This window comes from Kwoniella dejecticola, chromosome 2 (genome assembly GCF_000512565.2).
Source record: "Kwoniella dejecticola CBS 10117 chromosome 2, complete sequence".
Classification (NCBI taxonomy): Eukaryota; Fungi; Basidiomycota; class Tremellomycetes; order Tremellales; family Cryptococcaceae; genus Kwoniella; species Kwoniella dejecticola.
In genome coordinates, this window is record NC_089302.1 from 1 (window position 1) to 116,519 (window position 116,519).

A 116,519-nucleotide genomic window follows, 5' to 3' on the forward strand; every position below is an offset into this window, starting at 1 on the left:
AACCCCTAACCCCTAACCCCTAACCCCTAACCCCCAACCCCCTAACCCCTAACCCCTAACCCCTAACCCCCTAACCCCCCTAACCCCTAACCCCTTTAACCCCTAACCCCTAACCCCTAACCCCTAACCCCCTAACCCCCCTAACCCCTAACCCCTAACCCCTAACCCCCTAACCCCGAGTCGGGGGTTTTCACCAAAATCGTTACCCAAAGTCCCCCGATGCAGAGTCGGTAGGATGTTTTCCCGTCCAGGAGAGCTCAAGACTGTCATCAGGAGACATGTAAGAAGCTTCATGCAACTTTACAGATCATTTGAACACCCCCCGAGACATGAGTTAGGGGGCGGCCGGAAAAAACCCCCCCCCCGGGACCACCCTGTAACCCCCTAACCCCTAAACTGAAGTACCTCGATCAATTGCCACAGACCTTAGAACTTGTTCTCCATGCAGGAGGTCTTTCCCAACCTCTAGTGGTCTCTCAGTATGTATCCAGTAGTTAGTTATATGCCTTATGCATCAGTCACTCCTTTAAGTCCGCCCCCCAAAAGCGCGCAATGGGAAGTGCCCCACCATAGCACCGTTTCCTCTGTAGCTCGTCACAAAAAGCGGCTGGAGAAAATCAAGCTACAGATCCCCGTAGCGTTTTTAAATCTCTACAAGATGCCATCGATCGTTTTTCTCAAAAGTCCCTCAGGCAGAAAACCCCCGCCCCGGGAACCCCTTGTAACCCCTAACCCCCGGGAAGAAATGCCAATACAGCTTCTCCAGCTCAACTACAAGCTATCATCGATGTCCTGGCCGGCTTTGGTTGGAACGCAGGAATCAGACGGCCGAGTTGAAAGTTTTTGTTGTACCAAAGGACCTCATTTTCAGCACCAACGCTATGACACCACCATTTCTCAACATCCCCATCAAATTCGTCTTCACAACTCTTCTTCTCATCTTTCTCACCTTCATCTCTCTCATCTCCTTCTCTTACTAAGCTATAATCATCATGTCTAGGCCTGATAAGCCCTTTTTGCCCAGGGATCGTCCCCTGTTGCCTGATGATGGTTCCCAACCGGTGTCAGAACCACCCTCTCCGCCCCAGAGACATTGGAAACCTAACGTCTCACACAGGAGTAACCAGCCAGCGGTCTCTTACTCCTTTCCCAGACCAAGCCAAGCTGTAGAGCAAACGGGTATCGTGTTTGGTACTCAACAAACCGACTTTACGTACTCGCAATTGGCAGGAGGACTTCAAGATGATTATCCGGTGAGTTCAGCTGCGTGCTCACGTCGATTGGCATTATGAGCAGTGAGCTGATTATATACACCCATGTCAGAGCCTTCCACCGTCCCTCGCTGGCACGCAGTCGACATCTGGACCCTTGTCAGCGTCACAGCACGCTGGGAACTTTCTCAGAGTGAGTTATAGGATCAGTGATTAGGTGAATCAAGCTGATGTCAAACAGCGGGTGGGAAGTATCTTCACTGGTTGTGATCGAGAGGTTGTCAGTATACCCCCTTTTTGACACCCGATCCATCCTCATAGGGTTTTACTGAGCTGACATGACGATACAGAGTCAATCGAGTAATGCTGGATCGAGTTCAAGCAGGTCAAATCAAGTGAGTTTTTTCGCTTTTGTCCGCTGCGATTGCGCTGACGAGATGTTACGTGTTTTAGTCTCAACGGGTTCAAAATCCAACTCCGTCAAACCGACAAACGCGTGATATCGCGGTTGATGTGAGTTGATTCTACTTGCATCCATTCCCAGAATACATATGACATGCTAAACCATAGATGATGAGCAGTCCTCGGCGTCAGATGAGGGGCGTCCGGCTGATGTAGCATATGCTGGAGCGGATTTGACAGCTGTCGAAGAGGAGGATGGAGAGAGGACGAAGAGGAGGTAGAGCCTGTCGAGACGACCCAATGGAAATTGCAGAATGTGAGTACGCCGATACTTCTCGAGTTTGATCTCGAGCATTTGATATGCTAAGATCACTGCCCCTGCTAGGTCGAACAGCCCATCATCCCCAACGCTAGATCGATCAATCCGTCTCGAGATCATTCGCCTTCACCATCTGCGATCGCGATCTATGAAGATCAAGATGAAACTACAAGCGAGGTAAGTCTGCCCGTGAACGATACCGCAGGCCATTCAGCAGGACATCTGGCTAATCTCCCAACACAGCAGCCTCTCCCACCAACTCGACTCCAGGCATCGCCTAAACGAAAGGCTCAGGATAGTATTGACCGAGATTCCCCGGTGAGTCGGAGATGAGTGATCAGCATAGATGACTGCTGAAAGAAGATTAATAGGACCTTGACGATCCTCTTATACCTGAAACGCAATCAGAAACTCAGACCATCGGTCGACAGTATGCTCCGACTCATGTGTCTGGTTCGGTCGTAGATGAGGGAGATACAATGTCGACTGCTGCTCCTCCGGTGAGTGCTCAGGCGTCAGTCCCGATAATGTGAAAGCTAATCCATTTTCACAGGTATCTCAGAAACGTTTCAAGGGGAAGGGGAAAGAAAGGGCAGAACCATCTGAAGGCGATGAGACCGTGAGTTGTCCTGTATATCCGCAATGGAAGCGATGTTGATGAAAGACACAGCCGACTCCTCCCAAGCCACTATCAAAGACAATCAGATCCATATCCCTCCCTCGCGAGTATTGAAAGCGACACACTCGGATGAGTCGGTAACTTTCTCGATCAAATCGCAAAGTGTCAATTTGAAACTTGGAGTGAGTGAGGGATGGACAGACCAAGCTGACAATGCAGGATGCGATACGACTTTTAGGCGGATATCCACAGGTCCCTCACTCAAACTATCGCTTCCCTGCCGGCCAGATGACTGGTCCTCCACCTCAAAGATCCATCGAAATCGACGAATCGGTGACTGAGGACGATCTTGAATTCGACGATGATCTCCCTCCTGCAGAGATACCCCCTGACGATCCACTATGGCAGGAAGAGATGAAAAAGTGGGGTGCAGAGGGAAGCTCTAGGCTTATGGTGGAGAGGATAGATTGGGCCAATAAGCAGATCAGGGCCACGGTCAAGGAGCGAAAGCAGCTGTTGAAGGAGAGAGCAGAGTGCAAGAGGGTGACCAATGCTCATGCGGAAGGGGAGAAAAAGTGTGTTGAGCGTCTGGAGAAGTCGCAAATCATGGCGGATCACCTCGTTACGCAGATCACGACTGTCGCAGATTACCAAAAAGCAGTAGAAGAACACGCGAAAGGGTTGGAGGCACAAGGAAACTACCTTAGATTGATGGCCGACAACGTCAACACCGCGCTGCGACAACTCAACCTCCCTATCATGCCTCCAATGCCTAACATCCCGCTTACGATGCGCCCTCCATTCTTAACTCCTCCTCCTACCCAACGACCTTCCTCCTCTACACCCTCGCTGGCCGGTCTTCAGCTGAATACCCCTTCCCCGATGTCCCATCCATATACCTCCCCATCTGGACTGCCGACTCCAACTCAGCTAAGCGAAATGCACGACAACGCATTCCAACTGGCACTGACAAATTCTCAACTACTTTCCGATGCGCAGTCGTCATCACAGTCAGTCGCTGCCTCCCTTCCGTCCGATACCGATGCCATGCAGATCGATCGACCGGATCCCTCGCCTGGACTTGCACCTCCTGCTCTCACCGCACACGCTGTCTCGCTCAACTTGGACTATAATTCGTACCTCACCTACATTGACAAATGCTCAAACTTCATGCTCTCGACTGACGAGAACAAGTCTTTAGCCGAAACGTACGGTTTCGCGTTTAGACATTTGAAGTCCAACGACCGTTTCATGGTGCTGCCGGAAATTAGAGCCGCTTGGCGAGCGATTGTAGGGGTGATACACGAGAAAGGGTATACGTTGGAAGCGATCACGGAGGCTACGACGCTGAGGTGGAAGAAGGGGGCGGATGGCGGAACGGAGTCGCTTGAGATGGATGTGAAGACGGCAAGGAGATTGGGAACATATCTGTTTGTCTTACGTGAGTTACAGGAAGGCTGCCGAAGTCAGGACGATATTGCGGAATATTTGGGGAGCAACGTAGATAACAGGTGGAGATCGTTCAAAAGTATGTAGGCGGTATTACACATCCATGCATCCATGTTCTCAACACTGTCTAAATATCTCCCCAAGTCCCCCAGCTACCCACGAATACCCCTCATCGACCAGACCCAGATCTCGTGGGTTCAAGCTTGGTAATCGACTTGGTATGGCTGATGCCCGATGAATGGACATATTTTTCTTACTGGAGGAGAAATATGCCGATTCAAAACGGAAGCGGACCGAGATCTCCGATGGATTCGCACGTCTGGCACATGACCTGGTGGGAATGGGGCAAAATCTCGTATATATCATCTCGAACATGGATACGCCTCTTGACTCTCTGCATCCCCTGGTAAGAAGACAAGTCCACCATGGCCACCGCTCAACTGCTTGCTCCTACACCAATTCCCGATTTCAAGTCCAAGATCGCTGGACCCCTGGTGCAGTTTCGACCATTGCACCCCACATTCGGCGCGGAGGCCGTTGCCGATTTCACGTCAATCACCCCTGAATTAGTCGCGGAAATCAAAGGAGGATTAGCCAAAGTAAGCTAAGTCGTGCGAAAATAAAAGCTGACAAAGACTAGTATGGCGTCCTGGTGTTCCGCAAAACCGGCTTGAACGATGCTAAACATGTTGAGATGTCTCATCTATTTGGAGATCTGGATGACATTGCTCCGTTCGTTGGAGGTCTGGGGCAGAAGAATCGGCTGAGCAGTGATTAGTGAGTGCCTCCCCGAACGAGTGTAACTAATCTTCCAGTCTCTTCGATGTCGGAAACGTCAATCCCGATGGGACGGTCATGCAACCAGGCGGCATGCGAGATTTGCTTCTGCGATGCAACTATCATTTTCACGCCGATTCCGCGTTCAATCCTCGTCGTGCCGGGATATCCCTCCTCTTAGCGCATGAATTACCACCCCCAGGGCTAGGGGGAGATACGGAATTTGCGGATACGCGAAGTGCATACGCTGCTCTGGACGAGGAGAGGAAGGAGGAGATCAAGGATTGGGTCGTATGCAATAGTCAACTAAATTGTAGGAGAAACGCAAACATCGACGAAAATGGGAAATTGAATCCATTATTGGACACTGATGAAGTGAGTTGCTCCGGTTCACATCATAGAATCCATCTAACGTCACTTCTGAAACTCAGTTCGACCCAATGAAACATCGCTTCGGCAAGCACAAACTGGTGCAGACACATGAACCATCGGGCAGAACGAATTTATACATCGCCGCGCACGCTCATCACGTTGAAGGAATGCCCATGGAGGAAGGGCAAAAGCAATTGCACGAGCTGCTTACGCATGCAGGGAAGCCTGAATTCACCCTCAAGGTGCAATGGAAGGATGTCGGCGATCTTGGTGAGTGATACAGTCTCGATGACGCAGCTCACGTCGCCGTTAGTCGTGTGGGATAACACCTGCACCCTACATCGCTCGGTGCCGGGTCAATACGCTGGAAAATACAAGCGAGATCTCAGAAGAACTACCGTTCACGATATGAGTACGCAAGCCTGGGGACTCAACGGAGAGGGGGCGACGTGGAGATCTGGCTTGGATTGAGGAGATTGTTGTATTACTTGTCAACCAGGGAAAGCCGTGTAGGTGAGACTAGTTTTGTATCTTTTTGGCACATCTACGCTGTGACCGTATAGTATACTCAGAAACGCGAATCATGAAATTGAGCAGACCACTTTGGTGATATACTTCTTGTTTGACTTGCCACCGATATGTCCACCAGAGACAAAATGACGGTGTTGACATCGGAGACAGGATGGTATGTAACAGCCTACGTATCCGGGCGCTGTTGCAGATCGATATTGGGGAGATGCGGATTCACATATGGCAAGCCAAGCATTAAGTTAACTTGCAGCCCTTCTTTTCCGCTTCAAGACGGTTCGATCAGGACAAAACGTTATATCCGCTTCCGCAGAGTTCCGCTTCAACTGTTACATCATCAACTTATTCCGCCCGAAGTGATCAAACGTAAGAGGCGCTCGCTAAGCCGACGGCACAGGACACCTTGTTACCGCTTCGAGTAGACCCGTGGGACTTCGCAGGAGACCCCTTGGTGAGCCCTCCTGAGTCATTCACTCCTCGTACACAAAATTTGGGCCATGCACTTGCAGATGCCGGATGCCAACTGTTTTCTGACATTGTGTGTATTCCAGTAAACCTCATCATATTGGATGTTCCTTTCTGCTTAGCAGCGTAGTTACTTATCACAGCAAAAATGCCTTCGCGATTCAATCAGACTGCGGCAACAGCCAACGATCCCAACCCTCATTGGCGAAAAGGGCCCGAAGTAGAACATGTCGAATGGCGAAATAAGAATACTCAGCCTGATCTGGCGGTAGGTCAACTTTTGAAAAAGAAACAATCAGTGCTGATCATCCCCGGACAGGATGAATCGCTAGTGCAAGCGGAAGACGAAGACAAAGTCACACCGTATCTCATCTTCCTGATACTTGTAGCGGCGCTTGGTGGATTCCTCTTTGGCTACGACACTGGGGTAGTGGGGAGTGCGCTACCTTTAGTCGGTACCGACCTGGGCGGCAAGGAGCTATCGAGCTCGGAACAAGAAATCGTGACTGCGGGAACCACTATTGGAGCTATATTCGGTGCTGCGATCCTCGGTCCACTGGCCGACCGCCTAGGTCGAAAATGGAGTTTGTTCATTGCAGACATGTTGTACGTATAGTGTCGCGGTAGCGCTCCGAGCTGACCATTATACAGCTTCACTGCTGGCGCTGTGCTTATCGCTTCGAGTTATTCTCTCGCCCAGATTATCGTTGGTCGACTTGTACTCGGCGTGGGAGTTGGTGCTGCTGCTTTGATTGCGCCGTTGTAGTAAGCATTCTCCAGACTGAGCGCTCGAAAGTACTCTTGCTGATAGGGACTCAGCATCACCGAGCTTGCTCCTACGGCTGTTCGAGGCCGTTGCATCGGGATCAAGTGAGCTTTTGTTATCCTCCACGATGAGCAACATCTGACAAATCATACAGCGCCTTCTTCATCCCTTTTGGTCAAGTGGTCTCGAGCGCAGTTGGATCTGGAGTACAAACCACAAGACACGGCTGGCGGATCCTGTTCGCGTTAGGAGTAGTGCCCTCGATAATACAACTGTCGCTGATGCACTTCCTACCGGAGTCGCCTCGAGTATTGATCCTCCGTGGTCAAGAGGAGGAAGCGGCCAAAGTCTTCGCTCAGATCTACAAGAAAGCCACACCCGAGATCCTGGACTTAAAGCTTAGCGTAGCTCGGAGTTATGTCGCTGCTACTACCTCAATGCAACGAGAACTAACCTTGTGGGAGCGATCTAAGCGGTTATGGACCCACAAACCCTATCGAAGAGCTATTATCAGCGTCAGCGGTTTACAGGTCTTCAGTCAATTGACCGGTTTCAACACCTTACTGTACTACTCCGGCACATTGTTCGGTTTGCTCGGCTTCTCCAACCCGGCCGCAGCTGGACTCATCCCGTCTGGCATCAACGCTGTCATGGTATTCATCGGAATGTCAATAGTGGACAAAGTAGGAAGAAGGCGTTTAGTTCTGATATTCGCGCCGGTCATGATGGCTGGGTTGGTATGGGCTTCCGTTGCTGCTTGGTGTGAGTTCACAGATGATTCCGATACTATCAAAAACTAATGTCCTTTGCCAGACATGACTGAGGACACGGATCACCGACTGCTCACCGGCTACGACTACGATCACACCATCGCTGGTCTGCTTATCGGCGGTATCGTCCTTTTTGTCATTGGATATGGAATGAGTTACAGTTATCTCGGTTGGTATCAATCAGAGTTCCTAGCTTTGGAGATTCGAGCTTCGGGATCTGGGATCTCCACGGTGTCTGTGTGGATCGCCAACCTGGTGGTATCGGTTTCGTACCTATCCGAGCTGGAAAATATAACCCCCACTGGGACATTCTGTCTGTATCTCGGCTTCAGTGTGATCGGCTACATCTTCGTCTACTTTTGCTATCCTGAGTCGAGTGAGTCATCTTGCGTTACATCGATAGCCACTCTGCTGATACGGGTCCACGCCTTGTAGAGGGTATTTCAGTCGACGAGATCTCCAAGCTATTTACGAACGACTTTGGCGTTCGCAAATCGGAGGAAATGAGAGCCGGACAACTCGCTCGATCCAAGCGAGTGCATGAGCAAGGTGCAGGTAAAAGGTCAGAATCGACCAGCAAGCAAGGGGAAGTGATCACTACAGAGGTTTGAGCGGGAAGGTACTAGATTACATAGATACAACATAGACGCGGATGCATTGTGTGGATTGCCCCATAGCAGACCTCTGGCTAGCTCAATATAGTCAAGCAGGCTTTACTACTATATCCGCGATTTCCCTCAGATCCTCGTAGATCAGCACAGGACAGGTGGAAACATTCAACCTGGACAATATGTTGTGTCAATTCTAATAGCCATGCAGCCATGACAACTCGAACGCATGATACCGGTATCTTTAGTGAGGTACAAGGATCACTCTGCAATTGTAGATGCCAACACTCTCATGCTGAAAACCCGCGATAGATTTTTATCATCGTTCAACTGTCATATACATGCTAATGAAGTGTCCCTAAATACTGCTGAAAAACCTCTATCTCATTGTAATCCCCCATCTACACAGTGTCTTCGACTACAGGAGGATGGCCATTAACTCCGTTGATAGCCTTGAAGACCGTAGAATCGCTTATATCACCGTCCGCCTTCTGCTTGGCGTAAGTATATCGTTCCCCAAATAAGCCTTCCTTCTGCGCTAATATCTGAAGAGCCAAGGTCTTCGAAGACAATCTACAAGCGGAAAGATTACCAACGAGGAAGAACAGATTTGGGATGTTCGACTCTCGAGAGACACCTCGGATTTCACCTTCTTCGTCAAGACCCCATACAGGGTTGAAAGTCTCCGCGTATTGCTCGCCGACGGTCGCTCGGATTGTGTCAGGGAAACCGGTGTAGCCGGTAGCGAAGACGACCACATCGAAGTGTTCTTTTGAACCGTCCTTGAAGGTGATCTCAGATTTAGGATCGAACGAAGCGATTTCACCTTGCTTAACCTTGATGTCACCGCTGATGATCATCTCAGAGCCACCGGTAGAGAAGTAGTATCCACCAGCTTTTTCCAAAGCCATCATGAGGAATCCGGCGTTCTCAGGACCCAGCCAAGCATTGAAACCAGCCTTCTTTAGGCCGTCAAGCATGTCTTTGTCTTGCTCGGCGAGCTGTGGTATCAGTCGTTTATGGTATAATTTGGCAATAATCTTTGGGTTGCTCTCGGCGATTCGATCGGCGATGTCGGTAGGAGGGCCATGAGGACCGTACAGACCAGACACTGAGGGGGTTCTGTCAGCTCATGCCAGTGACATTGAAGACTGCATCAGGCTTACCAAGCGTGGCCATCCCCTTGTCGACTGACATGACGTAGGTTGGAGATCGTTGAAGCATGGTGACATCGGCACCGTTCTTGGCAAAGTCGACACATAACTGGAATACCAAGCTGTCAGCGTGAAGCTCTCAATTTAGCATCCCAACACTCACATCATGCGCCGATGTACAAGCCCCTACTACCAAAGCCTTCTTGCCCGTCCAGTCTGACCCAGAGGTGTGCTTGCTGGAGTGGACCACTCGTCCAGCCCATTCGTTCTGTCCGGGGAAAGGAGCAGGCATTTTCGGTTTACCACCGCCAAGACCAGTCGCTAAGACAATGTGGCCGACAGAGAACTCCCTTGTTTCCTGTTTCCCGCTAATGTGAGTTCGGTTGATGGAGACATCCCATCGCTTAGTCTTTTCATTGAATTTCGTTCGTTTAGGGTCGAGTGAAGCTTGCGTCCAGACGTTGATCTCCAGAACATCAACGTATGACTCTAGGAAGTTTGCCAGTTTACCAGCCGGTGTGAAGATCGGCCAATTTTCGGGGAATGGGTAGAAGGGAAGATGGTTTGCATAGACCGGATCGTGTAAGGAGAGTGATCTGCTCGAGAAGGTCAAGATGCATGCTACACGGGACGTTGAGTGACACTCACCGATACCTCAGTCTCCAATTGTCTCCCACCCGCTTATACGTGTCTATCACCAAGTTGGATACACCAAGTGTGTTCAACTGCGCAGCCGCAGCCAGTCCATTATGACCACCACCGACTACAATAATGTCAACGAAGATTTCTGGTTACATTAAGCAGACTCACCTATGAGAACGTCAGGATTGGAGTCTTTGAATTCCCTAGCTCTGTCTAATTGCTCATCGTACGACAAACTGGCATTGTGCGTCCCTCTAGCCCTGTTCGCTCCAACTTTCTGGGTGTGGCCATGTATACCTTCTAACAAAGTAAAAACAGTGAAAGCTTTCCACTGCTTATCCTCGTAAACCAGGGCAGCGATACCATAGGCTGGTCCGGTCTCAGTCTGGAAGTCGAAATGAACGGAAACGAAGGTGACGTCGGGGAAGGGATGTTCGACTGAGGGTTCTTTTACGGCGAAGGTGAAATCGTGTGCTTTGACCAATGGAAAACGAGCCTATGACATGGTTAGCACACCAGTATCGGCATAATCAGTAAAGTCAAATGACTCACTTTGGCTGCCTTGGCGATATTTCCAGACCGAATGGACCTATAGTCATTGGTAAAGGCAAGGATGTCACGCCAGAATCCGTTCTTTACGAAGAGAGACGCAAAAAGATCCCCGTCATTGGTGATAGCCGCTCGTTCTATTTGAGACAGCCAATGCTGAGCGATCGTGTGAACTTGGTGAGACACGTCCTCATCGGGTCGGAACCCTTGGTCATGGTTTGGAAGATCGGCTGGGAGGGTCAAGTAGGTAGCCATTTTGCTATTTCTATGAGGAGGGTGTGTGTTTGAGAAGCTGAGGGAGGACTGTCGGAACCCTGTCGAAACATGGTGAATTTATGTATCAGAAGTTCGCTGGCTCAAAGGTGAAAAAGTGTAGGCCGCTTCGAGCTTCAGCTTCACGCAGCTAGTGCAGGATCGGACCGATGATTGACAGTGATGTGTGTCCGTGATGCGTCGCTACGGTGTAGACGCTGCTTTGGGTTGACCAGAGCCATTGGTGGTAGAGAGGAAGCGCGTCCCGAAGACGTGACCATAGCTGTTAAATCCGCTTCCCATCCCTCTAATCACTACGGAGGCGGAGTTGAAGTCGATTATGTAAACCACTTCTCGACTGCTGATACGAAAAGTCAGTCGCCTACGAACAGAACTAACATGATTTTCATTTCCACTTCAGCTGGATTTGATTTATGTTCGTCTCCGCTCCCCTTTACTTCGGTCCGAAAGATGCGTGACAGTCATCTGTGCCCTGACGCAGCATGTGAACTGATCCATCTTATATATGGAACGGCCTCGAAGACATGTCAAGAAATTCAGACAATCTGACGCAAATTCATTCTACACTCTTTGCCCTCTATCCGCCATAAAGCCAACTTTGTCGAAACAGCATGAAGATCTCCGGAAACACGTTTGTAGGTCAAGTTCTCCCTCTAACACGCTGGAATCTGTCTAATCAAAATTGGTAACAAGGTCATCACCGGTGGAACCGGTGGAATCGGTGGAGCTACTGCCAAATCCCTTACTTCTCAAGGCGCGTCAGTCGCTCTTTTCGACATCATCCCAGAGGACAAGGGCCAAGCTTTTGCGAACGAGCTAGGTGTCGGAGAGAAAGCCAAGTACTATAAGGTGGACATCACCAACTCAGATGCCGTCAAGGCTGCTGTGGAGGATGTAGTCACAAGCTTAGGGAATTTGAAGGGAGCTGTCCATTGCGCAGGAGTAGCAATAAAAAGAGAATGGACAAACGACATCGCAGAATCGATTCCAAATTTCAAGAAGGTGAGTTATTAGGCTGAGATCATCCTCTCTTCGAGCCTACTATGACTGACTCACGACTTGCACAGATGCTTGACATCAACGTGACTGGTACCTTCATTGTCAACGCCCATGTCGCCGATGCGATCAACAAACCCTTGAATCATCCCGACGGGTCAGATAAACACGCTCCCTTCTGGACCAGCAACGAAGAAAGAGGTGTCATTGTCAACTTTGCTTCAGCCGCTGCTAATCCTTATGCGCGAGTGCTGTCGTACGGTCCCACAAAGACCGCGGTTGTTGGTATCACCAAATGTAAGCGTGCAAAAGAGATCTTGTGATCCTCAGCGGCTTGAGCTGACCCCTCTCCTGATATAGCATTCTCTGACTTTTTGGGTCCTTCCGGTATCCGAGTGGTCTCGATCTCCCCTTGTGAGTAACGACATGCAAGTGGTAAGAGCAAGCACTCATCCGGTCTTTACAGCCATCGTTGTGTCTGCTATGACCGCCAACTTCTCCACGTACTTCTCCGACGACCTCTTGAAGACTGCGACTTTCCCGCGGGTGCCCCTCACGGCCGATCAAATTACTCCTACCATACAGTACATCATCGAGAATGTTGGAGTTAACGGTATAGATATTCCCGTGGATGGAGGGTGGAGATTGGTTTCATTAAAGGCTGGTATTGAAGGTGGGAAAGACCCTCGAGAACTCGCGCCAGGTCTAGAGTAGGACTCGCAGACCATTTCGTTCACTCAGTGTATGCATCTATGTCAAGCAGTATTGCCTTGTTCTGCATCGTATAAAATCACCCTTTCAGGCTACAAAATTGTCTCACATAGCTCGATACTTCTGTTTGTACCGAATCAACTGCTGGCTGAGTCTTCCGGTTGGGCCAATGAAAAGTACACTCAACGCGCTTTTGGTGATGCTCAGCCAAGCGTCCTCAAAAGTACTACTTCCAAGCGTGTTCATGACTCTGGCGCATCTCGCTGTACCAGTTTCATCAGGATCATTACTTTGACCTCATTGTAACATTCATTTTACTTCCGTGCTCATCCCATGGAAATGAGCGCAAGATTTGATAGATTACAAAAAGAGATGGAGAGTCGACGTGGGTCGAAATCTGCTTCCAGCGCTGATGAATTAGACCCAGGCATCCTCAGCGGCCTTAGAGACTCCACCGGAGTCCACCGTCATGAAACGGGCGGGTAAAGGCTGCTTTTCACCTGTCGCCGAAACGGATTCTCAATGGCAACCGGGAATCCGCGGCACATGGAGATGCATCCTCCAGTGAACGGCTCACTACGGCAAGACATAAGTCTCTGGTCGAACTGTCAAGCAAGGCAGGCATTGTGCGCTTGCAAAAGTGTACATAGCGTAAGGATCGCAAATCCCTCAGCAAGGGTTGCAAGCGAGATGGACCGGCTTGACCTTAGCCGATTCTTGAAGCGGAGTTGTCAATCACCGCTTTCCTGTATCCGCTACAGCGATGACGATATTCAGTTGCCGGAATGCTGTCACCAAAGGCACAAATCCGCTTTGATTCTCGCTGCATCACGCGTCTACTCGAGTTGCGACAAGGTAGGTAAGCTGGGGCCAAGACTCTCGTTCACTGGGACCCCGATTCACGTTCTGGGGCTGACGTGCGACTCAGGGTATGACCGTTGTTTCCCGCATGATATGTCTCACACCGTCTGCGGTTGTGTGTCGAAAGTGGAATTTCACAGGTATATATATAGCGTCTTGAGGTGACAGGGAGCTTCTCTTCCTCAATCTCGTTCACAACGACACAAAGCGAGCGCATTCTGAACTTGTAGATACAGACCTCATACGATCACTGGAACAATGTCTGAAGAGAAGAACTACGGTATCGAAGCCTATACTCCCCCAAGACCTGATTTAGGAGCGCGAACTGCTAGTCAGCTCGAAAAAGCCACGATCTCCCATGTAGAACACACGGGACCCCTTAATCGAAACGACCCTGCCGCGCTTCACGATGATACACTTATGGTGGGCGAGCGAGGAGAGAAGGTTGGTATTTGACTTGACGCATGAACAATGCTCAATAGCTGACTTCATTGATCACAGTTGACATCCTTCGTCTTGATGCTCTCATTTGTCGCGGCTGTATCTGGGTTCTGTTTCGGTTACGACACTGGAGTCATCTCCGCCGCTTTGGTCTCCATCAAAGACGATTTTGGACACATCCTTGCTGATCAAGAGAAAGAATGGATCTCTACCGCCACTTCCTGTGGTGCACTTTTCGGGTAAGTGTGCGACGTATGGCGTCACTTTTAGTATTGTAGCATTCACTGAACTTTACGATGTCACCCAGGGCGCTCATGTCAGGCTCTCTGGCGGACAAGATCGGTCGAAAATGGGTATTAGCCATTGGTGATGTTTGGTTCACAATCGGTGCAATCATCATTTGCGCATCATTTTCGGTTCCTCAAATGATTGTTGGACGAGCGGTTCTCGGTCTAGGAGTTGGTACTGCGGCTGCAATCGCGCCTCTCTACATTGCCGAAGTGGCTCCAACCCGATTTAGAGGTGCTTTGGTCACTATACAATCTCTTGCGATCACCGGTGGTCAGTTCGTGTCCTACTGCATCGGTATCCCTCTCACAGGCCATAATGGTTGGAGGATTCAATTCGCTATTGGTATAGCTCCTGCGCTTGTCCAGGCTGCCGCTGTGTAAGTTGGCTGCCATACAGAGACTCCTGAATCGCACTGATATCCTTATGACAGTCATTACATGCCTGAGTCGCCCCGATACGATCTTTTGCGAGGACGGCGAGAAGCTGCCTTAGCTACCATTCAACGATCATACAGAGGAATGTCCGAAGACTACATCGCAGTCAAATTCGCTGCACTTGAAGAGGTGGTCGGTCTGTCGTCTGAGTTCACCAGACAATATAACCTCAAAGCCCGATTGAGACTGTTAGTAACCGAAGGCAAATACAGGAAGCCAGCTATCACTGCGCTTGGTATTGGAATTTTCCAACAGCTCTGTGGTTTCAATTCCCTGAGTAAGCCCATTTCAATTCCGTTCATACAGGTGGATGCTGATCATTCCACCTTTTCAGTGTATTACGCCGCTACGATTTTCAGCATGGCTGGTTTTGACAACCCGACCGCTGTCGGTCTCATCGTCTCCGGAACCAACTGGTTCTTCACGTTTGTCGCTATGTTCCTACTCGACCGAGTCGGTAAACGAAGAATATTGCTCTCCACTTACCCTGGTATGATTGCTGGTCTGGCGCTTGCTTCGGTTGCTTTCTGGAAGATGACTGGCGAGACCGGACATCGATTGGTCGAAGGAGCTGTGTACCCTCAACAATGGTCTAATATGATGTTGGGAATGATGGTGGTTTTCATCGCCTTCTACGCTACCGGGTCCGGAAATATCACGTGGACTGTTGGAGAGGTTTTCCCACTTGAAATGAGAGGTATTGGATCCTCGGTCTTGGCTGGTGGTGTATGGGCTGCCAACATTCTCATCTCGGCGACTTTCTTGACCCTCATGAACGCTATCGGTCCTACCCCTACATTCGCCCTATATGCTGGGATCTGTCTTGTAAGTCGAGCATCTTCTCTTATATCACTCGCAGCTGACGAACCACGGACAGGCCGGTCTCATCTTCATATACTTCTGCTATCCCGAGCCTTCTGGATTGTCTCTTGAAGAGATTCAGATCATTTACAACTATGGCTTTGGCGTCGCCAAGTCTCGAGAAATCAGAAACGAACACAAGCTCAGACAGAGAGCGCGACAAGATGCTCCAATGGGCGTCACCGCTACCGGTTCGGACGATCAATTGGGCAAAGTGTAAAATGGACGTCATTGATCGACATCTAGCGCAACAATGAAGCTCCCGGTTGCACACGTGCATCCCGAAAAAGGAGACGACATGACTGAAGGTACATAGTGACAGGCTTGAAGTAAAATATGGATTGTTTATTGCTTCGTATTTGCCTTGGAAATGCATTTGTTTTTTCACTGTTTCGTGGGCTCTAGAAAGTGTCCACCACATTGGCGCATTTTCATGTAGAATCGGCGGAGCTTGCGAAGAAAGACAAAACCCGTCACACATTGAGATCGAATCGGTTCACTCATGAAGCTGTTTGATAGCGTCCAGAAATCATCACGGTCTCTACGGCAATTCCTTTCCCGCTTAACTCGCCTGCATACGTGTCATTGGGTGAGTGACCACCGAGGGTGAGGGTGAAATGTACGTTTATATCTTTGATGCGCCAGTCCTCAATGGGGCGGTCGAACATACAAGCAATTATGGGTTAAATTCCTTTCCGCCATCTGCCAAGTTCTCGATTCTCTCCATGGTAGCAGCCTCGGAACAATGCGAAAACTTGGAGACCGTTATAAGGTGGATTGAGGACCGCCAATGTAGCGGGGTTAAGTACACCTGGAAGCGGATTTAGCAAGCCGGCGGCGGCAAAGCGGGATTATCATGTTATCGAGGAACATGTGATCCCCCTGGGCTGTCACCTTCGAAAATTCCCTCTGTATACTACGAAAATGCAAGCATTGATCTGACAGATACTCGTTCCGTTCTACATCTCCGCGTTCTGTTGCATAGTCCAAATGTCTGACTCGTCAAATCAGCTTACGAACGGTGAAGATTCTGCCCGGAATCCTCCCAGGAAACGAAAGCGGAGGTCCCACTTGAATTGTGCAGGTATGCCGTCATCTTCACCCTGTCAAGAAACAGTCGACCCGAACTGATAAATGTCCATACGTATAGAATGTAGACGACTCAAGTTGAAATGTGACCGGACGGGTATGTAACGATGCTGAATCACGGAGAAGTGGTCTTAGGTATGAACTGAATTCGGGACCATGCCGTCCAGTGCCGTGCGAGAACTGTGTAAAGAGGGCTTGTCAGCATCTTTGTCCAGATGGAGCGAGGAAAGGACCTAGGAGGTGGGTTGCACTAGCTAAGCTATGTCTGCCAGGAGATCTCGCCCTGACACAATTGGTAGCGAGAAGAAGAAAGCAAAGCTAGCCGCTGCGCAGCAGTCGGAATCTGGCACACAAGCGGGATCAAGCTCATCATCGCTACCGCCCACTTCGTCTGCACAGCCCAATCATGATCAGGAACCTGCAGCTCCTCGCCTTGTGGAGACTACAGCCCCTTCGGACGTCGACACATCCCTCATTGACTCAGCCAACATCGATCCAAACTCAGAGACAGTAACAGACATAGCCCCGGTCAACCCTACCATTTCGCCTGCCAACACTGCATTCTCGCATCCTTTCCACTATCCCGTCGAGGATGCCTTCCAAGATTGGATACAACCCCTTCCACAAGCCCTACCTCAGCCATCTTCTAGCCATCTGCCCACCCATACAGTCAGATTCGAAGACAGCCATACATCTCCCGCTGAAGAGCAGAGTCACGGCACGCTAGTGATATCACATACAGGAAGTTCCAAATACCTAGGCCCATCCGCAGCGAGCGAATGGCTGAAAGATGTACGTAGCAGTCTACACGTTTGATGAAAGAGATTCTCATCTATATCTGATTTACAGGCTGAAGTTCTGGAGGGGAACGAGACACCGGGATTTTCGCGCGCAGCTTCTCCTACCGTCCCGTCATCCGTACCGCAAACTCGTAGTCACCTTGGGTTCCCCTTCTCTGGGCGAGGCGCTTCTGCCGTCCCATCCTTCAATTCCCTGACTTCCTCCTTGCCAGCTTTTGAAGAAGCCGAGGCTTTGATCGATTCTTATTACCGATACTTTGGCTGGTCGTAAGTTTTCCAGCTTTGAATTTTCGAAACTTCACGTCCAAATACTGATCTCCGTCGTTGTCAGCTATGAGATAGTGTCTCGCAGCAGTGTCAGAAAGATCATTCAAGACGTGTTCAGCTATCTAGAAGCCAGCGGAGAAGAGCATCGTCGCTCAAGGATACATGTTCAGCAATTGGGTCTCTTGTTCATCGTTTTAGCGATGGGAGCTCTGCACAATCTGGAGTTGCGGCCAGATGATACTTCCGCTGAGGAATACATGCTCTGCGCTGAGGATTGTCTGACAAAAGGCCATTTCATGACCAACAATACTGTTGCTGGAGTGCAAACGCTGGTGAGTGATGGTGCACCCGAGATTACGAGTGACAGCTGGCTCATAAAAATTTTTGTAGATTATAATGGCTCACTTTCATTTGTGAGTTGCTAAATGGAATCACACCGAGAGCACGCGGTTGATTGGAAAATGCAGGGAGACAGACAAGGGCAGAAATGGAGATTCTGCGTGGACTCTGTGGGGGCTAGCGATGCGTATCATACAAGCTGTAAGTGCATGTCGAGCCGGTGTGACGCTGAGGATCTAGATGGGCCTTCATCGGGATGGAGAGAAATGGAACTTGCCTACAGAAGTAGTGGAAGAAAGGCGGTGAGTCTAGATCTCGGGGTAGGAGGATGGTAGCTAACTCTCTTTCAGACGGATATTCTGGGAAAGCCATTCGGCAGAGATTTTTCAGGTGAGCAGAGTGTGTTACCCTTTCCCATAAAAGTGGAGCTGAATCATTTTCAGGCCAACTGCTTCTCCCGCCCGTAAGTTGACGCTCGCCAAAAAGTGTAGCATGGATATAGAATTGACAACCTTGGTAGATATGCTATTCCTGCCGAATTCATCGATACGAGATTCCCGGCCGACAAACCTTCAGTGAGCAACACATCATCACTGATCAGTTATCATACCAAGAAATTCGAGTTGGCGCAAATAGCGAAATCGTGAGCATAGGCATTGTAGCTTCTTGTGAGCTGATCTTGGTCGCCAGTGTTCTACAGACAGTGCTGAACACGACCGGACCTGCTTATCAGACCATCACCGATCTTTACGAGACCTTGTGAGTAACAATTGCCCCTGCAAGCATAAGTTCTCCTTTCCTTGACGTAGTACTGTCAGACGAGCTTTTGAGAGATCCATACCCTTCCATCTGCGATGTCGGACCGCTCTTCTAGCTCTGCCATCCCTGTACTCCGATGCCAAAATGGCGGAGGCTGAAAGCCCAGAGGTGAACAAGCGTGATCTAAGACGGACATTTGAGGTAAGTCATATTTGAATGGCATGAAGGACGTCCCACTGAACGACGACATCCAGCAATTCTCCCTGTCAATGATCGTTTCGGAGACCATCGTCAACCTCAATCGTCCTTACTTCATGCGAGCATTAATCGAGTGTCCCATTGATCCTTTGCGGACGATGTACGGACAAGCGTATCTATCAGTGGTCGAGCGAAGTAATGTCAGTTGATCGCGTTTCGCGTGCAGACTTACACTAAACCTGAGGTGAAACAGGTCATTATCCAGATTGTTTGTGGTTTATACGCTCTGCATCCCAGTGTTGCAGCTCGTCATTGGTGGTGCTGGGTGAGTTCCGCTCTAATGAGAACAACTCCAGGGCTTCACAGCTAAGTGTGAACGCAGTACCACGCCTTCAATTCCGCCGTATGCCTTGGCACCCTCATTCTCATGAGTCCGCAGAACGAGCTTGTACCAATCGCCCTCGGTGCAATGGGCCAAGCTATAGGTATCTACACAGACACGGTGCACAGTCGCGCCGCTCCGCGTTTAGTTCAAAACCTACGATGGCTTCTGCGTTTACGACAACGAGCAATGGACCGTATTGAGCTTTCCCGGCAGCAACCTCAAGGTACTCAGGATCCCGACAGCGACACAGAAACGGACGCGGGTCTTCTAGGTTGGCGGACTCGTTTCATCGAGAGAGTGGGACAGGGCAGTCAGAAAGCTACGTCGATATCGACCAGATCGCCGGCAGCAACGGGCTTGACGCCCACAGGTGACATAGAAGGTGTCATCAAGTCGATACCACAGGCCATCCAGCAGCACATCGCGTCGGATCTTCCGGAACTAGCCCCACCGACTGGGTCAAGTTCGGATTCTCCGCCTGTCCAGATGAATAGCACAGATCAATTGGTTAGTCCCGTGTCCGTGGCCTTGTTGGTGAGAGGGTTATGTTGATTCTTGTTCAGCTGCACCAATTTTGGGATCCCATGATGCTCACTCAGGATCTGAACGATGTAGTTGGATCTTCGATGGTGAGTCATGGCATATGCATGATCACGTGTGATAGCTGATGTCGCAACAGAGCTGGTGGGATGTTTTGTCTCAACCGCCGCCATGACCCACTCTACACCCGCTTAACATATGACTTATGCAGTGGACAATTACGTGCATAGCATATGTAAGGCAGATTGTTGCCTCGTTCGCTGTGCCGTTCGCAATCAGATTTACGGGAGATCGTCATGGGCATGCTGGTCAGATGCATCGAGTACATCATTCATATGACCAATCACCGACTGCGGGGATCTGTTCTTTCGGCTTGACCGAAAAGTTAAAAGCGGGTGGTTTCGATCACGCCGTTCAGGGCCGCATCGAGCGTCAATTGCGTTTTGCAAATTTGACATGAGCCTGCCAATGTTCCTGCACTCTCGATAAAGTAGTAGGTGAAGAACACGCAGCCAATGCATGCATCACGTAGCATCACGCAGAATCCGCCTGAATTCCAGATAAATGGGACTGACGCCATGCAACGCAATGCAGATCATTCCCAAAGGTTTAAGCCAAAATCCGCATTTCCTTACCTCGTCGCAGAGCTCAGGGTGGAGTGACGTACATGGTCTATGAAGCTATTTCTTACCGTTTCCGCCTTTCGCCAAGACAGCCTATCTACCCCCACATGGATAACCCTGTTCCGAGGAATGAAGCGTCTTTACCGTTGTATCAACGCCGGCGTCACAGCAGAGAAACACAAACAATTAGCAACCTTTCGACATATCACGACATAGGTTTCTGACAAGACTTTTTTGGTTATTTTCGATGCATCAATCGACAGTCAAGGATCTCAACTTGCAGTAGAACGGATATGAGAGGTGTGTTGATTGTACCTGAGGAATCTGAGGAATGGCTGCAGGCATAACACGGGAGGGAAGGAAGATCGAAATTTGCACAGGATATGATGCATGACCGAACAATAACAGACTCCTCGATATCGCACTAAAAGTGCAAAAAAGCATCATGGAAAAACAAGGTGACATCTACCTTGTATGTATATGTATATATACTCGACGCTCCACTTTTCTTGCCTCTTTCCTATCGATTCACCGACCTTCTCTTCCCTTCCCAATATACAGGTACAGCAGTGACCTTTTGGATACGATCAGCCCAAGATGGTGAGCAGCTGGCAACTTCCTTATCATCCTTCAGCGAAGCCAGACCTCGGAACTTCGAAGCTGATATCGGTCTTCCGAACAGCACGCCGATCAAACCGTTATAGATCCTGAGACCAAACAGGCTCAACATGATAAAGTGGATGTAGATGCTTTCACTGCATTAGCAATCGAGGAGCAAGACCACGACATCAAGTATAGAACCCTCAGTTGGCAAAAAGCGACTCTCTTGTTGTTTGGAGAATATGTCTGTTTGGCTATTCTTGCCTTAGCTTGGAGTTGGAGCGTCCTGGGATGGGTGAGCAATTGCCCCTTTCTCATAGCGTAGTCTCGCCTTTTTCAACTGATTATCTTCATTCAGGTGTGCGGTTTCTTCATCACATTTGGACTCGGTATCGTCACCTGGTGTAAGTTTTTTGCATCAGAAATTGATGAGGTCCTCCCGCTTACAAAACTTTGACTATTCAGATACAAGTTACATCCTCTGGCAATTCTGCATGAAACATCCTGAAGCTCGAGATATCTGTGACATTGCTGCTATCCTCTTCGCAAGTATTAGCTCTTCTCTGCCTATCAACCGCTCAACTGCTTACGTCCCTGACCCATTTAGCCTTCCATTCCAAGAATCGCCTTTGAACTTACTGGTCTGATGCTTTTGTTGAACAACATCTTTTTGAGTAAGTGATTATCTTTCTCCGCAATAGCAGATCGAGGGGCTAAACTGATTCTTCACAGTCGGTTTCCACGTTTTCACCGGAGCGAAGAGTGAGTAGTAGTGCAGCAAATTCATGTTGTTACCTCAGCTGACTGCGATCTCAGTCTTCAACACCCTCAGTGACAGTTCCATCTGTACCGTCGGATTCCAAGCTGTCACCGCTATCATCGGTGGTAAGTCGATCATGTATCTAACCGGTCTGAATGCTCACCAACCACTTCTGTTGCAGTCATCGTATCACTCCCTAGAACCCTCAACCATGTTTCCATCATGTCTGTTGTTTCCGCTATCGCAATGGGTATCGCTATCATCCTCTCAATGGTGTATGCCGGTATTGAAGACCACCCTTTCTACGGATACGGCGGTAATTACCCAGAGCTTGGTGAGGTCAAGACAAGTATTGGATTACCAGGAGCACCAGGCTTTGTCGCTGGGACCAATGCCGTGTTGAAGTGAGTCATGGCCATCAATCTTTGCGGCGTAACTTCACTATGTTTACTTACATCCGTTGCAGCATCACCTTCCTCTGGATCGGTCAAATTTTGGTGAGTGCTCTTCCGTGAATGATTTCCCCCCGGCCTGATAGCTAAGCTTTTCATTCGCTTTCAGTACCCCTCCTTCATCGCCGAGATGAAACGACCCCAGGATTTCCCCAAGGCTCTCGCCAGTTTGACTGGTCTTCAACTTATCCTCTTCTCCGTTACCGCCGCCGTTGGATACTACTACAACGGTCAATACGCTACAGCACCCATCATTGGATCCCTCTCTGAACCTTGGGCCAAGAAGTCGGCCTTTGCTTTCGTTCTTATCCCCACCGTCGTCATCGGAACCATCTACGGTAACATCGCTGCTAAATACATCTTCAAGCGGATCTTGGGTAACAGTAGACATGCACACTCTCACAGTGTCGTTGGGTGGGGTACCTGGATTGCCATTGACATCTTCATTTGGACCGTTGGTTTCATCCTCGGAAAGTGAGTGTTCAGTATGCTTCGCTCGCATGATCAGCAACTTACCCCCCGTACAGCATCATTCCAAGTATGGGAGATTTCCTCGGCATCATGTCCGCCGCTTTCGACTCCTTCTTTGGTTTCATCTTCTGGGCCGTCGCGTACTGGCACCTCAACAAGAACCGTCTTTGGGCCGACTGGAAGATGACCACGATGAGTATCATCAATATCATCATTTTCTTCCTCGGACTCTTCATGCTTGGTCCCGGTCTATACACCAGTGTTGATGCTATCGTCACCGACTAGTAAGTGTGTCGGTCAGTCTTCCATTGTTCATACGCTGACTGGTACATTCTTTCGTAGCGCTGGCTCGGTCAAGAAGCCTTTCTCCTGTGCTTCTAATGCTCTATAAACAACAATCCCATTGGTCAAACCTGTTCAACATCAGCTTGATGCTAAAGGGTTCAATCCGTCGACCCTTCTGTACGACATCTTTATCTACCTTTATCTCTCTTCTTATCTTTCGTTAGACACCATATTATATATACATCAAGCTCCTCTTATATCACTTATCTAACCGAACCAGCCTGCATCTCGTGGTTCACTATAATGCAATTCCGGTGATCCTATGCTTTATTCAGTTCCATGATGTAGGACTCGAAACATGTACTAGACGGCCTAGCAGATCCATCTATCTCTCTTGCCGAGTCCCAGTCAGGAACAATTGCCGTGATTGGTGGAAATAGCGATGTTCTATCTAATTTCCTTGAAGCAATCGCACTATCAGGGTCGCGAGTTGGTCTGAAAGACCGCCCCCGGACCAATCGCAAGTACGAACAGGTAACATAACGTCCTGTAACCGTTTGATCGGGTTCTCCTGGTGCTCGTTACCTTTCCGTCAGATGACCGACTATGGGAACGATTTTGCCGAAATCTGGCCTCACTTTAGGCGAGGTACAGTGTCAATTATAGTCTGTAGCGTCAACGTCCGTAACACTCTTAGACTGATAAAGCATTGGCTTCACCAAGTACCTTCATTGTCATTAACGACCAGACAAGCATTTGAGCCCCCGCACACACACTGAAGCAGTCCTGAAACATGTCACAGACTATCGAAGGTACCTCCAAGGGAGTGTCACCAGACAAGACTTCTCTACCGGAAGAGATGAAGGTGACGGAAATCCCTATTGGATCAGGACAGGACAATCATGGTGATATCAGACCATTAGACGAACATGCCTTCAACTTCTGGAGCGTGTTCAGTCTCGCTTTCTCGTGTATCAACAGTTGGGTAGCCTTGGTCGTCAGTCTCGCTACTATCTTGACGGCCGGAGGTCCAACAGCGGGTGAGTGTCGAGTCATATACAACAACAGTAGTGATACGAGGCTGATTCATGACCGCAGTCGTATACGGGTTTATCTACGCTACATCGTGCACAATGGCGAATGTCCTCAGTCATGGGGAGATGTTCGCAGTATTCCCTACTGCTGGTGGACAATACCATTGGGCGGCAATGCTCAGTCCTCCTGGTTCGAGAGCCGCCATCAGTTGGTTTACCGGCATGTCAAACGTTATAGGATTGTGGCTCGGGATAGCTGCGGCGGCCTTTCTCTGCAGTGAGTCGTTTTCGCATATTCGCTTCTCCCGACCATTCGGGGTGACTGATATATACTGTTTCTCAGCCAACATGGTCACATCCATTATCCTCGTCAATAACCCGGACTTCATCTTGACTCCAGGCAAGCAGTATGGGATCTTCATCGCCATGACCATGTTTGCCCCTTTATCTGCTCTAGGGGTCGGATCCAAGTGAATTCAAGCAGACAAATTGTTGCGATGCAATGACATCACTGACTGTCGTTTGCTGCCAGAGCAAATCGACGAATTGAAATGGGCTTGATGGTTCTGTCCATAATCGGATCCCTGGTCATCATCATCACTTTACTCGCCAAGGCTAGCCCTAGAGCTTCAGGAGTAAGTGAATCCGCTTGGTTTGGTCTCACGAAGGGCTGTGTGACTAACGGGCTCTTAGTCCTTCGTTTTCGCCAGTATCACCAACGAGACAGGCTGGAACTCGCCCGCCATTGCATGGCTCATCGGTCTACTACCTTCTTCGTATGCCTTCATCGGCTTCGACATCGTATACCACGTCTCTGAGGAATTGCCCAACGCGAAGAAAGAAGGTCCAAGAGCAGCCAACTGGACTATCCTTTTCAGCGGTATCTCTGCTTGGGTTATCATCGTATGCGTTCTCTTCGCCATAAGCGATGTCGATAGGGTCTTGGGCACCGCTTACGGGTAAGGATATCACTCGGCCTCTTGGCGATCTATTGCTGATTGACATAATTCCTTGCAGATTACCCTTCGCTCAGATCTGCATGGATGCTACCAACTCCAAAGCTGCTACAACTGCTTTCATCCTGATACTCCTTATCGTCTTCAGCAACGCAACAAGAGGAAACACCATCTCTGCGGGAAGAACGCTCATGGCTTTCGCAAGAGACGGGATGCTACCCTACGGCGGTGTCTTCATGACCGTGAAGCTCGGGGAACCCATCTACGGCATCATCTTATCTGTAATCGTTGCTCTTTTGGTGGGACTTGTGCAATTCGGCCCACAAGCTGCTTTCAATTCTCTCACGGGTGGATCGACCATTTTCTTCTTCATTTCGTACAGTATGTCTCGTTCGGCTCTCTCTAGTCTGCAAAGCTCGCTAAGGCTGTAATGTTGCAGCTATACCGTGCGCTTGCATGCTGTTTGGTGGTCGTAGACGATTGAACAAGTTATTCCCGGACAGACAACATAATCTCGGTAAATGGGGTATGGTATGTAACATGGTATCAATCTTCTTCGTTTTTCAATCTTTGGTGATCTACGTCTTTCCGGCAGCAAGGGTAAGTCACTTGTGAGACATCGCACTCTGTTTCTTCGGCTGACTACGATCATAGCCTGTAACGCCCGACAATATGAATTATGGTAAGCGCTTGTCGTACGAGAGCGCAAGATTTTTGGCTAATACAAGATGACAGTCATAGTTTATGCGGCGTTTTTCGGAGTGGTTCTGGTCGCTTTGTGGCATGGCTACGCTAAGAATCGGTATCATGGCCCTCGTGTTAGAATGCCCACGGATCAAGGGTCGCCCATATATGAAGAATGAAGGGGAAATGTGCGAATGCAACTGCTGTTAAGAACCATACTTATGATAGTTGTAGACCTTACTAAGAGTTGCGCCGGACGTTCGTCTCAAGGGCAAGCGGACATTGTCAGACCTACCTGCACGAACACGAGGCGAGGAAATAGTCATTGCATCGCGCAGTATGAGCCGAAGTAGTGCTTGATCGTCAAGTAAACCAACAGTCAGAATAAAAGCGCAGTCTTGTCGAAAGACTAGAGTAAGATCGTCTGTGTATGCTAAGTGAATGCATTGCTACCTCAAATAATCTTACACAATCAACATCCATTAACGAGTACACCCTTATGGTTCTCCATTCCGTACTATATAAACATTTTCCTCCAGGTAATTGAACCCGTTCAGCTATATAACTCAGTCCTATCCCCCAAATGCCCTTACAAGACGTACATGAACATGGGGTTCTCCCAATCGGTCATGTCATCGAAAGCGTTCTCGTTGAGCAAGTCTCGGTTGACACCGGCGTTGGCCATCATTTGTTCCAGTTCGAGCTTGTAAGCATCGGCTTCGGCAGTAGGCATGATAGAGATATCTTTGAGATTGGCGGGGAGACCCAAGGCGATTCGTCGGGCTTCTTGCTTCTTATTGAGGTATCTGAGGTAGAAACCCATGGAGACGACGAGGATGAACTCGACACACCAGCAACCGATGTCGACGTAGAGACCGGTGTGGTAGTAAGGCTGCTCCCTGGTAAGGTAGACTTGAGGACCGATGACCTAAAGGGAAAGGGTCAGCACACGCAATCGTGATCTGTAATCGAGGGAAAATCGAGCTCACGTTACCGATAGTAAGGGCACCAAACATGGTGGCGGTGGTGACCACTCGCTTGGTGGTACCGGCAGCGTTCAAGTTACACCAAGAGATCAGCAATGGTTGTATAGCGGAGAAAAGGTAGGCGACATAGTAGGAAGCCATGAGACCTCCGACCTTCTTGTGGTTGACCTGAGTAAGACTGACGGCTCCAGCGATGGGGAAAAGGACAATGACAGCGAGGACAGGCCATCTCATCTTGATTCTGTTGGTAATCCAGATCGAAAGCAACAGGGCAGTTATACCGATCGCACCAGTAGGAATTTGCATGAGAATAGTGGTGAAAGTGTCAAAGCCGAAACCTTTGGTGATAAGACCACCGAAGGCACCGATACCACCGGAGGGGCAAGCGGCACAGAACCACATACCGGCCCACATGTAGGTCTTGGGGTCTCTGTAGGTCTCCCAAACTTGACTCCACTTGAACTTGGAAGCTTTGGTACCGGTGTTGTTCTCCTTCAATCGGTCGATGGCAATGAGTCGGTCGTTACCGTGTCGCAAGAATTTGGCGGTGGTGGGTGAGTTAGGAAGTAACCACCAAACAAGGGGTACTAAAGCCAAGGAGAAGGCACCCATGAAAAGGAAGATACCTTGGTAAGGCTTGATGACATTGGAAGATTCGGTAGCTTTACCGATGGCGTAACTCAAAAGAGGACCGAAGATAGCGGCGAAAGAGTTGGCGATTTGGTAAGCGATGGTTCGGTACGATTGTTCTCTTCTGAGCCACCACATTTGGGTGATAAGAATGAAAGAGGGAAGAATGGTGGCCTCGAAGATACCAAGGAACAGTCGACAGATGAGCAATCCGGTGAAGTTCTTTCCAACACAGGTGACGATGGTGACGATTGACCAGGAGATCATGTTGAACATGACCCAGTATTTGACGGGGAAGACGATCAAGGCGTAAGACGACAAGGGTTGACAAATGAGTTGAGCAATGTATACGATACTCGAGAGCTGCACAACAGCATAAGCATTAGTTTTAACAGGTATGCATCAGACACTGCATGAAGCACGGCTTACCCAACTGTATTGAGTTCCGACTAAACCGGCTTCCTTCTGAAGACCGAAGACTGCAGAGTAGGATACGGAGGATTTATCGAGCTGAAGGTTTGTCGCGTGACAATGTTAGCGTGAGATCGCCACCCTGACGCACAGCTCGCACTTCGCTGACTCACCTGTTGAATGAAGTATACTAAACACATGGGAAGACAGACGAAAAGATCGATCTTTCGTAGGACCCGCTTAGAGTCCGCGGCAGTGTAGTCCACATGCCCACCAGCTTCTGCTAACAACCTGGCTGCGTCATCGAGTTGAGTGTTCGCACCGTGCTTCTTGGTACTGTGAAGCGCTTCGGGGTCGATGTGCTGGGGAGCGGTCTCGATGTGGTCGTGAGGAAGTACCTTCTCATCCTCAATATGAGTCGGGCTGTAGTGTTTCTCGGTAGCCATCTTGAGCGATCCTCTTATCTATTGAGGTGTCGAAGTAATTAATCTGCGGGGTAGGGGTGAAAACTATTTCGTCGAAAGGATGAGTGGGATTATATATCTCACATGCCATATTACGCGCTATGGGTATTCTGGGTCAGATACACAAACTTACCGCGCAATTACTCGCCCACCCTTTGATCGCACGGTCCGGTCGGACTTCCTTGTCGCCAAATAGGGATACGCGAATCTGCCAAGAGAGCCCCGTGATCCGGCGAGGGGTCTCCGGAGTACCGTTGAGCTATTTTTGCAAGCCCCACAGGATCGACGGGAAAATGAACATGCGAATGACCAGTGGAAGTTAGCGGGCCGCATGATGCGAAGGTGCAGATGCTTGTTAAAGTTCGAATAACTTCTGGCGAAATGACAGGAGGTCAGCGCACAGTGCTACGCACTACACGGACCAATGAAACACCGGTCAAGGGTAAATCGAGAGGCTTTAGCTTGCGCATTGACCCAAAACATAACGTCACAATGGTTTGTCGCAAGTCTTGGCTTCATGCGCAGGCTGAGCACGAATCACCAGAAGAAGGAAAAGAGTGGGAAGATCGCGATCCAGATTTAAGGGTTTGGAGGCTGATCGACTTAAGGCACAAAAGCAGACAGCAGCCATTCAGCTCATCTCTTTCACTCAGCTCATCCCCCGGTCTCTGCCCAAATGCAATTTACCGACAACACACAGAGACATGACGGGAGTAATTGCAAAAGACATCAACAATTCCTGTCGGCGCCGATTGACCGATGTCGTAAACGGTCCGGGGTCTGGAAATGCATCACTTTGGTGAGACATGATCCGACCACGGATCATCTTTATGGCACAAGTAGCAACTGCGACTGTCATGCTAGTTGATATACAGGTGCTCGCACAGACGATGATAGTGCGGACAAAGTGGTGCCGGTGATATGATGAGACAAGATTCTTTACACCTTTCCGGCAAGCAATGCGCCGACTATGTTGCGATGGGCACAAAGGATGAACAGATGGCACAAAGCACTTCCTGCTCAGAACTCCTGTGCGGGGCGAGGACATCTGATCGTCACCCCACATTTGCATAACGTGGCTCCTATGCACCCATTTTATGTCAATGTTACGGCTGCACCACAAATTGTCATCTGATATCAGATGATAGCAATGTATTTTTGGACAGAATCGAGATTCAAGCAGTAACAACTAATTATGTGTCGGACATCTGAACTCTACAACCCGAAGTACGACCGATATCGACCGCCATCACAGCGATTGCAGCGATACGATGCATACGAGATCTCCCATTCAAACGAGTCTGCCTTGTGAAAGCACTTGGTCTAGAGGCGTAGCTGTACGTAGCAAGTTGACCGCGAATTCGGGCCAGTCCCATCCTATCGCTTCGGCAGACATGGTAGTCAGGGCTGCCTGCTTATCCCTTCCTGGTCTTCCTGGTCCACCGGCATTCTGGCGCCGTAAATCAATATCTCACAGAACTCTTCGCAGCACCAAGAAGAGTTCGACTTACAGGTTTCGCATTCACGTCGAACAGTATGAAAGGTCCACCATCTACTTTTCGACGACAATCTATCCTAATGGGTGCTGTAGCTTCCCACAACTGCGCGACGCGGACGCATTGAGCTTGCGCCGTTGTGTAAGCTGGATCCGCGACGTGGTCTTCTTTCGTGAGCACTCGGGAATTGTCAGTGACAGGGACAGTCCCGTTCCAAGGCAGTACACCTATATTCGACGTCAGCGCAGGCATCGACAACGACGAGCAGCGATCGTCCACCTTCACTCACCGTCGATCTGATCATATCGGTAGACGACCGGTAAAGCCCAATGCGCCTTCTTTTCCCCTACGACCTGAGTCATCAAAGCGTCAGCCCTGTCATGGTGAGCTTGGAGATGGACCTCAGTGCACGCGACTTACTGTGTAGTTTCCTGGAGGCATGATAGTGATTGTAATCTCCTCCCCAGCGAGGTATTCCTGATCACTTTGTCAGCCGCGAGTCAACCTACGAAAGAGACAAACTCACCTCTATCAAAACCGCGTCTGACTCTTTCAGCAGTACCTCCAGAGCGCCCTTGATTTCATCTGGGGTCGCCACCTTCGTGACGCCGTGAGAACCCCTTCCCTTCACTGGTTTAGCCATGGCAGGTAAAGGGAACTGCGCGACTTTCTCCTCGTCCCCTTTCTTGTATAACATGCTTTTGGGGAAAGATTCCCTTAGACCGTCTTGCTGGGCTAACCATCTATTTGCCCATTCCTTATCATCGTATCTTTCCGCTGCCAGAGGGTTCGGCCCAATTAACCTGACTCCCTTTGATATTAGTTCGTCTTGGATTTGTACTATTGCATGTTGAGAATGTAACGTCGTGTTCGCCCATAGAACGTTTGCTCCTTTTTTCACTGCTTCAAGTATGCCCTCCACTGTGTCGGGAAAAGACCAGTCGAGGTCTTTGGTGGGATCAGGCTGGGATATAGGAGTGACGATCGTTTCCCCAACAGATTGTAATGCATATGCTATATCGGCACACCCATCCGCGTAACCTAAAGAAGTCAATATTCGAGTCAACCTAAGGTACGGTTGTAACCTGACAACCGCGTCATTGCTCACCTCCCGGTTTCATGGATTTCGATACACCATTAACAGTAGGTACAGGCGCTCGCTGATGCAGCAAGGCTGTTCGGAAGCCAGTCAGAGGTATGTAACTCTTCATTGCTTCATGAATATCACAAACAGTCAATTCCCCTTTTTCGAGCAGCACCTTGAGTTGCTATATATACCTTTTTCAAACGTCATCACCAGTGATGGGATTTGCCGGCTTTATCGGGTCTGGTGAAAATAGCAACACTCTGTAAAGTTGACTTATCTGGCCAACTTATCAGTCTCATCTTCAAGCATTTGTTCACCGAATATCTTCGATATCTGCGAAAATAGCAGAGAGTTGTCGCTGTATCTTGTTGGCATTCCTCACGAAGTCTGGCTCGGGCTTACTCGCGCGAAAAATCCGACCTTGAGCTGTACCAGCATCGACAGAGTACAGTTAAGATGACATCCTGCTACTTGCTCTGGGCGAATGTCCTGCATGATCGAATGTGACTTATACAGCATGGGTGACTAAGTGTCGTGCATGCTGTTATCAGCCGCAGATGCATGGAATACATCTACTAGTTATGACTCTCTCTCTCTCTCTTGTCATAAGGATCTCGGGTAATAGATGCTGCGTCATCATTCTACGGTCCGTTGCCGCGGATTACCTTTCCCTATCCTAATAGCCCATCTCATTCTCCCTTATAAAAATCTCACGGTCTGAAGTTCTCTCTTGTCAATATCACTCTTTTGGTTACCCTCAACACCTTGTGTATAAGTATTGTACAGAATGGCACCATATACGCTTCGATGGGGTATCATCGCTACCGGCAAGATCTCCGGCCAGTTCGCCAGGGTGAATGTCCACACGATTCCCCTCATAATGACTTTAAGCGATTTGAGCTGACTCGGAAAGTACAACCTCACAGGATCTGCTTGTGGATCCCAGCACTAGAGAGGTCTCAGATGTAGCTCATCAAATTACTGCTGTTGGCTCAAGATCGGTTGAGTCTGCTCAACGATTCATTGACGGACTGAAGAGTGCTGGAGAAGGAGAATCATTCGCTTGGGGAGCCAAGAATGGTGTATTGGACAATGTCAAGGCCCGTGGATCGTACGATGGAGTATACAATGATCCTGTGAGTAGGGACTGTGCGATTACCACATCGAAATCAAGAAGTGGAATGACGGAATCCGGTACATTCGCTGACTTTTGTTATATAATTGTTCAGAACGTCGATGCGATTTACGTTGGTACCCCTCACAACCTGCATTATCGAAACACCAAAGATGCTCTCCTCGCTGGCAAACACGTACTGTGCGAGAAGCCTTTCACGATTGATGTTGAGGAGCTGGAGGATCTAATTGCGACTGCCAAGGCGAAGAACGTCTTTTTGATGGAGTGAGTGGAGATTCTACGTCTCGTTTCGGCTGGGCTAGAAATCCATGACACTCACACGTTCCGTGCAGAGCCGTATGGACCAGATTCCACCCTATTGCATATGCAGTTGACGAGGTCATCAAGTCTGGCAAACTTGGAAAACCTAAGAGGTTCTCTGCTGACTTCTCGATGGAGTATGATTTGGATTGTAAGTAATCCCCTATGCACTGTGTACACGCACCCACAACATGCGGAATGACAGAATATTTGAATGCTGGATTGACGGCTGTTATCACACTCGTAGCCAAACCCGACTCCAATCGATTCGTCGACCCTGCTCTCGGTGGTGGAAGTCTTCTAGACATGGGTCCATACCCTTCCGTCTGGGCGATGCTCCTGTTACACAGAAATCCCCACAACACAGACAAATTCCCAAGCGTCGTTTCGTCTCATCAATCCATTTACAAGCGATCTGGCGTAGATCTCGACTCAAGGTGGATCGTAGAATGGGATGGTCTGTGTCGAGGTACATTAACCACGGACTTGTCTGCACCTGGATTGAAGGAGAACACAGCGGTTGTTCAATGTGAACAAGGTGACTTGGTAATCGAATGTGAGTTCCATGTCTTCTTGCATAGCTTATTCGACTTAGGTGAAGCTAAGACCCTGCATCACCAGATCCACCACAAAAGCCAGAGACTTTCCACATAATCCCTCGACCAGACCGATTCATTGGTTCGATCAAGGAGAAGACAACGCACCATCACCCCGTCCATGCTGGTAATCACGGTATGTCATACGAGGCCGACGAAGTTGCTCGATGCATCAGAGCTGGTAAGATCCAGAGTGATAGAATGCCATGGGACGAGAGCGTTGTGGTACAGAAATGGTTTGATTCTGTCAGGAAGAGCGGTGACAGTGCTACCAAGGGTATGAAGGGAAGCGCTGGTCAATAGGTGATTTTTGGTGTCCATGCGCAACGGGCAGCTATAATACATTTGAGACTGTACACATGTTCCTATGATATGCACATGTCTGACCCGATAGCTAGTGTACACGGGGCAAGCATGCAAGTTGAACAAGGATGCAGTCCTGGAACATGACAACATGACCCAATGAGGGATATTAAGCATACTTGTGAAGTCGGTTTCCCGGTCCGGATAGTCAAAAGAATGGTACAGTGGAAAACATCAACACCAAACCCCCGACATCGGAATCCTATCAACCAACTACATCGCATCCCATTCACCAATCATTCACCTGAATTGCAGATCACAACCATCACCATCACCGACATCGGATGCAAACAGAGCCAGAGCAGGGCCATGTCAACAGGATGTCACCTCCTACAAGCATAAGTGAAAATGCAGAAGCAGGTCCATCCAATGAGAGCAAGAAGAGATCAAAGCAACCTCAGCTCAGTTGTGCCGGTTAGTCTACCTCAATTGCACCTTGTCTCATATGTATGGGTCAACACTGATGAGCTGCTCATGTAGAGTGCAGAAGACTCAAGTTGAAATGCGATAGGGAGGTACCATGTTCCAATTGCGTCAGGAGGAAATGCTCAGAACTGTGTCCGGATGGTGTTAAGGAGACCCGTAAACAGTGAGTTCGTTGATGAAAAGCAAAGGCCCAATGGGAATTCCCGACGTTATGGTACTACCTGGGATCTCCTATGCTTGGATGCCGTTGTCTGACCATGACTATCTACATAGGGTGTTCGACATCAAGACTGCCGAAAGCTTACAAAAGCGTCTGTCCACCTTGGAATCATTGTTAGCGGATCACGGAGTGGACGTGCCCTCTACCTCTGAAATCGAGAATTACCCTTTCAACAGTAACAATAACAGCAATAAGCGGAGGAGAGAATCATCCACTAGCAGCTTTGATTATGGAAGTCATCGATCACCTTATCAGATCCACTCTCATCACCATCAGGCTTCTCCCGTTCATGACATGCGGCGACCATCAGCTTCACCTCGATATCGATCACCCTCAACATCCAATATCAGGCAACCCATTTCTTCGCACCGAGATTACCCCATACACCCCGCCCTTCATCAGACCGATGGACCAAATGGGAATCCGATGTCAAACGAACCGAATTACTGGATCAGACCGTCAACAGACTACAGTCCTGCTCATCCCCCACCTCCTATGCCTGCTCCGCATATGACTTCGAGCCCGCAGAAATCTGCGAAGATGATACCCATGAGTTCGTCAAGCATGCACAACACGAATAATATGCATGTGCCCACACCAACACCGATACCTCGATCGCCCGTAGGACATAGTCATGGGACTTTGGTGATCGGACAAGAGGGACGATCGAGATATCTAGGACCAACGGCGGGGACGGAATGGTTGAAGAATGTGAGTGAGCCTACGCACAGTTACGACCTCAAGTGATTTTGTGTGATCTCAAGCTTACCCATGTACGTATCATCATTCTGTTTGTAGCAAGAGATGGGGGATGGCAATTCATCTGGATCGAGGGATACCCCCGAACCCGAAGGTCAACCTGTCCCCGACATGTCCCCTGACAGAATCAAGCGAAACGTTCCCGAACACCTGCTGGCATTCCCGTTCCCACTGTCAAACGGACCGTCGACAATGGAATCGCTCCTCTCCCATCTACCGGCGAAGGACGACGCGGAAGTTTTGATGGATAGCTATTACAGGTATTTTGCCTGGAAGTGAGTGCTCTCCTTTTTGACGTAGGAAGATGCTACGAGCAAGGAGGAGAGTAGGCAACTAATTCCATATTCCTCTTACTATCTCTCAGTCATGATACAGCCCCCCGGAAATTCTTCGAACCAATCTTTGATCGCATATTCAAATCGATCGCGTCTAAAACGTATAGAGCAGTCCATCCCCAACAACTCGCCCTATTATTCGCTATACTGGCGATGGGAACTTTACAGAACCTAGAACTACCGCCCAATGACCCGACCGCGGACGAGTATCTTTCTCTAGCAAAGGGATGTCTGACGAAGGGGGATTTCTTGAATAATAATACCATTGCTGGCGTACAGACTTTGATCATTATGGCGCATTACCTTCTGTAAGTTAGGCTCTTACCGTCGATGCTGATGAGGATGACTCAATAACGCTTTGTCTACAGGGAGACTGAGAAGGGTAGAAATGGTGACTCGGCTTGGCCATTATGGGGTCTAGCAATGCGGATCATCGTAGCAGTAAGTGATGCAACATGCAATACATCGCGAGATATATGGAAGGCTGACGTTGAGGCTTTTCTCTTGATGCAGATGGGTTTGCATCGTGATGGTGCTAGGTGGAATCTGCCGGCTGATGTGGTTGAAGAGAGGAGGTGAGTCTTCTAAGCCAGGTGTCCCATATCTTTGACGGAAAATGAGCCTTCAAGCTTACGTATCTGCGCAATTTCTGGCTGTCTTAGACAAGTCTTCTGGGCAGCATATGCGATCGAGATCCTACAAGCGAATTGCTTCTCCCGTCCCACTTCTTTAGCTCTGCAATATATCGACACCGCCTTCCCTATAGGACCGTCGGATTATCCTGAGGGATCGAAATCGTACCAGACCAAGAGGTTCGAATTGATACAGCTTTCTGCCAAGTAAGTGCAGTGCCGACCTTCAGATCTCTCTCATGGTTTCTTCGGTATGTTCAGCTGACTCTCATCACCGCCTTGTGAACAGAATTCTGGATACGGGAATGTCAGTCCATTTCGAATCATACGAAAGCATCCTCTCGCTCTACACCCAATTATGCACCTTCGAACGTACTCTCCCGTTCGACCTGCGATGTCGTACGGCGATGTTGTCCCTCCCAAGCGAATACCCAGATACGAATTACGCCAAAGAACAATCGCCCGATGTGACACGTCGAAATCTCAAAAAGACCTTTCAGCAGTTCACGCTTGCCTTGAATATATCCGAGCATGTCTTGTTCTTGCATAGACCGTATTTCGTTATGGCTATGCATGATCAGCCTGTAGATCCTACGAGGAGTGTATATGGGAGATCGTACTTGGCGGTAATCGAGCGATGTAGTGTGAGTCTCGGTCCAGCAGCCTTGATATGTATTATACTTTTAGGATGGAAGTTGATGTGAGGCTTCAATCTACTCATACATACCAATTGATCAAATCAACAGGTCATCATTCAGATTGTTTCGACTTTATACGACATCCATTCAGCGGTATCCTCAAGACAATGGTTTCTATGGGTGCGTCTTCCTTTCCTATCGCGCTTCGATACCTCCGTGATAGGCATTGTGGTGTATATATAGCTAAGACGCTTTATCTCTGTCAGTATCACATCTTCACAGCGGCCGTATGTCTAGGAACGATGGTCCTTCGAAACCCCACTTCCGTCTTATCGCAATTCGCACTCACCTCAATCGACCAAGCCATATCGGTCTATTCCCTGTTGATCAAGCAGAACAATACCACATCGATGGTGCAGAACCACGACTGGTTGATCAGATTACGCTCGAGGGTATTCAACAAGATCATCACGGTCTCGCAGAGCCAATCCCAAAGTCAAAGTCAAAATCAGAGTCAGGTCGGAGAACACGATGAGAGGGACAGGGAAATTGAAGGAGATACTGGTAATGGTAATGGTGATAGCGGCTCTACGAGGATGCCACGATCGCATAGAGATTCGATGAATAGTACGCAAACGAATGGAGGGGAAGAGGAGGATTTGGATATTGTCGGTTGGAAGACACGCCTAATCGAATCAGCTTCCAACGGTACGCAGATAGCTATCAATATTCCTTCCTCTTCCTCTGCAACCGCGAGCGGACAACCTTTACACCAACCCCAGCACCAAATGATCAATCCCGTCATCAATGGTGGACCAAACTTCGCCCCGACGGTGAACACCTCAAATCAGGATATGAGTAATACTGGTGTAGCCCCAGCTGTGCAACAAGTACTGCAGCAGCATCTGGTTGGAACGGATGGAATACCGAATGTAGGAGGCAATGGAGGCGAATTCGGGATGGATAACGCGACTGATCTTCTAGTGAGCATTGCTCCTGCTTCGGCTCTAGGTGACCATGAGGTGAAACTGATATCTGGGCTGAATTGTAGTTGCATCAATTCTGGGATCCGATGATGTTGAATGACTCTAACGAACTTGCTGTAAGTTGACGCAGTGCTCGCTTAGGAAACCCGCTTCTCACAGGCTGACAACTTTGTTGCAGTCCGCCAACTGGTGGAGCTGGATGTGATCCAATCCTGCTGTATCGTTCGCACTCTCGACGCTACTTGCCTCCTGCTCATGTATTGTATGTTGTCATATATCGTGCACGTATCTCTAGTCGCTCTCTCCATCCTCCTCGAATTCGTCTATGTATTCGTGGTTCCTCCGAGCGGATCGTTTGGGTGCCTGATACGCGTCATACCTTAGAACACTCGCCGACATGTCCGCTCGAGGAGGGAGAGGTGCCGACGAAGGCGTTGAGGCATTGGAGGACGGCTTGACAGTGTGCTGAGCATGTATAGTGATAACGGCGTCGAGAACGTCGGACAGCTAAGATATGTAAGGCACATTAGCTTGACTCATCAGCGGGCGGACATTGGACTCCCGAATCACCTTTGACGTCTTGGAGGCTCGCCTGACCTCTTCCAGCAGATTTTCGCTGATGACGGTGGATACCTCTTGACATCGCTGCTCAACTATCAGCCAGATCCTCCATGTCTCGATAGAGAAAATATTACCTATAGTGAAAATGTTACCTACATTCTTCAGGTATCTAGACGATCCTTCTTGTATCCCTTGGATTGCCTCGAGTACTTTGCTTGCACTCTCGACAGCTGCTGCATGTCTTAGGCGGAGGAGCAGTGCGACCAGGGTGACCAGTACCAATTCTTGAATCGATGCTAATTATAGATATAATCGTTAGGAGGTCGAGTCTCCATTGATGCAGTTGACAGTGAATACGATGGGCCAACTGACCATTGTATTTCGGTAAGATCCGTAAGAGATAGTCGATAGTCCTAGTAACCATGTCGTCCGACTCAAAGGGAAATAACTCGCAGGACGTGGAAGTGAGTATGACCGCCAGAGTTTCGCCTGGGTTGCTCGGCTTATCTCGCAGTGTTTCTATGAGGGAGATGGCGAAAGATCTGGCGAAGGATTGCGAGGCTGTCGTCAAGGAAAAGGATTAGCCTGACTGGACAATCACATCACCAATGGGTGTTCAGCACATACCGTTTTCCAGAAAAGACAAAACTCTCCTAGCTCCAATGTCCCACACTTGGCCGCCTTGAGATTGATGACCTTGATCTAAAGCAGTTAAAACATCCACTACACCTCTCGCGTATCCCTCTCCGTCTTCTCGATACTGAGCTTCAACCACTTCTATAGCCCTTGAAGCGGTTTCGTATCTCCCTATCTTCGTCTTTTCATCTATAGTGAGGCTGTCCGCGAGGGATGCCGGTAGCGAAAGATCGGTAGACGATTTGATTGACTCGAGATGACTCTGAAGTATCATTGCTGGTAGGTCGGGCGAGAGAGTCTGCAGCAGCTGCAGCGTCTACACAGCAAAACAGATGGAGATCATCAGCGTCGAAGGGTCCGATTTGAGGCTGAAGGGAAGATCTTACTAATTTTCGAATTGTATCATCCACGCTATGCACGCCCTGCATGATCGCACCCATCTCCTCCTCATCCAACAATCCATCCCACAGATCCAGCGGCAGTGTACTGAGACAGCGCAGTGCGAGAACACGGTTGTTAGGCGAGGGCAATTGGGGGGATGTCGAGGATGAAGCGGTATGTTCGCTTGGCGAGAGGATTTTGGCAATATGACGAAGTATGCTAGGTGCGATGGTACGCAGGCGAGCGGCTAGATGGCTTATCTCAAGGAGAAAGGCTGCTGGACCATCAGCTGTTGGACTCTTCTTCGGATTAAGCGACACTCACCTCCGATTCCAGCAGGCTCGAAGTCGGTTTCACTGAGGACGTCCTTTGCCCATCGACTAATCATAATCGATGCATCGCTGAGCAGTTTTATCAGTATGAAGCTGCAAGTAGGATCCGAGGCTGCCTCTCACCTTTGCATGTCTGACTCTCCCTCTAGAACTGCTCCAATGGTTCTAACCAGCTCAACAGCTATCTGCCCTTGATATGCTATTTCACTCCGTCGAGCAGCTTCTAGACATTTATCTATGATATACAGCCTTTCTTCATCGCTTTCGACGTGGTGGGCACCACTCTAAGCAATCTGTCAGCCTTCACCTTGGTCCGAAGACGGAAGTACAGTAAACCCACCTCGAGAACGTGTCTCACTAATCGCAATATTACAGCCAGGACTGTTTGATCATTCTCTTGTTGCAAGGATCGCAAAAGCTTATTTATAGATAGAGGGAACGGCTCATTAGCTTGCGCTAAGCGATGTAGGGTAAGGAGCGCTTCGAAAGTCCGTTGTCTGACAGCCGGCCTGCGATTGAAAAACATGTCAATGATTAGTTCTTCTAGACCCTCTGAGTAGCAGGTCAAGCAAGTTGTGCTCACGATTTGTGCTTCAGCAATGTCCTAGACGTGAGAAGAGGTAAGACGGCTGGGGCTAAATCCGGTGACGGTATCTTGGTGATGGTTTGTAAAGCTAGAAGAATACATGGTGGGGATGTTGATGAGAGATCCTAAGGTGGAACAACATGATCTTCAGCTCGCACCCTCCAAGCTCCCTTTCAAGACGAAGTAGCCAGTCCGAATATGGTGGAAAATACCTTGCGTATAGTATTGATCAGCAACAGGTTCAGTTCATGTCCCTTGGGCAGCCTTTCCACCAAGTACAAGTAGCCTAAGAACATCTCACCTCATCAGTGCCCAGCACCATCACCAGAGTATGCCTGATCGAAGTAGTGTGACTGACCAATTCTCCTCTCAACCAGGCTACGTCCACCTTCAGCCAGCTGTAGTGCCGGAACAAGAGCAAATTCGGTATCCTCGTCCGTGCGATGACGGAGCGATTGACAATGCAGCAGTATGATAAGAGTCTCAGATATCTTGCTCTTCGATACCTCTCGTCAGCTGCGATCCTCAGATCCTTATGACGATGACAACTCCAAGCCTACAGTGCTTTGTCCTCTGATAGCCAAAACCTTCTTGGCCCGCTTGATCTCCCCGCTTATGATCTCGTCTGCCTCTTGAACCGAAGATGCCTCGTGTAATCTCGCCAACAAGCCATGATGCGCTCTTGACGATGCGCCTGATGTGAGATACGGCGGCAACGAGGAGGACTGGCGGGGCATGGTAGTCTTGCGGGAGAAAGTTGAGCAGAAGGAGAGAAGGAAAAGAGATGAAGCACGAATTTGCGAAGCATTTGTTGACAGCATGGATCAACCTCCACTCCACTCTCAAGGTGTCATTCCGCCGACATCTCACTCTCATTGACTAGGCAAATATCGCACACGGGCGTAGTAGCAGCACGAACTTCTCCATCATCTTGAGCTCAGGCTGAGACAGTAATACATAGCGAAAGATCTCTGCACACAATCTACCGAACCGTATATATATAGATATAGATTTTCATTTCGTTCATCAGGACCGCATCTCGACGCCTCTTCACGGTGATCCTGTATTCATCCATTCTATCACATGTAGCGCTGTCGTCTAGTTGGGTCTACCTACAACGTTGAGAGTCTCAGGCTTGATGACATATGCATCTTCGTGAGGTGGCGTAAGTTTGTCGTGCAATAAAGCGGATAAGAACTGGTAATCCGAGTCAGAATCGACGTGGCTGAAGTGTAAGTGCTCCCAAGTGGTGTTGGCCGCGGTCTCATCTTTCCGTCTTTGACGTTGTTCGTTCTACGAAGTTCGGAACAAAGTAAATAAGCATGCCAATTTTTATCTTATAGGGATTTGGCTTGTCCCTTTTGGCAGGATATAACTCACCTCTATCCTATTCTTGTCCTTTCCAGCCTCGTCGTAATTACCGGTTCTTATACCTTTAGCAACATTGACCCAGAGCTTCCTGCTCTCCCACTCGGTCTGCTCCGTGACGTCTCTGACGGTGACTTCCTCCTTGGGCCCGGTAGTGTCAAGGAATAATGGTCCCTTTGAACCCCCGATATGGGATTTACCGGTCCAGACACCTTCGTAGTTCTGAACGGATTTCCCAGATGCATTCGAGATGACTGCCTTGAAGGAGTGGGATTTACCGGTGAAATAACCTTTGCCTTTGTAGTCGATCTACAGGAGCACATGTCAGTGTTCAATACCTCGGAGCATTGATGGACAGACAGCGAGAGGCAACTCACCTGAGCAGTCAGACCAGTGCTGCTTTGGATAGCGTTGGTATCTGTCAATTCGATGTATGGAGATCCCCAAACAATACCCTCAATTCGTAGTTTGGCTAGTATATGATAAGAGCGGTCAGCATGCTAGGCGTATTGACTCTTCGAAGTGAAGGACTCACGTAGAGTGATGAGGTATTTTTCTTCCTTTTGTCCGTTCTTGGGTTGTACAGTGAGGACAGCATGACCGGATTGTTTGACTGAATAGTTGCAGCTTGGTCAGTGATCATGCCCAGAACATGCCCCTTGGCAGCCATCAAGGCATGAGCGCATGAAGCAAAGCTGACTCACCATTGATGGCTGTACCAGTGAACGACGTCTTCTGACCGGAATGACCTTGCAATCTCACTCCGGCTTGCTTGTTCTCGATATAGCTAGAATGGTATACCCGTGTCAGTCCCTCTGCTCCTTCAGGATTTTTATGGTGGATGAGCTCACTAGGCGGTCTATAGGAAGATTGTCAGCTTTGTCATATGCAAAGGTCTGGATACGTAGCTTACGATTGGTGGATGATGCGACACCTGCTCCACAATAAGTCTAGTTTCGCCTCGCCCGCTGTCGGGCCAGATACCATAGAACAACTCTCCTAACACTGGATTGAGGGGCTAAGGACGCATGGCAATAGGTGTCAGCTGGCTCTTCAGAACAGCGTAAGCATCATGACAAACCTTCTTCTCTGATCCCATCTTCTCGTTACGAGTCTGCAGAGAGTGGAGACCATCAGCTGAGAGTCCCAAGCACGAAGCAGCTTTAGGTGAACACGTACGGTATATTGAGCACTCAAGGTACCGATGAACCACTTCAACACTCTCTCCATCCTTTCCTTATCGTCTTTACCTTCCGAGATCTCCGCGAAGTGGTCGGGATGTTCACACCAGTATGCTGGGAATTCGGTGAGCGATGTTGGGGAGAGGATAACTGCACGTATTGTTCATGTCAGCGAGTGTCCACATGGAAAGCGATTTTGTGGGACGTGTTCTGTACAACGTATGGCCCTGAGGATACGCTGATAACTCACAAGGCGGGGCAGTCATCGAGCTAAGATCTCCAGTCATCGAAGCTAAACTCTTGATGAAGCTTGCCCATCCTGCTTTTTGTTCTTGCGGAACATCGGCGCCTGGCATGGTATATAAGGAATTAGCGTTCAATCCTTTTCTCGAGCTTGAGCAGTAGCGACGTCATCTGCATGTATCATATTCCTAAAACCGTTCAGTGCGGCTCGAGTGCATTTATAGCACAGCCTGACTTGACTTGACCCTTATGGAACATGTCGACAAAGGATGGGGAAAGACAGAAACAACGGATCGAGTGATTATTCGCCTCCCAATGATTGCTATCAGATAATGATCAACTCACCTTCAGCTTTCTCGGTCATGACGTGATTCTGCTACGATTCGAAGAAAGTATCGAGAGTGGGTACGTTTTGATTGTGGATCGATACGACCTTGATTAACTGTCGTTCAAGGATGAATGGTTTGAAGGTGTAGGTGAATCTGATGCGCGAATCGGACGATATGTGGCTTGTGCGCGTATGCTATTGCGATTTGGTCTGATCCGATCCAATCCTGTGAGGTATAGATTATGTACAGACGATGTATGACTATAGTAAAGCAGCTTGGTTGATGCAAGTGATCTATTCTATAGCAAGTGTTATTGTGTTTGTCATACGAGCACTTGTCATCGCTATCACCGTCGCCGTCACCGTTAACACTGTTATTATGGCAATTCAGGGAATGACGACACTCTCACGTGGATCATAACCCTCTTTTTTGATCCCACCCAGCTACAGCTTAATTGCAGGTGTGGCACATGCACCGCATTCACATGGCTTCTTCATTTACTCACTGACTGTACTCTCCATGCATGACTCATCTGGAAGCTATATATACTACACTATGTGCTGTGGGGGCAGACTAGCCCTGTCATTGAGTATGAAATGAGGAAAAGCGAAACACATCTTTCCATCAAAGCTTGGATTTGACCGTGTACTCTCGGTCCGCTTTATCAGTAGAGGCGGATGCTGAGCCGCCGGAAACTCCACTCTCGGTGCTCTGGATAGCGTTCCAGAGTTGACGCTGATGACTGTCCGGCCCACCTTTCATCGATTCTATGTTCAGCCGGGGTCTGTACTTGATCTCCCAAGTGATTTCCGACTTGTTAGCGGCTTTGTAGCCTATCACATAGGCTTCGTCGTCACCTTCGTGCCAATCTGGATCCGTCGCATCAACTGTATCCTTGTCTACACTTTTCATCCACAGAATCTGATCCCCCTTGGCGGTTGTGACCGATCCGCTCTTCCACTCCGCCTCTGTTTCAGTGCTCTGCGAAGCGTTTGGCAAGACGTTAATTGGACCTTTGTCGATTGCTTCCCTGAGCAGTTGTGCTCCTTTGTGATTCGTGCTTTGCAAGGAAGCTTGCAGGTCGGCGGCCGTGCCGGTCCAAGAGTAATATTCCGAGCCGGTTGCTGATGTCTTGTCGAATGTATTGAGTCTGTAAAAGGTCTGGAGGGAGCCGTCCTCCGCTTTAACTCTGTATTGATGCAGCTCGCCCGGTGCAACGGTGTCGGGCATGGTGTTTGTCGAGGTCTTTTGGGTCTGATGACCCCTTCTGGTTTTGGTGGTGCGCACCCACATCCCTTGACCCGCAGAAGATCGCACGGAGGATGAGGCACTGACTGGAGTCATAGAGCCTGAGGTGGTTGATTAGGTACTCATGGTCGATGGTTGTGACACTGTGAAGCTGTAGCGATGCGTGTGGATTGCTCAAGTGGATGGTTTGCGTTTGTGAATATTCCGAAGATACAAGAAAGTTGCCACTGGAAATCGCTCCTACTTATACCTTCCGCTAGCGCGATGCATGGAACCTTGTAAACTCCCTCGATTTTCGAGTCCAATTTTCCCTTTGTAAGTGTAAAGTAGGTATTTATGTCGAGTCGGATAGTACCTTTGAGATACGAGAACTAGGTGCTCTCTATAGAGTGAAAAGGATCCTTTGTATGTGTGCTCCAAGACAGAACAAGACTTACGATACTTTGGGTGGATTGACGTCGATGTGAGGGGAGAGAAGATTTGGGTAATCCAAGAGTACTGTAGCACGAGATTGACGTAATCAGGGTGCTTTGCCCGTGTCCTTATTGCTCTGAGCTTGGGAGACTGGAATCACTGGGAGTGCTCGGATCTTAGAAAGACTGACATTCATGCAACAGTGGTATTTATACATATGCTAAGTCCTTCCGCCCAAGCCTCACGTCTTGTTATTGTCAACACTCAACACTCTACACTCAATGCTCGCTCCTGTTATATCATGTGAATCACTCCCGTTTCGTTTGTGCGCTTTAAATTTTGTTCGTTCGCTTCTTCCTTTCTGTGCAATGTGCTCTGCTATCTTGATGCTGTCTACTGCAGACGCAGAATATATCAGTATCCTATTCCTGAGACGATCAATAGATGGGCGGCTTACCCAACTTGAACACTTATTCGACTTCAGCGTCATCCTCGCCATCGGGTACGTATTGTTTGCCAACCCCGGCCAGCTCCCATGAAACACTGGATGATCTGGCTCTTTCCTCCTGCGCTTCTCTCTCGATCTGTCTACCTCTCTCCAGGTCGATGGCTCGTTCCTCAGCCCTGGATCTGGACCTAGCTTGAAGACCTCTCGTAGCGGAGTTCGAGCGGAAAGTATCTCTGCCCGGTCTAGAGAAGGAGGAGCCCTGTTGAGGAGCAGGAGGTCTTACGGGTGACTCGGTGTGTTCACCTTCCTCTTCGTGGATCGTGTGGTGGAATCCGTTGGTCTGGGTCTGGGTCTGAGTAGGGAAACCTTTACCGATATTCTGATTCGATTGTGTGCTGTTCCCGTCTTTGTTGTTGACTACGGGCAGGTAAGAGACGACGTAGCCCAGTTTGCCGGGGGGATTGGATCCGAGACAATGAAGACAGGTCAACTCGGGATAAGGCAGGTAGGTGATTTCGGTGTTGTTGGGTCCGGATTTAGCTGTGAGTGGGGGAGGAGCGGATCCGTTACTGAAAAGCAAGCCCGGTCAGGTCATCAGCGGGCGTTCGGAAAGAGGTGGATGTGATCGCGGTGAGAGGTATGTTTTTGTTGTGGGAAGAGTTGAGCAGTTTTAACATTGGTCACGTACCCAGCTGTCTCTCCGCCAATGCCTGCCCATCCACCATTCCAGTCTACAGGTCGTCCGTCAAGCGTAGTGAAGCTTTTCGAGCCAGGGTTGAAGTCTGCTGCCCATGGTCTAACAACGCCGTTGCTGTTGTTGTTGCTGTTGGAAGCGTGTTGGTGAATACCGTTTGGTTGGACCATTATGCTGAAGGGGGAGTCAGCTCAAGTGTCAAGATGCTATTGACGATGGGGAGTCGGGCAGGAGACAGCAGACAGACAGAAGATCAAATCTGGTCAATGAATGGACTACTGGGTAATAATATGACTCACAATGCAAGGCTATATGATGAGGTCGACAGCTATTGTGTATGAAAGGTATGGGAAAGATGAAAAAACGTGCATTGCATTCATACTACACAGCTCCAGACTCGTTCCTTATATATCTAACCAGACACTCCAACCCCATGGGATATCATCCAGAATCATCCGGAATGTGCATGAATAGCATCATCACACTGTGCGCATCCCGTGACATGTAGTCAAAAAGACGAAGCTTACCGAGACCGGCCGAAAATACTTGGTGGGATTTCCCATTTCTCTTGATTGTATGGGTTTCCTGTGAATCCTTTTCGAATCCCATAACGCAATTCTTCGAAATCAGCGGTTGATTATTCCATGCTTTCTTGGCGTTTGTAAAGCCAGACAAGCCTAAACCCCAAGGTTGCCCCGCTTAGGATTAAGGGTAAATAATCGTGTCACGAGTAGAATGGGAAATGGGAAATGAGAATACTGACTTGTGTAAGTTAAGCGAAGTAAGTGCAAATAACGGTCCGAGAAACCGATTGTAAGTCTGGAACCAGCAGTCCAAATCCTTCTGGCTGGATATACGAGTATTAACAAAGAGATGAGATGAGGTTCGCAAGATATACGCTACTCATGTTGACTGCCATATCTTAGTCTGCTCAGAATACTCATTGCGATTGTGCAGATCGAAAGCTCAACAGCTAGATGGATCGTTTGACGGAAGTTGGACTGTGAGCCTGCTCCGCCCGTTGAGCATCACCTGATCTGCTCAAGACGCCACGAGTATAACGCGAGATGCGGATGAGCCGGGAAGGAATTTCGAATTTCAAGACTGATTTTCGAATCCAAGCTCATCATAGCATTGCCATCCGACGCTCAGTGTTACGACTACGTAGACACGGCTCTGCATTGCGACATTGAATCTGCCACTGAGAATACATACAGCTTGAGAGTACCGTACAAAACAGGTGCTGATGTGAGCGACTGGCCTGCTCGTTCGTTCGTTGTCTAGTGCGAATTTCAAGCGGTCAGCCAGGTCTACTCAATGTCGTTGGGTGTCCATCTAAGGATGCATAGAGATCAAAGAGATGATTCAGGTATTTGGTTCGGTGTGAGAACACCGTGATTAGCATGTAGCTGGTATTGGCGTCATGGTGATCGGTGCCCCAGCAATGTCATCAGAGGGGGAGGGGTGACAGCGGACGTTTGGATTCGCGGTGGATTGGGGATAGGCTTCTGGAATGAGGGATGACTCGCACTCACTCACTCCTTCCTCATCGCCTCACTGGACACTTGTGGATCTCGACATGCACTATACAAATCTGCAGAGTAAGATGCTAACACCACTATGTACGCTCGACGTATTCATCGTCGACGCGCTGGTTGAATTGACCATCAAAGAGTGGGATAAAATGAATAAACAAACGATAAAATAATGCTCACGTGGTTTGATTGATATTTCACCCCATTAAACGGCATCCGAATTCCTTTGACCGTCGTTCCGTGTCCTCCTCCCAGCAACTTCGCCAAAATCAATACACCTTACTTGTGATCATATAGTCTCCTCATCATCATCCTACAAAACAAACACGCATACACCCTCGAGCATCATGTCTTTCTCCATGCTCAGGTCTCGTGGGCTCAGAGCCGCAGCTCGATCAGCGGGTGTTGTGAGTCCATCTTTATCAGTTCCAGAGGAATCGTCGCAGATCTCGCTAAATTTGTTGATAACGAAAATGTGTAGAAACCCGTTCGATCTACGCTCCCTGCTATGCGATTCCTCCAAACGGATGCGGACAAGTCATCGCCTGCGGAATCATTGCCAGATGCTGGAGACAAGCCTGTGAGTGTCATACTGCCAGATGACTTGTTGTTCTCCAGATGAGCTTCACTTTTGATGATACTGCAAAAAATTGTCATCGTTTATTCATTTTGGGCTGACAATTGTTCGTCTGTTTCCTGATTATAGTTCACTGTAGCCCTTCACGGAGAATCATTCCATTCTTACCGATGTGATGCCCCTTCGAACGAGATCTCGATCACCAAAGATGAGCTCGTTCAAATGTACACTACTATGGTAAGCAAAACAGCTCTTTCGCTGCACCATAAGGGCTATGCTGATTGCATCGACTCTCTCCGTCCACTATCCCTTCTCCGCAATTGCTTCATCTCTAATTTTGACAACACTCATGATCATGACTCTAATCAAACCCTTATGGCACACGCAGGTCAAGATGAGACGAATGGAACAAGCTGCCGACGCATTGTACAAGCAAAAGATGATTAGAGGTTTCTGTCATTTGGCTATCGGTCAAGAAGCCGTATCAGTCGGTATGGAACACGCTATCGACGGGGATGATCGAGTAATCACTTCTTACCGATGTCACACTTTCGCCGTGCTCCGAGGTGGTACCGTCAAGGGTGTGATCGCCGAGTTGATGGGTCGAGTTGACGGTATGTCATACGGAAAAGGTGGTTCCATGCACATCTTTACCCCTTCTTTCTTCGGTGGTAACGGTATCGTCGGTGCTCAAGTGAGTAAAATTCCCCTCCCTCCCTCCATCATCATCCATGCGCTCGCAACCAGAGCAGGACTGACCGATGTTTTGTGTAATAAATTAGGTACCTGTCGGAGCTGGTATTGCCCTCGCTCAAAAGTATTTGAAGAAGAAGTCCGCTACTTTCGCTTTGTACGGTGATGGTGCTTCCAACCAAGGTCAAGTGTTCGAATCTTACAACATGGCCAAACTCTGGAACCTCCCATGTGTCTTCGTCTGTGAGAACAACAAGTACGGTATGGGTACCTCTGCCGAACGATCGTCCATGAACACCGACTTCTTCACCCGAGGTGACAAGATCCCAGGTCTTCAAGTGAGTTTGCGTGTATACTTGATATTTTCCCGCAATCGAAGCTGATCATACGGATGTTATAGGTCAACGGTATGGATATTCTCGCTGTGAAGAAGGCTACTGCTTGGGCCAAGGAATGGGTCACTTCCGGTAAAGGTCCTTTAGTGGTTGAATTTGTTACTTACAGATATGGTGGTCACTCGTGAGTTTGTCATCGTCAATTCATTCTCTTCAAGACTTGGCTGACACAAGGCTACGCGACCTCAGCATGTCCGACCCCGGAACAACTTACCGAACCAGAGACGAAGTCCAACAGATGAGATCAGAGAAAGATGCTATTGCCGGTTTGAAGAGATACATCTTGGAATGGGGAGTTACAGACGAGGCTAGCTTGAAGGCTATCGACAAGAATGCCAAGGAGGAAGTTGATGTAGCTGTGGAGGAGGCTAAGAAATCACCATTCCCAGATGTCAAGACTTTCTGGACCGATATCTACGTGAGTGTTCTTTCACATTTGCTGCCAACTCAACGGAACTACAAACATCGCGAGCCTCGATTTTCTATTCTTCATCCTGTCGATCGAGTCTTAATACTGATTCACTGTGTGACTTTGCAGTACAAGGGTACCGAACCACCTATGATGAGAGGAAGAGAGAAGGAAGAATTCCACGTCTACCACAAGAACTAAATTTGAAGTTTTACTATAGACGCTGTGCTTTCTTTGCTTTCACTTTCGCTTTTCCGGCTTCCTTCATTGTTGGGCATGGTCATGCACACTTGTACATTTCACAGGTGACGGTAGGGGTTTCAGTTCATGCATCCTGATGAGATACATGAACTGCTACACAACGCATTACTGATCGCTGTTGCATCCCAAGAAACAATAGGAAATAAACCTCAATCTGCTTGAGAACCGAAGTAAGGAAGATCTGCTAATCCCACTAATTTACTTAGTTACTTACTTACTTATTTAAGAACCTATCGATGGTAGATCCCTTCTCTGGACTGACATGATGATACACCCTAGTCTGCCACGGGCTCGTAGTCACTCGATCACCCGTTCGTACTGCATCTGAAGGGTATTTTGCGCTGATGGTTATATCGTATGATTCTGGGAAAATAACTTCCTGGAAAGATTCCGATGAGGGGGGCAGATCACTATCGAGTCCCGAATGGAGATATACCTGTCGGTCTTGAATGCCGGGTGTGACTTGGTACTGCGATACTTCGGCACCGAGATTGGTTGATTGAGCGGGGTTGGGGTTGGGGATCACGGCCGCGTAATTTTGCATTGAAGCTGATGCAGCTGAATTATCGTGATTGTCAATCATCGATGGTAACTCGCCTTAATTAGTGAGGGGCAGATACTGGTATGGGACGTTAGTCATTGTAGCTAGATTGAGTGAGTACCCTGCATCCGATGTTTGAGTTGGTATTTGCATTCCAGCAATACCTGGATATCCTAAATCATTCAACGTGTTTATGTCATGAAGACAAGGCTGCTGATGCCCCCTTCCGGGTTGATCGATGGCTGCCATACAAGCTTAGTCAGTATTTGACATATTCGACCGGTCAAAATCTTGGACGCTATCACCAGTCGTACCACCCAGACCCAGCCCGAAGTATTCACTTTTCAGTTGGATATCTCGCTTGACCACTTTCTTACTTGTCTTATCGATATAAGATTGGAACTGAACGCGTGCGTCTCCACTATCTTGGCTTTGACCTTGAAGGCTCTGTTGATTCTGTTGGCGACTGGAAGATGACATCGCGGAGTGAGCACCAAGGGGATTGTCGATAGTCGGGTCTGTATCAGAGTCCCTTTCCACGCAAATATAATCTTGGTTGTTATAAATGATTGGGTTTCGAACGAAGTCAGAGTGCAGAGCTTATATACCGTATGTCAATGATAACCCTTATCAGCAGCACGTTCGTTATCAGTCAGTTCACAATATGGTATGATACGATATTATATGGAAGCGATACGTTATGGCCTTTATCGATGTCTCATTGTCATGAGACGGAGAAGGAGAAGATTCACCTGTCCAATTGCCACTGTAAGATGATTTCGTGAACTTACTCTGTCTGCCCCAATCGCTCGATACGATGGGAGTACACGATGTGTGATCATGAAAGGATGCGATGTGATTCCCGAAATAGCAGAGAAACACTCACACAGGTACTGACAGTAAAAGTGATGTCGAAGAGAGATAAGCGATAAGATCGGGTTTCGAAGGCGATAAGCGGAAGACCAAGTCAGCGCGCACGATGTCAGATCATATGATTTGGTGACATATGATAAGGAAGGCTTATCAGGTGAGCGGGAAGACCGAGCATGTTGAGGTTCCAGTGGGAGCGATTAAGGCTGGATCGGGAGCGATAACGAAAAGACCTTGATTTCTCCGTCTTCAGAACCCCAAATGCGAGTCGAGGCGACGGTTTCAATCATGCTACTGGTACATTAGTTGATAGCCTTCGATATCCGTGTTTCCCAACATCGATCGATAATTGCGTATAGCTGGTGTGTAAGAGTATGTTTGTTCACTGTGCTAATGATCCTTGCTTTGCGTTAATCGACGGGAACGAAGAAAAGAGCTCTCGCCTAAATCAGTTAACTTACTCACGTCTCCGAATAGTGCGTCTTCCCCATAACCATGACAGTGGTCTGAGGTTACAGGAGCCAAGATGTTCGGTCGAGCTGGGAAGCCTTCGATGGAAGGCCGTGCTCTTCAACCTGGCTACTCGTCGAGAACGCGCTCGTCCGATCACTAGCGTCTCAGGTGTCGATCAGACCCGCTGCACGCCAAATTGGATCTGCATCTCAAGCCATCCATAGAACGAATGCAGACCCAAACAACTGAACCTTATGTTACTTACGTTCTAGAGCGTCGATCGATTAGACCCGTCTGAGTCTGAGTCTGAGTCTGAGTCAACACAAGTTAATACATAGTGCACAAGCTCAAGAACTCGTCCGAATGATCGATTTCTTCAGCTTTCTGGAGATCCTCCAGCGGTGCCGCAAGGCCGCCCTCACACTTCCCACTCACCACTCAGAGAAGACAACATGATTAGTCGCTTACGGCAGATGAACGCCTTTTGAAACAGTGTCCCACTGTCAACAGGAACAAGCTCAGAGATAGGAAGTTTTTGCGTTCGCTTGTTGATTTGATGTCGATCGACCGGCCGCCGGGGGGTTTTTTTTTTCGACATCTGGATCCATTTTACCTGGGTTACTACCTCAGATCTTCTGAAGTTCTTATCGAGACGCGGAGTAAACAAGGTTCTTGATGATCGGCCTCGTTGGCGTCTTGCCTTGCCTTGCTTGGGAGTTTCTCGCAAGATACCGATGTTGAGATTATTACATGAAAAGTATCTGGTTCAACGATCTGCCCCCTCCCAAAGTGCGGTACCACTAAATCGGATGTAGAGTTTGCGCTGAAAGCGCTAAAATAGAGTTAGTCAATCCAGTCACCGCTCAAGCCACGATCAGAGTAATCGTTATGATATCACCTAGCGAGTGGAAACTCGGCAAAAGACAAATACTCTACAGTAGATCAAGATCCCACTGTTTTCTGGATGCGAGAAAAAACAAAGCCTCAAACGAATCACGTTATATCTCGTGGTCTGACAGAAGGTTGTGCCGAGGAATTTTATGTTTCTTGTGGAACTTCGTTGAAAAAGCCACCATGACGATATAAGGTACAAGTACTGTAGATCGCAAGACTGCAGGACTGCGTGCTGATTTACATATGTCATCACGCAGTGTAACAAGGAATAATTCGCCATGGATATTCAGGTGAACAAGGCGATCCGCGCACGACGTCTTGGCCAAGCCTGAGTCCCTTAGATAGTACTTCTTTCAGAGACCACGTCGTTGCGGCTACACCTGGCCAGGTCAGTCCTACATCACGAATACAGGTCGTTATGAAGGGCTTACGTCTTGTCCTCGCGCTGTATGGAGAAGACAACTGTGTTTTGATGTAGCAAAGCGGAGATACCGGACAAAATAAGTCGACTGATGGCGCTCACTGATCGTCAGGAGACATGTAGATGACAGAAAACCAGGACGCACCACGTTATTTTTGCTAAAAGAGAGATGGGCGTTCCAACGCCCATTACGTCAATTCTTGTTTTTCTCGGTTGGGTCGTTGGGGTTACCGTTAAACGATCAGGATTATGAATACTTGTTAGCCAAAAAGAGGGTTTTGAGTTTTGAGTTTTGCACAATTGGGCTGTTTCTCTGTTTCCCATGCTCTGTAGCGGTACCCCTGATATGACTACTCACTTACCCGTAGTCTCGTACCTTATTTTTATAGGTCAGGCTGCTTGTTCAAGGGTATTTTAACTTTTACACACTGACAAAGCTACCCGCGGCTGAGTGGTGTTGTTATATATGCTTGCGGAAAAAAAGCTCGGTACAAGGTAGGAGAGGAGAAATGTTCAATACGTATTACTTCGAAGAGAGTCGTACACATGTTCGTATATCACGGAGTGGTGCTGCATTTCGTCAACTCGTATTCTCAGCCAGTGAGAGGGACAACACAGTAACAACGACAACAACAAAGCGCTCTGTTCTAGGCTGAAAGAATTGATTGTCTTTGTCTCTGTCGTTCTCGATCTTCGACGTTGGATGTTGAAAGTTAAGGCACATACCTCGGTTTTTCCCTAACAACGAGTCGTGACAAAGGATACATCCCACGATCCTTAGTCTCTTTCTGTCCCCACCCAGACCCAGTCTATCGTCAAGCAACAACCGACCGCCCTACAGCTTCGGTCACGCCCAGAGAACAGAAAGGCATGAACACTACTAGTTCAGACTAGTCACCATCGACCGTTATTTCCCGCTGAGCTGTGCTGCGCCGTGTGGTTGTGATCAATTCAAGGTTCAGAATATCAACGTTATCGTTCCGAAGATACGAATCAACCCCTTAAATCACAAAACCCAACAATTTACAACTTTCGACTGTCGAGAACTGAGAAATAGCCTCGTCATCAAGATCATCATCATCACACACGGAAACGTTCCTTTCATGTACATTGCCCATCAAACAGTCAGCACCATCAGAAGGAGAAGAATATCAGCTGCGGCCCAGACCTGGACCACTCCTCCCTTTCAACTTGTAACCTCACGACCAACCTGTTACATTCCTTTCTCCGACCCGACCATCCGACCGACCGACCGACCGAACTACCTTCCTTTCACTTCTCCGACACGCTTCATCCTACCCACCCGCTCACTCCTTTCAAGAACAATACGACGATACTAGCACGTTGGGGTGTACCGTCATTAGCTATCTTCTCAATTACCGAGACGGGGACGTACGTACGTCACCCTTCCATTGTCCCGAAAGATAGAAAAGAAAGGAGATTTTGGATATTGCCATTGCCAAGCCTGATGTAAGTTGCACTATACCGCTTGACTTGTTATTAACATGCATACGTGCGCAAACCCGTTTATTGGGTTGTTCATATCATTTCACTGACGCATGGCTTTTGGTTTGAAGCTAATTGATCTCGGTAACAACGGCGATATTCAGAAATAGATCTGGGAAAGAGAAGTGCGAAGCTAAGAGAACCGCTTTGGGCTTCATCAATCCATCAGTAGCGGGACATCTTTCGGTAATCATTTGTGAGTTTGGACACAGGAACAGGTCGTGTTTTGATGATCTCGTTCCTCATCCTTCCCCTTGAAAGAGTATCAGGAGAATTGGGAAATATAGGTGATATCGGAAGAAAAAGGGTATATGGTTGGTGCATTGTCCCTCCATCAGAATCAGGATATAAGAACCAAAGTTAGGGGAAGATCAGGAGGAGTGTCATTACACGACGATACGTGTTTGATCATCGGTCTAGGCGTTGAGGAGGAATGACATGACAACCACTAAGAGCGAATAGGTTTTCCGATCTTTTTGGTTCGATTCTGATTGCTTGATGGAAAGGTTTCTCATTGACCTGTTTGTGCTTGAATCACCTCGTGATCCCCATTCGACCCCTGGATGATGATGATGGATGATGAGCTTGGACGATGATGTCAGACTGTACTTCTGTTGTTTGACCCCCACATGATGATGATCCGCCCGTTTCACCCTACCCAAATTACTGGTCATGTCTCACATTGCTGCGTCAAGCTAAAACTCTCAACTAACACGACTTTGCTTGTTCCCCTTACAGCTGGCTTGTGACACAATCAATCGATCAATCATCATCATCAGAAGAAGAAGATCTGGAATAACGGGGATTCGAGTGGGTTTTAGCGTCAAAATAAACTCTACGTCGCCCCCTCGCTCTCCCTCTCTTTACTGCCTTTGGTATCAATCAATCGATATCCTCCGACCCTCCTTTAGCTTTTTCAAGAAAACTTCCAACGCCTTCACTTGGTCATCATCATCAAAATCAGAATCACATTCACCACCAGGACCCGAAACAACCCCTTATATACATCGCCCTTACACCGCTTCGTCAAACAGTCATTCGAAAGCAGTCGACCAGCTAGTCTCTACTCGTCTACGATTGATGGATTGTCAGAAGCGATAAGGAACAGATAAATAGTAACAGCCGGCTGAGCAGAAACGGTGTCATCCTGATCCAACCCCTCATGCCGGTCGTTCCACCAATGGACGAGTTGCAACCCTCTTCCCATGAGGGGAGTCAAAGGGAAGGATCAAGTAGACCTGCAGCACCGGCAGGACAAGTGGAAAAGAAGAACAGTAGTAGTAGTACGCCGAATGGAAGTGGGAATGCGAAGGAGAAAGGCTGGATAGAAGGAGTAGACTACGCTTATGAATATGTACCGGTCACTCAGGTGAGTCATTCATCGCCCTTTTACTCCGGAAAACGACGTTGTGATCTGACTGATCTTTACATTTCTCAGAGACGACAAGGTAGAAAGAACATGTAAGTGCAATCGTTGGACTCTTGGTGTTGCGTTCTGGCTTTGTTTTCTCTTTTCTTCTCCGCCCTCTTTGACTTCTTCGACCCCGCATTTTACTCTTCTCGCTCTGTTATATACCTCTTCTCGTGCTCTTTAATCGATAAGGCGCATTACTTCCTATTTGGACTTGGCGGCGAACGTAAACCGCTTCGACAAAACCAGAAGAACGGCAGCCCACGCGGAGAAAACTCAGCAATGAATCGAATGCTCGGCGAAGACAGTAGAAGATGCCAATGATTTAGCTGGGGATTCATGGCGGCTCAGTCAAACTACATCATCATTATCTGATCGGCTTAGCTCTTCGAGAGCAATACATGCTACGAGGAGTACTGTCGATATCTGTCCCGGCAAACCCGTTGCAAGGCTTAGCTAGACTGCTGTGGGACAGATTGATTGTGTGAGTCCACGATCCGAGTCTGACTGTGTGTGTCTTCATGGCGGCATTGGCGATGATGAGTACCTTTCAACTGACTATCCAGCTTGCTCACAGTCCCCAGTCAATCAACTATTTAGGCTGGTCTCATATCATTTGATCAGCTACCTCACTTAAAACGGCATGTCGACCATATCTTCTCGTCTCACACGCCCTTCAACTGCTCGAGGTACACCTTTCGCCTATCGACGACTGTCCCTCCCCGCGAATCCAGGGCGAAGCATACACAATCCGACCCTCGATACACACGAGAAAGAACCTATCAACACACACAAACAGAGGCACACATACACAGACGCATGGACCCAATAAACACCTCCATTGTTCGCTGCTTCAGACACTTCGATCATCGCAATATCGATAATGTCCATCATCAGTTGATTGCCACCTTTCAACCATGACCCCCCTTTCCAACCGACAAGTTCGCCTTTTGTTGTTGGTTGAAGGGGGCGTGAACATGCTCCCTTTCCATTCAAGGGTCAAGGGTCACAGAACAATATGTTCAGTCGGATGATCGATATTCCCTTCGTTACATGTGCATCGTCTTCATTTTCTCTTATTGTTGCCGTTCTTCTAGAAAGACGGTCCCAAACTTTGTTCTCAATTACCTTCTTTCCCTCTCTTCTTCAAATCTTGTGCTTCTCCCATGCGTCACCAACAGAGTTTCAGCGCTAACAGAATGTGTTCTATCGTTCCATTCTACTTCCCACCACCACCACCTGGGTTTCAACTCATCTACGTCCCGCCTTCCGACAACCCCAACATCTCTCAACGTCGATCTTCTCGTCATCTCTCGTCATCCACTACCGAAACTGAAACCACCGCAACTCCCTTGTCTGGGCCTTCTACACCTTCACCATCCAATGCTTTACCACCCTTGCCTCAACTACCTACACCATCTGACACCCCAATGTCTTCCCGATCTGATCGCCTCAAACACCTGGCTACGGATCACGATTGCGTGCTCAGAAAATATGAGATGAAGATGAGGCAACAGCCTGTCCAGGCTAGGATGTGCGGTGTGGGAGAGAAATGTAAGCCAACTTCTTCGACTGGAGGCCAATCACTGTGCGCTCAAGCTGAGCTAATCTGTTCTCATCCGTTGCGATCACGAGCAGCCGATAGGAGACCGATTGATCCGACTCCGATAATCCAGCTGAAAGTGATCGATGAGAATGGTGAAGACATCACTCCGACTGATCCCAGATCGAGAACACCGCTGAGGCGTCCTAGTCCAGGTTCAGCCGGTATGACTTTTATGCAGAGTAAGTTGCTCCGTTGAAGCAAGAATAAGAATACTAAGATCAATCTTGACTGATGTGGTTTCTATGGGTAGACCCTTATTACTTCCTGTTCGCATGCCTGGTTGGTGGCGATGAGAATGAGGATGAACTACACGTCATCGACGATGGCAAGACTCGCTTCTTGACTGGTACACCGGTGTCTTCGCTCTATCACCTGAGGGATCTCGATAATTCGGAGGCGGCGTTCTTCGTCTTCCCAGATCTGGGCGTGAGGAAAGAAGGGAGATACAAGCTGAAGTTGACGCTGTTCGAGATTGTTGAGTGAGTGACTGTCAATCAGGCATCAGGCTAGCGCACGAATCCTAAGCTGACATATGAGTTTTATATCGTCCAGTCAAGAGGTGTACTACTGCACGACAATGTTCACTGCAACGTTTTCCGTATATTCAGCGAAAAAGTTCCCCGGCATGTCCAGTAAGCATCATCACCCTGTTTTCTGAGCACATTGGTGTATATGAGCTTACCACCCACTGGCTGTAGAAGCTACGGACTTGTCAAAGTCGTTCGCAGAACAAGGCCTGAAAATTCGAGTACGCAAAGATCCTCGTCAACGTGAGTCAACCTCAAATACAGTGAACAACCGAACACCAGATCAAGCTCGTTTGCTTGGTCTTTCCAAGATGTCTCTTTCTTCAAGACTGAAAGAAAGTGTATTGAAGCCATCCGAATCTCCTTTTCTAGCTGCGCGCAACAACAAGACAAAGCGAAAGAGCGATGCTGCAGACTCCGAAGAAGAATACGATACTCCACACCATGATCAACGAAAACAGCATCCTCCTCCTCAACCTCAGCATCACCACCATCAAGCTAAACGATCGAGAGGCGCTTCTGTAGGCTATCCTAACGAAGACCCTACAGGCGGAAGATTTTATAGGCCTTCCTCATCTCACTCCCACGGCGAACCACCAATGGGTAATTACCATGCTTACCAGCAAGCGCAGTCAAACGGTCATGCCCCAGGAGGATTTTATCCTGGTCATCCTCCACCAGGACATCATATGCCGCCTCCCCCTCCGCCATCAGCATACGACCCATACAGGAATCACCAAGCTCTATCACCAGACTATCCTCCTCCCCATGGATCGTATCCACCCCAATCCCAGATGCATTATTACGGATCAAACTCTGGTAGACCATCAACACACCCGGCACCTGGCCCAGCTGGTCCAAGTCATAGTAGACATCACCAGTCATTACCTCCACCAGGATATGGTCCGCCTGAGCATCCGAATTTCCACCATCATCAACGCCAATATCCGCCGCCCGGATACCACCCGCAAGCGCCACCTAGTGCTTATCGTCAACATCAACGACATCCATCTTACCCTGACTCGGCTTACGGGGATCACGAAAGAGAAAGAGATGGGCCAAGAAATAGCAGAACGAGCGGTCCCTGGCCACAAGATCGAGAACGAGAACGAGAGATGCACAGAGAGCGGGAAAGGGAAAGAGAAAGAGAGTATGTCCAGGCTCGTAGTCGAGATGAGGGTCGAGAAAGAGATAGGGATAGAGAACGTTACCTCGCTTCGACAAGAGGACCGCCTCAACTCGATATACAAGCACATTCTCAAAGACCACGTACCAGAGATAGAGATGGTCCAAGACCCCTTTCGCCTCGATCAAGAATATCCCCAACGAGACCAACGTATAGCTCGCATTCGCATTCGCTTCCACACTCAGTTCAACCATCCCCGACTATGTCACCTGGCCCAATGTACGATCGAAGACCCGTCTCCTCGTCCAGTCGAGAACGAGAGCGAGAAAGAGAAAGAGAGAGGGACCTGCGTTCCCCAAATATGACTCTCCCACCTCTCAGTATAGCGACTTCTACGCCACCGACATCAGCATCAAGATCCAGACATTCATTATCCTTGCAACTTGGATCTGCTGGTGGTGGTAGGGAACACTCATCCAGACCGACTTCAGCGGGATTACCGCCCATCATCACGGATCGCGAAAGAGAAAGGGATGATGTCTTGAGTCAAAGATCAGGAAGTGCAAGAGGCTCAAGAAATGCCAGTCCCGTCCCAGGAAATACCCCGGTCAGCGCGAAGGCTGGTAGAATGAGTTTACACAATATTGTGGATTAGTCGTCAAACTTGATTGTGGACGTAGATCAAGTTCACCCGAATTTCCTTGTGACAATAAACACCTAAAGGTGATCACTTCTTACCTGGTTGTGATCAAGAGATGGCTATGAATTGGAGATAACGGTCCGTCTCACACACGAAGTGCACATTCAAAAAGCGATAGGTATTTCAACTAAAGATAGGGAAAACAAGTATTGGTTTCATGGAAATTACGTAGGTAGGGAAAGATCAAGCTTGGTTCCTTGCACATACATACAGTCATCAACCATTCATGAGTATGCATATACAATCATGTTATCATAGTGTAATCCTGCATTCATACAGTCTACAAATAGCCAAAGTTATGGTGATATCTCGGATTGATCAGACTGGACATTTTTTATGGACAAAGTGTGACAGTAAGCTTACGTGCTATATTGCGCTTCACTGCGAGGGCGAGGTCAAATACAAATTCAAATTGCAGAGACAACGAGGCAACAGACACAGAGAAAATTACACAATTCAACAACAAAAGTGATAACAAGATAACAAGACAGCGGAACAACTTGAAGATGCCACGAATCGACTACAGTATCTCTTCGGCTTGATTCGGTACACGAGTATACTGTATTGGCAATTGGATCTCGGTCCCTTAATCCTTAATCATTTCTACCTTTCCACCACTCCTCTCTACCGATCTCATTCCAGCCCCAATACGTCCACTGCGGATTACCTGGAGGTCCATACCAGTCCGACCTACATGTCCTTCCGTACAGATTACACCATAATTCCCATTTATTGATCTCGTCTTCTTGCTTCTTCTTATCCTCCTCTGCCTTTTTCGCAGCTTCCACCTTCGCAGCCTCGGCCACTGCCGTAGCATGTAACGATTGGGCCAAGTGCGCGATGATGGGGTTGAAATGCATCGGTGATGTTGGGGCCTTTGGAGGTTCTTCGCCCTCTTTAGCCGGTGGAGGTGGGAGGAGGGGTTCGAGGAGTTTGACGTAGGGTGGGAGACGCTCCGGAGGGAGGATCTGGGCGAGGATGACGGCCTGAAACATAAAACAAACCAAGGAGCAATCAATGAAAAGGTCAATTATGCGTAGGATGGAGGGTAGAGGTAGATTAGATTGTGTGGAGAGTAGGACTTACCTTCTGGGAATAAGGGAATCCAATAGCCATCCGACTCTGTAAGATCGAATCGATCACATCTAAGGCTTCCCTGTCACATCACAAAGAGGATATCAGTAGATGATTGCGATACGTTTGAAATTCCCTTAGCGCTTGTTGTGATTATTCATGATCCAGATTGGACTCTGGACTCACCTCTTCTGGACCCAAGCCTCGAACGTCCTGTACATCCCATAATCCATCGTCCCCACTCCTCTTGGATCACCATTCGTCACCCACTCGGTCCATTGTCTGACGTCGTGCAAATGCTGTTCGAGCGCAACGGCGATTGGATCTCGAGTATCGGCGGCGCCTGCCTCGGATGGGCTGAGGACCGGTAATGCTTTTGGCATTTTGCGATATCGCTCTTACGCTCTTACGGTCTTGCGAGGGAGCGCTCGTTCTTTAACTCCGTCTTTGCCTTGACTTGCCTTATCTGGCGTTCGGATACTCTCGATACCTCGGTTGAGATCAGTGCAAAGACGAAAATGCGATTCTACACGATAATTACTGAGTGAGTGAATGATCGATTGGTCGATGATTCGATCGGTCAGTCGAGTAGAGTGAATGTAAAGTTGGATGAGAATCGTCTGAGATGGTTCATGCTTCTTCGCCATTCTGTGATGAAGCATCTGAAAGTCGCATTAGAGGCAGACTACCTCGTGTATCGGATCATGCATTTCCCCATGATCCCCACCATCCACTCAGGGTGTGTAGAATAGCATTTAGGCTTAGCATCAATCAAATCGTCAATCCAATAATCAGCCATTCGTGCGTGATTCCCCAAAGGACGAGGACGAGGAAAGAGAACCTCAAAGGTAAGTCGTTGATGAGGTGCGAAATCGATCTTCTTAAGGTCGCTCGACCTGAACACGCATCCCTGTCAGTATAGCCAGATGACGAAAAGGGCAAGTCGTTAGCCTGTAGTTTGTGCGAAGCACTGTACGAGCGAGCACCACATGCGGAAATAGGGTGGAAAAGTCGTGTTGTCGTGTTTCCGGGTCGTGGAGGAAGGGTGCGAGTGTACGAGTAGATCGTTTAAATCAGGGGCAATTGATTTGTATTTATGGCGCAGGTGAATGTCTGGTCTTGGCTTTGAGATTATCTGATCGCATGTCATGACGATGCTCTTGTATGCTTACAGTATTGGGTACAACATATACAATTGCTATACATCTGTCCAGTTTCTCGCTCCTCCTTCCCTCTTCCTGCAATCTGTGCAATATTCATCTAGGCAGCCTCTAGGCACATATATGAACCTTCTCTTGTCAAGTCGTTCGTTGGCGCGTAGGGGTTTCGGTCCAAGCCATTTCCGGACGGTGATGTGCTATATTCGATATTTCACTCCATCAATCCATCAACCTATCTAAACTCATGATCCTCCTCCCTTCACCATCCATGACTCCCCCGTGATCTGCGCCACCTGCTTGCTGAGCACCAAAATACGATGAGGTAGACCCATCTAGGCTCAAGCCTAACGCATGTATCCTCTCCGCTTCCCGAGGGCTGATCAACGGCGATTGGGTATTGCGAGGTGTCATCCTAATGTCGTCGCCGCCTCCGTTGCCGAAGCCGTAATTCTCGTTGTCGTTATCATTATAACTGGTCTGCCTTTCGAGGTTAGTGTGCGGATGTGAATATGAGGTTGTGTCGAAAGGATTTATGTTGAATGTTGGCGGTGAAGGAGGTTGAGATTTCCTATACCAATCTTCACTCTCTTCCTCCAATACCCTCAGGTCACCATCACCCAGAAACTTGATTCGTATATCGGTCAACTCGTCATATTCACCTTCATCGACGAACTTGAGACCCCTAAATGAAGCACGTCGCCATATCCCCCACCAGATTGTCTCCCCTTCCTCGCCTAGCAGACCAACGACGAGTAATGATGCGATTGTTCGCGAGATGTGTCGGACGATGGACGATTGGACGGATGTCGTGAATGTGTATGAACCTACTTGCAGTAGGCGAAGAAAGGGCAGAAAGGACAGCGGATCGAGGAGGGTTGTCTATGTGAAATCAGGGTCAGATATCAGCGAACCCGTTCCCGCAGGCGTTGAGTCGAGATGACCAGACTCACAAAATCCTCGAAACTCGTTGCCCGGACTTCCGTAGATTTCTTCAGCGGTCTATCGATGAAAAGCTCCTTGATCCCGTCGTAGGTGGTGACGAGATGCTGCAAAAAGCCACTCTCCCAATTCTTGATGGGTCCACACAGCATCAAGCTGACCAACTGATTTCTTTCGCCTATCGGCGGCTTCCTCAATGATAATTCCTTAAGAGGTGTCAAAATATCACCGGGGGCCATCTCGTCCAAGTCTGCATCTAGTACCAAGAACGATAGGTTATGGGAATGTCGGATCAGGTGTAAAATCGAGACGAAGGTTGAGGATTGACTGAATTGCCTGAAATTTGCTGGTGGTGCCGCACGTTGCCGCCAGCCGAATGATTTCAAGCGGTGGGTCAGCGGTACATAGGTATGGATAGATTGTCTGCCAGCTGATCCTGACAAAGTTGAGAGAGTTGAGGGTGAATTTGAAAGTAATGTAGGTGGTGTAGCATGTAAGGAAGGATGAGGGATCAAAGAAGCGAAAAGCAGAGCTAACGTCGAGTCATCTGATGCGTCGGCGAAGAAGGATACGTGGTTCAATGATGGTAATGAGTTGAACAAGGATGTGAGAAGTGATGATTCTGCCCAGCAGCTCCGAGGCTTGGTGAGTGCGTTCTCTGTGATGGATGAAGTGGTAGATATGGGTTGCTGTGATTCCATAGGAGTCAATCTCGTGCGTGTGGATGCGTCAGGGTCGGAGTCGAACATGGTCAAGTCGATGATGATGGACCTGATATGAAGATACTTTGCGGTTAGTAATCGACAAATAGACCTGAGAGTTGCGGAAATGCTCGTGAGAAGAACGATATTCGTGATCACTCACTTGACGTATCTAGCCCATCCCTCTCTGTTCTGTATAACCTCCTCGGCCCAATGAACACCTGATACCCTCACGCACTGAAACAGTATCCTCCTCACTTCTTTACGTATCTTACGAGACACCATACCAAGCGATATGAGAGACGCGAGATCATCTTGACGCTCTTGATGCATGTCAACGGTCGAGAATATACCCCATGCTGCGATGTCCATTTGCATCAGCTGTGGTCCAGGTAAGCTGGTTATTGGGTTGAATGATGTCGCCAGGACTTACTCAGACGGTCTTGTTGAGTCAATTCGAGGGGATCATATATCTTCAACGCGATCAACCTGATGACTTCCCTCGGCAAATCGGTGATCGTCAGTCTGGGAGGGTTGGGGTACCCTTGCCCCGCCTCGACCAGCATCTCGAGTATTCTATGGTTGATTATACAGTTGTTATACTGTTATACTGAACAATGTCCAGGTAGCTGGTATGTTGTGGTATTGGAATTGCCGTAGATTACCGGTACGAGGTTGGTTCAGTCTGAAGATGAAAAGGATGTCTAAGGGTGAGGTACATGCGCATGCTTGATGGATATTGTTGGTATGACGACGAGTGGGGTGAATTTGATGGTGATCAAAGCAAAATGTATGGTATGATCAAAGTGGGGTAAGAATCAATCAATACAAAGGAATGCTAAGTAAAAGTCATTCCACGAGTACGCCCCATTTCCATTCCTGTCTCATTCATTCATTCATGCATTCATCATCAACGACTGTCTATCTCTACTACCACCACTCACATGATGACTAGGACAGCTGATAAAAATAAAAACAAACCTACTCTAAATCACTGGAAACCGCAATTACCGAACATGACGGAATCAACATGATAACGGAGAGTGCAAGCTACGGTGAGGACACGTGGCTGTATAAGCGAGAATAAGAGATCTACTGGAAAATTGAAACGGCATGATCTCTACTCCGATTGGTGGGTAGACAATGACAACGTAAGAAGTTACGTTATGTGTGTTTGGGAAGGAACCGATACGGGACTACGTCGGAACTTCCGATGCGGACATTGAAAAATACTGTCACCGCAACGAGTGCAGGCCTTGTTTTGGGAATTCAGTGTTGAGTGACACTACACCACACCTAGCTGCATTCGAAGAACCACCCACTGTGGACGACGGACTGACGCCACATATTCTCAATAGCAAATCAATAAGGATGGCTTCACATGTCACACATTAAGTCCTGTGAGCGTCGAAATCTGGCTACTCGTCAGTAAACTTGGTAGCTGAAGCTTTGTGAGTCGGCGTCTGACTCCCCGCTTGATCGTCACTAGTCAGGGGTTCAGCATGGCTACTATCACCACCGGTACTGGTTGGTGCAGAGCTGAGAATTGTCCTTGCGATGTCTGGCGCTGTAGCGACAGCCGCAGTGCTCTGCGCCCAACTTTCGACGTTCAAACGAGATCGTTCAATGGGAGTGCCTGCTCCTGGGACGCTTGAGCTGGTCGTACCCGTCCCATCGCTGGTCATTGTACCTCTTCGTGTGGCTCTCGAACTGGGCCTATTCTTATGAAGTGTAGACAGCGTACTGATGATATTATCCAACCTGCTGATATACTCAGGTGCGATGGGTCCATCAGTGATCCGGTCTTGCTTTGAATACTCGTTCTTCGGGTCGGTCTCAGTATGCTTGAAATTGAGGGTTTTCCAGCCTATTCCCGATTTGTCGGGAGGAGCAACCCCGGCTCGAAGTGATTCTTGACACATATCCTTCATCTCGGAAACCAGGTCCTCGAATTCTTCTTTTCGGGTCATCTTGATTTTACCTGAATGATTCGCTGTGCTGAGACCGTCCCCCACCCTTAGAGTCCAGGTAAGACTTGCTTTACTGCGAGTTTTGTTAGCCGTGACATCTCCGCCGGAACTGTGGGCCTGACTCCTGGCGGAACTGCGCTCGGAGGTAGTCCTGGGATAAGGCGTGAACCGATCGTCTAGCATGGTGATCAGTATGACATCCAGCTTACTTTGTATTTAGAAGCTTGTGGGAGCACGAGAGCATGTCTGATGAGACGAATATGGAGCGCAAACTCAATACCCACCTCGCGCAGAGAAGCCATGCGGGAGGCCCGTCGAAGCGCCGTAGCCAGTATGAAACTCAAAGCTGGCGTTTTGGATCGGCGAATGGGGGATGAATGGCGCTGATATGTATATCAGGCGATCAGTGTTTCCTTTGCGGGTCTGTGTATATGACTGAAGCAGAAACCTTGTCCTCACAGGCGGAGGGCAAGAACCCTACGCCCGAAGTGCCCAGGGGTACGTGATACCCCAGTCCTTGCTGGCCCTCGAACACGCCATAGGGCTGACCGGTATAAGAGGGCAGTAGCATCTGACTGCCGTGAGCGTGAGGCATGGAATTGAAGCGGAAGCTTCGAGGGTGCATTGAGCCTGCGTCTATGAAGCATGAGTAGGGCAATCAGCCCCATCATGAAGGGGTCATTGGCGATGGTAGAGCAGTGATGTGAATCAGGCGTATTCACGCACATGCCTGGTGTCCGGAAAGCCCAGTAGCGAACGGCGCAGTGGGGTAGAAAGCCTGCTGAGCCCTACTGTGACCGTTAGGATCCAGCTGATCGGTCATTGCTCTCATCCTTGCAGTTGCAGCGGAAGCAGAATCAGAAGCACTGGCAGAAGTAGCTGATTATGGAAATCTCTGAGCGTAGTTTGAATACAGCGAAGCGACGGGTGGTCATATCAACGAGTCGCACAATCAACGGACGAGACAATGGGGAAGAAAATGTTCTGACTGCATTTAAGGCCGACCGAGACTCACTTGATGGATCTGCGAATGCGGCGCCATGGGCGTAGGAACTTTGAGAGCCTAGATCAGTGAGAGGTGCAACAGTGCGCGGGATGCTGTATTCTATATCATCGTCCAATGCGAACGAGGAAGGTCTTTTATTCCCTTTCGGCATGAAAGTCGATCAAGAGATGCTGTTCTGAGTAAGGAAGTGATACGAAGAATTGTTGGGATACAAGGAGGGACAGAGATACAAACATGCAGATATGTGTCTGATAGAATGCTAGCCATGATATATATCTGGACGAATTTTTGAATCATGACTCGATCTGTCAGTGTAGCGACTGGAAGGTCATTTATAGCTACAGCTGAGATCTAATCGATGAAAGGTGGTTCTTCGGGTACTGCTTCGAGATGTTAAAGGAGACCGTCCACTCTCCTGTACATCCTGCTTGGATACTACCTATTGCTACAAGCAGTCTAAGGCTCTTATAACATCGGAGCGATGCATATGCAAAGTGATACGAACAGAGAAGACTTACGGAAGGTTCTGTATTTTGCCACTTGGTGATTTTGCAGACACACGTCATAATCATGTGTAATGTTTTCGAAATCAAAGTCAAGTCGCGTCAACCAGAATCCACCATATACAGTATTCATCATCGACCTCATCCTCATTATCCATCTGCATCATCCTCCTCGTAATGGAGAGAGCAGGTACTATGACTCGAATCAAGCGAAAAAGACCTTGTCCCTCCACCTCGACCCCGTTCACTTCGACACCGTCCAAAATCATGCAGCTCAACTACAACCACTTGATCCCCGGTACGATCCTCCCTCCGACTTTCCTCCAAGGTAAGATATGTATCGTCTGGGGCGATAAGACCAGACGACGATCACGTTCTCCAACTGAGTCTAATTCAAATTCAAATTCAATCTCGCCAAATCCAACAACTGCTTCAAAAATCGAGAATGCAAATGCAAATGGAAATGGAAATGAAGTCGTCGCTTCACCTTTACCTCGAATAGGATTTACGATCATCCAGAAATACCGAATCCCGAAAGGTTATCAGCCCAACGATTACGTCTTACCCACAGAAACGGATACCACGGAAACGTGCGAGATCACTATCCGGATATATCATTCTCAACTAAACACCAACTCCACCCAACGAGATGCAGATACTGTAGAAAGAGTGACGAAGTCGAGTGATGAGGCGTATACCTGGTTAAGGAGTATAGCGGGTAAAGAAGTAAGCATAGAGACGACTGGGCTGGAGGTGGTCAAGAAGGTTAAAGAGGAAGGAAAGAATGTATGGGATGTCGTGCTTCAGAGTATAGGTCAAAGGGAGTTGCAGCTGAACAACGTCAGTGCGAATGGGAATGGGAATGGGAATGAGGTGGGGAAACAGAGTAAAATGTTGATGCCTGGTACGTATCTCCTTCTCATGCTTGATAGTATCTGTCTCTTGCTACATCGCTCCGGCGATATTCCTTCTTGACTAATTCTTGTATGAGGGTGATCACTAGATTTTGCAAGCCCATCACAAGCGCCAGATTGGTATTCTAGCTCCGCACCGACCGTCTCTTCTCCACCACAACCACACCCTCCATCTCAACCTCCTACTACCTCCCCTCCCACTTCTTCACTGCCTACTACGAACATCGCTCCTTCTACATCAGCAAATACATCTAAAAAAGGAGACGTTACCAAGTTGCGTCCTATCACATCGTTCCATCCACCCGATCTCACAAAGCTACCTTCCAGAGTCTTCAGCACGTTCGTCAACACCTTCAATCCCTCTCGACCCAACAAGCGATCATCTGAGGTCTTGGAGAAAGATCACGGACCGGTCAAGAGAAGTGAACTGAAAGACGGGAAGGAGATATCGCGTCCGACGGTCGAACAGGCAGGCGTACCCGTATCTGAGACGGATAAAGATCAACATACGGGGAAAGGGAAGGTGTCCGACAGAACTCCTAGAACTGTAGTGCAGCTTGGACCACCTGGATTCCAAGCCTTGGTCAGTGGCGTGTCCAACCAACCTGCAGAAGCAGCTCTAGAGACGTCTATACCAATCGATTCGATAGAAATCGATGATCCCCTTCGTTCCGACGTCATTGTCCAGCCGCAGCTGACCGATCAATCCGACCCACCCTTGACAACAGACCACAATCAGTCACATCAACTGACTCAGCCTGCAGTTCAAGCCCGACAAGAATTAGAGCACAGCATAATTCCCCTAGAAGTTCAACAGATTCAGACGCCGTCGAAACAGATGATGCCTCTCTCTTTTCCTCGCGCTCAGCAGACACGGACACCCCACGCCGCCTCTAGTCCTTATCTTTCCTCTACCAGAAGGCAATCTCTTCCGCCGACTTCGCAATCCAGTCCGGTTTTCGCTTCGCGGACTGAGAGGGAACAACTTGCCAATGCGCGTAAGCAAGCTGAAGAGAGACGGAGAGGGGAAATCTCATCTGCCCAAGCGGAAAGTTCGAGAGCTGCTCAACTGAGAGCCGAAGCGACCAGAAAGCTTGAAAGGCCTTTGCATGCCAATGTGAGTCTGGTCATCCAAGTGAAAGTGTAGGATTCACGTTTATGTGCGTTGCTTTGTGTAGGGGTTGGAATATACGCCTCTGAACAGTCTAGGAGTGCAACGCATCACCAATATTATGGGAGTCGTAGTGAAGATCACGCATGTTTCGAAACCCAGTAAGTCAATCTGCATCCTCTGGCTGGTCATGAATCGCTTCAAGGAGCAGATTAGCGCTGACTGAGGGATATTGAAGAGGATTATATGATGTCTGTGGTGATATGCGATCCGACCCGTCATGCCAATGGCGACCCAGCAAACAACGAAGAACTAGTGGTATCCATCTTCCGACCGACCGAGGCTGAACTACCTCTGACCCTTTCGCCTGGGGATGTCACCTTATTCCGAGGAGTCAGGATCACGTTGTACAACAATAAAACCAAGGCTCAAGCTTTTTCTCAATCGAATAACGCATGGGTCATCCTCAAGAATGGCAGAGATATCAAATTACCAAATCGCCCAGAAGACTTATCTCCGCCGCTCACGAAAGCTGAAGTTGACAGGATGGTCGAGCTGTATAATTGGTCTCAAGGCGAAAACGTCGACGTCAACGGCAACGTCGGACACACCGAACATAATGTATTTGGATTCAGTCCTGCAGCTGGCCATGCTTCACTCTCGAGGAACTCGTCGCTTGGTGTGGCAAGAGAAGAGAAGTTGTTGGGTGATATCGAACCCAGTCAATTCTTCAATGCTATTTTCAAGGTGAGTCAAGCGGGTTCTTCTTTCATGCTAAATCAAATTTTGAAGATGGAAGATCTGACGCGATACTACTGGTATGTCCAGATCATGCATGTGAATCACAATCGACATCGTAAGCCAGATCTAGAGCTATATATCACGGACGGAACGATCTCGACAAATTACGAACCGAGGAATTTCCATAATATCGAAATTTCCGGTGTACCCAGATCAGCCATCTTCTCTTTAGCGGTCCACGATGCCCCACCGACGAATGAATTACCGTATTTCGGCGTCGGGAATGTCCTGAAGCTGAATAATGTGCGGAGTAAATTGTACAAGGGAGAAATGGAGTTGAGCTGGTCAGAATTACCTACTTCGGATCAAGCTAGACAAGGGTGGACTAGGAGGAGGATGAATCCGATCAGAGAGGAGGATGAGAGGGCGAAATTGATTGAAAGGTGGGTGTGGGTCTTCTCACCTCAGCTGGCTGTGATCAGATCATCCTCTCAGTGGTCGGCTGTGAAGAGTGTGGCTAATTTGTCTTTGTCTATGGCCTTGCAACACAGACGCCTGAGAGCGCTGAAACGAGGTGAAGTGTATGAAGAGCCGGATCAATCTCGAACGATAGCGGGAATTTCAACACCGCAATACCAACACAATCGCAATCTTATTCACGATCACAATCATCCGCCTATAGATCCCTTCCTGCCAACGACGAGTTCACCAATTACAGCCAGATCATATCCTGATAATAATGCTCCGCAGATGCAGAAACAAGAGCCGCGCTTGGCGACGCACATCAAGACGGTCCATACAGATCCCACTGAACATCCCATATCCACAATCAAGGACGTTATCACAAGCTCAACGATACCGAACAAATACCGAATAATAGCCAGAGTGAAGTCGATCCATTCGAGGAACTTGGAGAATAACGATACCCTCGTTCAGACGTATTGCAAGCATTGTAAGAACGCTTTCAAGGGCTCATGGTGTGGGAGTTGTAATGATTCGGAAGGAGAGGATGCCGAGTACAGGTATAGGTTTGTATGTACCTTAGAAGATCAAAATGATGGGGAAGATGAGTTGGCTTGTCTGGTGGGGGACGATGAAGCTGTGAGTCTGAATTTGCTTGCAAATGAGGAAGCAAAGAGGCAGGCGCAAGGGGGACTAGTGATTGAGTATGACATGACATGGGGCGTAATGATCGCTGAGCTAGAGCTGTTGTTCTGTGCCGCAGCTCGAATTCTTACCTCCTTTACCCCCCTACTCGACGTCTACGAACCCGAACGACCTCCGCAAAGCCGAGATCAGACGCAAAGAACTCTCGGGACAAGTGTACAACATCTTACAAGGAGCCAAGATGGATGGGGTCCGAACGAAACCGTTCATCGATATGAGTTTGGAAGTTTATCATATCCTCAAGCCTAGACCGACCAATGCCGGGAATGGGGATGGCGAGTTAGGTGGGGAAGGAGAGAAAATCGTGGTAGCTCGGATGTTCGGTATGACTTCTTCGACTATCGCTTAAGGTCTTCAGCCCCAACCGATTCTGAAAGCATGATGATGAGATGATGGTGGGGTCGGCATGACAGTTCAAGGGGTGTAGGCAATTCGTCATGAATCTATGTAGAGATATTGTGGATTCGGACGTTCGGCTGGACGAAAGTGGGGTAATTTGGTCTCGTATACTCACTTTCACACCGAGTGCGGGGGTTTTCCGATCCGATTCGGGCTTTGTTCTCGAGCCTGCGGTCCGCGGTCTGCGGTCTAAATGAGTATCTGCATTCGGGTGCGGTGTCATCCATGTACCGTATGCGAATGACGAGTCACCATATGCATGTTCCAAACGCCTATATGTTCGCGTTCATACGCGATATGCGATATGCGAAGTGCGGCGAGTAAAGGTGGGGGAACGTGTATTTCCCCGCGGCCTGATTATCATAAGAATGTGAGCCGCACTTAATTTCGCTGTTCCGGTCGCCTGGATGTCGCCTAACTGAGATTGCGATTGTGTGGAGCTCATTTTGTATACCCTATAACCGGTTCCGACCTTTGGAGGTGATTTGTTGGTGGAGTTGCGAAGCTGTTGCTGATGCTGATGCTGTCGAGGTCGATTTTGAAATCGATCCTACTGCTGCAGGAGATATGGTACAGACTGTATCAGACTATCTTGGAGCGACTGACTGGATGACCCCATGCATTGCTTAGCTACATAATATATACATGTATACGCGTGTATCTGTCCTAGATCTCTTCAAGTAATCCAGTGGCTTCACTTCCAAGCAAGAAATAGAGAGATCTGATCTGATCGGTTGTGTTCCCGAAATACTGATGATGCCCCGCTATCCCCTATTGAGCTATAGCTATTCGTGTTTACGGCAAGGTTATCTCCTCACCTCATTACCCTTATTACCGGTTTATCATCACTCATTCGTTCACCCCGGTTATCAACTGAATCACCCGTCGCCTAATTTACCCCGCATTACGATACTTTGTATTAAGGCTACGAGTGGAACTCTTCTTTTGTATTTATGCATCACTAATAAAATGCAATGAGGGTGAGATAGCCGGTAAATGGCGAGTGTGATGGATTGGGGATATTGGGGATATCGGGTATGATTTCAACCTTGACCCTGAATCTACTATCATCATCAAATCAACATTATTTCGAAATCCTACTACACCACTACACCGCAGATCTTGCACCATGCACCTACTACCTGCACCAACGCACCAACTGCTTTCATGCATCCCAGGGGCATGGTGAGGGCGATAATGAATATGCATTACATGTAACCTCGCAGGATTTGCATTCCTCTTTCGCATCTCATCTGAGCAAATCACTAAAACACAGCAGATCTGAAATAGGAATACGAATAGGAAGGATCCACTTACTCGCACACTGTCACATCTTATACCTTTTAGGTTGTAGCTCATAGCTCAATAACTAGACCCAAGAGCAGATCAACCGGTGAGTTTGCGTAACTACTACCACTACTACCACTATCTACCACTCCCAATTGACAACAAGAGGCGACATACAGAGCAAGAGCTCATTGTGATTTTACCCAACCCCACTCTAGGTCTCTCCATCCGCCGAATACAGAATCCCGTCCCCTGACGACCGACTACTGGACCACTTTGTCTCGTAACCTTTCATCCCATTCCAATTGCCATCACAACTCCGCCAACAGGATCATCCATTCACCGAAGAATCATCGGCAGCAGGGCGGTCAATCATAAGTAAAAGATACTCGTAAAAATGCCCTCGACATCCCTTCCTAGACCGAGATCATCCCCTTCCTTACCCATACCCTCACCCATCCAACACCAACACCTCCAACCTCAACCACGATCGAAACGAGAACACTTCCCATCAACAATGACCTCTATGATCCCAACTTCGACTTCACCAACGATGCAACAACAACACTCCACCACGCATCCTCTGATGGTCGCCCTCGCCGGATGGCCTGAACCGATATACGTCTCTTCCAATCATCAGGACCGAAGGAACTCTCTCGGCTCGGGTGCGGGTATGTCGAACAGTAATGGTCTTATGGGATTCGAGCCTCTCTCTTCAGGACAAGTGTACGACGGCGTACCTTTCCCTACTCCTTCCACTGCTACTGCACCAGCGGTCGCGGCTGCATCTGCGTCTGCATCTCATATAAGCAAAAAGATCAAGTCGAGACCTGCTACTCCGCCAACGATGAAATTCGAGGAGAACAAGGTCATGCTTTCTAAAGTCGAATCAGTCGACACATCATCATCCATTGCACCTGAATTGATGGATTCAGAGTCGGTTAACAAGGTCGAAATCAAATCACCAATCTCACCTTCGTCATCGTCATCAACATCAACATCAACAACGATGGCATCACTGTCACCTACCACGTCCTTATATGATGACAAAGATACATTGACAGACAAGACCCCCTTGTCGATCCGAAACAAGCTCAAAGCTCGAGCAGAAGCTGCAGCCCAATCCAAAACCAAATCCAAACCCAAGTCTAATCCTGTGCCCAACGTCGTGCCTAAACCGATCTCCGCTCCGAACTTATCGATCTTCGCTCCTGTCTGCCCACACTTGACTGACCCTTCTTTGGGTCCTTGTCCATTCAAATCTCATCCCCACGACGTCCGAAATATGTTCCCGCCCACATCCCACTTATCCTCCGCCCCGGACGGTACGGCCCCAGCCTCGAGATTATCTCCACCTGCCCTTGCGTCAAACACTTCTTTATCGCCCGAACAGAGAAACGCTTCGTTGAGCCTTTCACTCTCACCTACGAGCGAGTTGGAAAGCCACAATGCGTTCAATCTCTCTTCGCCTGAATACGAATATGGGTATGAGAAACAGTTGATACTCGAAGAAAAAGTTGGATTGGGCGAAAGGAAGAATCCAGAAGGATTGACCAATTATTTCCCTGTACCGGGAGTAGGAGCACCTAAACCTCGTCCACTGTCTAAAGCTGGCCCACACCACAGCGCCAATGCGAGAGCTTCAGGCTCAGGTTCAAGTTCAAGTTCGAAAAGAAAGATTTCATCGCCAGTCGATAACGGTGATGGTGATGGATTCGACCCCTCGTCAAGTATATTACACAAAGGAAGATCATTACCTGTTGTACCTGTTCCCGAATGGGATACTTCGCCAAGATCCAATACCAGTAGTAGCGGCTCCACTGGAAGCACCGGTAAAGGGAAAGGAAAACAAAGTGATCTAGATATTGCACCGATGGATGTTGATGGTGATGGCGATGGTGATGTTGATTTGAACGAAGAAGATTATTTGAATTCGTCCCCGATTTTGGGTCAAGACCAGACTAGAGTGATGATGAAGACCGAGGTGTAATCGTGACATCCTTCGTATCAAGATCAAGATCAAGATCAAGGGCAACACCGAGGTGAATTCTCACCTATCATCATTCGTCATTCATCGTCAAAACGAAAAGGAAGAGGCAAGAATAAAAGAGACGAAAATACATTAAAATGAAATAGGTCAGAATCAGTTGTAAGGAAGGCAGGATTTGTTTGTATATATTTATTATCATCTTTCATTCTGTACATCATATCCAATCCATTCAAGGAATACATTTTCAACCTACCTACATCATTGCCCATCGCTCATCACACCCCACGTCTCATACATGCTCAACATCAAAACGCCAACACTCCATTGTATATATCTTAGATACGGCAATCACAAATGACTAGTGTAGATACATATTCGAAACAGATCGAGGGCAGGAAACATAATGTATATAATCATCTGGGACAAGGCAATCCGGTTGCAGATGCATGTCAAAGCTGTTGCCTTTTGCATCTCTCGATGCACTCGTATCAATTCATGATGATAGCTGTTTGCCAGTCTTGTTGTTGGAAGCTAAGGCTCTATGCATGCGACAAACGTGTTCTTGTATGACTATCTACGTGATCAATGCTCTCTAAAAACATATCACGACCACGGAATTCAAACTCAGGACCTAAACTTCTTCATCCGAACCAACGTCGCCTCGACTAGCGAGACTACGCACCGAGCATTCGAGAAGAGACGTGCCAGTTAGCAATTCATCTCACATAGATCAAGAAGGGATAACGAATGAGAGGAGACGAGTGATCGATCAGACAGTTGGATGAGAATGACCACAACGAAGACCTAGACTTACATGGATTTCCGTCTCTCATTACTTAATTTCTCCCTCCTGAACCCTGCCCACACACTCAGAGCCAGGGCTACCAGAGTACCGATAGTTGATATTTTGAAGGCTGTTCCATAACATTCTTCGCCTACTAGACCTGCACGTACCACAGCAGATGAGGCTGTTAGCTACAAAGGCTTGAGCGGAGAAAAAGCGCATTCTGTTTTGAGTGTTAGAAGAAGTTGGGGAACGATGGAAGAAACGCCGAACGCACAATCATGTTTCCCGTCATCCGGTATAGCTCCGCCATCCCTCTTGAAGATACCTCGGATGACCTCGACGACATCGACTCCACCGTCCATTCCGTCATCGTCAGAAGTACCGATCTTGCCGATCTGCCGATTGCGAAGAGCAATTGTAGGACATCAGTTATCAGTCATGTTTCTCATGAGATGCGAATGAGGTGTTGGAATTAGCAGGGATTGGATTCCCGGTGATTTACGGGAAGAAGGAAGTCAGGGAAGGTCACTTACAGTATGAGAATCATAAACCTTTCCAAAGAGTAGATTGAACGCGTTCCCTCCTAGAACAGGAGCGACAGCTACCCAGCCCCAATTCTGCGAGAAATGTTCTGTGCCAAATCATGCATCAGCTCCAGCTTTATTGATGGTTGTGTGTGTAACTGCAGTTGATCTCCAAGGGGGGGGTGAGGAGCACCATAACTCACTCATACCGAACCATTCCAAAATCAACATAGGCATAACGTTGAATAGACTACCGTACGCCAGACCAAGTAAAGTGGACACCATCCACAAGGACTGGACATGAACCGTCTGCATAGCTGAAATTTGGGAGATGGTGAAGAGCACCGCGACGACTGGTAGGAACCAGACCTATGAGCAAGTGGTTTCATTAGTCAGCGATCTCTCAGCTTAATCCTAAATTTAGGTAAAGGTAAGAAAAGAAAGCAATTGCTGCTTACTCTTCTTATACCGAATTTGTTCTTGCCAAAATCAGATACGACACCTATCAAGAATCAACCCGTCATTAGCGTCGGAATTATTGCATGCATGTGTATGTGGTGGCAATCGCTCGAATCAGTGGGAAGCAGTATGGCGGACTCACCTCCTATGATCCGCCCCCCGCAATTCCAAATACTGACCAGCCCGACCTGTTTAGCCTGATATCCACCGATCTTGGCTTTATCATACACCCTCTGATTCTCTCTCCCAAGAGCTAACGTCACCGTCCCGGCATTATTGATGTACATCAGGCCTGTCCCGCACAGCAGGGCTAGACACACAAATAGTATCCAGAAATCGGTCGATCGCATACAGTCCAAGGGGGTATACGATAATAATGTGGGAGGCAGTGAAGCAAGTGAGGAAGATCGAGCATGAGTCGGAGCGTGTTTGGGTTTGGAATGCACTTGTATAGGAGGAGGTAGATTATCGTTGAAATGCGCATGATGCTGATTGGGATGATGGTGTCGACCTCGAGAAATGGGTGATTTGGATCTAGTCAATTCCAAAGAACTTGTTCTTGATCTAGATCTAACGCCATTCTCGTCGACGTCTGACTCGTAATTGTAGTCATCGTTGTATTCGAATTCTTCAGCAGCGTGATGCTGGTTGATGATCACTTTTGGAATTCCTTCATGGCCTTCTTCTTCAGCGCCATCAAAGCCCGAGTTCAAAGGTTGATATGCATTTCCGTGTACTTCTTCGGAAGGAGGGATAGGCCGTATGAAGACAGAACCGAGAAGCATTGGTATACTAGTCCCGATCGACAAGAGGAAGAGTAAGCCACCAGCGTCGGAATGATAGAGCCAATTCCCCAGACTGGAGAACAAGAACGCGGATAGTCCGAATCCAGCTAAGACCGTCCCGCTTGCGCTTGCACGAGTAGCGTTTGAGAAGGATTTGGCGGTAGCGTTCACGGCTGACGTCAGGCCGCTTGAACCCCCGCAACCGGTGAGGAACATTGCGAATTCCAGAATGAATAGTCGGATATGGCTAGGCTCGATGTCGGTATCGGCATTATCATTGGCAACTGAGGAAGGGCGTAAAGAGATGGAACCGATATAAAATGCGTGGACGGTCGAGTAGCCTATCAAGCAGCATAGACCGCCTACGAAGAGGGGTCTAAGCCGAATATGAAGCTTTTCAGCTCCTCCTGCATTGATGCTGAACAAAACGGTATCCAGACTGTGAATATCGCAAAGGGACTAGACGTACATTCGCTGCCCTCTGGAATCTACGATCTTCCCCCATAACGGACCAGTGAGATACACACCCAGATTCCCAGCTAGACCGATCAAATTGCCTATGGTGGAAGAGACGACGAGCTTGGTAGCTAATTGAGGGGCGTATGCGGAGTAGACGTAGTTGCTCCCACTATAGTCAAGATGACAGGTCAGCTATATAGTCTCACGTTCTGAACCATACCTGACGCATGACAGAATGCAAGGAAGCAAGATCTTAAGACAACTGATTGGAGAAAAGCGTCACTCACCTAGCTAGTCCAACCAAGACACACAATATGAAGACTCCTAGCCTCTGACGCTGTATGCGATCCCATTCATCCGAAAAGGGATTTACAATCTTCCAAGTGAAAAACCTGGTCGACATCTTGTGATCGTGATTGTGCGAATCATCGAATAGTCGAGTCCGGGAAGATATACGCGCTCTGTTCGGCAGTGGGGGTCTTGTAGAGTCGGAGTCTGCCATTTCTCAGGCGAAATTGAATTCAGGTGCGTCGAAGACCTTGGGTTTGGATCTTCAATAATGATCTGAGTCAAAGGAGGAAGGAGGAGAAGGTGATCTTGACAAAGCAATCAAGGTTGAGATCAAGTCGACATCTAGTAGCCTCTCGTCGAAGAGCTATCGATGAGTTGCGCTGCTCTCAACTCGGGTTGAGGTATAAGGAAGATGTTTGCTTTCAATGAATATGCTCCTCTTTCTGTCGTAGATACCGACCATCGACACACGGTCCGTCTGATACGCTTCTGGTTACGTTTGAATGCACTGAATGGCGTCTTATTGGTATCGGATTTGACCGTGAACCTGAATCCCACCCTCCACCTCACTTATCTCGACGTGACTTTCTCATCTCCTATGCACCTTGAGCCCATCGAATCCAAAGGATGCATGAGAAAGAGGATAAGCCAGGTCATATTGATTGTGTCAATCCGAGATCGAGCCTAATGTCGTCATCCATGCTTGGTATGCTATGATGTATTCATAGTACAACGATTCTACTCTAACCACTCCTTTCACCCCTCTGGGCGGAGCAGTCCGTTACGGTTTATTGCTAAGAAGGTATTCTACCTACATCAATTCCATCCTCTCATCCTGCCTATATTCCTCAAGATATCCAACATCCCTTGAGCTTCAGCCTGAGCCTGAGCCTGATCTTGACCCGAGGTTGAAGTCGACGCCAGCCGGGCCTCTCTAATTTCTTTCCTCCAAGCACTTTCATCCAATCCAATACTTTTCTCCCACTTATCCAGCTCGTCCCAACTCACATCCAGCGCTCCTACCGCATTGCTCAGATAACCTAGATCCGTAGCTAGTTGGCTTGCTCCTCCGCCCGTCAACTGCCTTATACCTGGTAAAGTGACCGACGTGAGGTGGGATAAGAGGGTGAGTGATAAGCTTGATATCCAAGTTGAAAGTACGACCTCTTCGGGTATTTCCATCCCTATTTCCCTTCCCATCTCCCCCTCTTTTGTTCTTTGGATGTCTAAAGAGATCGGAATAGGAAGGGTAGAAGGATCTATGAATGGTAAAGTATCGATCGACCATTTCAATCCCTGTTCTTTACTCCAAACTTCAAACACCCTCAACAGATCCAACAACCCCTCTGAGACGCGCGAAATCACATCGGTAGGCGATAAACTGAAAGTAGGTACATGTAATTCCCCCTTTCTTTGCGGTTTATCAGGTTTACTCCAGACGCTCAAATGGGGATACGTCTCGAGTTGTCCCAACAAGGGCGCGAGGATGATAGACTGGATCTGCAGTTGACTGGATCTTGTGAATTCTCGTAGAGCGTTCGAGGTGATAGGTAAGATCGGTCTCTGAATTGGCGTTGTAGATGTTGAAACTAAAGAGTGAAGGTCGATTGAATTCAGGGTGGATTGTTGTAAGAGGGTTATTGATCCGGCCGTTGTGGTCTTAGGATCATACCCTTGCGCCAATACCTGCGTTTGAGTTTGCGTTGATACTTGGCTAGCTTCCGGTATTTTGGCCTTGAGAATGACTTCGACCGATCCGAAAAACACCTCTAATTTGGTTTCAAAGACTCCCAATTTATGCGAGATTTCCTTGCAGCCTTCCAAGATGTGTAGGACGATTTGAAAAGAGGACCAATCTTCTGTCGAGTAATCTAATCCGTCAAAGCCGTCCAACTCGTCTCGCCCTCCCTTTACTTTGGAAATTTCACCAGCCTGCCGTATCTGATCCATGACTACCTTCTGTTGATTACTCAAAAACGTAGATAATCCCGCTTCGAGCGCCGAAAGTAATCCCAGTGCACCATACCCATGCGTGAAAGCCATACACCTACCTATAGCTTCGTCGGCCTTGCTGAACACTATAGTAACCCTGTCGAGTAATGCTCTTGCTATATCTTTGCCTGATGCCGTACTAGACGAGGAGGTCAAGGTATGATCCGTCCTGAGAACGTATTCGAAATACCGCCTTTCGAGAGTCGCGTAGGTAGATTGCAGATCTAAGAACGGCTCGTATAGCGTAGTCTCCCATGAATTATCTACGGGTAAGGGTCCGGAGATCGTGGGTGCTCTTGAAAAACGTCGGGAAATCGACATCTTCTTAGTGGGAGTACGAGCGGGAGCGGCAGCGGTGGCTGAGCCTGAAGCGGAAGGACTGGTAGCGAGATGATATCCTGGAGAAGTCTTGTCGACCAGCGTACTTGACGGTGAAGTAGCAGTAGCGATATCTCCACTCAACAGACCACCCTGAGTATTGAATGTCATCCGATCTATCAAGCTCTGAACAGCTACGCCCAGCTCTTCCGTTGCCCTGTAAGCGACTATCAACTCGGGCAAAGCTTGCGAGCCGTAATACTCGCTGACGGCTGATAGTCTAGCTGAAGGCGATGGGTCGAGACCGTCGAAAGTGGTCTGAACGAAGGAAGCTAGTATCGATGCTGCTGTATGCGGAGCGAAGATCTGCGGGATCTGCTCGACCTGAGCATTGAAACCTGTAAGAAGGGAAGTGTAGAATTGATGTATCAATATTGAGAATTTGGTTGGTTCCACTTTCACACCCGTTTCAGAATTAGAACCAATGATAGGGGTATCACCGGTTGAGGTCTCCACTAGTTTGGTATCTTTCCACTGTGACAGTAAGTCGGCAGATCGTGAGTTGAAGTAATAGTTCTTGAATTCGTTCTCCCTATCCATATCTTTGAACACCCCGTAAAACTTCGCTATCTCCCCTACATTGTTCTCATCCAGACTATTCTTCAGAGCTTTCGAGACGCTAGTTTCCAGCTCGTTTTGTAAGGACACCAAGAGTGTCTTGCGATCTTGATATTCTGCTGGAGTATTCTGGAAGACGACCATAGATCTCGAAGCTTCTCTCAACCTATTCCCAGCTTTGGAGAATTCCGCATTACTGATAAAACCCGTCAACTCGCTTTCTAAGGTAGACCACGATTCGGCTTCTCTCAGTATATCCCTAGCTGATTCCAACCTGTTCTTGAGTTTATCCAGATGAGTCAATTTCTCCAAACTCTTATTGGTCCGTATCCCCTCGGTCTCAGAATGACCGTTACTGAGATTGGCGCTGATACTGTCCTTTCTAGTCGAGGTGAGTAGGCTAGAGCCGGAGCCAGAGGAAGTGGAAGGTGATGAAGTCAGATCAATCTGACGGGCGAACCGATCTTGCACCATTCCCAGACTACCGCATAGCCCATTGGCACTCTCTCGCATGAATTGCAGATCGTATGCCAGTCGAGGAACCGTCCTAGATACATCGTGGATGGATTGTTCGACAGCAGAATTCGTATCTTGCGATAACAGGCTCAGCTGGGTCAGCAGTTCGTTGAGCGTTTTATCTATCGGTGCTAAGTCCGGAGGTTGAGGGGGATTGGGAGAAGGAAGTGATGCGGGGAGATGAGGGGATAAGAGATTATTGAGGAACGAGGGTATATCGGATCCGTAACTGTCTAATGTGGAAGCCAATGAGGACAAAGCGGAAGGAGGGTCCGAGATGACGGGCGGAGGTGTCGAAGTGGACATGACGGAGGACCGTTACTGGGGGGCGGAAGTCCCTTCTTGTCCTGCCCTTTTGATGTACTCTGAGCGCGATGATATCTGAGCAAGATGTTAGCCTTGGTCAACATTGTGCTCTCACTATGGAAAGCATGAAGCCGACATTCCCAGTCGCGTGTCTCGATATTGACAAACACGTGCACACCATGCTGAGAACCAAAGGTGTGCCTGAATTATCAAGATGACGTAACATGCAATTGCCAAAACATTTGAAGCAGGTTGAAGGAGGTCGATGGAGAAATCGGGTTGAACGACAGCGTCAAGGTGAAAAGCATGCATGTCGCCCGGGACGAGCTCAAGATGTCAGACGGGGGTCTCACAGAGGTCAGTCAAGATCGGATGTGAAGCGTTGACTTGGACTGTAATAGTCATGACCGAAGAGCTGACTTGGGGGCGGAAACGAACCAGGAATATGACAATCTGTTATTGGGCGCATCATGGCAAGGGAAGAAGGATCAACATGGTAAAACTCATCTCTTTGTGAGTCTCTTGAGAGTCTACTACGATCCTGACTTCCTTATGCGTACATGGGCATCCCGCTGATCCAGATATATCCGATAGAAATTCAGCCCGACCACAGATGGACAGACCTTTGTCCTTGTAGTAAGTCAGGGTGCCTTCATTAGCTCCACGGATGAAGCTTACTATTGTTTGACTGTACAGACCACAGATCTCGAATCGATACATATACACACGCCTAACCCAGAAGATATTCCAGCTGTACCATGGGAAATCGATCATCCGTTCCTCCTGGCGACTCAAGATCTGATACGTGATTCTTTTCCCGATGAACCGCTTGAGCAAGTGCAAGGCCTCGTAGAGAGGATAAGCTCCATGTTTGCGGATAGGTGGGATGAAGTACAACTTCTCTTCGAGACTGAGGATGATGTGAGTCCATCAATGATTGGACCAGACACTCAAATTTCACTTTCAAGAGAGAGAGAGATGAGCGAGTCGAGCTGATTGATGTGGATGATTCAGGCGAAAGTCGTGTATATGAGGATCGATGATTTTGCATGGCGGTTCGTCCTATCGTATGTTTATGCCGCTCTCATCTCATTGAGCCCATCACTCATCGAGACACCGTACACCCGTACGATCAGGCTCTCATTGCTGTCAAGGGTGAGCTTGGCTGATCGTTGTATGTTCATTAGGAAACTAATATCCTCGCAAAGCATCTCATTTCTTACTCGACATCTTTTACATCCAGCAATCACGATACTATCGAATGATCGCTCGATACCCATTCCATCTGCTCCCTCTCTGACGGTGTACGAATCCACCTCGAGGCTCATATCCGATCCTGAGATCATGCGTGCAATACGTCGATCGACCGCCAAGCCAAAAATTACCTCAAGCTCAAATCCAAATCCAAAATCAAATTCAAATCCGATACCTGCATCCAAATCTTCGCAAAATGCAAACTCGAAACCAGAATCAAAACCAGTATCAAAATCGAAACCGAAATCGAAATCGCCCGCTCCAGCTCAACCTTCATCAGACTTCGATCCCGACGCCGACGCCGACGCCGACGGATCTCCGACTCCTCGTAAACCCCCTCGCCCTCGGCATGTGCATGCAACAGAATCGACGTCTGCATCTGCAGGTTCATCTATGTCTATGCCTCCTTCCTCTCCGCCTAAAATCACCTCGTCGTCCGTCCCGCCTGAAGAAGACGAAAGCCATGTTGCACTTTCCAGCGACGATGTACAAGAACCCAGCTCGCCAACGCAGAAGCAGAAGCAGAAGCAGAAGCAGAAGCAGAAGCAGCAGGAGCAGAAAGACGATTTGCCTCCTCCAACTTCTTCCAGTGCAGTCAAATCTTCGTCCCCCTCTGCAGGATCTGCGATGGATTTCAAGCCTCCCACTCAAAATAAAGGCAAGTCGAAGAAAGAACGAGAGAAGGAAGAGGAAGAAGCGATCGAGAGACGGATGAGAGATATGAAGAGGAAGATGGAGAAGGGCGGTGGAGGTAAATTGGGGAAGAGGAGATTGGCAAGATAAACTCAATAGGCTCATCAAGTATGGATGGTTCTGGCTCGCGTGCTTGATTGTTCCTGATGCGGTAGACCTAGATGGAATGAGATGTGTGCCATGCTTTATATTTTATAGTCTGTACGTTGATAGTCAGATCCTATGTTGTATGTACTGCATCATGCAATGTTCCCAGAAACCTTGAAAGGGAAAACAGAAAGTAAGAAGGGGTGCCTTCTTGGGATTTCACGTTTTATGCATGATGAGGGACATGAGATGCGATGACTACCACCCCTAATCATACGCCTCTTCAGCTGACCTCCTTGCTAATCGTTTCACCTTCTTCTTGTACGCTACGATGCATAAACACGCTCACGCTTCGTCAGCTTTGTCCTGAACCAGAACGGTGTAAGAGGGAAAAAATGGACGCAAGCTGATATTCTAGACTGGCGCAACAGAGACGAACACTCACATGCGAAATCTTCCCTCACTTCCTTGGCTGCATCTACGTTCGCCGGCGAGTTGAGATCGGGGACATCTTGCGATAAGAGCGATATAACGGAGATGAGCTAGCGAAAATTTCACAGTCAGCTTGGGTGCTGTGTCAGGGTGCAGCTCGTGATGAAGCTGATACTCGGAAGCTGGGAGTTATAATGACTCACTACACTTTCGACTGTGTGTACTGGCAACCACCTTTCACCTGCATCTTCGTATCCCCACTCGTCTTCTCCGGGTTGATGCTGTAATCATAAAAGCGCAATATCAGTACGCAATTCGACTATGTGTCGTAGTGTGGGAGATTCTGGCTTACCAAAATTGATACGCAGACTTCCCCTTTCTTATCGCCTTTGTGATACACTACAGCCCCAATATCGTCACGTCAGCTTCCCTTAACATTCACATCGAGTCGAAGGCGAACCGAAACACCGCTGACCGTTTGGATGCCACATCTCAGAATCGAATATCATCTTCGGGGGTTGTAATGGGAATTCCTGCAACCCAGGGCCAAGTCAGCTGTTGTTCGAGTTGATCATACTGTTCAGCTGATGGGGAGCTCACAGGAGGGAAGATTAATCGGGCTTTGAGTATTGCTCCTTCGTATAACGTATCTGCGGGTCTACGATGCGATGGTGAGATATGAAGGAAGATTAGCTACTGATCGAAAGAGAGTGGGACCGTTGGGCAGAAAGGAGGGAGGAGGGAGTAGGGAGGACGACTGACCCCATAATTACTATTTGCCATTCCAAGATATTATCGTCATCCACCAGTCCAGCTGAGAACCCATCTACAGGACTCTTCTGCAAATCTGTCATCGAAACGTAAGAAAGAAGGAATCAGTATTTGCGACACCGAGCAGTACAAGTGAATTGTATGTGTAGCGATGGATGCTTACCCAGTAATTGTTTCCTCAGTATCAAAGAGGAATTACTCGTGTTGGATATCGGTGTGCCTGGCTTGGTCGATCCTGGTCTCGAGCCATGAGAAGGGGTCGAAGTCCCGTTTGCTGGAGGCATGATAAGGCGTGATCGTGTCTGCGAATGGATGGAGAGGGTTCCGAGTCGTGCCGTAGGATACTGAGAGATGGCTGATGATGTCTGATTGAGTAGTCAGAGGTTTCCTGTGGATGAGGTAAGAAGGAAGCAAGAAGTTAGAGGTGAACAGCTGATTATATATAGACGTAGGAGAGAGAGGACAGTGCCGGTGATGATCATGACAGTGACACAAAGATACAGTCATCACATCATCTGTAGATAGGCAATTTGATCCCGCTAATCAAGAGACCGGTGGCAATCAAGGGGATTTGTAATGGGATTACGATTAAATCCAATTGCAATGTATTTGGCAGTCAAATCACGTGTTTGATGGTTTCCTCCACTTTGAGCTTTGCAAAAGTTGAAAATCACTCGTCCTCTGAGCGCACCAGTAAGTAAATGATGCATTGGATTGTCAATAGGTCTGACTAAGTATCATCGCTCTAAATCAGGACATCCGCGGTACAGCAGCGATATCTCAGGATGGTCTCCTCTCTCCCTACCCCGAAGAGCAAGAGCAAGAAGGCCAAGGCATCGTCTTCGCAATCAAAAGTCATTTCCTCCGGCTCGACCGCAAGTTCAAACCCGCTCAACCAAATAACTAGACTCGAATCCACTTTACTAGGCGAAGAATACGATCCGAATCCCCTCGTACCCCTGATAGCTCTCTCACGACATGATGATCCTCAAATAGTGCATAAGGCAGTATGGGCGCTTCATCGGGTATTCATTAAGTTTATCGCGGAGAACAAAGTCGGTGGACTGAACGGCGATCTCACATCTACGAGAAACGCCGCTACCTCGAGCGTCCACGACAATAGTATCGGAGGAGGGGATAATGATCTTGGAGAAGAGAGAGAAGTGAAAGCTTGGGTGCGAGAGAGATTATTGGAATATATCGAAGTCTTAGGTGGATTGGTAAGGGATAACGAACCTGCTCTGAGGGTATGTCATCCAGCCTTTTTCTCTCTGTCGCATGGTGCTTGCGTTGATGATTTAACTGATATGCATCCTTTGGATGATTAGAGCTCATCAGTCCCTCTTCTGTTCTCGCTCTTACCGCCTCTGTCGACATCGCTTCAATCGACAACCCCATTGATACATATACCGTATCTCCGATTGATCCTGGACCTCCTGTTCAACCCGAGACCCTCACTTCGAGGGGCAAAACCCAAATCATCTGGCGGCGGAGGGGGGTGGAAGATCGTCGAGGTCAACCAGGTTGACGAAGACGATGGTGTCTTACCCATAGATGTAGCTCAGATAGTGGTCGATGATTTTTGGGCGAAATACGATGATATACGATGGGCATTTTTCAAAGAATCAAGGTGAGTCAGCTGTACCTCCCACTCTGCTCTTCTGTGATCTGAAGGGCATCGTCCGAACGAGGCTAATAATTCATATTCGACTATGACCATGACCATGCACATGTAAATAGCAATTTCATTCAGAACGCCAATGGTGATCAATCGATATCGGACCCTACCAACCTCTTAGCTCAACTCGGTCCACTGGTCAACCTTCCTAAACAATCCGAAGACATAAACGCATTTTACATCCCCTCATTCTCCGAACCGCCCTCTCAGTCGTCTCTCTCGACCTCTAAACGAGCGAAGAAGAGCGCTAAAAAGGGTAAATTGAGGTATAAAGGTGAAATTGATGAACTACCAGCATGGATGAAGGAATATGAATCTGAAGGCTCCGAGTCTGAGGAGGAGGAGCCGAATCAAAAGGGTAAAAAGGGTACCGTTGGTGGTGGTAAGAGACAACGGGAGAAAGTATCGACCCTCTCGATCCATCAATCAGTGTACAGTCTGCAATCGCACAAAACGCAATATACGAACCTGTGGGAAAACGTACTTAGTTATCTGAAATTGGATGATTTCTGGATAAGGAAGATCTTGGTTGGCCTGCACGGCGAATATGGGATAATGGGTCATTTCAAGCCTGAACGAAGACTTAGAATCGCGGATTGGCTGAGTACGCTGGTGGATGGCGGAGGAGCGAATGCGATGTTGGGTATGAATGGGTTGTTTGTGCTCATGACTGAGTACAACTTGTGAGTAATCAAGCTTCTATCCTAAGCAACCTTTGATGTCGAGGACGAAAATTCATCGCTATTCTCTTCATACGCATCTGTATTTCTGCTGCTGCTCTCGTGCTTGGTATGATGTGCTGTGCTGACCTTCATGGATATTGCTCAACAGTGAATATCCTCATTTCTACGATCGACTTTACGCCTTGCTCGACCGGAACGTCATGCACGTCAAATACCGAGCGAGATTCTTCCGATTACTAGACACATTCTTGGCTTCCTCGTGAGTAAAGTATCTCTTTCCGCTTACCCAAAGAAGATACAGCCAGGCCCTGTGCTGACTTGCTTCGATCTATCCCCATTGCTCGCGTTTCTTAGGCTATTATCCTCTGCATTAATCGCTTCATTCATCAAACGACTCGCCCGACTCACCCTGTCCGCCCCTCCCGCAGGTATAATCATCATCCTTCCATTCATCTACAACCTCCTGAAACGACATCCGGGTACAATGGTCCTCATCCAACGGCCCGATAGCGATAACAACATCCTGAAAATCTCTTCTACCCTGGGGAAAGAGGGGTATGTGGATCCGTATAACGCCGAAGAGAAGAATGTCTTGAAGACCCATGCGATCGATTCGTCCCTCTGGGAAATTGCCGCGTTGCAGAAACATTACTTGGCGAGCATATCGACGCTTGCGAAAGTCTTTGGAGAGGTGTTTACGAAGCCGCAATTTGGTATGGAGGATTTCTTGGATCATGGATATGGGACAGTGAGTCTAAGCTTCAAGTTTACGTCTTTGTTTCTGTCAGACCGTCACATCGCAAGATTCTGCGTTTGATGGATCTGCCGCGACTTGGCCTGGCTTGATACAGTGAAGCTTCTGGAGCTGGAACGAGCAAAAGAGGAACGAGGGGTTTGTAGCTGACAATCAATTCCACGCAGCTATTCGACACGGAATCCAATAGGAAAATTAAGAACCCGCCTGCATTGTCGATGTTGATCGAGACGGCTGCAGCAGACACTCTGCCGGACTTGTTCCCTTGCTCAGCTGTAGCTGGTGGGTCGGACGAAGCAGTGGTTAAGCAAGGAGATATCGTCTCTGAGCTATGGGCGTTCTGAGGAGGATCGGGACTCCAATTCAAATTCAATGTTCATCACACTCGATGAAGATCGACAGTCTCATGTACAGCTTAGACATGTAGTATGTGCGCTGACAACGTGATTACTTTGAGACCATGATAAGACACACATGCATGAGGTGCCATTACAAACAGTTGAAGTCGTAGCACCTTAGTTCCCGCAAACTCCATCGAAGTCCAGTGCGAAATCAGATTCTTGCCTGCAACAATTATGTTACCGCCGACCATTCAACCCAACGAGCAACCCCCTCCCATCCTACATTACAACAGTGTCCTTTTTCTTGAAGGCTGTTCTGGATGCCACATATGATTGGTACCCAAACTTTCGATATAAATCTTGTGTACAATTTGAGATTTGCAAGGGCTACAGCGTTAAGCCCAATCCAAAAAAGTCTGACCTTGATGTGTATGATACATATACCACGGAGGCATGATCATACTTCCCGCAGGAACAATTGTCGATCTCTGCAATTCGTATCGAATCGGATGCACTACACATGTCGTTGTGCATGTACAGATCGGAGGAGGTGGTTGCCAGATTGTCATTTCGGTTGAAATGCCCATACCTATGGCGATGGGGTTATTCATCATCTAGAGGAATCGTTAGTCTCGTCAGCTCACCCACTTTATGTGTTACAGCATTACCTATGTGAATGGACTCACTCCATTTGTATCATGTAAGCTTTCGTCTTGTGGCTCTTCTTCTCCTCTGTACCACCTGACCACCTTCCCCCAAAAATCATGATTGTCACTCCCCATCAACCTGTGATCATCCCTTCCCTCCATCTGATTTTTCCTGATTTGCTCGGCCTTGTATCCGTATGGGATCCCACGCCAATCCCATACCTTCTGTCTGAGAGATAGTACCCATAGTCCCGAGATCGCTTTTGGACGATTATACAAATCGTTCGCTGGCCATGGACGCGGTGTAGGAACCCCTTCGTCGCATAGTCCAGGATAGACGTCCCTTGTTCTCAAGTGTAAGTGCATTTCGAGGTGCCATAATATCCATCGGGGTTTGTTCATTATTGCATCTCTGATTCGCCTGAACTGGTCGGTGAAGTAATGGGGATTGCACTGGATAAAGTATACGGGATAAGTGATGAGGAAGACGATAGAGAGGAAGAGGAAGATGACGAATAAAGGTGGGATCAGGGTGAGGTATAGGTATTGTATGAGCGGTACGGCGAGGAGGAAGAGGATGATGAATAAGCATAATTGGGTGTATGGCATTTTCGGATGCGTCGCCGTTGTCGTTGCTTTAGAGATGCTATTTGACCTTGTCCGCTGAGCTTGAGGAGAAGGATCCGGGTTTGTCTCATGAGACCAGATCCTGTTGAGGGTTGATGTGAGCTTGGATTCCTAGTTCTTCGTGACAATCTTGGATGATGAATATCTGGAGCGAAATGCGAGAGGTCGAGTAGCGGTTACCTTATTGGATGTGATGTGAGGTAAGATACCGGATGAGGGTTGGTTGAACAAAGAACGATGAGAAGGAAGAAGAGAGTGATGTATCTGAGGATGTGAGAGGAAAGAAGGAAAGGATGCAATTGTGTGTAAGATGTACCTCGTTTACTCCTTTCGCTTAAATGGTCCAAAGGAGGGTACGTGTGGTGGTGCGGGGTGGCGAACAATGATGTTGCGAGTTTGATCGGACAAGAAGAGCACTCGTTGATTCGGTAATACTGTGACGGTACTCTCTGAAGTGTATTGGTCACAGACCTTCGAGGCGAGCGGTCCGTCCGAGGTATTGTTCAGCCTTCAATCGTCTCGATAAAGGCGGAGAATATGGTGCAGAATCAGTTGTCATAAGAGTAAGTCAATTTCATCGAGTACACAAAGCCAGTTCAGCACTGTTCGTTATGTTTAATGTTTAGGTTAGTCGCCACCAGCGTGGTACACCGCATCGCTCAGAAGTAGTCGTACCGGAAGGTAAGTCGTCATCCCTATCGTATTGGGTCATAAGTTTGAGTACAAGAATCTTCGCAAGATACCTAAAGCAGCGCCATCGTAAGATTTTGTCCAATGCATGATCTGTATTCTACCGATAGGGATCAGCCGGCAGTCGGGTTCCTCTCCGCATCGTAGTGGCCTCTTTCTCCCCTGCAATGGTCCCACGGTCTGCGCGCACCAGCGGATGATCGTCCTTTCCATCGTTACAACGTGCCTGACAGACCTCCGACACCTTCGACATAGCCTATAAAATCAAGAACGAAACCTCAAGTCAGTAATCAAGCCTACAAAGATGAACATGAATGTGATAGTCATTTTCGAACTCCCTGGCGAGATACAGTTTGTCAAATGCAGTGGGCACCTCCAAGCCCTGTACTCACGAAGATGTGATTTCTTAATATCAGATATCTTGTTCACTCCGGCACAGTTCATGAGGATATCGAATTCTGCCAAGAGCGATTTCATCACGTGTCGTACCCCCGCCTCGCCTGCTATACCCATGCCGAACACTACATTATATGACCGAACATCATTGAGTTTGGCACGAATCGTAGTTGTACCGGTGATTTTGTGGGAAGCTGACATACCGTATAATCTCCCGACTAGTACGGCTTTTGCACCTAATGCCAGAGCCTTTATTGATCATACGGTCGTACAGTCTATGATCAGCTATCCGTGCCGGCCTTCATATGCATGATTGAACGGATTACATCGAGAATAGGAGCAAGGTATCGTATCGAGAGCCGCGACTTACCTTGAAAACGTCTGCAGCAGATCGTATGCCAGAGTCGAATAGTATAGTACACTTGTCGCCGACAGCTGTGCAGCAGAGTCAGTCAATCCAGTGACCTTGAAGAATTGAGGTAATTCGGTAAAGCCAGACATACCGTCGACGATCTAGCAAGAAGCCAAATCGACATTGCTTGGTCAGCATAGCATTGTGAATTTTGCGATAAGCAGAGCGCTCTCACCTCGGGCAGTACTTCTAGACTACCAACAGCGCCATCCACCTGTCTACCGGCATGATTTGAGACTACGATCCCATCACATCCCACCTCTACGGCTTTTATGGCGTCGTCAGGATGTTGAATACCTTTCAAAAGGAATGGTCGACCGCCCGAAATTTCCTTCCACTTCTTGATCAGCCTGGATGACAAACATCAATCCGCCTCAGTTCTGATTCAATAAAATCGCTAAGAGAGATGCTTGAACTTATAGATCAACTTACTTTGGAACTTTCTCCCAAGTATGCGCTTTTCCTATCGTTCACATCGTACGGAGCTCAGTCAGCCAGTCTTCACCGGTACTCCACGACCGACGAATGACAAGGATAGCGACTGACCATGCCAAACGTTATCGATCCACTTTTCACCAATCTGAGGCATGTCCTCTGCTTTCTCAGGATCAAGTCCAGCTTCTTTGATCCTCTTTCGAAACACTGGATCGGTCAACCCTATTTCCGCTCCGATACCTATAATCGGTTTCCTCAGCTATGTGCAGTTATCTTCACAAGGAATTGAAGTTGACATGCCTCGGTAGAACGCATAGTTGGAATTTGCTATATCTTCGTGTCGCCTAGATAATGGCGACAATGAAATCAGTTTTTCTCGCTTTGCCTTATGCAGCACCTAAGACAGGAAATCACACACCAGGCTAGCTGCCATGTATCGAGTGTCATGATACTGTCGTCCCACAACCGTTAACCTCTATACCCCTTCTTCGTAGATATGAATGAGGATGGAAGAGCGATGACCTACCACACGTCAAATCCACTGTCCCAGGCTCGTTGTAGTAGGCTATCTTCCAACTCTTCGTCATGCGGACAATAAAGCTACAGTAATCAAATAAGCTTCAGTATTCATGCTCATGTGGCTGTGAAGCATATCCTTCGTTGCCCCTTTCAGGCAGCTGCCAGAAGGGAACATGCTCACCTGGAAGAACTTCGGAGCAGTGCCTGCAGCTTTGGCTACGTCTTCTATAGGCTGACTTCCAGCCGTCGATAAACAATAAGGGATGTTCAACTCTCCTGCTACTTTTGCTGCGTTCAGTTCACCAAGCTACACCACAATAATGCGATCATACATCGTTAGCGCTCGCGCCCAAACGGATGCAGGGACGATGGTATGGCACTCACAGGATGGTAGATCTTGTTGATTCCGATGGGAGCGAAAGCGATTGGCGCGCTGATCTTGTGACCGAACAGCTCGGTCGTTGTGTCTCTTGCCGTAGTATCTACTAACATACGAGGGACAATCCTCCATCTGTTCCCAATAATCAAAGCACAAGGTCAGTCACATCTCCCTAGATCACTGAACTGGAGAGACCATCCCATCAAATGCAATTCATGAAGTTTCGAGTCACCTGTAGAAAGCTGAAGTAGGCGGGTCGGAAGTCAGCCCACAGTGTATCTCATCATATGGATCTTAGACAAGCTCAGACACAGCTCACCTTCCCTGTTGGCTCGATCAGTCCAACCAAGCCCGGCATTGCAGCTGGCGTATAGCCAACCTCCTTTGCTCAATGTCTCTTTGGCAAGCTCCTCGAGCTTATCGGGCCGGGTGGAGAACTCGGGATGTGAACCTTTCTGTGATAAGAGGAAGAGCTCCTTCTGGTAAAGAGCGTAACTGGGTTCGCGTTCAGGCTGGATAGAAGGGTCCATCTTTCTTATCTTTCTTCTTAAAACTTGCGAAGAAGGGGAGACTAGATATACAGAACTTGTCGATAGCTTGATCTTTGCTAAACAGGAGCGGAATTTATGTACACGAGATTAGATACATTCATTCTGTGCAATCACGCGCAGACAATCGTCATACTGTATAGTACCGCATCTCTATCTCGACTATTTTTGCGCACATGCGCATAGGAGATAGAATAGACGTCATGGACATGTGAAGTGGAGGTATTACGTTGATCAACATTCGGCCTTTGGTCTAGTGTGTTTGTGGTCTGCATTCGTCCCCTCTCATACCCGCTTATAAGGACCTTTCATCTTGTCGACGGCGCTATGCGGATTTGTGTGGTCCAATATGGACCAGCTGGACCCAGTATTAGCGAGCATGCTTAGGGCAGCAGAAAGATGACTCACTCGGGTATGGTAAACTCGATCTCGCTCGGTGCGATACCTCTACCTTTGAAATCGGTTTCTAGTATAACCGAAAGTTTCTGCCAAAGGACATCATACCCTTTAGTAGACAGATGCAGTCCATCTCTGCGTTTCCTCAGATATTTCAGCTTTAGCGATCAGGTGTTGAGAGATAGTGACAGTTGTCGGACTTCGTATAATTTGCACTCACGTGAAATACGGTCTCAGTTTCTCACCACTTCCTCCGGCATCATCCAATGTCCCCTTGAACATATCAACCGTCCTTATCTTCCAATTGCCCTTTGCCGTCTCTGAGCTTTGCCATTTCTTTCCGATCTCCAAGACAGCTTCTGCGTATCTTTTCGTGTTCTCTAATACCCTCTGGCCGGCAAAATCCTCGTCGCCCATCATCTCGGGATATATAGGTGGAGGAGTGATCAAAACGATATTCAGCGGTCCCTTCTGATGGGCCACCTCGTACTCCGATTCCGCCGAGGTCAACTTGGTCAGAATCGCATTCAGATTACTAATGTATTCGTCTAGGGGAACATGTTGGAGGAATTCGGGTAAGACGGAATCGTTCGCGCCAAACCATATTGTCACTAAACGTATTTCCTGAGGATTAGGGGATTCACCACGACGTAAGAGACTCTGATCGAGTAAAGGCAGGTAAAATCGCGTGTTGTATGCTCCTAATCCGCGATTCAAAACATCGATCGTCCGCCTGTAAGCCTCTGCATTCATGCACATCAGCTATAATGACGTCTTCAGAGATGGGCGCACCAAGACGCACCCGAGAGCAGCGCGTTGAGCGACAGTGGTACATCCTGACGCGAGGTGATCGAGTCGCCCTGTCCATGATTCAATGCTCAGCTCGAATCGCAGCCTACCGCGAAGTGTTGGGTCTGACTCACCATCAGCACGATGGCATCTTGGATAGGTCTTGCCATCTTAATCTGCTTGCTCACGAATGGGTTCCGCAGAGGAGTCGAGCTGAATATCAACGGTGAGGACGATATATACGTTTCACTGATGCTTTCTGAATGAGGGCCTCTCGGGCCGGATGACACCGGTTGATCATTTAGCCGATTACACCAGAGCAATCTAGCGAGATTGCTCCGATGTCTGCAACGAAGGTGATGAACAAGCAAGACGTTCATGATGTAGTGTTGACAGAATGCATATTCCGGACCCTTGCTGCTTCAAACGGTCACATCTTACCTTTCACAAACATCCCTGTTCAGATATCACTTGAGCTCAGCTTCATGCACAATCGGCCTGTCGACATCACCATGTGCATCGTGGTCTCTTCTTCAATATCTACCTTACAGAATACGAGCGCACGATAGCGCTCATTCAAAGGACAGAGTATCGAGCTCCACGCGATAGATCTAGGTCTAGCCGTCAATGTCGGCGTCATTTTCAGAGATAGCGATAGATCCAATTTTGCCCACACCTTCAGATCCCCTCCACCAAGTCTCGTAATCCTCGAATGTCATATGAGGCGCAAGCTTGGGCTTACCCGGATGAGCCTCATATTGTTCAATACTCGGTTCCAAAACGTAGAAATGATCAGCGTTGTTCGGATCGCTGGAATAAACCTCGTCTATCATCTCGCGGACCGCGTCGAACCTTTCATTGTAGACTCCTGTCAAGTGTCCCCACACTTTGCCAGGGATCTCTTCGAGGGTGCACTGAACCGTCGTTGACTTGTTCTTCGGCAAAGCATCGTATTTTGCGCGTACGGTATCGATGAAAGACATACTTCTCCTCTGATTTTCTGGGTCGATAGAGAACCCGCCAATCCCGGATAATAACGTCAGGTCGAATTGCGTTTCCGGGGACATGATCTGAACGGAAAATGTTCGATCAGATAGACTGTTTTCTTCAGTCGAACCAACGGTCATCAATTTCTTGGCGTCATCGAGCGTTATCTTAGTACCGTCCGCATCATGGATGGTCGCATATGCTCCTTTCCCGAGATAAAATACCGCATCGATATACCCTTTGCTTTGAACCTTTCCCGAAGCATACAACGCATCGGTCTCTCTCGTGTGTCGATCCCAATCTAGTGGTTTGGTCATGTCCTCCTGGACACGCTCCCAGTTGCGGACGTCATGGTGCTCTTTGGACAAATCAGGGTGGAGTGCAGCGTACTCTTCCTGCGGAGCCATCTTATACGAGATCGATCTACTCTGGTCAGGGTACCTCTTGCTAAACGCTTCGTAGGCTTCAGCGAGTGACCTCTCCAGTATTCCAGCCGCTTTCCCGTGGTATGCTTTGGAGATCGAAGTCCAGGTCGAGCCTTTCGTATAGTCCACATCGTCTGGATAGTTGATTGGAGTATTGGCAGCTTTCTTTAAGATAGGAACCAAGTACTCCTTGTCCAATTCTTCCGCCAGCTCCCATGTTTCTTCGGAGGGCCCTCCGCCTCGGGGATCGTAAGTGCGTCTATTGAACCATCCTCTAGGGGCGGTATGTGGAAGGTCCCGGAAGGTCTCAAAGCCCGGTCCCATGAAGTGGGTGCTTGCGAGCTGGACCGTATTATTGCTAGGTACTTCAGTCTCCGTGGCGCCTAGGCCTGGAACCCCTTTCTTAAGCCTGAGAGACAGATCCGAGCTGGTCGAAGGAGGTGTCATACCCTGATCTTGCTCTTGTCCATGCGATGTAGGCGACGACATGTTGTCTGTATTGTGCTTGCCTGCCTGTGTCGTGTAATCAGTATTTGTCTATTCTCATATAACATAGGATCTGTCGAGATAGTGGCGGATAGTGGTCGAAATGCTGAGACCATTCTCTTATGTATACGTGAAAAGGTTAGTGAAAAGTGGCAAACCCGATGTGCGCGGAGGGTATCATAAAGGAGATGTTCAACCAGCTTTCTTCGAGTGCTATGGAAGGTCCACAAGGGTCTAGGTCTAATACTTCTAAAGGCTGACCAAGAAGTGTGTCCAGCTTCTTTCTGTTTGCTTGTATAGTGGCGCGTGTGAAGTCCAGACTCGCATTCAGTCCTTTTTTTGTGTTGACGTTGACTGGCATTTCCGGACACTCGCTCATGGCACCTCGGTCCACTCGGGACATGCACACTAGCAGGTCGTACTGTACACCATGCTTTCGCTCTCTGCATCTCCAAAGCAGACTGGAGCGAAGGCTTCACGAGATGTGGCTGACTTGTGCCAATGCATCTACATGACCGATGGTGGATCCAGTCTCGCATTGATTGCGCTGCGTCTCAGTGGCGGCCAAGATATCGCATAACATATGAACATCCATCATGTATCATGTAAAATGAACGGACCCAAACCTGGTTGGCTTGAGACAAGATCCCAGATGCAAATGAGCTTGCAAAGTTCTGCAGCGAGCAAGCGAGGTACAAACAGGTAGATATGACTATCAAGAGGCGCACCGTTTGGTATTTGGTCTGGTCTGATAGATCTCGGATTGAGCAGGAGCGAAGTCTGGGTGGAAATTCGAGATACCCCACGAAGCAACGTCTTCCCGATAGACATCCTTGAGGGGGAACCCGTCGACTGTCTCGATGGAGAAGTGGTGTCGAGTATCATCGGTGTCCAGGTCCTTAGCAGCGAGGTCAAACTCCAGCTCCGAAGTATATCGATCTGTGATTATCCTTAGAGTCTGCTGACATTTTGTGTCAAGTTCTCTGCATAGTCTGTACTCGTCGAGTCCTCCATCCGCGGCATCGGCATAAGGGGAAACAGGTTCTAAACGACTGAACTCCCTCGACAACTTCGTGCCGATCTTGTCGTAATACTCGTCGATCAGCGACTTTGCCGCAGAGTTGCGATCCGGATCCGAGGATGGCATTTGAATCATAGCGCACATAGTTCGGTTTGAGGGATAGAGCATATGACGTCTCTTGAGCCCTTGATCACCCACGGTCTCGCCGTCGACTTGCCTGTCCCCAACCAGCGAGTCAGCGATCCCTGCCACCACCCAGATGGCCGGTTCATGTGCCGCTTTGATTGACGTGCGGATTAAATTGGTCTTGTGACTGCTCCTTCAAGATACGCCCCACTGCCCTGGCGGATTGTTGACTGCCCTCTGACTGAGTGGCGAATGACTCCAACGACAGCATTACAGTATTCCTGATGCCTGGTGGTCGATTGTGGAAGACGCTCGATAGACAAGCTGCACTCATCATGAAGAACTTCTGATCGATCAACCTTCGATGTTCCACAAATTCTGCCAAAGTTGAATCAGCACTTGGCCCATCTAGCACACCTCGAACGGTATCAATGGTCCCGCGGACCTCCTGCAAGTATTTTTTCCAAGCTGCCAGACCTTCTTCGCCACGGTTTTCGGCTTCTGCTTGAACGTGGTAGGCTTGTCCCAGAACCACGGTGGGAATACTACCTCGCAACGCTGTGCTGATAGCTGAACCCAAATTGCTCTCTATCGAGTTCAAGTTTCTTCTTCTCTCATCAGTCGGTGCATCGGCGTATCTCTTTCGACTGATGGATAGGCATCTTGCAGGCGCGACATACCACTCGGACCCGATCAATTTGGGATAAGATGACCTTGCTTGGCAAGCGAGTACCTTGATACCGTCCCTCACGTCTCCGCTTGCGCTCTGGGGATCATACAGCTCCAGATTTCTGGGCACGGTCAAGGCTCCATCGATCTCCTTGCCCACGGAAGAATCGGAATGAGCCTGGGTTCCCGCATCAAATTCCACCCTCATGCCTCAGGGGTCACGATCAATTGACGGCATGGTAGTTCAGTGATTGCCACTCTGTGGGATTGATATGTACTATAGTTGAGGGGATTGGCCTTTACTGTACCATCCGCGATTGGTCCAAATCCTGTACGGTGGACGATTTATGTATGCGAAGATATGGCTATAACGGACCCGGTGGCAGCCTGCTTTTAAACAGCAGACAAAGGAGGTCCATGTGCCTATCATAATTATTGCTTCGTTCTTTGTCCAACGTCACAGGGGAGTCCTGCAATGCAGGTTGCGTAGCTTGCTTCTGCGTGACGAAAAAGGGCGGGCGGTTGGTGACGCCTCTGGCATGCGAAGCACATCAGTCAGAGGAAGAGCTATGCCTGCATGCTTGTCATCATACTCGCTGCACAGCAAGATGGTGTATAGAGGAGAGTGACGTGATAAATTGTGTCATACATACATTGCATTGTACAAAATTCTAATCTCTACAAATCCTCATTTGACTGCCTCACGAGCATGGATCCCCCAACTTGGCCTGGCATTTCCACCACTAAAATTGTCTGAGCTTGTTGCACTCAATCCCTTATCGGTCTATTTCTGGCGTGGGAACTCTGATCTGGTGCATCGCTGCAACCCTGTTGGGAATCAATCCAGATTCACTGCAGATCATCCTCATCTTCCCCCAAAACACCCATACTCCTAACCTCTCCTTCCGGATCAATGACCGTAGTCGTATTCGCCGCTCCTCCTTCTACGTACCCCTCAACAAGCTCGAAGATATCTGAATGACTCTTACTTCTCGCTCGTGTGCTCGGCGTTCCATGCGCCGAAGAAGATATGCTCATACCCCTCAGTCTCTTCCTTATTGAGGGCGTGGGCGAAGTTGGATTACTCGGTGTCCGTGCTCCCGTCGATTGAGCTGGTGAGACATGCAATGAATATGTCGTTCGTCTTCTGCTATGACCATGATTGTGGGTGTGATGCTGCGTACCGAAGTAGTTGGTTGCGGATGTCGAACTGGGTGTGGGCGATAATGGTGAAATCCCATGATTGTGCGAATGTGCTTGTTGGGAAGATGGGACGTTGGTGATCGACCTTCGCAATCTCGGGAGAGTGTGTGGGCCGTCGAAGGGTAATGCATGGTTTGATTGTGGGAAAGGGATTCCGCTCAAGTCTAAGCCTAACTCAGAAGCTGACGCTTGGAAGGGCGTACGGGATTTAGGTGTTGGTGTGATTGACCTTGACCTTGACCTTGACCTTGACGTTGAGCCCTGCACGTTGGTACCGATATCTTTGGATTGGACATCGGCGGGTAATGAATCTAGATCGACAGTCGGTCCATTGTCGTCCAGTGTATTTCCTGCCCCTTGAGGTTCACCGATGTCTAGTGCCAAAGCACTCGCTTTAGGTGTCCTCAACCTGCTCGCTCTGTAATCTTGAGCAGCATCGATCTCACTAGGAATTACCTCGGTCTGATTAGATGTATTGGCCACACCCAGCTCGTCCCCATCTCCAGAGACCACCCTCGGCGAAGTTTCCATCTCGGCTTCGACTTCTTTGTTGAGGCGTCCGAGGACCTCCTCTTCCTCTATAGCCGGTAAAGTCTGACAAACCCATTTGCCGACATTGTTGATGGCAGCTGTTGTAGCTGGTAAGAACGAGAACATCTGGAAGACATGGACCATATCCTCGTACAGCTCATGGGTGACGTGTACACCCGCTAGAGTCGCTTTGTGAGCCAATAAGGTGATCTCGTCCCGCAGTACCTCTGAGTCTCCAGACTGAATGAGCATAGGGGGTAAGCCGGACAAGTCGCCAAATAAGGGTGAGGCGTATGGGTGCGTGAGGTAACTCGTTATGCCCTTTGGTCCAAGATAACAAGCCACGGGATTGAGGTGGTCTAGACGCGAGTTGAGACATGAGCACTCCCGATTGCAAGCATGAGATATGGAGCAGCCGACTCACCATCCGCCTCCGGTCGAGGGACCACATCTGTAGCTGCATTCTCATCCCAGCTCCCGCAACTCATGGTCAGATCCACCCAGGGACTCATGAGTACCAATCCTGCAGGCAGCTTGTATCCCTCGTCCCGCAAGTACATGCACAGCGCTAACGACAAGCCTCCACCGGCCGAGTCTCCTGCTATGATGATATTTTCCGGCGGTATCGACAGCGGAGGTGCTAGCAGGCGGAGATAGCCATGAAGTACATCGTGAAGAGGAAGCGGAAAGACGTGCTCAGGTGCTAAGCGATATGTGATGGCTGAGGATATGGACAGAGTATTAGTCAATATGTTTATGATTTTCCGCGAAGTCCTCTCGGCAAGCTGGACAATGTACTCACCGAATACCCTAGCATTACAACTTTTGCTCACGCCGATAGTGATCAATCTGTGGGTAGCAGCGTTGCCCACGTAATAAGCCCCACCATGGACGTAGTATATCACTCTTTCGCCTGTCCTGTCCGATTCTGAGTCGGTCGTTGGGGTAGTTGTACTATTAGTCGAATTGCTGCGATTTGTCCTTTGCGGTGAGGGTGAAGGGTGAGATCCATTAATGGGATTCGAGGATGATGATGATGGGACGAAGGGGTTGATATTTGACTTGGGATGTGAGGTTGTAGATGGTGACGATGCAGATTGGAATGAGTGTGTTTCTGATGTAGGGGGCAGGGAATTGATCAGACCGCTATGTTTGATAGGTGTTGTCGACCTGGATGAAGTCGAAGAAGATTTCCTCTTTGTCTTGGTAGTATTATTTCTTGATCTATTCCTAGCTCTCCTTTCAGCTTTCAGGCGTTTCCAAACATCCGTCCCGACTACCCATTCCCCCGATAATTCCCTCTGACCGTCCTCTTCCTTATCCAGATACCCCAAGAATCCGCGGGCGATCTCCTTGCCCTTCTTCAAGGGGACTTTGAAGGTAATCGGCGTAACGACCGCATCTCCAGGTAAGGGGACTAAGAAGTGCAGCGAGATGAATCGCCTGACGAGGACTATATCCGCTAAGGATGAATGATCCGCTATGTTCCTCATGAAAGAGGTGATGAATGTCATTCTATATCCCCATGATTTCCGCTTGGGCCCGAATATGAAATGGCTCAACAGGTTGAAATACACATGAAGGCCCTTGGTGAGTAGGAACCGGATGAAGAGCCACCATGTTGGTAATGTCCATGTGAACGGGTTGGAGGATGTTGGAGGAGGTAGTCGTTGAGTGAGCGACGGGTCCACCCTGGATGAAGGCGGGATGGGTGATGGTGCTCGGAGGGGATATTCAGAGGTGAAGTTCTTCAGGAGGTGCTTGACAGGAAGCGGCTGTGCGGAATGAAGTTGTTTCGTAGCCATCTCTACTCGTTTTGTCCATCACTATATCAACTTGTATACGAACTTGAGGATGATTGGTTGTACCATTGGACTTGAAGATGACCCCAGGGATCTGTGCTGATGTCGTCCCGCTACACCGCTTGAAGCTTGAAGAGGTTCTTGCTCGATTCCGGGTGGATTCCTGGCGAGATGAGTGTGCTTTGCTTTTGATGATAGCAGAGCGGTTATGATGGCGCAGCAATGAGAGGATAGTACCGAGACAGTAAGGTCTACGATGTTATGTTAAATTATGTTGTTGGTATTCGCTGGTCTGCGATTTGCGGTAATGAATGGGTGAAATGTTGTTGACCAGTCGCGTGTCAGCTAATTAATAACAGAGTTTAAAGTTGAAGCTAGAATAGAATATCATTGCTTGCTTGCGGGGCAACTTGACGAGGATGTTTCCAGGGGATCCGCCGACCTCGTACTTCGGAAGAGCGATGAGCTTGTGGATGAAGAGGGCTACCGGATCGATCACGGAAAGTGAGATGACAGAGTGGTCTTTGATACAAATGCCAAAAGCAGACAATAAATCCATCCATCCTCTAGCTTGCTTCTTCCGGTCCGAACAAGACATGCGTCAACGACACAACACGTGATATCGCTGTACGTAGTAGACAATGATGCAACAATTGAGTAATGCATACAACATTCCTTCACCGTCTATATCCTGTATCAACCATGTTATACCTTATCACAAGGGGATATGGTACATTTGCCCGGATGAGAGCGTAGACTACCAGCTCTCTTCCCCTCCTCTCTTCTCCTCGAACATTCTCTCTATATACTCTTTCGCTTCTTCCTCACTAAATGTCCCGGCGCCTTCCGTACTGATACACCAAGCTAAAGCTTCTCTGACTTCTCGAGGCATAGCATTCGACGAGCCAGAAATGAATACATAACCCCCTTTCTCGACTAACCATTCGTGCACTTCCTCCTTGTTTTCCTTGATCAGATGCTGGACATACACCTTCTCCTCTTGATCCCTGCTGGCTGCAATTTGGATGTTCATGCCCATCTCGCCGTATTTCTGCCATTCGGACGAAAAGTAGAAATCGGCATATTTCGATCGACAGCCAAAATATAATGCGGTGTCTACACAGTCACACTGATCAGTCGACCGCGACCGTAGTCATTTTCTGGAGATGTTCACTCACTGTCGATGGCCCCTTGAGCCACTCTAGCTTCTACAAATGCCCGCATAGGTGCAACACCGGTCCCGGGTCCGACCAGTATCACAGGTATTTCGGGATCTAGCGGCAAGTATAACGTCGGTGGTGAGATGTGTATCGGAATTCGGGAGCCTTGAAGTATTAGCTGAATTAGCTATGGGATCACACCTGTCTGTCCTGCAAAGTTCCGAACGACTCACCGACAGACAAACTATCAAGCCATTGGGAGCACAGTCCTCTTCTGGGTATCTTCAGATTGGTCTTGTACTCCACAAGCGCTACCAAGAGCTGTACTTTGCCTGGATGTGCCTGGATGAATCATCGTCAGTGTCAGCCTTTTTGTGTAGTGGGATCAATGGGAAAAGGACTCGACATACCTCGAATGAACTGGCTATTGAGAATTGCCGTCTCCGCAACGGAGGCAAAATCTCCAGTATGTGGGATAACGGTATTTTTGTCTGCCTGAAGTCTGCCAGAGTCTCCACTATAGACCTCGAAGGTCGAGTTGCATACGTATGTATCTCGTCCTGCACATTTGACTAGCGTGTGAGTGATGGTTCTATCCAGACCATGGACATGTCTCGATACTCACAGGATCATCGATAAATTCGTCTAGCCTTTCCTGTTCCCGCTCATCAGACGATAGCCGCCGCAGCCACTCGAAAAAGCTTTTCCGGGGCGAACAGCGTATATCCAAGTGATTGGTCAATAACGATCGCAATGTTGTAGGTTTACCGGAAGGGGGTAGGTGTTGAGGTAATGATTGTTCTACAACACCGCGTCGCGCAAAGCGGTCAGCCTCGATCTCCCTAACAGAGTGCTATGATGTCCGTTTTTCCTGAACTTGTGAGAAGTAGAAAGGTTGACTCACCCTGCAGTAGAGATTTTACAGTCATTGGTATATCCGCTTGCGATTCCAGATCCATCAATTCCAGAAACATGGTCACGTCTTCTTCGCTTGACTGCGGCTGCAGCGAACAAATCGATCCGGGCAAGTATGGCTCACTGCGGTACACAGTCAGTCTATTTGCCCGTGCAGCATAGTATGTCATGGTGGTTAAGACTTCTCAAAAGAGAGTGGGTCTCACTGTACACACATGTCATCATCCTCGAATTCTAGCTCGATTTCCCTTACATCCTGCCACCAATCCCCCTTTGTCACTCTTTCGTTCTTCCGCAGCGTGGCCCATACCCAATCATCAGGCTTCACCCACCCATCATCGTGATGCCGTATCATATCTTCCACTCTTGTAGGTGCTGCACAGCCATTAGGGATGTCCGATATCGATAATTTGTCCAGGGGTATGTCTAGTCCATTCTGCTTCGACGAAGTAGCTATCGGCGTCAAAGAATATATCGGCGGTGGTAGATCTGTACTTTCAAGTGGTGTGTAGTCCGGTATGATGGGTAAGTAAGGTAGGAAGGTATCGAGTGTCTCTTTCAGCCAAGGTATCAAAGCGTCTTCGATTCTGCGATGTGTATTGCGTTTTATCAGATCTGAACTACTTGAGCTGTGTCCAGCGAATCTACGAAAATAAGGGATAGACGAAGACCTACCCATTAGGAGACCTCTCATCACCCCAGCCATATCCACAAAGCTTATTTCCTCCTAGATCCTCCATGCGTCTAGCCAGTATCTTCCCCGCATAACAAAATCTCTCGTACGAACTATCCCCCAAGCCAAACAGCGTAAAATGGACGTCCTCCAGTATATCTTTAGGCAGATTCGCTCGTAGCAAAGCTTTCCATAAGCTCGTCATTGCAGGTGGAGGATCCCCTCGACCATGAGTTGAAGTGATCAGGATGATGAGGGGTACATGGATGAGCGACTGGATAGGGAATGTTTCCATCGATTGACAAGTGATCTTTCGGCCTTTTGATCGGAATGATCGAGCGACTCGTTCGGCGACATCTTGAGCGTTCCCCGTCTCGGAAGCGTACAGTATCAGAGGTATCATTGGGCGTAAAAGCAGTAGCTGCGCCAGACCCAGCTGGCTGATTCTGTGATAGGTGCAGGTTGATCTAGAGAGGATTGTTCAGGCCAGCATGAATGTTGCGTTGTAGAAGGGGAAGGAGAAATCCGAAAATGCTCTACCTCCACTGTACAAGCGGAATCGGCTAAACTGTTAAACTGTTAATTCGCCTGACCTGAAATGAAACATGCTATGACACGTTGAGCGAGAGGGAGGGAATTCATGACTTTTCTTTCGATGTTCCTTCTCTAAACATCACTCTTCACGCAGACTAATCAGAGCCTACCCAGCCGAGTGAAAGAGGAGAGCATACCCAGAATGCCATTCCCAGGTCTATTCAAACTCCCTTACGACCGCTGTTCGCCCAAGGAGAAAAAGGGATTCGCCTATACTTCCCTGGTGAAAAGATGGCCTGTCGTACTCACCAACATCGTCTCGGCAGTATCCAATGTCAACCACGAGCTTCACATGAACCCAGATGCCAATTCTGAAGCGAAGCTTGTCGAGGGAAAGAAAATCATCAGTCAAATCAGCCAAATGAAATATGATATGGGACACAACGCCGCTTTGACACCTATAGAGAACGACGGCGATATCAATAGAGAATGCTATAATGATGAGCTGAGGACGTATCCTGATGAGGACTGTAGATGGGGGACGATGAATTGGCTTTATGCGGAATGTTATATGTTCGTGCATCCCCTGTCCTTCGCTTTCACTTGCTTACTTTGTTTCCTCCCTGCCTTCCTTACTAATCTATCTCGCTCCCGCTACACATGCTAAACCTCCTCGTCTTTCCAGGTATCGAAGATTGAGGAGCTACTTCGCCTCTACAGTTCACTGGAAAGAATACGATCCCTTCTTCGAGCAAAAAGCCGAGACCTACAAATCCAGCTCCGTCGCCATTGTCCACCTCGCCAAAGCTATGAACCAAGCCGTCCAAGAGACAGACGATTTGTCGCAGAATTACGAGGCTGAGGGATCCGCATTAGAAATTGCCTTCTTGGAGATGATTCAAGCTGACCTATGGGGAAATGCGACTGATCTGTCCTTATTGGTGGATCTCAAATACGAAGATATCCAGAAACTCCAAGCTGTCGGTTCTGCCGCTCAGCAAGAACAAGCCAAGAATATCCTCAGGAATGACTTGCCCAGAGTATGGTCATACCTAAAAACCGTCAAAAACGGCAGAGTCGATATTATATTGGATAACGCCGGATTTGAATTGTTCACGGATCTTATCCTCGCGGACTTTTTGGTTTCTTGTACGCCATTCGTGGATACAGTTGTCTTCCATCCGAAGGCTATTCCATGGTTTGTCTCTGATGTCTTACCCTATGACTTCACGTGAGTTTCACTACCGAAATCCTTCTGTCCCATTCGATACGATCCTCATCCCAATCAGCCAGACATGGGTCACCGTTCTCAAAAGCTGACAAGAGAGTCATATCACTGGTGTTTCATTCGTCATGTACAGCTGGGCCATCGATTCCCTTCTCGACTCCTCATTCTTCGCCTCACACGCTTCCACCCCTCTATCACCAGACGATCTAGCGTCATTATCAGCCTTAGCCAGTCGATGGAAACGATATTTGGACTCTGGCAAATTCAAGCTCTCCGTACCTGCAGACACCAAACTTGGTAAAGCGACTCCGCTTGGTCGATTCTGGACGACGCAGTACGCGTTCCAGGACTTACCAGAGGTTGCTCCCGGTACGCTCGACGAATTGAGGAAGAGCGACTTGGTGATTTTCAAAGGAGATCTCAATTACAGGAAGTGAGTATACACCTTGTCTCACGAATACGGGATGTTTCGCTTGATCTTACATTCTACGTATACGAAATACTTATGCTGATTGATCTTGTTTGTCTGATGCACAGATTGGTAGGAGACGCTTGGTGGCCTACTACAACACCTTTTGAAGAAGCGCTCGGCCCACTCGCGGGCAAAATCACCTTGTTGAGTTTGAGAACAAATAAGGCGGACACGGTGTAAGTGCTCGGTCCTTGAGCGGTTGATAGTCTAGCGGAAAGTCAATGTAAGGATTGCGGCTGATGTCGTGTCATCTCTATGCAGTGTCGGGCTGGAAGAGGGCGTAGCGGAACGTTTGGACAAAGAAGCTCCAGATTGGAGAATATCCGGGAAGTGAGTCGGTTCGCCATCTGGAATCTTCACTGGTGGGGGTAAGGCAAAGCTAACTTGAATGATCAGGTACGCGGTCGTCTCATTCTCTGAGAGGCGAAGGAGATAAAGCGATGAGGACAAACACCTTGACAATTATAGAATATGCATATGCATCAAATAGAGTATAGATCATCCAGCCTTTCTCCGATATCCGTCGACAACCGACCATTTCGCCTCCTATGGTCTGTTTTTGAGGGCGCCCTAAAGTAAAGTCGGTATCTACTCCATGCCATCACCTCGAGTGACTTTATTCAGCAAATCCCCATTCACTCCCATCCTAGTCGGTGTTCCAGATTTGCGCGGCGTAAACACATCTCTAGGGGACGCAGGGGGCGAGATGGGATTGGTTGTCCGAGGCGAAGGCCATGGCGGGGGAGGTTTCCTTCTTGAAGAAGGGGTTCTTGATAATGTGCCTTCGGTGGGGGTTCCAACGAGGTTACTTTGCATCTGATTCGGTGGTGTAGATGGCCTTGGTGATGGTAATGAAACAGAGGCCGCAGACAGCATACCACGAGGTGAAGATATACTTGAATCCCGATCTCGATCTCGGATTCTACTGACCATACTGGGCCGACGTTTCCTTGTTGGCGTAGCATGTATATCCATCGGAAAAGAAATAAATACCAATTTACCCGTGGGTTGGTCTAACGATAAGCTGAGATTGATCGAGCTTGCCGAGTGGGGAGCAGTCGCGGTCACCCCACCCGTACTTAGTTGTAAAGGACTAGTGGGCGTATTTGGGGATTGACTAGACTGTTTCTTGATCGTTACTTCCCATTTGATCTCTCCAATTTCCTTTTCGTTTCCGTTTCCGTTTCCGTTATCATTATCGTTTTCATTCTCACCCTTTGTACTTATGCAGTTGACAATCACTTCGTAGCCGCTCGGGATCGAAAGGGCATTGCCATTGCCATTGCCATTAGGAGACCTTCGATTGGCACTGGCACCGACACTTATAGAACCTCGAGAAGGAGTAAGAAGTGAAATAGATTGACGATGTGGATGAGCGCCAATCTCGCCGTCTGCATCGGACGATAGAGCTGCGTCGGTATCGCTCTCGAAGGAAGATGAGAAGGATGGTTTCCTAGATCTGGGACCGGACCTCATATTCCCATTTGTGCCGGTACCATCTGAACCATCTACGATTCTGGGTGAATCGTCCAATGAACCTTGCCTTTTGGGTGTCGAAGGTGGCTTGTCGACGAGATGGCTCCGCAGTGTCGGTGAATCAGATTGATTGCGAGACGCTGACGAAGATCTGCCTTGATCGACTGATAGGGAGGGACGATGGTGACTCAGTTGCTGGTGCTGATGCTGATGCTGGTGCGGACGTTGGCGATTCGGAGTTTGTGTACCGGAAGATAAGGAGGGTTTACGGGCTAGCCATTCAGCTCGATTACTTGATGCGGGTGTAGGAGAGGCGCTGTTCTCATTATACAATTGCTGCAGCTGCTGTTGCTGTTGTTGTTGTTGTTGTTGTTGAAGGCGCAGATTTGGAGAGGAAGAAGTATTGTATCTCGTCCTGTTCTCAGCTGCTGAAGTCGAGCCGCCGGACGAGGGCCCTCCAACGGCGGAGAGAGCTTGGAACATACCCATACTAGGTGGAGTCTCTGGTCTACCGCCTACATGATGAGCATTTGTTGGTGTGCCTGCCCTCTGATTTGCAAGAGCTCTAGGAGATCTTGGCATGGGCCTTCGCGGTGGAGATAGGGCAGTAGGATAGAATGGTGTCGTAGCTGAATCAGGCGGTGTAGGGGGCTCATATTCACCATCCTTATCCCTATCTCTATTCCGACTTCCATCTCTGTGTCCATCATCTACGATAGCGTTCTGAGGCTGAAGATGTAGACCGTCACCCTGCATGACTTTATCGAATATGCCCATCCCCTTCCCGCTATTCGAACCTAATCCACCATCTAACACTTTAGGCAACGAAGAGGATAATGGCAAAGCCTCAGCATTCGTCCCCAGCCCCAACGCCGCTAAGTTGAGTGAAATTGCTTCTTCCCGCGATCCCGATGTCGATGCAGAAGAAGAAGGAATGATGACTACCGGTTCGTCTCCTTCATTGCTCATCTGTAGTTGGCCATCATACACAAATGCTGATCGTTTCGCTTGGTTCGTACTGGCTCCAGACGATGATGGGGAGGATAATCCGTAAGCTAGATTTGTTCGTGATGTTTCGGATCCACGTCTTGTTGGGTAAGTCGAAAATTTGTCCCGCTCCCTATCCCTTTCCTTGTCAAGACTCCCGTTCTCTCTGTTCAAGGGTCCATCGAAAAAGAATCCACGAGGGGGAGAAGGGAAACCTCTGGGCGAAGAAGGTAATCTACGAGGAGAAGTGGGTGGCTCAGACCCAGTACTTCCGATATGACCATTTGATGTAGTCGGCAGAGGTTCCGATTCGGAGAACGTGGGAGGATCATTCGACTTGTTGCTCAGACTGGCTTTGCGACGTAGTAATCTGGACGGATGGTATTTGGAGGTAGGCGATTCGGCAGGCACAAAGGCAGGTACAGGTACAGCAGAGCTACTTGCATTTCCACTGGTACTGCTACTGGCATTAGCGTTGATCGTAGCTGATGAGGCGTTCGTTGAGGACGAGGCAAATGGATGAGTAAATTGCGGCGGCTGCGAGGTGCTTGTACTAGCCTGAGAGGACGACGATGCTGATTGCACTTGTGATGGTGATTGCGGCGATGGATCTGCGTTCTTGTCCTGACTTGACCGCAGAAATGGGAATTGAGGCATCGCGTACTCGCACTTGTCCCAGACTATATGCTTGACGAGGTCCTTTGTATCTCGGAGAACATATCACCGGATGCTGAACGAATAGCTTTGTTGATATTGGCTGCGAAAGGAGTTACCAAACTTTCGGATTCGGAGTCGGATCGGGAGGTAATCTAGTTAAGCTTTATCAAAATCAAAGTGAGAGGGAACGGCGATAAGGGACGAACGAAGCTCAAAAGGTTACACACAGATAGAACGTGAACCTCGCAGGCTCGTGGCAAGTTCAGAGATAGGAAGATAGCGATGACGTCTGTATTGCACAGTTCAGAGACGTGATCTCATGTCTACACGCCTAAGATATCACAAAACCTTGATACCGCAGGTCCAGCAATCGGATATCTGGTACTAGTACGCGTCGATCGGTGGGACTTGCCTGAACATGACTCTTGACTCATGTGAAATAGAGGGAAAAGACACGTCTATCACCTAAACCTTAAATATCAGGCACAGAATCGTGCCCTCCTTTGGGGAATAACTGTTTGTCAGCAAAGAAACATAAATCGCCACATGGAAGAACAAGCTCTTTCTGTCTCACGACTGAGTGAGAAAGGTTTTGATGGAAGGCGTGAGAAGCTTCTTTCTAAACATCTCACCGCGGGTGTAAGCGGGAGTTGTCTCCGTCTGAGGTAAGCTCAGTACGCAAGAGGGCCAGATCATTGTAGCCGATCCTCAGCAAGGTGACAAATACCGGCTGTGTCATGCTTTCGATCAGAGTCAAGTTGTCATACTGGCTTGCTTCCTTCCTGTTGCGAGGCCGTCGGTCGATATCCAGTATCCGCATACCTCAGGCGATAGAGAGGTGCAGAATAGACATATCTCCGTTTTCCACATGTGAGGTACAAAACGAAGTCGTATGAAAAGGTCTCGTTCATCGTCGTAGGCATGCATGCAATGGACCTTACGCTTGAGCTTGAGCTTATGTTGAGCTACGTCTGTTAACTGTACCTACCAAAGCGAAGTTTGTCACAAGTCATGCGGAAGGTTCTTGTTCTGTTCTGTTCTCGGCTTTTGTATTTCGATTTGCATTTATGTTTTCGGACCTTTTAAGGGCGGGCACGGCCTGTGAGCAGGTCCATGCAGGGATATTCGGGTCCCTTTTCCAACCTGACCTGTCTCGTCGATGAAGACCGACGTCGTTGGTCTTTTCGACTTCAACAAAGACGATTGCGTATAGCTCATAGACTTGCTAAGATGGAGGCGTATTCTTGGCTTTGTCAACGAGCAAATACGACGCTCGCTTGCGACACCTTCGATTTTCGGGAAGTAGATGAAGATCTCTCTTAATGTGATTACTGTCTGCTGAGCTTATTTATTACCATATACGTATGTAAGCTCTTTCTGGGAGTACTCATGCCAAAGGAACAAGGGCAAGGCATGAAACGAGATCACCTGATGTTAAAATGGGATTATAAACGCCTCCAAGGTGAAATCTGTTGTACGTATGCGCTCTTGTGGAAGTCGCAAGCCATTCCATCGACTCGTTGGAATCCTTCTCGTTCCTATGAGATGCAGACTGTGTGGCAAATTTTGCAACTTTGATGAAGTGAGCTCAGTTGGTTTGCTCTGTTATGGTCTGACAAGCTTCGCTGTGGCAAGTGATCATGGTAGGGTCATATACTGTATTCATCGTATACTGTACAAATGATGGCATTAATATATGTATGTATAGATATGGTGTCTATTTTCCATTGATCTCTACTGTCAAGCCCAAAGTCGTGAGTAACATGAGTATAATAATGCTAAGTGTACAATATGATGCGTTGTAAGATGTTAGATGCAGATATATTTGATCAAATGCAGTTTCGCAAGAAACGAGATAGATAAGTCGAAATCAAACAAAGTGTGATATTGTAATTTGTTTAACGGAAGAATGGGTTTGGGGAATTTGCTGTTGATATGTCTGGCGATATTGGATTGACCCTCAATTCCGATATCGACGAGGGTGTTTTCCCCTTGAGAATCTCGAAGAATTGCGACTGGTGGTACTGTTGATGAGGCAAGGTGAGGCCACCCTCGGCGATGAGTTGGGGAGTGGGAGGTAAAGAGCCGCCGTTGGACGAGGAGGATCGTGATCGATGAACGGGAGAAGAGTAAGATAGTGATAATGGTCCTGATCCTGATCCTGATCCCGAGTCGGCTCTTAACGATGGGGTTTCCAACTCGTCAAAGACAAAAACCGTGTTATCTTCTGTCACTTGAGACCAATCGCACTGGACGCCATTGTCGACCTCGCATTCCTCCGGGATCTCCTGGACGGGCAACAATGCCTCTACGCTTTGGTATTGAGGCGTCGGCGCAGCAGAAGTTTGGTTTTGCGCTGCGTAATGAGCTAGTCGCAATTCCTCCTCGCCCATGGTAAAGGTCTCGACCTCCATGACGAGTTTCCTCAGAGCTGCTAGAGAAATTCGGTCGGCAGGATTGATGGTAAATATTTGTTGTAGGACGAAGAGACATTGTGATGAGATGGGTAAGATGCGTCGCAGGAAGTTTGGGTCATTGAGGAAGGAGTTGAAGGATTCGTCGGATGGTGATGCGATCCGCCAGGGGTTTCGTCCGCATACCAGGTTGACCAGTATCACACCCAATGACCAGACGTCTCCGGGTCGTGTGGGGTAAGAAGTGTTGTCGGGGAACCAGTCTCCGAGGCACTCAGGAGCGATGTAGAAGGTTGATCCACAGCCAAACTCGCTTGATTCTTGTTCAGAAGTGGCCAGTCCAAAGTCACATATGCGCACTCGGGTACCGTCGTGTGAACAGACAATGTTTTCAGGCTTGATGTCTCGATGACTTATACCCAAAGAATGGAGCCATGCTACACCGTCCAGCAGTTGTAAGAAGACATCGCGTATGAGTTCGTCGTCGCCAACGTACTGTAGAGACCAAGTGGCATTAGCATCGAGTGGCAACGAGCGAGATTGGTAGGAGAATGGGCTTACGCGTTGTTTGTCCGTTATCATGGCGAACAGATCACCCTCCTCACCAAACTCCATGACCACGTATACACTGTCACCCTCTTCGATCATCCTGTCCATGGCTATTATACTAGGATGGGCAGACGCGAGTCGATGCAAGGCAATCTCACGACGTTGGAAGTGCTTTTGCCGCGAATCGAGACCGTGTCGTCGAAGACACTTCACGGCTCGCCACAGCGGTTGAGCGTATTTGTAGTCGACGGCAAGGTATACGACGCCATAAGCACCGGTGCCAATGACTGAGGTGAGTTCGAGGCATCCATTGTCGATGACTCTTGGAAGCGCTTGAGTTGAGCAAGAGGCGTTCATGGTGCTGACGATAGTTCTGATTATAGTTGATAGTTGTATGTGTATTGACGTATCTGCGTTGTCGTTACCAGTCGTTTGTCCGTTTATGCGTTGCGTAGGTATATATATATATGGATGTGTCGAGAACTTCGCCCTATCCTTTCGATTGCTTGTCTGGGATGTTGCTGCTGATCGAAAGCTTAAGTTCGTGGAAGTCGGGTGAGGTCGTCGGGTGTGGATGTGTTTTGAGTGATTATATACAGAAGCGATGAGATCTTTCAGTGACGATGACCTATTTGAATGATTTTGCGAGTCGGTGTTCGTCAAGAGAGTCGTACGTTGCAAGACCCAGAATTCAGTTCTGCTTTTTGCTATTCACAGACGAGTACGAAGTTGTCGATTAAGGAGAGTGAGCAATTGGTGGGATTGATGGACTTCGGGAATTGATTGATTATATAAGTGAACAGAGTTTGCGAAACACGATGGATAGTTCAATATCAAACACAAACCAAAAGGATGGATTAGTGGGAATGCGAATGGAAGTGAAGCCTTTCGAACAAATAAGACTGCTAAGATACTTGGTTCTTGGTAATGAGAAAAACAGGAGTATGTAACTTGCTTGTACGGTACGAAAGGCGATACGACGTAACCGAAAACACTAATAATTGGTGCGAGTTGTCGTGTTCTTGGATGTGAATCCAACTTCAAGGGAAAGACGGGAATGTCGACGCAATTTTACCACTAACCACTTCTGTACAGATCAAGGTCCCAACCTGAACAACCTTGAATTACTAAAATTCCTTGTTCTATTCTTCGAGGACACGTACTAACTGGAGCATGGCGAAGCCCTGTACTCAAGACAATGGTTCTGCGCAAGACGAGTCATGAAATGAATGGACAGTCGGAGGTCCCTGAAGGCGGTTAAGGGCTCGAAGACAAGTCACTTGTTTGTCTTCCTAGGTCCCAGATTTCGGGCATGTACGAGATTTTTCGATGGGGGGGGGAAAGCGAGAACAAACTTGCCCTGAGCTCAGCGTGTCTGACGAAACCCCTGGGGTTTTACGCTTGTTTTCGACGAAATGTATCCGAGCAAGCGGGAACAAAGGTTAATCATATATGGGCAAACCGTTAATCTCCCTCGCCCTGTCTTTTTGGTTGATCCTGAGAAGCGTGCGGAGGCTTGTTCCTGGTTCACATTGAGGGGTAAACAGCGAGGCACTTGGAGGCTCAGCTGCTCCGGGGAAAAGTGATATGAGATGTGGATAACGTTATAAGCCAAATCAGGTCTTTCATTCCTGAAACGGCAGTCTGCGCTGCGTGAGGTGACACATCGAATCTGAAGTGACACGCGTTTTCTGAGCCTGGTGCATAGCATCTTCCCCTTTGCGTGTTTTGCATTTCCCCAAGTGCTAATTGACGTCTTGGATCGACCCTTAGACGCAAATGAGGTATTTCATTTGGCACGACAGAATAAATTATTCACTTTGCACTAGTTTCGCAGCCTCTTGTCACTAGCAATGGTTAGCTCGCTGTGTGTTGATGTCGACCGAACTTGGCACGTTTGGCGTTAGGTGTCTGTTTGCATCTTTCTTGAGCCGAAGTGGGATCTTTAACGGAAGTGGTGTGGCGCAAATTGCAGTAGAGCGGTTGTACTGAGGCGAATATCGCTTCGCCTCACCAGCTAGGAGAGTTATTCGAAGATCCGCACCCCTAGCATGTGCAGCTGATCTTCAAGGACGATCTGCTCGGTTCCACCTTTCAAGCATTAAGCATCACGTACAAACGTCTGCTGCCGAGCTACTATTCAGCGACTCGGCGATCTGGTATCTGCCCGTTTTCCTGATCTTACGTGAGCTCTTCTCCCCTCGTGGTGAAGGCAGGTCGTAATCTCACGGCATGTGCCAAAAAGATCGTCTGACTGGTAGTCCTGAACGAGGCTGCCACGAGAGTCAAGTACGGCTTCACCAGATTTTTCCTGCCCGATCTCGAAGAAAGCTTCGCTCATCGGATCTAAAGAATAAAGGCGGCAAGAATAAACAAAGTCACCTGTACCTTTTCGCGCTCACATCCTGAGTGAATCTCCCTGTTTGACTGCTGTTTTGGTTTAGGCGTTTAAGCGTGTACGGTAGGTAGGTACTCGGTCCTTGGAGAGTGGCAAAGATGCCGACAAACTTACACTAGCGTAAGGGCGAAGCATTTTCGCTACTCATGTTTCCAAAAATCGTGAAACGCCAGATAACGAGATCTACTGGTTGGACTCTCATCGACTCAAAGGAGAGAGAGCCATTCCTGCGGGTGATCTGAATGGTACTGATCGTACGTAAATCTGACTAAACATCGCACCATAGCGCGCAGATCTAAATGAATTTTTTGATCTTCATCAACGATCGAAATAAGCCTAAGCCTAATAAGATGCAATTTCGCACCAAGAACAATGCGCGAAGGTGAGGTAAAATCTTCAATGCTTAGTCATCTCAGACATGGGCAGTCTCATTTAGATCCATTTCCCTCTGTCCAACAACCGCGCATCTAGACGAAACCGGTGAATCAGTAGAGACAAGAAACAAAAAATTATTTGCCCTTTGTATTGCCTTGTGTCGAGTGGCGGGTCAATCCGTTTCATATCCCTTGGATTACTACGACTCCTTGTAAAGTCCATGCATCAGTTTGCCGTGTGTCCAGGGTCAGGGCAAGGAGATCTGCAAGGTCAGCTTTCCTGCGAGGGGACCGCATGCGACCGTATTTGTCTGTCTAATCCAAGACTTTGCAGTGCACGAGAGTTTGCTCTGCGTCCTGAGGCTCTACTAGCGTCCCAGGACCACAAACATGCATCTACTCATTCGCGATGTCCACACAGGAGCAACGGAATCGCCAATACTGCTTTGGGACTATCGACGAGCCACATCGGCCAGGTCCGCTGTTCTCGGAGTGGCGAGCGACGTGCCCGTCGACTTGAATCAGGTCAACGACGCGACCTTTGACCTTTGACGACGCCGCCGCCAGCCTGAACGAGAACGCCAATTGTGCTCCTTTTTTTCGTTCTGCACTTACTAACTGTCAGGGAATTCGTCGTTGTGGACAACGATCTCCCTCTCGGCATCAAGCCTTGCACGCCCTACTTGTGTAGACTCGCTATGGCCTTTACTATGATCCTCTTTCTCGGGCCCCGGTTTTTAGCGCGTCGTAGACTGATTCCAGTAAAAATACTTGAATTCTCTTTTGTGGCTGATTCCAGGACGCCGTCCCCGTCTGACTCAACCCTGTCATAAAGCAATGAGGTATGGTACCGCCTTCTGAAGACCACGCCGAGCAGTCATCATACGCAGTGATGGACCGTGGAAGGATGGGTGGACGGGCGGACAGACAACGTGTCTCGTATGCTCATGGTCATTCAGCCATCTACGTCGGTTACCACAGTTTCACCTCAAACAACGTTTCGGTATTCTGCATCAACCTTTGTGGCATATGTGACATGGATGTCTCACATGCAGGCGTATGCGAGCTTTAAGCTACTGTTGTTACGGATTCCTTCCGTTTCTTATGACGTCGGGTGAGGCGGGACTTTCTGCCGAGGTTATCGCTCGGCATGGGGTAGACCATTTGCTCAAATTTTTGCATATCCGTGTCTCACAATGCAAGAGAAATCGGCATGTCAAGAATCTGTGGACACGACCGTTCCTTTCACCTTGAGCATTTTATGCCGTGATGATTCCAGCTTTTCTCGAGAACAAGTAAAAAGAATTCGTCGTCATAGGCTAAAAGTAATCTG

The 116,519-nt window shown here is 48.5% G+C and overlaps 41 protein-coding genes across 41 annotated transcripts; 18 read left to right on the top strand and 23 right to left on the bottom strand.

Annotated features, from left to right (window-relative positions):
* Positions 1-992: 992 nt before the first annotated feature.
* Positions 993-4,087, top strand: I303_101458 (uncharacterized protein; the record flags this gene model as incomplete). Its single annotated transcript, XM_018405750.1, has 12 exons — positions 993-1,253; positions 1,324-1,370; positions 1,453-1,491; positions 1,562-1,606; positions 1,665-1,724; positions 1,854-1,929; positions 1,999-2,109; positions 2,176-2,250; positions 2,304-2,432; positions 2,486-2,551; positions 2,638-2,733; positions 2,804-4,087. 12 exons carry the CDS (start codon positions 993-995, stop codon positions 4,085-4,087), a joined length of 2,289 nt encoding a protein of 762 aa, XP_018266031.1.
* Positions 4,088-4,425: 338 nt separating this feature from the next.
* I303_101459 (uncharacterized protein) lies at positions 4,426-5,620 on the top strand (the record flags this gene model as incomplete). The annotated part of the gene is made up of 5 exons (XM_065968345.1): positions 4,426-4,599; positions 4,695-4,732; positions 4,816-5,152; positions 5,209-5,419; positions 5,463-5,620. 5 exons carry the CDS (start codon positions 4,426-4,428, stop codon positions 5,618-5,620), a joined length of 918 nt encoding a protein of 305 aa, XP_065824417.1.
* A 670-nt stretch (positions 5,621-6,290) lies between these two features.
* On the top strand, positions 6,291-8,289 carry I303_101460 (uncharacterized protein; the record flags this gene model as incomplete). The annotated part of the gene is made up of 7 exons (XM_065968346.1): positions 6,291-6,410; positions 6,462-6,748; positions 6,794-6,907; positions 6,962-7,012; positions 7,063-7,670; positions 7,722-8,054; positions 8,114-8,289. The coding sequence occupies 7 exons, from the start codon at positions 6,291-6,293 to the stop codon at positions 8,287-8,289; spliced, it is 1,689 nt and encodes a 562-aa protein (XP_065824418.1).
* Positions 8,290-8,687: 398 nt separating this feature from the next.
* I303_101461 (uncharacterized protein) lies at positions 8,688-10,886 on the bottom strand (the record flags this gene model as incomplete). Its single annotated transcript, XM_018405747.1, has 6 exons — positions 8,688-9,397; positions 9,453-9,549; positions 9,604-10,036; positions 10,089-10,203; positions 10,251-10,578; positions 10,635-10,886. The coding sequence occupies 6 exons, from the start codon at positions 10,884-10,886 to the stop codon at positions 8,688-8,690; spliced, it is 1,935 nt and encodes a 644-aa protein (XP_018266028.1).
* A 629-nt stretch (positions 10,887-11,515) lies between these two features.
* On the top strand, positions 11,516-12,614 carry I303_101462 (uncharacterized protein; the record flags this gene model as incomplete). Its single annotated transcript, XM_018405746.1, has 5 exons — positions 11,516-11,539; positions 11,598-11,906; positions 11,972-12,197; positions 12,261-12,314; positions 12,367-12,614. The coding sequence occupies 5 exons, from the start codon at positions 11,516-11,518 to the stop codon at positions 12,612-12,614; spliced, it is 861 nt and encodes a 286-aa protein (XP_018266027.1).
* A 1,116-nt stretch (positions 12,615-13,730) lies between these two features.
* On the top strand, positions 13,731-15,719 carry I303_101463 (uncharacterized protein; the record flags this gene model as incomplete). The annotated part of the gene is made up of 6 exons (XM_018405745.1): positions 13,731-13,916; positions 13,974-14,152; positions 14,221-14,580; positions 14,635-14,915; positions 14,973-15,463; positions 15,516-15,719. 6 exons carry the CDS (start codon positions 13,731-13,733, stop codon positions 15,717-15,719), a joined length of 1,701 nt encoding a protein of 566 aa, XP_018266026.1.
* A 770-nt stretch (positions 15,720-16,489) lies between these two features.
* I303_101464 (uncharacterized protein) lies at positions 16,490-20,051 on the top strand (the record flags this gene model as incomplete). Its single annotated transcript, XM_065968347.1, has 19 exons — positions 16,490-16,583; positions 16,650-16,685; positions 16,756-16,828; positions 16,888-17,380; positions 17,438-17,655; positions 17,720-17,987; positions 18,046-18,068; positions 18,123-18,195; positions 18,259-18,296; positions 18,345-18,384; positions 18,438-18,457; positions 18,515-18,637; positions 18,685-18,753; positions 18,813-18,954; positions 19,008-19,151; positions 19,205-19,276; positions 19,334-19,843; positions 19,900-19,965; positions 20,016-20,051. The coding sequence occupies 19 exons, from the start codon at positions 16,490-16,492 to the stop codon at positions 20,049-20,051; spliced, it is 2,538 nt and encodes an 845-aa protein (XP_065824419.1).
* A 1,045-nt stretch (positions 20,052-21,096) lies between these two features.
* Positions 21,097-23,173, top strand: I303_101465 (uncharacterized protein; the record flags this gene model as incomplete). Its single annotated transcript, XM_065968348.1, has 12 exons — positions 21,097-21,099; positions 21,182-21,394; positions 21,458-21,503; positions 21,565-21,644; positions 21,707-21,773; positions 21,832-21,861; positions 21,916-21,984; positions 22,041-22,263; positions 22,326-22,356; positions 22,421-22,785; positions 22,839-23,066; positions 23,125-23,173. The coding sequence occupies 12 exons, from the start codon at positions 21,097-21,099 to the stop codon at positions 23,171-23,173; spliced, it is 1,404 nt and encodes a 467-aa protein (XP_065824420.1).
* A 687-nt stretch (positions 23,174-23,860) lies between these two features.
* Positions 23,861-25,920, top strand: I303_101466 (uncharacterized protein; the record flags this gene model as incomplete). Its single annotated transcript, XM_065968349.1, has 9 exons — positions 23,861-24,107; positions 24,166-24,378; positions 24,445-24,571; positions 24,634-24,736; positions 24,795-25,060; positions 25,119-25,438; positions 25,497-25,657; positions 25,712-25,739; positions 25,793-25,920. 9 exons carry the CDS (start codon positions 23,861-23,863, stop codon positions 25,918-25,920), a joined length of 1,593 nt encoding a protein of 530 aa, XP_065824421.1.
* A 410-nt stretch (positions 25,921-26,330) lies between these two features.
* I303_101467 (uncharacterized protein) lies at positions 26,331-28,214 on the bottom strand (the record flags this gene model as incomplete). Its single annotated transcript, XM_018405741.1, has 4 exons — positions 26,331-26,669; positions 26,731-27,720; positions 27,787-27,867; positions 27,942-28,214. The coding sequence occupies 4 exons, from the start codon at positions 28,212-28,214 to the stop codon at positions 26,331-26,333; spliced, it is 1,683 nt and encodes a 560-aa protein (XP_018266022.1).
* A 1,309-nt stretch (positions 28,215-29,523) lies between these two features.
* On the bottom strand, positions 29,524-30,939 carry I303_101468 (uncharacterized protein; the record flags this gene model as incomplete). The annotated part of the gene is made up of 6 exons (XM_065968350.1): positions 29,524-29,682; positions 29,744-29,955; positions 30,018-30,081; positions 30,149-30,205; positions 30,255-30,769; positions 30,837-30,939. 6 exons carry the CDS (start codon positions 30,937-30,939, stop codon positions 29,524-29,526), a joined length of 1,110 nt encoding a protein of 369 aa, XP_065824422.1.
* A 663-nt stretch (positions 30,940-31,602) lies between these two features.
* I303_101469 (uncharacterized protein) lies at positions 31,603-33,149 on the top strand (the record flags this gene model as incomplete). Its single annotated transcript, XM_065968351.1, has 6 exons — positions 31,603-31,668; positions 31,742-31,951; positions 32,045-32,214; positions 32,283-32,401; positions 32,498-32,806; positions 32,872-33,149. The coding sequence occupies 6 exons, from the start codon at positions 31,603-31,605 to the stop codon at positions 33,147-33,149; spliced, it is 1,152 nt and encodes a 383-aa protein (XP_065824423.1).
* Positions 33,150-33,529: 380 nt separating this feature from the next.
* On the top strand, positions 33,530-37,410 carry I303_101470 (uncharacterized protein; the record flags this gene model as incomplete). The annotated part of the gene is made up of 13 exons (XM_018405738.2): positions 33,530-33,623; positions 33,690-33,798; positions 33,909-34,566; positions 34,654-34,889; positions 34,979-35,257; positions 35,318-35,390; positions 35,463-35,524; positions 35,612-35,788; positions 35,871-36,225; positions 36,328-36,399; positions 36,486-37,202; positions 37,271-37,321; positions 37,384-37,410. 13 exons carry the CDS (start codon positions 33,530-33,532, stop codon positions 37,408-37,410), a joined length of 2,910 nt encoding a protein of 969 aa, XP_018266019.2.
* Positions 37,411-37,496: 86 nt separating this feature from the next.
* On the bottom strand, positions 37,497-40,438 carry I303_101471 (uncharacterized protein; the record flags this gene model as incomplete). Its single annotated transcript, XM_065968352.1, has 13 exons — positions 37,497-37,712; positions 37,776-37,850; positions 37,923-38,062; positions 38,139-38,327; positions 38,394-38,718; positions 38,789-39,057; positions 39,108-39,184; positions 39,239-39,399; positions 39,456-39,624; positions 39,699-39,826; positions 39,914-39,987; positions 40,060-40,198; positions 40,262-40,438. 13 exons carry the CDS (start codon positions 40,436-40,438, stop codon positions 37,497-37,499), a joined length of 2,139 nt encoding a protein of 712 aa, XP_065824424.1.
* A 361-nt stretch (positions 40,439-40,799) lies between these two features.
* Positions 40,800-42,606, bottom strand: I303_101472 (uncharacterized protein; the record flags this gene model as incomplete). The annotated part of the gene is made up of 10 exons (XM_065968353.1): positions 40,800-40,994; positions 41,082-41,378; positions 41,447-41,541; positions 41,605-41,682; positions 41,774-41,856; positions 41,921-41,928; positions 41,983-42,087; positions 42,151-42,183; positions 42,249-42,400; positions 42,501-42,606. 10 exons carry the CDS (start codon positions 42,604-42,606, stop codon positions 40,800-40,802), a joined length of 1,152 nt encoding a protein of 383 aa, XP_065824425.1.
* Positions 42,607-43,446: 840 nt separating this feature from the next.
* On the bottom strand, positions 43,447-44,052 carry I303_101473 (uncharacterized protein; the record flags this gene model as incomplete). Its single annotated transcript, XM_018405735.1, has 1 exon — positions 43,447-44,052. The coding sequence occupies one exon, from the start codon at positions 44,050-44,052 to the stop codon at positions 43,447-43,449; it is 606 nt and encodes a 201-aa protein (XP_018266016.1).
* Positions 44,053-44,954: 902 nt separating this feature from the next.
* On the bottom strand, positions 44,955-45,796 carry I303_101474 (uncharacterized protein; the record flags this gene model as incomplete). Its single annotated transcript, XM_018405734.1, has 2 exons — positions 44,955-45,501; positions 45,621-45,796. 2 exons carry the CDS (start codon positions 45,794-45,796, stop codon positions 44,955-44,957), a joined length of 723 nt encoding a protein of 240 aa, XP_018266015.1.
* Positions 45,797-47,508: 1,712 nt separating this feature from the next.
* I303_101475 (pyruvate dehydrogenase (acetyl-transferring) E1 component, alpha subunit) lies at positions 47,509-49,436 on the top strand (the record flags this gene model as incomplete). The annotated part of the gene is made up of 8 exons (XM_018405733.1): positions 47,509-47,568; positions 47,643-47,741; positions 47,868-47,975; positions 48,127-48,432; positions 48,521-48,769; positions 48,832-48,950; positions 49,016-49,244; positions 49,365-49,436. 8 exons carry the CDS (start codon positions 47,509-47,511, stop codon positions 49,434-49,436), a joined length of 1,242 nt encoding a protein of 413 aa, XP_018266014.1.
* A 274-nt stretch (positions 49,437-49,710) lies between these two features.
* I303_101476 (uncharacterized protein) lies at positions 49,711-50,517 on the bottom strand (the record flags this gene model as incomplete). The annotated part of the gene is made up of 2 exons (XM_018405732.1): positions 49,711-50,054; positions 50,352-50,517. 2 exons carry the CDS (start codon positions 50,515-50,517, stop codon positions 49,711-49,713), a joined length of 510 nt encoding a protein of 169 aa, XP_018266013.1.
* A 4,826-nt stretch (positions 50,518-55,343) lies between these two features.
* I303_101477 (uncharacterized protein) lies at positions 55,344-55,646 on the top strand (the record flags this gene model as incomplete). The annotated part of the gene is made up of 2 exons (XM_018405731.1): positions 55,344-55,550; positions 55,620-55,646. The coding sequence occupies 2 exons, from the start codon at positions 55,344-55,346 to the stop codon at positions 55,644-55,646; spliced, it is 234 nt and encodes a 77-aa protein (XP_018266012.1).
* Positions 55,647-56,791: 1,145 nt separating this feature from the next.
* Positions 56,792-59,506, top strand: I303_101478 (uncharacterized protein; the record flags this gene model as incomplete). The annotated part of the gene is made up of 6 exons (XM_065968354.1): positions 56,792-57,146; positions 57,231-57,377; positions 57,449-57,677; positions 57,751-57,830; positions 57,897-57,968; positions 58,098-59,506. The coding sequence occupies 6 exons, from the start codon at positions 56,792-56,794 to the stop codon at positions 59,504-59,506; spliced, it is 2,292 nt and encodes a 763-aa protein (XP_065824426.1).
* Positions 59,507-60,144: 638 nt separating this feature from the next.
* On the bottom strand, positions 60,145-61,008 carry I303_101479 (uncharacterized protein; the record flags this gene model as incomplete). The annotated part of the gene is made up of 3 exons (XM_018405729.1): positions 60,145-60,537; positions 60,638-60,707; positions 60,812-61,008. 3 exons carry the CDS (start codon positions 61,006-61,008, stop codon positions 60,145-60,147), a joined length of 660 nt encoding a protein of 219 aa, XP_018266010.1.
* Positions 61,009-62,004: 996 nt separating this feature from the next.
* On the bottom strand, positions 62,005-63,991 carry I303_101480 (uncharacterized protein; the record flags this gene model as incomplete). The annotated part of the gene is made up of 4 exons (XM_065968355.1): positions 62,005-62,664; positions 62,736-63,495; positions 63,589-63,784; positions 63,859-63,991. The coding sequence occupies 4 exons, from the start codon at positions 63,989-63,991 to the stop codon at positions 62,005-62,007; spliced, it is 1,749 nt and encodes a 582-aa protein (XP_065824427.1).
* Positions 63,992-64,843: 852 nt separating this feature from the next.
* Positions 64,844-66,227, bottom strand: I303_101481 (uncharacterized protein; the record flags this gene model as incomplete). Its single annotated transcript, XM_018405727.1, has 4 exons — positions 64,844-65,571; positions 65,680-65,778; positions 65,855-66,031; positions 66,122-66,227. The coding sequence occupies 4 exons, from the start codon at positions 66,225-66,227 to the stop codon at positions 64,844-64,846; spliced, it is 1,110 nt and encodes a 369-aa protein (XP_018266008.1).
* An 854-nt stretch (positions 66,228-67,081) lies between these two features.
* I303_101482 (uncharacterized protein) lies at positions 67,082-71,186 on the top strand (the record flags this gene model as incomplete). Its single annotated transcript, XM_065968356.1, has 7 exons — positions 67,082-67,808; positions 67,908-68,935; positions 68,997-69,090; positions 69,168-69,676; positions 69,758-70,113; positions 70,222-70,771; positions 70,896-71,186. 7 exons carry the CDS (start codon positions 67,082-67,084, stop codon positions 71,184-71,186), a joined length of 3,555 nt encoding a protein of 1,184 aa, XP_065824428.1.
* Positions 71,187-72,920: 1,734 nt separating this feature from the next.
* Positions 72,921-74,513, top strand: I303_101483 (uncharacterized protein; the record flags this gene model as incomplete). The annotated part of the gene is made up of 1 exon (XM_018405725.1): positions 72,921-74,513. The coding sequence occupies one exon, from the start codon at positions 72,921-72,923 to the stop codon at positions 74,511-74,513; it is 1,593 nt and encodes a 530-aa protein (XP_018266006.1).
* Positions 74,514-75,323: 810 nt separating this feature from the next.
* On the bottom strand, positions 75,324-78,029 carry I303_101484 (uncharacterized protein; the record flags this gene model as incomplete). The annotated part of the gene is made up of 8 exons (XM_018405724.2): positions 75,324-75,457; positions 75,575-75,695; positions 75,834-75,931; positions 76,028-76,193; positions 76,283-76,326; positions 76,426-77,444; positions 77,538-77,696; positions 77,815-78,029. 8 exons carry the CDS (start codon positions 78,027-78,029, stop codon positions 75,324-75,326), a joined length of 1,956 nt encoding a protein of 651 aa, XP_018266005.2.
* Positions 78,030-78,634: 605 nt separating this feature from the next.
* On the bottom strand, positions 78,635-81,568 carry I303_101485 (uncharacterized protein; the record flags this gene model as incomplete). The annotated part of the gene is made up of 1 exon (XM_018405723.1): positions 78,635-81,568. One exon carries the CDS (start codon positions 81,566-81,568, stop codon positions 78,635-78,637), a length of 2,934 nt encoding a protein of 977 aa, XP_018266004.1.
* A 333-nt stretch (positions 81,569-81,901) lies between these two features.
* Positions 81,902-83,605, top strand: I303_101486 (uncharacterized protein; the record flags this gene model as incomplete). Its single annotated transcript, XM_018405722.1, has 6 exons — positions 81,902-81,925; positions 82,010-82,081; positions 82,163-82,204; positions 82,265-82,489; positions 82,583-82,635; positions 82,756-83,605. The coding sequence occupies 6 exons, from the start codon at positions 81,902-81,904 to the stop codon at positions 83,603-83,605; spliced, it is 1,266 nt and encodes a 421-aa protein (XP_018266003.1).
* Positions 83,606-83,869: 264 nt separating this feature from the next.
* Positions 83,870-85,089, bottom strand: I303_101487 (uncharacterized protein; the record flags this gene model as incomplete). The annotated part of the gene is made up of 8 exons (XM_065968357.1): positions 83,870-83,928; positions 84,048-84,144; positions 84,238-84,315; positions 84,387-84,433; positions 84,510-84,567; positions 84,635-84,692; positions 84,797-84,881; positions 84,969-85,089. The coding sequence occupies 8 exons, from the start codon at positions 85,087-85,089 to the stop codon at positions 83,870-83,872; spliced, it is 603 nt and encodes a 200-aa protein (XP_065824429.1).
* Positions 85,090-85,590: 501 nt separating this feature from the next.
* Positions 85,591-88,264, top strand: I303_101488 (uncharacterized protein; the record flags this gene model as incomplete). The annotated part of the gene is made up of 6 exons (XM_018405720.1): positions 85,591-86,052; positions 86,134-86,435; positions 86,546-87,166; positions 87,315-87,425; positions 87,521-87,914; positions 88,088-88,264. 6 exons carry the CDS (start codon positions 85,591-85,593, stop codon positions 88,262-88,264), a joined length of 2,067 nt encoding a protein of 688 aa, XP_018266001.1.
* A 392-nt stretch (positions 88,265-88,656) lies between these two features.
* I303_101489 (uncharacterized protein) lies at positions 88,657-89,517 on the bottom strand (the record flags this gene model as incomplete). Its single annotated transcript, XM_018405719.1, has 2 exons — positions 88,657-88,875; positions 88,948-89,517. 2 exons carry the CDS (start codon positions 89,515-89,517, stop codon positions 88,657-88,659), a joined length of 789 nt encoding a protein of 262 aa, XP_018266000.1.
* A 923-nt stretch (positions 89,518-90,440) lies between these two features.
* On the bottom strand, positions 90,441-92,896 carry I303_101490 (uncharacterized protein; the record flags this gene model as incomplete). Its single annotated transcript, XM_065968358.1, has 15 exons — positions 90,441-90,481; positions 90,618-90,746; positions 90,825-90,870; positions 90,992-91,056; positions 91,125-91,134; positions 91,209-91,383; positions 91,466-91,496; positions 91,580-91,708; positions 91,769-91,812; positions 91,887-91,919; positions 91,995-92,068; positions 92,169-92,294; positions 92,372-92,498; positions 92,599-92,608; positions 92,686-92,896. The coding sequence occupies 15 exons, from the start codon at positions 92,894-92,896 to the stop codon at positions 90,441-90,443; spliced, it is 1,251 nt and encodes a 416-aa protein (XP_065824430.1).
* A 303-nt stretch (positions 92,897-93,199) lies between these two features.
* On the bottom strand, positions 93,200-94,269 carry I303_101491 (uncharacterized protein; the record flags this gene model as incomplete). Its single annotated transcript, XM_018405717.2, has 5 exons — positions 93,200-93,272; positions 93,323-93,445; positions 93,531-94,053; positions 94,113-94,170; positions 94,234-94,269. 5 exons carry the CDS (start codon positions 94,267-94,269, stop codon positions 93,200-93,202), a joined length of 813 nt encoding a protein of 270 aa, XP_018265998.2.
* Positions 94,270-94,716: 447 nt separating this feature from the next.
* I303_101492 (uncharacterized protein) lies at positions 94,717-96,000 on the bottom strand (the record flags this gene model as incomplete). The annotated part of the gene is made up of 1 exon (XM_018405716.1): positions 94,717-96,000. The coding sequence occupies one exon, from the start codon at positions 95,998-96,000 to the stop codon at positions 94,717-94,719; it is 1,284 nt and encodes a 427-aa protein (XP_018265997.1).
* A 712-nt stretch (positions 96,001-96,712) lies between these two features.
* On the bottom strand, positions 96,713-98,021 carry I303_101493 (uncharacterized protein; the record flags this gene model as incomplete). Its single annotated transcript, XM_018405715.1, has 2 exons — positions 96,713-97,235; positions 97,387-98,021. The coding sequence occupies 2 exons, from the start codon at positions 98,019-98,021 to the stop codon at positions 96,713-96,715; spliced, it is 1,158 nt and encodes a 385-aa protein (XP_018265996.1).
* Positions 98,022-98,662: 641 nt separating this feature from the next.
* I303_101494 (uncharacterized protein) lies at positions 98,663-101,352 on the bottom strand (the record flags this gene model as incomplete). Its single annotated transcript, XM_018405714.1, has 3 exons — positions 98,663-99,906; positions 99,972-100,268; positions 100,350-101,352. The coding sequence occupies 3 exons, from the start codon at positions 101,350-101,352 to the stop codon at positions 98,663-98,665; spliced, it is 2,544 nt and encodes an 847-aa protein (XP_018265995.1).
* A 754-nt stretch (positions 101,353-102,106) lies between these two features.
* Positions 102,107-104,500, bottom strand: I303_101495 (NADPH-dependent diflavin oxidoreductase 1; the record flags this gene model as incomplete). Its single annotated transcript, XM_065968359.1, has 8 exons — positions 102,107-102,465; positions 102,528-102,674; positions 102,743-102,851; positions 102,920-103,069; positions 103,135-103,310; positions 103,414-103,547; positions 103,640-104,011; positions 104,100-104,500. 8 exons carry the CDS (start codon positions 104,498-104,500, stop codon positions 102,107-102,109), a joined length of 1,848 nt encoding a protein of 615 aa, XP_065824431.1.
* Positions 104,501-104,833: 333 nt separating this feature from the next.
* I303_101496 (uncharacterized protein) lies at positions 104,834-106,767 on the top strand (the record flags this gene model as incomplete). The annotated part of the gene is made up of 6 exons (XM_018405712.1): positions 104,834-105,204; positions 105,317-105,862; positions 105,993-106,292; positions 106,397-106,507; positions 106,593-106,661; positions 106,728-106,767. 6 exons carry the CDS (start codon positions 104,834-104,836, stop codon positions 106,765-106,767), a joined length of 1,437 nt encoding a protein of 478 aa, XP_018265993.1.
* Positions 106,768-106,919: 152 nt separating this feature from the next.
* I303_101497 (uncharacterized protein) lies at positions 106,920-109,451 on the bottom strand (the record flags this gene model as incomplete). Its single annotated transcript, XM_018405711.1, has 1 exon — positions 106,920-109,451. One exon carries the CDS (start codon positions 109,449-109,451, stop codon positions 106,920-106,922), a length of 2,532 nt encoding a protein of 843 aa, XP_018265992.1.
* Positions 109,452-111,349: 1,898 nt separating this feature from the next.
* Positions 111,350-112,771, bottom strand: I303_101498 (uncharacterized protein; the record flags this gene model as incomplete). The annotated part of the gene is made up of 2 exons (XM_018405710.1): positions 111,350-112,360; positions 112,427-112,771. 2 exons carry the CDS (start codon positions 112,769-112,771, stop codon positions 111,350-111,352), a joined length of 1,356 nt encoding a protein of 451 aa, XP_018265991.1.
* Positions 112,772-116,519: the final 3,748 nt, after the last annotated feature.